Source organism: Ceratotherium simum, chromosome 4, assembly GCF_057802395.1.
Source record: "Ceratotherium simum simum isolate JZ-2026a chromosome 4, ASM5780239v1, whole genome shotgun sequence".
NCBI classification, from domain to species: Eukaryota; Metazoa; Chordata; class Mammalia; order Perissodactyla; family Rhinocerotidae; genus Ceratotherium; species Ceratotherium simum.
The window spans coordinates 46,143,485-46,287,663 of NC_141903.1; the positions used below are offsets into that span (position 1 = coordinate 46,143,485).

The window sequence follows — 144,179 nt, forward strand, 5'->3', positions numbered from 1 at the left end:
TTGTCATCTTTTAAGTTTCTTAACTAGTTAAACATTTATTAGGAACTCAGAGTTTATGTCTTAAGCAAAAATACTGTGGGGTTAAATTAAAAATAACCTGTGGCTTATTAGTCATTCAGATCAACTCCCATAGCTCGCTCTTTTCAAATTGTAAGTAGTTCTTTTACAAATGGATTAATTGGGGCTTAATTTTATTTAGAATGTAAAAGAACAAGTATAATCATATCCTACAGTAGTAGTTATATGAACTTATGTCTACCATAGGTAAATCAAAAACAGTGCCTGCTTAATTTTAACTCTTTTTTGGTATATCTGTTATTAGAGATATAAGAGCTGCATATAAAATTACCCTGTAAACTGCTTCCTTTCTTTAGACTGGATAAGTTAACACCTCCAGGACAAAATCTCCACATTCTCCACCCCAAAGGCTTCAGCAGTCTTCTAACGAAATTCTGGCAAGTACCGAATCAGGGGCCTCTGTTTTGCATTCATTATCCATGGATCACTGATCCTATTCTGTGGATCAAAAAAGTAAATTTATTTTCATTTGTAGCTGTTGGCAGACTATCTTGGCAATTTACATTCATATCCTAGAAGAGTGGAACAAAGACTGTGTGTTGACAAGACACTCTCACTTTGGGGAATGAGTTCCTATCTGTGAGGACAGCAGCCACAAGTAAGGCTGCACAACAGGCGGTGACACATTCGGAGGCCTTCACATTTCCCCTAAAACAACAGTTTCTAACTCTTACCTTAACACAAAATTCAATGGTAGAATCAAGGGGCAAAAATGGGCTGGAGTTCCCAAAGCTACCATTTAATAGCCTACCTGAAATGCCTATCACACATGTACAACAGGTCTATGACCATGGCCTCCAGATTCTATAAAGAGCAACGCGTCTTAGATCTTTAGGCATTTGAGTAGTCTACAAAGAAAAGTATGTCAAATTGGTTAACCCACCAACACATTTTATGTGTATCTACTATCTGAACTAAACGAAACAGTACTTTCTGATGAGTGTATCCTACAACTTGTGCCATCTTGACTCAGTTAAACATTAAATTACCATCTATTTGCTCTGACCCTACAAACATCCTGTTGATACATAAACAGAAAAACAGAAGCGTATCAAATGCATTTATCTTTTCTTCCTGGTGAATGAACAAAAAAACCCTGCAGGCTCAAAGATGAATAATTACGTTCCTGTTTTGAAAACCGCTGGATGCTCTGATATGAGGAAATGTCACATTCATAGTTGCCTTTGAATTCTCTTAACTCCCCAAAGAAGTGAGTAAACTGGCCTGAATAGTAGCTACAGAGAATAAGCAAGAAGCAAAGATCACACAATGGACAGTCACATTTGGTTTCAGCCTGTAGCCAATCTAGATTTCTAACTGTAATTTGCATTACCTGAACACACACTTGCGGGGCAGATAGGGATGAGTGGTTTGGAAATGACCAATCTATCCCAGCCCTCTGTGTTATGGACCAGGCAGCAGTGAATGCGTAATGGAAATATCCCTGGAGATGAAAGATCTGGGCTCTGGGCCAGCATCCTTCGCTGATTTACCACATGACCTTGGGAAAGTCCCTACATTGCTCCCAGCTGCTTTCTCAAGAGTAAAAGAGAGATAAATAGCTATCCTGCATATAGAGCACACCTACTGTAATGTTCAACGAGAAAGTGAAAATGCTTTATAATGTAAATCAGCTTAGCCAAAAATCTTAGGAAGAATCAGATTATATTCAGGGACTATGAAGCCATGTTAATCTTCTAGTTTCCTCATTCATAATGTGTGATTTGGCCCAAAGATAAAGCAGAATTAGAAAAGATAAATCATTAAAAAAAAAAAAAATCAAAATGAGCTGCATCTTGTATGGCTCAATCACAAGGTCCTTATGAATAGTGATTATTCCAGAGGTTTAGGGATAGTGAACAATTTCAAGCAACTTTTCCAAGGCATGAATATTAAGGTAAAATCCATTTAAAAAGCTCAGACGTCAATGAAATAACAGTTATATAACCGAGGTTAAATCACAAAGCTGACATAGATTTATAAAGCAGATGAGGGCCTGCCCCGTGGCTTAGTGGTTGAGTGCGCGCGCTCGGCTGCTGGCGGCCCGGGTTCGATCCCGGGCGCGCACCGACGCACCGCCTCTCCGGCCATGCTGAGGCCGCGTCCCACATACAGCAACTAGAAGGATGTACAACTATGACATACAACTATCTACTGGGGCTTTGGGGGAAAAAATAAATAAATAAAATTATAAAGCAGATGAAATGTAAGAGTAGACATCAAATAGTTTTAATGAATCCACTTCCTTTATTGCAGTAACTTCTGTACAAAGCAGCAACTGCAATACTCAACGTTAAAACATTAGAAAAGCATTTGTGTGACAGTTATAGTACAGTATTATCAAAATATTACATTTTCAAACTTAGTAGATAAACATCCACCAGAGCTCAAATCTTTAAATTATTTCCATAGTCTTTAAAAATATGTAATGTCAGAAAGCATATAAAAAGAATGTAAAAGACCTAAAATACAAATGAAATAATGTAACAAATAAATATTTGATTTAATTAACCATTAATTATCAGCTTAACACCACCATTCTCTCTAAACCCAATGAATTTTTACCTATAGGAATAATGAACTGTCAAATGCCATTGCATAATTATTTATTTCCAAGTTATCATCAATGATTAGAACGAAAAAAAATCTGGCATTAAAATAATCAAATTCAGCATAAACAAAATGGAGTAGAACAGCTTCAACACTAGCTAGCATCTCTAAGAATTGCTGAAACTTATTAAAGCACTACAACAACCTTGAAAATTTCGACCTGGTGTCTAGTGTCAAGTGAAAGTAATGCATTTTTTTTTTTAAGTGAAAAGCTTCTTACATTATTTCACAGACAATATTACCCTCCCCCATTATGCATATTTAGATATATTTTATGTACTTTATACACATATGTATGATGCATGACATTTGGTTCCTGCAGTACAGATCACAATGATGTTTTCCTGAATGGGAAAAACTCAAAAAAAAAAAAAAAAAAAAAACAAACAAACAACAAGTTTAAGTGTACCTGTGCACATTTTAAGATAGCAGCACTCAGTTCATGCCCTATTATCCATTTAGAAAGGTCAAATATGCTATTGTTTACTGAATAATGTGACGTTTTTACTGTCTTTTCCCCCAAACACTACAAAACCTACAATAAATGGAACAATGCTGTGAGTTATAATGTAGGAAAAAAATTTGGGGAAAACAATTACTTCATTTTCTTATTCTGAATTCAAAATTATTATCAGACCTCCATTTTTATATTTAGTTCCTACTCACGCAGCAAAAATACTGCACTGACAACAGTAGTAATTTTATAGATTTCTATCAAGATTCATGAAAACCTGCATAAATTCTTCACCCCTGAAATGTATACCTTTTTGAACCCACTGAACAGTACTTTAGATGAAATGTTTTCCATTTTCAACTAAATGATAACTGTGTGAAGTTACATCCCCTTCAAATGATCACCTTTGTTCTCTATGAAACCTATATCTTCCAACCTAATTTTGAACTGTGTTTACTAAAACAAAAAAAATTAATCTAATGAATCTTGATTACTTTAAAAATGCAAAAACCCAGCAACATAAATGTCATTAAATATACACATATGCATCTGTGTATGCATATACATATACACACACACATATATGGATATGTAGACATATATCCCTTGAAATGCTTTTAGGAAATCCTTCCTTGAATAAAAATGGAAAACTTCACATTAATAATTGTATATAAAGCTTTTAGTAACAGTACATATGCACTGTCAAAATTGTTTTAGTAGACTATGATGTCAAAACAGACATTTCAAAAGCACAAACTGGCAGTTTTTCTTAACACAAAACTTTTAAAGTATTAAGAATGGATTAAATTTCACTGTTCAGAATAATCTGTTCAAACCTGAGTATATTAATTAAGACTAAGTGTACTTGACAATTGAATGAATTAAACCTAAAAACATTTCACTAAGAAACCAGTGGTCCATTTAACCATTTAATGAAACATTAAATATTTTACTGATTTATAAAGGATGGTATAGTGACATTCCACACAGTGTTTATTGAAATATTCTATTAAATGACATTGCGTTGTCTAATTTTCCTCCAGAAAAATCTTTTTAGCACTTCTTAAAGGTCCCTCAGATTTGAGGAAAACTCTAAATTAGGACAGATCTCTCTTCTAATAAATACAAATGACCGTGAGGACTTTTGTCTCAAGAATGACAATACGTGATTTTTCAGCATGGTATATAGAAGTACTGGATAAATCTTCAACCTTCCTTAAGGTTTCAAGAAATAATAATCAAATAAAGGTATAAATTAGAGCCAATTAGAGGTTAAAAAAAAGGTTTATTGGGCCTTTTTTCCCTTGATCTACATTTATACATACTCACACAAACCTAACCTTGGGGTCACTTTCTAGTTCCCATTTTTTTTTTGCATTTTTCATTAACTTGCTCTAATTCTCACCTTTAAGATCTAACAGCCATACCTTTAAAAAAGTAATAGAAAACACACAGTACTCAACACTAATTGGTCAATGGAAGAAGAAAAGCAGTGTCCATTTTATTTTAAGGTGGAAGAGACTAGAAATAAAAATCATAGCTGAAGACAAAGTCTGACATTCTATAAATTTATAAAAGAGGATATATGGATGAAATTTGGTTAATTTCAGAAGGCACCTCAAGGCTAAAGGCTTTTTGTACTCCTTTCATCAATCAAAAAATAACACACTTTTATTGCTATTCAAGTAGCAAAGGAAAACTTTACTCTCATGAGCTTCAGTCCAACAAGGAATCATCATTCATTAAGACTGAGATAGAGAATTGACTAAAACTGAAGTCTCCATACACATATCAGTGGAGCAACTTCCCTGTGTGCTTTCAAATTAATATAATAGTGAAAGAAAAGTCACAGTTCGCCATTGTGATTTTAACGTATCATTGAAGATTTCAGTTACTTCACTAGGCACTGAAGTACCGTCTGGAGGGCTGTCCACTATGTAGAACATTTAAGAATAGAAGGTGAGGACACTCTGATGATTCCCACGGACTAGGAGAATTGGTGGTAGGCCCTTAGATAGAGCTTCTAACCATGCCATGTAGAGAGCACTAGACACAGCACCTTTTCGTGCAACTGGGAGACTCCTGGTATCAAAAGGAGAAAGGAAGTTAAGCAATGCATTAAGTTGAGAAGAATAAAATGTAATAAAAATTATAAATTAAGTCACAATAACAGTAACTAAAAATTACTATAGTTACAGAATATTTTTGAGTGCAAGGAAATTCTGCACATAGTATAGCAACTACTATACTCACATATCATTATTCTTATTTTTTTAAGTTTGAACAAAAGATTTAAACAAATTTCTTCATAAGAATAGCAAATAAATATTTCTATAAAACCATAACATATTTGGTATCTAACATTAAACCCCCAAATTTCCCCTTCTTCAATAAGGACAGAATTCTTTTAGAAGAAAGGGATGAGGGGCCAGCCTGGTGGCGCAAGCGGTTGGGTGAGCACCCTCTGCTGCGGCGGCCCGGGGATCACCGGTTCCGATCCTGGCCCACACCGACGCACCGCTTGTTAAGCCATGCTGTGGCAGCATCCCATATAAAGTAGAGAAGATGGGCACAGATGTTAGCCCACGGCCAGTCTTCCTCAGCAAAAAAAAAGAGGAGATTGGCACTGGATGTTAGCTCAGGGCTGGTCCTCCTCACAAAAAAAAGAAAAAAGAAAAAAGAAAAAAGAAGAAAGGGATGTTTCTATTTGAATTTAGAACATGGAAACTATCCATAGATAAATAAAATTCAAACATAATTAATCCTACATATTAATTTTCATTTTCTCTTATCTCTCTGGGTTTTCACTTCTATTTGTAGATAGCGGCAGTAGTGACAAGTTGCTCTATAGAGTTTCTCTCTAGGTTTCTACGTTTTAGCATCTTCCATTAGACATGTGATCATCATGAGCAAAACTTGAAATTTCCTGGTATACTAAATGTTGTTAATCAAAATAACAATCCTTTGGTATTACTTTGTTTCTTTAGTTGGTGTGTTTTTGGAGGCATGAGCTTTCCTTACGTTTTTAAGGACCCAGGCTGGCCCCAGGATCAAGAAAATTTAGGTTGAAGTAACATCTAGCTAACCTGGTTTAAGTAATATCTAGCCAACCTGGTTTAGTGGAGGAAAAGCCAGAGTGAGCATCAGCATCTATATTCAACAAAGGCACAGTGTGTCTGTATGTAAAGTTTGTGTGTGGGAACCTGGGGGTGGGGATTCAGGCAGGAATCACTTTTTAAATTTAATCCTCCAAGTAACTTTATGGGGTTATTTCTATGAGGAAGCTGCCTGGGGTCCAAATTTTAACTTGGGGGGTCTTCATACCCTACACATGCTTGATGGCAGAATAAATTATTATGATAAACAATTACTTAGATTCATATAGGCTTAAGGTTAAGATTTTTGTTTTTCTTTTCTCCTACCTCAAATAGTTTCTCCAAATGCTTAAAGCAAAGTGTATTTAAAAAGTTTGCTTTTTCCTCCTTATAATCGTTAAGTCATTATGGGTGTTATATAGATATGTACTCGGTATAGAAATTAATCCTAATTGCATTATCATAAAATGAATACCCAAGAAAACCTTAGTACAGGTATTACTTACATGACAATGATATTAGCTGTGTTTGAATGTTCCTTTAATAATTCATTTAACCTGATCTGCCGGTATGTCTGAAATGAAACAGGACAAAGTCATTCCTAGATCATTTGAAAACCGGAATCTAGTGTGGTTTATACGAAGAAACCAAAATCAATTTTGGTGTAATAAAAATATCTGTTCCCTAGTTTAAACAAAATTAATGCTTTACACTTTCCACATATAAATCTAACTTAAAGTAGATTTAATTTACACAACTGGTTCCTCCCATAAAAAACTGCAGTTCTTGATACTTACTTAAGTATTTAAAAAACTCTCATGGCAGATTAATGAAAAGGAAGGAGAAGAGAAAGAATACCTTGGTCTTATAAAGTTCAAGCTCATTATCTGTTATTTGCCATGGTTCATCTTCTTTCATTTTATCTGCAATATCTTGTTCTTTATCATCTTCATGAAGTCTGTACGGCTCAATCATTTCATCAAAAGCTACAATACTTAAAAAAACAGAATACTGACAATTAACCTTAATTTGAATTACATAACAGTGAGATCTTAAACGCTAAATTATAACTTGAACAGTTAGTGTTTCCCATCTCTTGTGCTCCCCTCCATACCCTAACTATAACAATCACTTTGGCAATTTATTTAGAAAACAGCAATAACTAGTTTCTCAACTGATTAGAAATTTAAAACCATATTCACAATAACAGAATTGCAATTTTAACTGCTAATGCTTATCTCTCTGTATTTACCCCTGCCCCCTATGCCCACCTCCCTCGACCTAAATAAATTTTCATCATGGTAGTCAAAATGATCATTTAGAGCAATAAGTCAAATTGTGTTACTCCTTTACTCAAAACACTCAAAGGCTTTCCCAGTTCAAGTACCACTGAATAAAGTAGTATAAGAAAAGGTACTAGGGCCAGCCCCGTGGTGTGGCGGTTAAGTGCGCGCGCTCCACTGCTGGCGGCCCAGCTTCGGATCCTGGCTGCGCACCGACGCACCACTTGTCAGGCCATGCTGTGGCGGCGTCCCACATAAAGTGGAGAAAGATCAGCACGGATGTTAGCTCAGGGCCAGTGTTCCTCAGCAAAAAGAAGAGGATTGGCGTGGATGTTAGCTCATGGCTGATTTTCCTCACAAAAAAAAAAAAAGAAAGAAAGAAAAGGTACTAGAACATTTTGCAGGGAAGAAAGGGCAGACAATCAACATTTAAGAATATGCAGAATTAATCTCTAGATCCAAAGATACATAAGAGGATAAAAGATAGTAAAGAAAATGAACAGCATTCTAATCCTCTATAAATGTGGAAAAAACATACTTTTCAGAATTAAGTCTCATACAAAGCTCCTGGTATATATTGTTTTATAAGAGGAAACAAATCTCTCCCTGATTATAACCTTACAAGGTATACTTTACTATTTTCGATTTAAAATGAATTCTTTATACCAGCTCCATCATTTATTCAACATTTATCTGAAAATAATTAAAATTATGTCCATTAATATAAATATACATATAACAACCTCTATATGCCAGTTTCAGGCAGAATATTCCAAGAGTCTAGTTTTCTTTGACTCTTGAGAATTCTGAATGCAACTATTACAGGCAAATTCTTCGATTCTCCTATTTCAGTAATAAGACAAAACAGTGGAAAATAATATGTACGTGAAGTAGGGATCAAGTGGTCGTAATGAATGTGGGCATAAACAATCGAAATTTAAAGAACCATGTGGAATTTCTGTGGCATTTCAGAAATTACTTGTAAAGCTGTAATTGAATTCTTCTCTGATAACTGAAAACACTTTAGACTTCCTTTGATGTCTGCTACAGGCACACCAACTATTAGTGCTAGATTAAAAAAAAACTGATTTCACATGTAACTAACAGTAGGCAAAAAACTCCAGGTAATTAGTTAAGTTGAATAATCTATTACTGGAGTGTCTGAGTAGGTCATCCACAAAAGGATCAGAAATTTGTGCAAAGTAATTCATCCAATAACTTACTTTTCTTTCTTTGGTTTAGTATTAATATCTCCTAGGACCATGATATCGGAGAAGTCTATCCGGAACTTGCTAAGCAAAGTAGCCATCCTAGAACAAAAATGAATAGCACTGAGACACACGAAGGCTGTATACAAGTATTCTTATTCTATTTAGGGCCGAATCTATATATGTGGAAAGCATGATTTACAGGAGAAGTCTATCAGGTGCTAAACGAAGTCCCCCTGAATTAATTCACACTGTCCATTCACACTCAGCAGATGTCTAAATTCCCTGAGTAGAGACTTCTGTTATCTTCTTTTACTTTCTCGGAATCTCTCCTTAGTATCCAGTGATGAATGGACAAAGCAAGATTAATAAAATTTGAATGGCAACTATTTTTAAAGTTAATTTTACTCACATTATCTTGGTAAGTGTATAGATTTCAGTAAATACTAGTAAACAGTTGTTTATTTTCTTATATTCTTCCACCCATGAAGAATGCATATCTCAGAACCCAAAGATGATTGTTTGGGCCAAACTGAAGCTATAACTGATGGCAGATTAAGTTCGTTAAGTTCACAGTATTTTTTTTTTTGGAACTGGGACAGGCATTGAAAAGGAGCTCCAAAAAGCCTCTGATTTTTCATTAAATAAATAGCTTTTTGGAGGCATAGTTGGCAATGAAACCTCGGTGGTAACAACAGAGAAGTTGAAACATACATATGGGAAAAGCAATTAACAAAACAGGATTTTATTTTTAATAAAATGAGTTTTCTAAATTAAGATATTAGAAAACAGATGAGCTACAGGTTTCACTTTCAAATTATTACTAGTATTTCTTCCATAATTCACTACTTGAAATAAATAAACAGCTCATTGAATTCTGGTATAAATCTGTGAAGTGTCTGCTATGTGTTATAGGGCCCACAAAACTCAAATCCAAGGTAGGGAAATAAATATTATACAAGCCCCAGAATGTGATGAGTGGTATAAAGTATATCACGATTCAGGAAGGAACCAGTGGGGGGACAAGGGTAAAGAAAATTAAGGAAGGCGTTATAAAGAAGGTGAAAACAGTACTGGACTTTAAAGCATGGAGTATTTTAATAGAAGGGAGGCAAGTGAGGAGCTATTTATAGTAAAGAGGTAAGAGTAGGCAAAGGAGGAAAAGTCTGAAATCACACATGTTTAGGGCAGGTGTGGAAATGTAAGCTGAAGTATAAGGCACATTTGGGGGAACAGGAGACAAGCACAGAAAAGGAACAGGAGGACAGATTGTAAAGGGCCATGACTGTCACATTTTAGCACAGACCTTCTCAAGTCTTCTCTAAAGAGAAGAAGTTGAAAGTATTTTGGGCAGAGGAATCAAATGATCAAAGCTCTGCTTTCCAAACATGAAAACGGGAGCAAAGGGTACAATATATGCTGACAAGGTCAGAGACAAGACACAGGGTACTCAGAGAAGCACTGAAACCAGAACTAGAATTGTGACAGTAAGAGAAAGAAATAAGAGAATGGATGATAATGGTATCCTGCATTTCTGTTGTCTAGAAGTTTACCAAATGTATCCCATATATGAATACGTAATTTTTGGGCACTTTCTCCCTTGATTTAAAAAAAAAAAAAAGCTGCTTAACACTTTAATGCCACAAGTATTTAATAGAGACTTTCTAAGATGTCAATATATTGAAAAATACTACATATAAGTAAAACTATCTATAACTTAAATATAAAGACTAAATTAAAGAGAATGAGGTTTTATTTAACTAGAATTTTCAGCTTCAGTATAGGACAAAGCAACATGACTGACATTTTCTGGATTGTCTAATTTTTATCCTATCAAATCTATGTTATAATAATGAAATACTACTAGATAAATGCCCTTCAATTTAAAATAGACTTACGCTCTCCGGTCATGGTCTATTCTGTTTATTTTCCCACCAATGAATACTCTGATCTTACAGTCTTTCCACTTTTTCTTAGTAGTCAGAAGATAAGGTATCAATAAGGTCAAACCTGAATCATAAAAATACAACAAATCATTTATTAAATGCTAATTTCTCAATTAAGAACTTTTAATTCTATTTTTAGTCTCTACGACTTCATAGAAAACAAAATTTTTCTTTTTGTCTTGCTTAATAGTGTAGTCAAAAAGCCAACAGGCAGGCCTGAATAAGAAGAGTGGCCAAATGGAGTCAGGACCCATACAGGAAAGGCAGTGAAATGGGACAGTGGCCTGGCACAGTCGGGAGATTGATCACATACAGGAGGACTGAGGAAATAAGAATATTCATTGAAGCTAATGGGAGCCAAGTTACTCACTGAAATGAGAAACATAAAAAGGGAGAAGCTAGACTGAACCCTGCAGTGTTGGTCTGGAATTGGTTTTCAATCTGTATCTACACATACAAACATACCTGTATATTTCCTATTTCTGTCCAGTGAGAAGGCCTGTTAGCAGTGACACCCTAGTAGCAACAAGCATATCTAATGCCCTGATCTTTGTTTCTTTTTTTAAAGATTTTTTATTTATTTATTTTTCCCCCAAAGCCCCAGCAGATAGTTGTCTGTCATAGCTGCACATCCTTCTAGTTGCCGTATGTGGGACGCGGCCCCAGCATGGCCAGAGGAGCGGTGCGTCAGTGCGCACCCGGGATCCGAACCCGGGCCACCGGCAGCACAGTGCGCGCACTTAACCGCCAAGCCACGGGGCCGGCCCCTGATCTTTGTTTCTAAATACCATTCTCCACTAAAAGGAATCAGGGCTCCTTGGATAAAGGGTGATTTAACAGCTGGTGTAGGGAAAGTCCAAAACTGAACCTGGAACATCATATTTTATCAGAAAATAAAGAATGATTGGGACACGACAAATGGACATAGAAGTCAGCCTAGAGGATCCTGCTGGCCAAATATGGCAGAATTTGAGCAGCAAAAGAAATAATGAGAATAACAAATCATATCTCACTGAATAAAATAGGGTTCCATGAGTCACACAGATAGAAATAAAGAGAAAGCTCTTCCTTACAGTAAAATGCTAGCTAATAAATGAGGAAGAAATGATGAGATTGGAAAATCATCATTTGGCAACCACAAACCACAATGACAATAACAACAACAACATATTTAGGCAGAAATATCAATGGATGGTCGTAAAAGTTGCAGTAACAATGGTATATTTACATAGTCTCAAAGTAACTCCCCATCTCCCAAATATCTGTAATTATAAAAGGGGGAAACAGTAAGTTTTCAGTGTATAAACCTGGTGAAGACCACCTTCCTCAATGGTCAAAGCGAACTTTCCCAGTGACAAAACAAATCAATATCATGTGCCACCTGATGAGATACAGACAGAAGAGCATAGCAGCACTTCTGTGATACTTCTACTAAAAATACATAATTGAAACTAATTATGATGAAGCATCAAACAGCACTCCAAATTGAGCGACATTCTACAAAACTGGTCTATAATATTAAAAAAAAAGTTAAGGTCATGAAGCTCAAGGAAGGACAGAGCAACTTCCAAACTGAAGGACACTAAATGCAACACTTGATTCTAAAATTAATCCTGTAGCTTTGGGGATGTTGGCAAACCTGGAATGGGGTCTACGGGTGAAGAGCACATGCCATTTCTTAGTACCATTCCCACAACTTCAGTATTTAAAATCGTTGAAAAAAAAAAAATTAACAACCTTACCTCCATCATCAAAAAGCCACCAGACATCAATAGTATTCTTTCCTTGTTTTTTCTGAAACTGTGTACTAGCTTCAAGAAGCTTTTGGTCAGCTACATTTAAAGGAACAGCAGGGCCTTTGGATTCTAAAGGATTAAGCAGAGAAATAAGATGTAAGGGAGGTAAACGTTAAAGTCCCTTTTGCTGATTTCCTATAGTTTCTTAAATTTTCTATATTCAAATTTTTATAATGCAGATAGTTGTATATGGCATCCATCATAAGTTTTCAGCTGTTCGTAATTTAAACATACTTTTAAAATGGTTACAGATAAATATATCTTTGCAATAACTAAACTCATACAAATTATCTTGCCTGATTTAATATTTTGAAGCATTCTGAATGAAAGAGAATCATCAATACCAATCAAGAAAATTATAATTGACTGCTAGATTTTGATTTTTGAAAAGCTATTTTAGGCTAAACAGACAAATTAAGTTTATGCCTGTTTCATGAACGTATTTCTTTTGTAATCTGGTTTCTCAATAATTTAAAGCTCAAAAAAAACTTTTTATTAACATCTTGTATCTGTAATCTTGAAGACAGAAGGACGTGGAAGAAACACCAAGACAATCTTACAATTATCATAGTGAAACCTCTTAGTCTAAGGAAAAACTCTCTCATCTTTACCTCACTTTTGTCCCCTCAATATGTGACACCCAATTCTAAAGCCATATAACCACCACATCTTTCTTTGAGCTACAGAAAGATGGTGGGAACTCCTTGGAAGGGCACCCATCTGCTGCAGGTCTAAAGAACAATATACCAAGGGAGTTCCCATTTACATTCCCAGGAATTAAAAAAAAAAAAAAAAAATCAGCATTGGCTCTGTGAGCAAGCAAATGACTATTATGAAACCCCTACAACAAATTTTTAAAAGCAGAAATCCACAGGAGGAAACCTGATTACTTTCGCAGTATGTCTATCATTCACTTTTCATGCTGCCGTGATGTATGCAAACATGACAAATGATTTTGCATGATGAAATAATATGGCTACCAAACCACACTGCTCCATAACTCTCACCTCTATCTCCTTCTCACAAAATTCATGTACGTTGACATGACTGTGTATCTCCCAAACGCAGCAGGACTGTGAGAAATATTGTAATTTTTGAAATGAAAAATATATTAGTATCAAAATTAAGGACTTGGCTGGGTACAACTGATGGTAAAGAATGCAAGTGACACTGTGAATAAGCCTATTTCAGTGTCTCTACTTATCATCTAAACCATGCAGTTTAAATTAAAAAATGAATATTGACTTTCAGGGTTTGAATATTTCAGAAATGCTATGAGTTAAAAGAATTTGTCTTTGATATATCACCTTTTCCTGGGACGATTTAACTCTAGTTAGACTCATGATAATTTTCTAATCTGCATTTAATAAATAACTGTAACATCACCTCACCATGGAAATAAAAACTAAGGTAAAAAAAAGAAAATAATAAGGTTGGAGTTAAAGAGTTAACAGTATGAAAAAAGGGATTAAAATAAAATGATGAAAAATGCCTGCCTTTTTTCAACAGTGGTTGAGTTGGAGTCTTGCCATCCTCTTCCTCATCTAGATTATGTTTAAAAAACACAAAATATAAGTTAATTGCCTTTATATTAATAAAATAATGAAAATGTAAATAGAGCACATTTATAAACAAAACATAATATGAAGAAACAGTCTGTGAAAAATAATGAAGACTGAAGACTGATATTTTCTACACTGAGAGCTCAGGACTTTAAAAGGCAAACATGGTTTAGAGCCCTCCCACAGGGCTACTCATTAACACTCGCCCCTCAATTTTATTCCTGTAAAACTGACAAAAACTTTACCATAGTTTTTAAACTTTTAAACTTTCATATTTGGAATCAGTTGAAAAGATGATCAACTATGGCTTATAGAGAAGAAATATGACATTAAAAAATTGACGTTGCAGATAATACATAAATTTTAAACATGCCACTGCATCACTGTGCAAATGACTGAAAAGTAATTTTAGAAACATTTAATGGACATTTTGTATTGTATTTGTAAAAATTAATTGCCACTTAAAAAATATTGAGGAATTTGATCACAGATAGTCTTTTGACTTATATAAAATGCCAGGTTATACAGGAGTGATTTTTTCAAAGACATAAATTTATATATATATATGTATATGCACGTATGTATGCATATTTGGTCCATTTATATTTAAATATTTATAAATATTTTTCTGGGGTTAACAGTTTACATAATCTCATTTTTTTTTCTGAATAGAAGCTTGTATTATTTGTTTAAGGCATATAAAACCCCCAACATGGATAGGAAAGAGTACACTGCAGTGGGCTCTTGAGTCCAACTCCCAGCATTCTGTCATTACCTCTAACTATTTTTCTGGCTGTGTGACCTTGAGCTAGTTACTTAACTCCTCACGTTCCTTCCTCATTTGTAAAAAGGGTGAACAATACCCACCTCATAAGGTTGTTATACTGCAAGCATTAATGCACTTAGCCCAGTGCCTAGCACAAAATCAGTATTGAAAGGGTGTTCTCTTTGTTCCCCTTTCACATTGTATGCTTCAATAACCAAGGCAGACATACCAAATATCTATGACTACATAATAACTACACCAGAATGTTTATAATTCTGAAGACTTTTTAAATTGTAGAATTTTTTCTATAGTTTCTATGCTAATTTTGAAAATAACTGGCTAAATAGAAAATAAACACAAAATACAATTAATGCTTCTTTTGAATGCTAATTTCTTATACCTGTTATGGAACAAGAAATATTTCAATTATTACATTTAATTTTATATTAAATATTATAGTTCTTATCAAGTAGATATTTCATAGTATCTGTCTTTGTCAATAAAAATTTATAAATGTAACTATGGACATTCCATATTCATTTCAAAGAGCTCAGAAATGTGAAGGAAATCTTGACACTTAAAAATGATTTAAACCAAGTTAAAGGCATTTACATTTTTACAATAAAAACATGAGTAGAAATGCACTGACTCCAGTTTCCTACTCAATAAAAATAACGACTTCATAAGATTGTAACACACATTAATGAGCTAATATACGGATAACATCTACTACAATGTGGGAGGCACAGAGTAGATGCTTGATAAATATTATTTCTTCCCCTTCCCTCATAGCTTTACCTATGAATTCCTAACACATTCCATAAAGAAAAGAATCTGTTTTAGTAAAGAGAAAAGGACAAAAAAAAAAAAGAGGAAATGAAAGAATGTATACCATAAACTAAAAATAAATGCCAGAACAGAAGAACAGTTTCAGAATCAGTTTACAGAGTTTTGAGATGAAACAGAAAACAATTATAATCAAGCCAGCAAATAACTGAAATGGAAAATGGCTCTTAACTAAACTCTCAACTACTATTCTAAGCAAACAAGGTAAATAAGGAGGAAAGAAATGAAAAGCAACATTAATGCTAAGTAATCTAGAAGAGATCAATTTCCCAGAGATAGGATTTGTCCAAGGTTATCAATTTCAGAAAAAGAATGGTAATTATTTTACAGGAATCAAAAGTATGATATGGTTTGATGATTTACAGTGCAGATTTTTTATTGTTGCGTATCAGCTGGGAATAGGACAGATGGAGATACTAGACTGAACAGAGGTAGGAGAGTGAGGGCGGGAGAGCAAGATTTGGAAGTCATCTCTCTTTCCTTCTCATAAACATTAACATACAGATTTGAGGATGAAATTATCTGAAAGTCTCATGAGATTTGAAAATCTTTTTGTGGCTTCAACCACACGAACCACAAGGGGTATTATGTCTGTAATATGGCCGAATAGTTCAGCAACCAAATACAAATAGCTCGTTTCTTCAGAGAAACTAAATTGAGGAATAAAATTGCACTTGATTTTTTATTACATTGTTTTACCTAAACAACTCCATGTGTAGTAGATGTAAAAATATTCTGAATATCTCAGCACATAAACAAAACCCCTGGTATTTAATATCTTGATTTACCAAAAATTATATAAATTAATTTTACAAACTTCATTCCTTTCAGTGCTATATGCTATATGCACATTACTCTAAAATTATCATGTTTCTTTCCAAGTTCAGATTTAACCTATGCTTCAAATTAAAATGTTTTATTTAAATCAAGCATAAATAAAAACATACAAGAGCATATTAGTATACAATTGATTGGCATGGTGTCTGTTCTATAGATCTACTTTAATACCTTAAAAATAGCTAGTCATTTTGCAGCCATTTTTGAAAGCCATAAATTTTACCTGAGCAACTAGAAATGAACAGTACAAGTTTGAGAACGGGTTCCTTTATAAGACTTGTTATACAATAAAAACCATTTCTCCCCAAATTAAAACATTACTATTCATAAAATTTCTTGTTTGAATAAAAATTACCTTTATGTGTAACAGCTTTTTCACCAGATGGTAGGGAAGTATCTAAATCCGATTTTTTACTATATTCCACACTTAGCACCACATCCTTGACACCAGGAGATTTCTCTTGTGATGATAATAATTCTTCTGTAGACATGAAAGTATTCAAAGTATTATCTAAATCTTAACCATTAAAGACAGTATCATGGTGTAATATCAATTAAATGATAATTTTAAGCAAAGTTTACTATGAAATAGTAAGTTTATAATACATGATTTCCTATGTAAATAAATGTGATAATCTCTTTTGAAATGATTATTCACTTAAATATCTTGAGCCACAACTAAGCATCAGACATCTGAATTGGGTGCTGGGCAATCAGTAATGAATTAGATTCATGGAACACAAGAATCTGGTAGACAAAAGAATGATGCATAAAATGTGAATCAATTCTACTCTCAAAGTCATTTACTCATGTAAAAAATGTAAATGTGACAAATACTCAAATACATGTAAAATGACAGACAACACTGAAAAATTATATGCATGACTATAGAGCCAAAACTAGGGGACAGAGAAGAGTGCTTTCTTAAGCACATGGTCAAAGTACCATTGCTACATTTTTAAAGCATTTCCTTCATTTCCTGTCTTTTAGGAAGGAGTTAGTAAACATTGAACTTCCACTATAAAAACATTTATCATAAAGACAAACATAATATGAAATTGATCATCTATTCGTAATTGATTTCTGTGTATTAAGAGAAATAACAACAGAAACCGTGTGTGTGTAGGTGCTAGCACTATGCTCAGAGCTTCACAGGCCATATCTCCTTTTTAAACTTCACAACAACCCTATGAAATAATTATGTTTTAACAGATGAGTAAACTGAGGCTTGGAAATCAGAAAATTTGCCCAGGCTATAAAATTACTAAGAGAAAAAGCTGGGATTTGTAAAGCAAATCTGACTCCAAAGCCTGTGCTCTTAATCTCTGTGCTAAACCAAATTCCTGTCTCCAAATCCTCATGATGAGTAACAAGGCTTTCAAAACAATTTTCATAATGATTATAACATGAAAATATTTTCTTCAAGTTCCAATCACATTCAAATCTCAGTAAATTATAGAACTATATAATTTATTAGCCAAACTGTGATATTTTTGAGAGTGAAAGGGAACCCTACTAATAATTACGCAGGTACCCTAAACCTCAATCACTGTTACAGCAAGAGAGAACTGAAATTGTATTTTGCAAGGCCTACTCCAGAGTAAGAAAATGTATTTTCAGCAAACCATACTTTTGTGTTACATGGATAAAGATCTCAAAGCATTCCTTTCAAAACTGCACAATACTCTTAAAATGGTGGGGCCAGTGGGAGGATAACAACAGTTTAAATACATACACAGATGATAAAAGTTCATTATATGCGTCTCAGTTATTTAGGTTTAGCTAATTTTGATGATTTGGTTAATTTAATTGATATGGGTAAAATATTAGGTATGCAAATTTTCTTAAACTTATAATTTTTTAAACTACCAGGAAATCATTCGAGGGTATGGAATTTTCCATAGTTTTTATAAAGTAGGCAAAAGTAATAAGTACACCTTAATCAGGTTTTAAGTTTCATTCAAAAAAATTTTTTTAAATGCTTTAAAAATTATATAGTTGGAGAAGAGATTAGTGAGTGTCAGGGGTTAATGATGGGGATAAGGGGAAGGGTATGGTGGGTGCTATAAAGGGGTAGTACAAGGGAGAGCTTCGTGGTGATGGAAGAGTTCTATATCTTGATTATGGTGTTGGTTACATGAATCAACATATGTGATAAATGGCATAGAATAGCACACAAATGTATACATGCACACAGACACAAGTGTATGTAAAACTGGTGAAATCTGAATAAGGTATGTAAATTGTTCCAATGTCAATTTCCTGGTTTTGATATAGAACTATAGATATGCAAGATGTTACCAGTGGGGGAAACTAGATGAAGGGTACACAGGACATCCCTGTACTATTTTTTTTGCAACTTCTTGTGAATCTACAATTATTTCAAAATGAAAAAGCAAAAAAAATGATTTATAGGGTTTTTTCAGAATACAGAGTAAACGATATCACAAAGTTTAGTTTTTAATTATTAATATGCCTGTGTACAAAGCATGACTTTCACAAACATGAAAATATATAACAATTTAGTAGTCATAAAATTTTTCCTTCAACTACTTTATTTATCATGTATTTTTATAAATTTGGCCCATCTACAATCATAACTAATGTCTGTATCTCTTAAACTTATGATTTGGATTGAATTTTATTCTCTCCATTAATAATCACTAGCCATCATCCAGGTTGGTGCAAAGAGAGAAGACAAACTTTGGTGGAGCCAAACAGATCTGATCTTAAACTGTCTTATAAGTACATCACACAGAATAGATGGTAAATATTAAAATTTTAGAAGGATTTATGAGAATTATTTATAATTTCCTAACAAACTAATTTATATTTTTAAAATATAAAAACTTATTTCAAACAAGACTTACCTTGTCCTTGAAGATGAGATATATCCAGACCCTCTTGTAGGCGGATAACTACTACACCATATTGCATGTCAAAGGCGTCGCTATTGGGGGGGAAAAAAAAAATCACAAAAAATTTCTTTCTGTATCCTCCTCTATAAAATGAAGGCAACAGTAAATGATTTCTAAAATTACTATCAGCTTTAAATGTCTGATTTTTTTAATATGCTTTAAAAATTACCAGGAGATCTACACAATGTTAGCTTCAAATCCTACACCATTGGGAAATCTTATTCATCACATACTTTTCTAATCAACAGAAAGAGATTTTTTAAAAAGTATGAGATCTGGTTACTTCCTCAAAGATGTTTCAAGGTATCTATGAAAACAGAACTATCATATGCGATAACAGGCAGATAATTATGTGGTTATATCTATAGTATACACAACAGGAGTTTCAGCAAGAGAAATAACTCTACTGAGTTAAGGGTAATTGGATCACAATTCACAGAGACATAGGATTTGAATCTGGTCTTAGAGTTACTTTGCCAAATATAATTTTTTTTTAAAAAGGACAATCATGTGTATATGAAGAAATACTTTATAAGGAGGAGTGAACAGTTCTATTCCATCAGTAGCTATGACAGGAAGAAGATTATTCTTCAATCAAGTACAGTGTAGCGAGAGGGAATCCTTATCCTCTATAAAACAGTGTAAACGAGATAAAGAGACTTCTTAAGCAAATCACAGAATACTAGGAAAAGGAAATATTTTTTCAAGATTAAAAAGAAAATCTGGCAAAAATAAAAAGAAGTTTTATTCTTTGTATTAAATAACTCAGTTCCCAAAAGCATTCATTGTAGATTAAAAAGATAGAAATGCAAAAATCAATAATAACACGAACAGAGTAAAATCAGAAAGACAAAGTAACAAATGAATAAAAAGAATCCACCAGACAACCCTAAGAGAGAAGTTAAAGATATATAAGTCAAAACTAAGATGTGTCATCAAGATCATGGGAAATACCACTGAAAAATAAACAGTCAACTCAGAACTTACACTTCAAGCTGGAAGGAAAGCAAAACATAGAAGTAAATTTTTTAAAAAGAAATGTAAATAGCTTAATGGATAAACCAAATGATTAACTGCAAAATTAGTTTGAGAGGGAAACAAACCTAAACCTGAGGTTGATATCAGTGATGAAATGCCTTTCTTAGCATCAGACATTATAATGACATAACTTAGAAGGTGATGGACCTGACAACACTGGGGAACTCTGCCTAGCAACACCTGTAAGGTTAGGAAACAGGTTACTCACTTAAATGGAAAGCCAGAGTACGTACGTGTGTGTGTACACGTGTACATGTACGTTAATGTTTGAGTGTATGAAGAGACACAGAAAGAGCAATCAAAATTTTTTGTTAACAAGATCATAAATTTAAAACCCAGATAACCCTATGTGATTCTTTTCATTCTTATGCTTCTACTAGAAGACACTATATGAGAAACAGGCTTCAAAAACCAGTACAAGCTTTCAAAATTAACATTTCTGAACCAAGTTACTAAATTAAAAAGGTACTTACTGAAATAAGTTTATATACAAATCCACATCTCTCATATCTGCTTGCAACCAATCTTTCTTAAATCCAAGGACAAGTGTGTTTGGTTTCATACGCCCAAGACCAGCAGCCTAAAATATAGGAAAATACAATCTTAAAGATACACTATTCAACAAAATGTTTGTTTTTTGTTTTTTTTTTTGGAGGAAGATCGGCCCTGAGCTAACATCTGCCAATCCTCCTCTTTTTGCTGAGGAAGACTGGCCCTGGGCTAACATCCATGCCCATCTTCCTCTACTTTATATGGGACACTGCCACAGCATGGCTTGACAAGGGGTGCGTCGGTGTGCACTCGGGAACCAAACCGGCGAACCCCGGACCACAGCAGCAGAGCGCGTGCACTTAACCGCTTGTGCCACCGGGCTGGCCCCCAAAATGTTTTTTAAAGTTTTTTTTTTTTTTTTAAAGATTTTATTTATGTATTTTCCCCCCAAAGCCCCAGTAGATAGTTGTATGTCATAGCTGCACATCCTTCTAGTTGCTGTATGTGGGACGCGGCCTCAGCATGGCGGGAGAAGCGGTGCGTTGGCGCGCGCCCGGGATCCGAACCCGGGCCGCCAGCAGTGGAGCGTGCGCACTTAACCGCTAAGCCACAGGGCCGGCCCCCAAAATGTTTTTTAAATGATGAAATCCTCCAAATGGACAGCCTCTAAACATTTTTAAATTATACACCCTTAACAGCAAAAATTCTTAAGCATCCAATACATACATATTTATAAATTATACATTAAATTACGTTACTTATAATTAAACATACACAAATAGAAGATAAAATGAATCACTTGAAAAGTTCTAAATTCGCATTTTTGTACTTTTATGGTTTGTCAAAATTTTCATATTTTTAGTAAGAGAAAGATGATGCAATATACTTAATGTTTTACAAAAATCACAATACTACAGTAATATTCTTGGTTATATATTTTGATAACAGCCATTAAAATCTAGAAGCAAAAGTTCAAATGGAAGACACGTATTGTTAGCTGCAGTTCTGAATCACATCAACACTAAATTTTGAGTTCTTTCTACCAACCATGTAAAAGTTTCTGGTGAAATTTGGCTAGTTAATTTTCTTCTTCAATTATTCCATCAATCAATTTTTCTTGTGATCATATCAAGAGTTGCAATTCAATATGCTTAACAAATAGGTCCCCAAATTCAATGAATTTCCTTTTATAAGATTTTAAAACCCCACTATCTATTTTCAAAAGTTTCTCATCACCCCAAAAAGAACTTCTGTAACCATTAAGTAATATCTACCCATTCTCTCCTCCCTCCAGGCCCTGGTAACATCTCATCTACTTCCATCTCTTCAATTTGCTTAACCTAGATACTTCATATAAGTGTAATAATATAGTATTTGTCCTTTGTGTCTGGCTTATTTCATTTAGCACGTCTTCCAGGTTCATCCATGTTATAGCATGTATCAGAACTTCATTCCCTTTTATGGCTGAATAATATTCCATTGTATATATACACCACATTTTGTTTATCCATTCATCTGTTGATGGACACTTAGGTTGTTTCTACCTTTTGGCTACTGTGCATAATGCAGCAATGAACAAGGGCAACAAATATCTGTTTGACTTCTTGCTTTTAATTTCTTTGAGTATACGCCTGGGAGTAAAATTGCTGGTCATATGGTAATTCCATGTTTAGCTTTTTGAGGAACCACCAAACTGTTCCACAGTGGCTGCAGCATTTTACATTCCCACTAGCAATGCATAGGTTCAATTTCTCTACATTCTCAGCGACACTTGTTATTTCTTGGGGTTTTTGGTTTTTTTTTTTTTTTTTTTTTAATTATAGGCAGCCTAGTAGTGTGAAGTGGTATCTCACTGTGGTTTTGATTTGCATTTCTCTAATGACTAATGATATTGCGCATCTTTTCATGTGCTTATTCTTTGGAGAAATGTTTACTCAAGTCATTTGCCCATTTTTTAATTGAGTTATTTGTCTTCTTGTTGCTGTTTTAGGAGTTCTATACAGGCATACCTTGAAGATATTGAGTGTTAGGTTCCAGACCACCAAAACAAAGCTAATATTGCAATAAAGTGAATCACACAAATTTTTTGATTTCCTAGTGCATATAAAACCTAGCGCATATGTTTACACTACATTATATAGTCTGTTAAATGTGCAATAGCATTATGTCTAAAAAAGAAATGTACATACCTTAATTAAAAAATATTTTATTGCTAAAAAATGGTAATCATCATCTAACCTTCAGTAAGTTGTAATCATTTTGCTGGTGGAGGGTCTTGCCTTGATGTTGATGGCTGCTGACTGATCAGGGTGGTGGTTGCTGAAGGTTGGGGTGGCTGTGGTAATTTCTCAGAATAAGACAACAACGAAGTCTGCCATATCGATTGACTCTTCCTTTCACGAACGATTTCTCTGTAGCATGCGATGGTGTCTGATAGTATTTTACCCACAGTAGGACTTCTTTCAAAATCAGAGTCAATCCTCTCAAACCCTGCCACTGCTTTATCAACTAAGTTTATGTAATGTTATAAATCCTTTGTCATTTTAACAATCTTCACAGCATCTTCACCAGGAGTAGTTTCCATCTCAAGAAACCACTTTCTCTGCTAATCCATAAGAAGCAACTCCTCATCTGTTAAAGTTGTATCATGAGATGGCAGCAATGCCATCACATCTTCAGGCTCCACTTCTAATTCTAGTGCTGTTGCTATTTTCACATCTGCAGTTACTTCCTCCACTGAAGTCTTAGACCTCTCAAAGTCATCCATGAGGGTTAGAATAAATTTCTTCCAAACGCCTATTAATTTGATATTTTGTTCTCTTCCCATGAATCATGAATGTTCTTAAAGGCACCTGGAATGGTGAATCCTTTCCAGGTTTTCAACTGACTTTGCCCAGATCCATCAGAGGAATCACTATATATGGCAGCTACAGCCTTATGAAATGTATTTCTTCTTCTTTTTTTTTTTTTTGTGAGGAAGATTAGCTCTGAGCTAACATCCTATGCCAATCATCCCCTTTTTTGCCGAGGAAGATTGGCCCTGGGCTAACATCCGTGCCCCTCTTCCTCTATTATATATGGGATGCCGCCACAGCATGGCTTGACAAGCGGTGTGTTGATGCGCACCCGGGATCAGAACCTGAGAACCCTGGGCCGCCAAAGCAGAGTGCCCAGAACTATGCCACCGGGCCGGCCTCGAAATGTATTTCTTAAATAATAAGACTTGAAAGTTGAAATTACTCTTTGATCCATGGGCTGCAGAATGCATGCAGAGCGCCCAGAGCTATGCCACCGGGCCAGCCTCGAAATGTATTTCTTAAATAATAAGACTTGAAAGTTGAAGTTACTCCTTGATCCATGGGCTGCAGAATGGATGTTGCGTTAGCAGGCATGAAAACAACATTCATCTCGCTGTACATCTCCATCAGAGATCTTAAGTGAACAGGTGCATTGTCAATGAGCAGTAATATTTTGAATAGAATCTTTTTTTCTGAGCAGCAGGTCTCAACAGTGGGCTTAAAATATTCAGTATACCATGTCATAAACAGATGTGCTGTCATCCGGGCTTTGTTGTTCCATTTACAGAGTATAGGCAGAGTAGATTTAGCATAATTCTTATGGGCCCTAGAATTTTCAGAATGGCAAATGAGCATTGGCTTCAACTTGAAGTCATCAGCTGCATTAGCCGCTAACAAGAGAGTCAACCTGTCCTTTGAAGCTTTGAAGCCAGACATTGATTTCGCTGTGAAAGAAGATAGCATCTTGTTCCAATAGGTTTTTTCATCTACACTGAAAATCTGTTGTTTAGTGTAGCCACCTTCATTAATTATCTTAGCTAGATCTTCTAGATAACTTGCTGAAGCTTCTACATCAGCACTTGCTGCTTCATCTTGCACTTGCATGTTATGGAACTGGCTTCTTTCCTTAAACCTCATGAACCAAACCCTGCTAGCGTCAAACTTGCCTCCTGAAGCTTCCTCACCTCTCTCAGCCTTCACAGAACTGAAGAGAGTTAGGGCCTTGCCGTGGATTAGGGTTTGGTTTAAGGGAATGTTGTGGCTGGTTTGATCTTCTATACAAACTTTAAACTTCTATTCAAACTATAAAACTTTTTCCATATCAATGATAAGGCTGTTTCGCTCTCATCATTCATTTGTTCACTGGAGCAGCACTTTTAATTTCCTTCAAGAACTTTTCCTTTGCATTCACAACTTGGCTAACTGGCGCAAGAAGCCTAGCTTTCAGCCTATCTTGGCTTTTGACGTGCCTTCCTCATTAAGCTTGATCATTTCTAGCTTTTGATTTAAAGTGAGAAACATGCGACTCTTCCTTTCACTTGAACACTTAAGAGGCCACTGCAGGGTTATTAATTGGCCTAATTTCAATATTGTTGTGTCTCAGGGTATAGGGAGGCCTGAGGAGAGGGAGAGAGACGGGAAACGGCAAGTGGGTGGAGCAGTCAGAACTTGCACAACATTTACTGATTAAGTTCGCTGTCTTAGATGGGTGTAGTTTGTGACGTCCCAAAACAATTAAAATAGTAACATCAAAGATCACTGCTCACAGATCACCATCACCATAATAAAAGCTTGAAATATTATGAGAATTACCAAAATGTAACACACAGATACAAAATGAGCAAATGCTGTTGGAAAGATGGTGCTGATAGACTTGCCTGATACAGGATTGCCACAAACCTTCAATTTGTAAAAAAATGTATTATCTACAAAGTGCAATAAAGCAAAGGGTGATAAAATGAGGTATGCCTATATGTATTCTGGATATTCGATCTTAGCAGATATTTGATTTGCAAATATTTTCTTCCATTCTGTAGGTTGTCTTTTTTCTTGACAACATCCTTTGATGCACAAAAGTTTTTAATTTTGATGAAGTCCAATTTATCTATTTTTTCTTTTGTTGCTCTCATTTTTGGTGTCACATCTAAGAATCCATTGTCAAATCCACGGTTGTGAAAATTTACCTGTATGTTTTCTTCTAAAAGTTTTATGGTTTTAGCTCTTATATTCAGGTTGCTGATCCATTTCGAGTTAATTTTTGTATGTGGTGTGAGGTCACACAAGTTTTTATAGGTGACATACTTAAATCATTTTTTGCAAAAGATTAAATTAATTCAAGTATTTATCAGTGCTGACCATGTGCCAGACACTGTCCTAAGGATTTGGGATAATCGGGAAACAAAAGAAATATTCCTAACCATTGTAAAGCTTACATTCATTTTCAAAATGTTCTATCCATGCACAAGTGTCTCTCAAAAAACAAGATTTTTTTTTCACTAAACATTAAAAAAAAAAGAACCCTTTGCCTTCAAGGGAAAGACAAAGAATATTCATTTTTGTTTATTAAAATTGTTAGGTAGAGCAAGGTAGCCACTAACCACACAGCATATTTTGATTTTTTTTTGTTAAAGAAAACTAAGAAATATCTTTGTTTTATAGTATCCTTTTTTTTGGTGAGGAAGATTAGCCCTGACCTAGCATCTGTTGCCAATCCTCCTCTTTTTGCTGAGGAAGATTGGCCCTGAGCTAACATCTGTGCCCATCTTCCTCCACTTTATATGTGGGACGCCTGCCACAGCACAGATTGATAAGTAGTGTGTGGGTCCATGCCTGGGATCCGAACCTGTGAACCCCGGGCCGCCAAAGCAGAATGCACGAACTTAACCACTACACCACTGGGCTGGCCCCCAAGTTTTATAGCTTTTTAAAGAACTAAGCCACAAGACAATCAGTAACTTCTTGATGGTACAAAATACTGTCAGGGTTACTCTCTTTCTCACCACAAACTTTTGTCATAATCTTATTATAATTAAAAGGTTCTATTTTTATAAAATTAACAATAACATCCTGTGGCACTCTGTGCACTTCTGCTTTCAACTTCATTATTTCAATAACTTCCCCTTCAATGACTGAGCAAAGAAAGTTCACACGTATCACTCATCCCTAAATCTTTGTAAATTCTAACCAAAATAGCTATTCAGTTAGAAGAAATGTTTTCAGTTTCCACAAAACATCATGAATCTTTTTTTTTATAATTTTATTTATTTATTTATTTTCCCCCAAAGCCCCAGTAGACAGTTGTATGTCATAGCTGCACATCCTTCTAGTTGCTGTACATGGGACACGGCCTCAGCATGGCCAGAGAAGCGGTGCGTCAGTGCGCGCCCAGGATCCGAACCCAGGCCGCCAGCAGTGGAGCACGCGCACTTAACCATCAAGCCACTGGACCGGCCAACATCATGAATCTTAAAGAAATAATTTATTACTGAAAATATGTCTTTTCTGCAATATATTTCTTTAATGGTTCTTATAAAATAAGTTTTCCATGGAATTCCATAATTGAAACCGATTTGGCAAAATGTAATCATCTGAAGCTTTTTACATTCATCTCTAGTTTCAAACATTCTCACTGTGTTGTTTCTTTGAATCTTCAGCAATGTTTTCCATGCATCTTCCACCAGAATTTGCTGATGAGAACTGCATTTAGTTTGTTTTCCTGTTTTTCTGTCTATCCTCATACCCATTTTTACTGCAGCAGAAAGAAGAACTGCTTCCCCAGTGGTACGTGGCTTTTTATTTTTGTCTTTCGTTATTAAGTCAAAACAATTCTCAACATTATGGTTATCTATTTAAACTTAGTTAAGTACTGCCATGAGATTTGTATTACTTTAAAAATCCCTGAAAAAGGCTGTAGAGTTTTGGCTACATGTTCTGGATGATTAGTTTTGATATGTTCAGCTAAGAGTGATGGCCTTAAATTATCATTAGTTAATATCTCATGGCACAATATATATTTAGGACAAGGCTATATAACTTATTTCATATACTCTTATTGGCAATGTTAAATTATTTTGGTCTACTTATTTTAGAACAATTTTTAAAAAATCACTATTTACCTAAAAATGTGGCTGATGAAGAAGAGGAAAGTTGTCAGAAACACTTGGCATATATTACACAGTGTAATTCTAGGCTATTTTTGCCCAGGAGAAAAGGTCGAGTTATGTTTATACTGAGACTCTGAATCAGAGCTCCACTTGATTTAAAGGGCCCTCATGATGTAATCTGATTCTTCTGTGAGAACAATTGGTTTTTGCTCCTTAAAATGAAGGTTTAAAATTGGATTGATAATCAAGTGGCTCCTGCCATTAAAATAAAAAGAAAAGAAAAATCCAAATACATAAAGAAGTTGGCAGTGCTAATGTCTCACTGCCAAAGGGCTCCTTAAGCAAGCTATTGATAAGATTGCCTCTTTTTAAAATAGTGAATCTCAAGTTTTGCTGTGGAGGCTGGATACTTAAATGTTAGTTTAATGATAAATAAACGCTTATGATTATAATTAGTAACTAGACAAATGAGGGGACAGAGAAATGAAAAGTCAGAATGTAAGGTATAGTAAAACATAACAAAACCATCTAAAAACAGCATCTCTAGAACTATAAAATGTCACTAGAAACAAATCAATGTACATGAAACTACTTTGACAAAGATTATAAACCTCTAACAGACATACAAGCATTTTTGCCACTTTATGTAACAGGTTTCCAGAAGGTACAAAGGAAAGAAAAATGTTCTCATGACAACTTATACTAAAATTTCAGTGACTAGTTCCACAGAGGCAGTTCACCTATTTGTAAGGATATTTTATACAGTTCCTCAGACACTAGAATAAAATCAATCTCCTGAGCATCTTAGCAAAGGAGTTGCATTTGCCAAGTTTATAGGGCAGTCTCAAAATGATACTGTTCTACCCATCCTAACTTTGCCCCACACTGGTGAAACTGTCATGACCCACTGGGGTGAGCATGTTAGATGGAGGAGAGTGATTAGGAGGAGGGATCCTAACTCTCATCAAATTTATGATATTGTCATTTATACCACAGAAACCCTTGAGGGGCAGAGGTTCTTAAAGCGTAGTGCCTGGACTGGACCAGCAGCAGCAGCATCACCAGCAAACTTGTTAGAAATGCAAATAATTGGGCCTCACCCCAGACCTAGTGACTGAATCATTCCAAAGGTGGGGCCCAGCAGCCTATTTTAACAAGTCTACTAGGCGATTCTCACGCTTGTTGAAGTTTAGGAACCATTGCTCTAAGAAAATATTTTCCTTCATAACATTTATTAAATACATAAAGTAAATGTCCCCATAAATTGTACAAAAGCAAGCAAGATTTACCCACTGGAAACCACCTTTTGGGTAACATCACACTTGAAATATTTAAATATTTCACATACAACAATGAATAAAGAATAAATTAATAAATAATCATGTACGCACTACCTAGCTTAAGAAAATAAAAATTACAAACACACATCACGCATCCTATACATCCTTCTCATGCCCTCTTTGTATTCTTACTATGCGTTCCACTACTTAGGCATACATGTATATAATTTTTAAATTTACTTATTTACAAAAATTTATAATATCTTCATATTCTTCATATCCTTTTTTTAACTTGCTATTTTTCTTAGCACTTTTTGTTTTTGTGGTTTATCCCTGTTGCTATGTATTGTTCCTTTTCACCAGTGTATAAAATTCCACTGCATGATTATGTAGGATTTTCAAGTCTGTGATGGGCGGCTGTTGAAGTTACTTCCATTTCTTTTTCACTATTACAAATGTTGTTGCTATGAAGTTTCATATAATCTTCTTCACATGTGTAAAAGTTTCTCTAAGGTGCAAACTTAATGGAATGCCCTAGGACATCCACACTTTCAAATTTGCAGGACATTGCCAGACTGATGTCTAACATGGTTCAATCCACATTACTACAGCAGTTCAAATATTTCCAGTTGCTCTACACCATTTTTAATACTTGGACTTGCAGACTTAATTTTGGTCAATCTGATTGGTATGGAATAAAATTGTATTGTGGTTTTAATTTTTACTTTTGTCATTTAGGTTTCCTTTTCTTTTCATATCAAATTTATATTTGCTCCTTTTTTTTCTTTTATTGATTTATAGTATTTCTTTATATATTCTGGACCACATTCTTTTTCTGTTAACATGTTATCTTCTTTTGGTCTGGAGCTTCCTCTTTCATTTTCATGTCTTCCTTAGAAGCACAAGGTTTTAAATTTTAACTAAAAAACAATTGATCTCTTCCTTCATAGTTCAACTTTTTTGTGTCATATTTAAAAAATTCTTCCCTAGCCCAAGGTCATAAAATTATTCCATATTTTCTTCTAAAAGTTTTAAAAAATCACCTTTCAGATTTAGGTCTTTCATCCCTCTAGAAATGGTTTTTGTGTGGTCTTTATAAGAATCTATTATTTTTTTCACATGGATAATCAATTGTCCCAGCCCATCCTTTCAATGTCACCTCTGTCCTATATTAAATTTCCTACATGAGTGGCTCTATTTCTTCTGTTTTGTTCCACTAGCTTGTCTATCGCTACTTCAATACCACAGTGTCTTACTTACTATAGTTTTATAGTAAGGTTTTATATCCGCCAAAGCAAGCCCACTCCCACTCCTTCTTATTCCTGAGGATTGCTTAGGCCATTCTTAACCCTATGCTTTTCCAGTTTTAAGAAACACAAAACGGAAAGGGCTCAGATGACAGCACTCTGAGCCTCCCACCTCTACTTTTTTTTTTTTTTTTTTAAAGATTTTATTTATTTAATTTTTTCCCCCCAAAGCCCCAGTAGATAGTTGTATGTCATAGCTGCACATCCTTCTAGTTGCTGTATGTGGGACTCGGCCTCAGGATGGACGGAGAAGTGGTGCCTCAATGCGCACCCGGGATCCGAACCCGGGCCACCAGCATTGCAGCGCGCGCACTTAACCACCAAGCCACAGGGCCGGCCCATCCACCTCTACTTTTGAAGAAAAGGTTCCTCTAAAAATAAGTTGGCAAACACTGTCTCAACCCATTTATTTCTCCCCACAACCCTTAGGGCTTGCTGAAGAAACTGAGTTTCATAGGAGTTAAGTGACTTGCTCAGTCCAAAATCCATAATAAGGAAGTAACAGTGCTAGCATTTAAACCTTGGACTAATTCCAAATTCCATATTCTGGCTACTATGCCATACACAAAACTGAAAGAGAAGTCTAAGTTTAGTACTAGTAAATAAATAGTGAGGAATACAATGAGGAACTAGAATTTTTTAAAAATTACATAAAGATTACCATTACTTAACACTCTTACAAAAAAAACCTAGTAAGGTATAGCAGGGTGTGAATGGGAAATATCTTAGAGGGAGAAATAGGTTAAGATAATTTACAAATAGGTTCATCACTGTCAGCCAACAGCAGCTTATTTCCATAGTCCCTTTAGCTCTGAAATTATACAAATCTTAGTAGTCTACTTTAATGAAGATATTTAAAAAGATTTACCGTTTGTATTAATATAAAGAATGAAACCAAGAATGAAAAAGTTTTTAAAAGCTTTTGCAAAACTAAAATGTTGTCGGGCCTGCCCTGGTGGCCTAGTGGTTAAGTTCAGTGTGCTCCACTTCAGCGGCCCGGGTTCAGTTCCCAGGTGCAGACCTACACCACTGGTCAGCGGCCATGCTGTGGTGGTAGCCCATATACAAAATAGAGGAAGATATGCAACAGATGTCAGCTCAGAGCGTATCTTCCTCAAGCAAAAAGAGGAGGATTGGCAACGGATGTTAGTTCAGGGTGAATCTTCCTCAGCAAAAACAAAACAAAACAAAAAGAACCACACACTAAAAAAAAACAAAAACAAAAAAACTAAAATGTTGTCATGAGAGAGGCATAATAAACTTACCTGCATCAAATACTGTGCGCCTTCTCTCAAGTCATCTGCATGTACTGGAGCATAAAAAGCCTTCATTTTGTTTTTAATAAGCCATCGCTGGTATCTCGCTTGATCAATGGACATCTCTTTCATGGCCTGTCTTCGAGGGCCCTTTAAGGTAAAAATATTAATAATATCTTTAATTGAAAGGTAATCTATTCCACATTTATAAAAATCATCCTGTTATACTTTAAACAAGATGCCTAAACATTGGGGGTGGGGGAGAGAAGTATAACAATAGCATTTCATTTTCACGTCAGTGAATTCTTTCCAATACTTAAGATTATGAAAAGATAGCGTTGATGGAACAGTTAAGGTACAGGAGGTGCCGGGAGAAGGGAGAACAGGACGAAACACAGACTGAAAAGTACATAAGTTTTTGATACTAAGTAAATGAGAGAAATTAGAAACTACTGAAAATGGAAGATTATGCAGAGAAAAATAAGAGCCTTCTGTTTTTCTACAGAAAGTTTCCCAGCTTATTTTTTGTTTGTCCCAAATGTATGAGTTACTCATTCTCAGTAACTTAGAAACAGCAATGAAAATAAAAGTGAGCTATATAACATAAATGCACTTTTTCTTCATACTTTTATTAAATGAAGAAATAACAGAAGAAAGGAAATGAACTTTAACTTGCAATTCTATTTTGATCTTTGCAAGCAACACATAAAATGTGTTCTACACAAATGTACAGAGCAAAAATGTAAAAGTTTAAGAGTACACCCTAATTAAACATGAATAAGGAAAGGAAAAATACAATTTATCTTTCCCAGTTGGGAAACCAGCCCATTTGTAATTTCTTATGCTCAAGATTCCAACTTGAATTGATCAACTTGAAGATAAACTAGAAAACTCCACAGGTCCTAAGTGGGGTCAGTGTCTCAATGTGTCCTTCCACCACCCAACACACATGCATACACACACACACACACACACACACACACACACACACACACAGCTTTGACTTTGCTACTATACAAGTAGAAGAGCAACTCTAGCAGGAGCTGGGACATGAGGCACACAACGCACACTTCTAGCATCAAAACCAGATGAACAATAGAGCTTGGGAGAAAAGGTAATCTGACGCATAAATATTCCCATTTCTTATGCAGAACAGGTGATCCATCATCTAGTGACTATTTTCAATAGCCAGGATGACAAAAACAGAAAACTACTTTTGGATAAAAGTTTACTACTATTTTTAATAATTTTCTTCCTCATGGTTAAAACAAAAATGAATGGGCAACTAAAAGCATTTGAACTTGAAAATTCAGCATTCATTCTGCTCTTCTTACATACCAGATACTACATATTTATCGCGATTTGTCTACCTCCTCCAACCTCTTTTTTTCTGGTAAGTAAATGTTTCCAGGACTTGATGAGAAATAGCAATAAGAAAAAAAAAACATACTGAATTTCATTTAGGCTCCTTAGTTATCAAGAAGCTATTTTTCTTAGCCAAACTGTTCTATAAGGGCAATGTGGTTTGCTAAAATCAACTCATAATAAGAAAAATGATGAAGATGCAAAATTCCAAAATCTTTTTAAAAATGAGGTTTTGAGACACTTTGGAGGCAAAAATATTTTGAAGAAAATAACTACTGTAAAAAAAAAACCCAAACAAACTCAATAGATTTGTTTATCTTGTCAAATTATTTCAGATCTAGAAAGTTGCACAAATATTTAATATAGAAAACTAACACTTACCATATGTACATGACCACAGATCATCAAACCAACATTTTTTGTGAAATCATGAACAAGATGAAGTAAAGCTGGCCGTGAGTTGGGAGCACCTGTCATAACAAGACACTGTGGCCTAATTTAAGATTAAAAAGAAAAACAAAATCAGAGAAGTTTAGGTTTTGGTAATATGGACACGATTTTAAGTTGTTTCTCTAAGAATACATTACGACACTAGAATCGCCTTTATGCAACTGTCCTCAAGACACAGGCCACAGGATTCTCATAGATGACTTTTAACCGGAGTTTCTTGCCACATGAGAAATACAGAAACAAAACCTTGGAACAAACATCATGCCAAATGTCCTTCTAAAATAATAGACAGGGCCGGCTCCATGGCTTAGCGGTTAAGTGCGCGCGCTCCGCTGCTGGCGGCCCGGGTTCAGATCCCGAGTGCGCACCGACGCACTGCTTCTCCAGCCATTCTGAGGCCTCGTCCCACATACAGCAACTGGAAGGATGTGCAGCTGTGACATACAACTATCTACTGGGGCTTTGGGGGGAAAAATAAATAAATAAAATTTAAAAAAATAAAATAAAATAATAGATAATCTTATACATCAAGATTCTGGCAGGTACTATAGAAAGAAACGACCATGCTAGGTACAAAATAGGTAACAACTTTTCATCTTCTAAAGATAATTCCAGTTCTTTCACAGAATTCACCAAACTTCCTGAGAGCATGGCCTTGCCTTCATGTACAAAACAGGTCACTTGGGCCGGCCCCGTGGCTTAATGGTTAAGTGTGCGTGCTCTGCTGCTGGCGGCCCGGGGTTCGGATCCCGGGCGCGTGCCCACGCACAGCTTCTCCAGCCATGCTGAGGCTGCGTCCCACATACAGCAACTAGAAGGATGTGCAGCTATGACATACAACTATCTACTGGGGCTTTGGGGGGGGAATAAATAAATAAATAAAATTAAAAAAAAAAAAACAAACAGGTCACTTTCCTTCTTAACTTGATCATATCATGATTACTTCTACTTTGTAATATCAGCCCTCTTTAAACTAGGCTAATTTTAATGACCATTGCCACATGAGTAAAACCACCTATGGTGAAGAAAAGGTTTCTACTTGAACTACAAGTTTTAATTCTAATTAATTATGGTGAAAGACAAAATTGAATTTAATTGCCTCTGCAAACACAAGAAAGTGGCATGACTTTTATATACTCTTAAACTCTTGATTTTTGCTGACTAGAAATGGAAATCAATCTTATTTGATGAAAAAATATTCAGGCATCCATTTTATAAGTTCAAACAGATTAGCAAAAATTCTTTAAAACAAGAATTTATATAAGTAGGATAAACTTGAGCAAAAAAGCAAATAAACTAAAATTTCTGACTTAACCACTAAATTAATTGTTAGGGTAGTTCCTAAGCTATACTCATAAAATAAGCATGAAAACCTGAATAAGGACTTAAAAAAAAAACAAAAAAAAAACTAACATACTCAGAATTTTAGCCTGCTATCTGAAAAGCCAATTATGTCTGGGAGAATTGCTTTGGGACAATCAAACATGAAACCATCCCCTGTGGCCCCGACTGCTAATAGTCCAGTCTCCCCATCTGAACTTTAGCAGGTTACATGGCTCCCAGCTAGAGATTATATTTCCTAGCCTTCCTAGCAGCTAAAAGTGGCCCTCTGACAGATTTACAGCCTCTACGATGTTCCCATTGCCAGGTAATGTCCTTTAAAAGGGAAGCTGCCACCCTCCATACTTTCCTTCCCTTTCCTGTAAGCTAGACACATGGATGAGGTGACTGATGACTTTGACCACATGGAGAAAAACATCTAGGCAATGGCAGACTGACAAGATACAAGCAATGTGGGACGTGAATGACCAAGTGCAGCAAATCTGCCTACTTGCCACGAACCATCCATCTACCTCTGGAATATCATACAACATTGATGTCTGTCTTGTTTAGCCATTGTATTTGTTCAGCTTTTTTCTTACAGTACTTTAATCTACACCCTAACTAATATAACCTATTACTGTGGAAAATTAACCATAGTCTCTATCTTTACCAAATAGTGAACATACCAGAAAGGCATAATTTGGTATAGTTTTATCATACCAAAAAAGGTACAGTATAAAACATATTAGAGATGACTGAGTAACAATGACACAGCTTGAACATTTGCCTTCTGCGATACTGTGATTTATAAGAAATATATATATTTAGTCATTCAGATGACCAAAATATATTTCTCAGATATATTTGCTCTTCATCCACAGTTCCTGAAAATGCTTCAGGGCCATAAAGATGAAATCGGTGTCTTGTTTATGTTAAAGGAGGTCACCAGGAGAACCAGCTACGTGATCAGAAGATTGGAACTTTCAGTCCCACTGCCCTGATTTCTGGGGAGGGCAGGCCAGGGGTTTGAGGTTGAATCAACCACCCATGGTCAACGACTTAGTCATTCACAACATAAAGAAGCCTCCATAAAAACCCAAAAGGACAGCTCGTCAGTTCCTTTTTTCAGAGAGCTTCCACGTTGGGGAACCAGAACATTTAGACACACCACGGTGCCCAGCTCCAGGCTCCACAAGGACATAAGCTCCTTTGTTTGGGACCTCGCCTTAAGTATCTCTTCACCTGGCTGTTGATTTTTATCCTTTGTAATAAATTGGTGATCTAGTGAGTAAACATGTTTTCTTGAGTTCTGTGAGAAATTCTAGCAAATAAATTGAACTCAAGGAGTGGGTTGTGGGAACCTCTGGTTTATAGCCAGTTGGTCAGAAACAGAGGTAGCAACCTGGGCTTGCAACTGGTGTCTGAAGTGGAGGGCAGTCTTGTGGGACTGAGCCCTTTACCTGTGGAATCTGATTCTATCTTCGGGTAGATAAGTGTCAGAATTAAGCTAAATTCTCAGACACCCTGCTGGCATGCATGAACTACACACACACGCACACGCACACACACACACACACAACATGTTGGAACTGAGTTGAGGAACCCATAAGATATAACGAGATTTTTTAAGGCATAAAATCAAAAAAATGTGGAGAACAGGAGAGGACACAAGAGCATTGAAATATTGAAAGCCAGAAAGCAGACGGAAAAACAATAAAGGACTGACAAATCAGGAAAAGGCTAAATCCTAAAATGAGCATAAGAGAAAGTTGTAAAGCTACCTAATTTTACACCTAAAAATCACGAAAACGGCTAAGAGTTAGAGGCAGTATGCCTCTGGAAGTGACAGGGGCAATGTGTTAAAGAAACTAAAATAAGAAGGACTGGTTTAACGTGTGCATAAGAAGCAACTAGATAAACCAAATCACTTTCATCATCACGATGGGCAACTGTCCCCATCCCTCCCCAGTCCTATTAGGCTCGGGCTTATTTGCTAGAGAGGGCTTCTGGTCTGGGAGACACTGGCAACAGCTAAGGGCCGAAGTAGCTACTTTAAACAGGGGAGTTAGGAGAATATTTATATGCTGAATCCCGAGATCTGTGACCTTTCCGACCTGGCTCTCAGAACTCTGGTGGCCAGGACTTTATCAAAAAGCAGAAAATTAAAAGATTCTTTTCTCGGAAGATCTAATCAGATCAAAAAAGAAAGCCTTTAAGATGACTTAAATTTCTAAAAGAACCAGCAAAGCCACATTAATCTACACTAAAGTCTTCACTGACAGGCCCCACCCACCAATGCAGAGCTTCCTTAGCCAAGGATCACAGATACTTCACACCAGGCTAAATCTAAGAACACAAACTAAAGAAACAGGAAATGATGAGAAAGACACTTCAAGACAATAGAAACTACAAAGGGAAGAAAATAAAATGTTTCAGTAAGTTTGGTGAAGGCTGAGATAGTGATAAACAGAAAGTTAAACATGAAAATAAAAAGAAAAAGAAAATTATTGGCTCCGGAGAAAACAAAAAAGCTGTACAGGAAAGAAAAAGCATACATAATTTACTATATGGCTCAGCTCTGAATCTTGTTTAAAAAGCCATAAAAATATAAACACCAAATATGATCTAATCAAAATAATGCCATAAAAATATGCTTGGAGGATGGGGTAAAGGGAAGGGTGCATGTGTGTGGTAGGTGCATGTGGATGAAAGACCCCAACAGATAATGCCTAAAATTAAAAATCAAAAAGTACAGCAAGACAAGCATGTTCTTTGGGAACATGAAGTAAATACTAAATGAATCAGCTAAGAGTTGAAAGTGGTTGCCTGTGGTGTGCGAGAAAAGGGATATGAGGAGTGGGGCAACTACTGATTTTCAGGACAAACCTAAGTTTTTCCGTTTTAAACTATGTTCATGTATAATTCTGATAAAAATTTAAAAAGCCATATTGGAATATATTTTTTTAAACGTTCCCATTACCATAATAAGCCAAAGCAACAGGTTTTTATTGATGGCAAATTAACTTTGAGTCTTGGTCATGCTCTCAGTTCTGGGATACAACTTTTTACATAAAGGAATGATTTCTATTTTCTGCCATACTTGGCATCAACCATCCCAAAGGAGCTGAAATTAAAGTTTTCCTCCCAGGGCTGTCATTCCTTTTTCTTTTCTCAATTTCTCTCTACTCCAAAGCTGAAGATCTGTAGTCTCTGGGAACTTCTCATTCTAGAAAAAAAGCAAGGGGATCCAAGAGTAACAAAAAGAATACACAAAGACTTTTCTCATTAGGAGAAATTCGATAGAGCAATTCTTTTCTGGTGCTTACCCATTCTTTAGGGTTTCTTTAAAAAACATTTTCCCTTTTGGTTTACTGACAAACATGGAACATATTTCTGTGTTGACTGTGCAGAAACCAATGAAAGATGATTACTTATGACTACAGAAAAATCACCTGTTCACAGCCAGGCTTAAGTGAACAATATGAGAAGGACTGTATAATGATCTAGTTTTAAAAAATGACAAGGCTACTTTTAACTAAGTATAATAATCTATAATTTCTAAGAATCTATATAGGTAAATAATATTTATGGATTCAGAAAAGTATATATCAATAGTGCTTTAGTAACTGAATCTCATCAATTATTAGAAGCATGTTAGGGGGCTGGCCCCGTGGCGTAGCGGTTAAGTGCGTGCGCTCTGCTGCTGGCGACCTGGGTTCGGATCCCGGGCGCGCACCGATGCACTGCTTGTCAGGCCATGCTCTGGTGGCGTCCCATATAAAGTGGAGGAAGATAGGCACAGATGTTAGCCCAGGGCCAGTATTCCTCAGCAAAAAAAAAAAAAAAAAAAAAAAAAAAAAAACAACGAGGAGGACTGGCATGGATGTTAGCTCAGAGCTGCTCTTCCTTACCGGAAAAAAAAAAAAAAAAAAGCATGTTAAATTAAGGAATAGTTTTTAAATTAATGACTGATAAACTATTACAAGAAAAGATAGAGTCATTTATTGAGGAAAATAGTAATAAATGCCCTTTACTTGAAAGCATTGATTCTTTATCACTAAAACTGGTTTTCAGTTAGTCAATGACAAGAAAAGAAGCAACTAACATGAAAATATTTAGTGCCTTAGTAAGATTACAAAATCAGGTATGTCAAAAATCTTGATGAATTTCATACTTAGTGGTTATACAGTAGTTACACAATTTCAATGGCCACAGAGAGAAAAAATTGTTCCTTTTATGACATCTACCATTTAAAAGTCTTCAAATGAGAGACCTCCAAAACTTTCATAACATTTTTTGTAAGGTAAATGATAATTTATCTCTTTGTAAAATTTTGATAACTAAGACATCTCAACTTTGTTTTTGAATAAATTGCCAAGTCCAACCAAAACAAAAAACAGTGTTTTGTGCTTTTAGAGAACCTTACAAAAATTTTAGCATATGAAAATGTTATGAAACAATAAGTGAAGAACTGCCACCTAAAACAAAATGTATCTGTTACCTTATCGCTTACCTGAAGTTTTTCACATGGTCTTCCACTCCAGAAAGACGAATCGAATGCTGCAGTGCATTCAGGTAGGTCAGGGCTTGTGTCGAGGACCCCCAGTTCACATCTGCAGGAAGACAGTGTTCATGAAGCTTAACACCAATACTAACAACCAATCGTTAACCAATTTGAGACACACAGAGAAGTAAATGGTGCTTTCACATTTAAAAAGTCAATTGCTAAAATAAACTACTGTACTCAGAACTTTCAATAGTTCAAGTCCATAGCATGACATTATGACCATGCTCATCTGAACCATAGTAATTGCATCTAAAGAAGAAAAGTACAATTTAGAAAAGACTAGGATGACAGAGCTGCACACATGCTATACACGCAACTCAAGAGTCTTTCACAAAAAAAGAAAAACATTTTAAAATTATTGTTTATGTAGCCAAAGGTCTAAAGGGAAAGAGACAGATCTCTGATTGTTAATAAGTACTACTTATAGTACTTAACAGTTTAAGTTATTTGAACAAGCAAATTTTATTGCTTATTGAATAAACAGCCTGGACATGAAATGATGGTTTTAGACATCTGTTACTTTGGAGACTTAACAGGCATATTAGAGAAATAATTGCTTCTAAGATGGTTAAAACAATACTTTCTTTGTCTATTTCACTTCTAAAGCCACCATTCTAATCCAAAACCTCATTGCTTTATATCTGGATTACAAAACGTTTCCACACTGTGTAAAACAACTACACCTCAACTACTTTTATAGTCCCTTCCTAATCTATTCTATTGGGCCAGAACTGTTCAAACCTTTCTCATTGGAACTTTCTTCTGTGTTATAGCTTACCATACTCGTACTGAACCAATCCTAACATACCCTAGCATCATATTCTTATGTGGAGATACACCCAACAGTTATCAATATGACACATCCTAGGTAATCTTTAACCGTTTCCCAGTTAAAGCATGTTTGTCCAATTTTCCCTGTTACACAGTAGGCTAGAGGGAAGATACTATGTCTTCTAGTATTTTGTGAATTCTGTGGTACTTACTACAGTAAGTACTAAGACCACAGTAGGTAATACATATGCTTATTAGGCTAGCAGCTACTGGAGTACGGCAAATCTAATTCTTTTGAAGAATAATTTTAAAATATATTGAGTACAACAGAAAGTTAATTATATAAATGTGTTATTCTTCTACAAATAGGGTTAAATTTAATTTATGGGTAAGAATGGAATTCCATAGAATAAAAAGTCTTGTAGTAATTGTTTCATTAAAACTACATGTATTTGGAAATAAACTATTTTAGGGTTTATACAAAATTCCTCTCAAATATATAAAAGATGATGCCTAGATATGAAAAGTAAAACTTCTAGACGTTTTCTAGCTTGAAGTACTAAATAGAAAAGGCTACTGGGCCGGCCCCGTGGCTTAGTGGTTAAGTGTGCGCGCTCCGCTGCTGGCGGCCCGGGTTCGGATCCCGGGCACGCACCGACGCACCGCTTCTCCCGCCATGCTGAGGCCGCGTCCCACATACAGCAACTAGAAGGATGTGCAGCTATGACATACAACTATCTACTGGGGCTTTGGGGGAAAAAATAAATAAATAAATAAAAGTTTAAAAAAGAAAAGGCTACTGACCCGGTTTTTTGTAGGTAACATAAATATATAGCCCAAGGACTATCACATATGTTAGCAATGCAGCCCACCAGTTAATGACAAACATCACTATGCAACAAAGAATTGCTCCAATAAGTGATATCCACATGTTGTAGTACTTGAATGCAGGACGCCATCCTAACAACAACAAATAAAATACATAAATCAAAGTCACTCAGAAACCTCATCTGCTTTAGACAATGGTATATATGTATGCACAAAATATCTTTCTTTGTGTCTGCTACACTGAGAGGGCTTTAAACATTAAGTATAAGGCTAATATAATAACAGTATAGTCATATACCATTATTGACCACAATTTAATTTCACAATTCTTGATGACCATGAAGAGGGCACATATATTTACTTCCACATTATTTTATCTTACTAGTTCTATATTCAATAAACTCTTTTTTTTATATTTATAAGTATAAATCAACCTACTCTAGTAAATGCTAAAAACTAGAGAAGATTTAAAAAGGAAGGTTTCAAATTGAGTCCTTAATAGTGTGGCTTTTTCTGGTTTTTACCATGAGACATATCCATATTCTAATGAATACACAAAACAGTTCAAACAAGATATTCTTGACAATTGTTAAAAATTCATCTACTTGCTAGAAAAACTAAGAATAGACTACAGAAACATATCTTCCCATTTGGAGAAGTATTTATGAATTAAGCTCACTCTAAAACATGTTGAAGACCATGTTTTAAAATTTTCATTCATAGGTAGTTTCACAGTCAAACACATTATTCTTAAATCATTTCAATAAAATTTATATTTTTTTAAAAATTAAACTTTTAATTGAGATAATGCAGATTCACACAAAGTTGTAAGAAATAATAGAGACTCCAAGTATACTTTAGCTAGTTTCCCCCAATAATAACATTTGGCAAAATAATACTACAATATCATAACTAAGATATTGATATTAATACAGTCAAGATAAAGAGGAGTCCAATACAAGGATCCCTTGTGTTGCTCTTTTATAGCCATACTCACATCCACCTCTAAAATTTATATTTTTACAACAAAAACTGAAGCTATAATTAATGCTATCTCAAATGCTTTTAAGATAAGAAATGGAGTATTACTAGTAAATTTCATGATAAAGAGATCTTTGAAAACTCACTTGACTCAACTGTAAAGGCAGACTGAGCATTAATGAGCTAATCCCACACACACTATCTTTTAAAATGTGTTAAAGTTTTATTTTCTCTAAAATCAAAGACATTACCATGTTTACAAAACTATCAAGAAATGTAAAATCACCTGGAGATTTTGCAAGCGATGCATGGAATACTGAAAAATTGATCAATGCATATGATGCAAGGAAGAAGTTAGAGATAATTGGAGCAATAACATTCAGTTCAGCTGCAAAAGAAACATGAGGCATACTTATTGACATATTAGACATTTTTTACCTTTACAAAATTATGAATTATTTCAAAACTTTAGATAATAGCATAATGAATACCCCTATATCCACCATCCAGATTTAACAAATACTTACATTTTGCCATATATACTTCATATACTTTAATTTACAGAAATCAACCCTTATTTACAGAGTTGAAACCCCATTTATATCTCACTCTTCCAAAGCTGGTAGATTCTTTCCAATTATAGTTTTACTACATACATATATAGTCCATAAGCATTATGTAGTACTGTTTTGGGTGTTTTAAAATTTACATAAATAATATCATACTATATATATCATTCTGCAATTATTTTTTTATATTTATTATATTTGAGATTCATCCATATTGATACATGAAAACCAAGTTTACTCATTTTTTAACTGCTAAATATTATTCTGCAGTTTCATTCTTCTGCTGATAGGTACTCAGGTTGCTTCCATTTGTCACTATTAGATTTAATGCCACTAAAAACATTCTTATAGCAGGCTCTTTGAGTATATATGTGAGTTTCTCTAGGGTACGTACCCCTAAAGAGAATTGCTGGATTGTGGGAAACTTTACTAAAAACTGCCAACTTGTTCTGCAAAAGTAGTTACAATAAATACATACTTAGCACCATTACATGAGAGTTAGTGTCCACACTTAGTAGTATAATCAGACTTTTAACAAAAGTCCAATATCTTCTTCAGTATAGCGGAAGACCCATTAGCTCACTTGTGATCAGAGGCACAAGTGCCAAAAGGTAGATCAGCTGAAGCTCTACCTTGACAGGGAACACTGGAATCCTTTTCCTTATGCTATTACTGTATTTGTTTTAGTGACAAGAACCTGGGAGTTCCCTCTAGTTCTAATAGGGACTTAGTGATGGTAATAATTCTGGTAGATATGTATTGAGCGCTATTATTTGCAGTATTTTCTAAACACTCTTGTTTAATCAGAAAGAAATTAACTTAGTACACAAGGTAAAGTAACATTTTGTTTATAATTTAATAATTCAATATTTAGAGCTAATACTCTAAATGCACCAAAATCTACATTAGCACACCATTTATATGACTAACCAATTAAGATGAATCCAAGTGCAATTAAAAATGTTAAGATGTAGCCACGAAGAGGTTCATTATTTTTCCCATAACCTTTAGCAAACATCTGGAAAGCTGGGTAGATGTTGTCCTTACATAGAGCCTAATGAAGAAATGTAAACATTAAAATGAAACATACCAAAATTAAACATACAGATTTGCTTACAGTTACAACAGACTAAACAAGAATGGAACCCAAGTTTCTAATTCTTGGTCTGGTTTTTTTCCTCTGTCTCACACTGCTTCACTTACAGACTGTAAAGGAGACTCAAACATTTCAAGCATCAGAAAGGTAGTTGGTTTAGAATACCACTGAAGTTTTTATCCACCTTATCCCACCCCTATGTTGAAATTCTTTTATGAAGAAGGAATCAGAGAAGCAGGCATACAAATAAAAGAAATTTGGAAGCTTGATCAGTATACCAAAGGTGTGACCAAGTCCAAATCCTAGACTTACACACAAAAATCCTATTACAGAACTTAATCACGTTTCCTAAAACATCACTGAGAATTGTTTTAAGAAGAAATATATTCTACACCTTTACTGTACTAACTGGCTACAACTACAACATTAAGAACAAAGCTGTAGAATCAACATTTCATTTGTTTGATTTAGTAATAAGTATTTCCTATTCAGAATCAGCTATTTGTTCAATGCTTATTAAAGGGACATAATGTCTATCTTATTCATCATTATACCCTGAGTACCTAACACAAGGTGTGGCACATATTAGGCATTCAAATATTTGTAAAATAAAACCTTTAGGTTGACATCATGCTAAGAGGAACAAGATACTTTAATTTTTCTGATTTATGGTCTTGGACTGTACTCCTTATCCTTGATAAGACATTATGAAAATTTATGCTAACAAAATATGTCAAAAAAGCAAAAATCCATCACCACTTCAAGAAAGACAACTCAAAGACTACACCGACAGTAAGTAAATGCACAAATGTTTATACAAATACACATATTCACATTTATACGCATAAAGTTAAATATACCAGTCTTGATACATGTGTGTGTGTATCTATCTCATGTACACATATGGGGTTGACAGAAGTAAACAAATGATTTGAAAATATTAATAATCCTAAATTGAAATATATTATCTTAGGGCCAGCCCCATGGCTTAGCGGTTAAGTGTGCGTGCTCCGCTGCTGGCGGCCCGGGTTCGGATCCCCGGTGCACACCGACGCACTGCTTCTCCGGCCATGCTGAGGCCGCGTCCCACATACAGCAACTAGAAGGATGTGCAGCTATGATGTACAACTATCTACGGGGGCTTTGGGGGAAAAAATAAATAAAGAAATAAATAAAAAATAAAAAAAAAAAAGAAATATATTATCTTAGCTGCCCCCTTTAATAAAGCTTGTAATGTGAAAATACTTACCTGAAATATTTTGGGAGCACTCACAAGGGATGCTAATGCAGAAGAAAGAGTGGCTGAAAAGATACCTGCAGAAATTAATGGTGCAAATCCTGACACCATGCTCATTACCTTAAAAAAAAAGTGACAAAAAAGGAAAAATGTCTTATATACAATTAAAAAAAAATCCACAAGACTATATATCTTTATTATTCTAATGAAGGAGACTAACAAGGGGCGAAATTTGATAATAATCATAAACACTAATAATGGTTATATGCATTATAAATGTCTGAAACACATTTACCACTGGCCCTTACCTTAAAAAGATCTTTTTATTTTGTAAAATTTCCAAGAGACACAATAGCAGAGAGAAGAGCATATTGAATTACCAAGTATCCATCATCTAGTTTCAACAATGACCAACTCAGGGCTAATTCCCACATTATTGTGAATCAGATCCCAGATATTTCACACATAAATGTTTCAGTATGTACCTCTAATGGGTAAGAACGTTTAAAAACTTTAACTGCAAAGCCACTGTCACAGCTTAAAAACTGAATAACTCCTTAACAGCACCAAATATCCAATCAGCATTCAAATTCCCCAAATTTTCCCTCTTTTCTTGCTTTAGTTTGTTCAAATCAGAATCCACAAAAGGATTACACGTTACATTTGGTTGATGTGTCTCTTAAGTCTTTTCCAATCTACAGGTTCACGCTCTCCTTTACATGTTATTATTTTTACGTCGTTTTTCCTATAGAAACCTGACACTCTGGATTTTGCTGACTGCATCTCTGCTGTGTTGTTCCTCTCACCTCGGTATTTCTAGTCAGCTGGCAGGCAGATCTAGACAGTTAATCAGACTGAGGTACAAGTTTTCTGACTAGAATATTTCAAGGTGATGTCATATACTTCTGTCAGGAAGGTTGTTTCTTTTTTTTTGATTTAAGATAGATTGTTATTGTGGTTTTTTTAAAAAGAGTCCTTATTTTTTGGAGCTAAATTTGGAAATATTTCCAGCTCAAAGAATCTAAGTCTAGGATTTGCCTCTAAATAATCTGGGAAGTGGGTAGTTATACATAAAACAAAATTAGCTATGCAGTGATAACTGATGAAGCTGCAAAACGTGTACATTAAGTACATTATATTGCTTTCTCTATCTTCGTGTTTGAACATTTCCCTATGATGAAGTTTAAAAAAAAATGGATTGATCACTTAGAGCATGAGAAGACACTCAGACAAATCCAAATTGAGATGCACAATGCAAAATAACTTGCCTGGACTCTTCAAAATGTCAACATCCTGAAAGACTAAAACAGGCAGGCTGGAAACTCCTCTAGATAAAGGATTTTAAAATAACATGATAGTTAAATGCCATGTGTGATAATCAGATTGGATTCTATATCTGGGAAAAATAGCTATAAAGGACATTACTGGAACAAGTGGGGAAATACGAATATGGGATATATACTTAGATAACTATTTCATTAACATTAAATTGCTTGAGTGGCATTATTATACTGTGCTTATACACAATGTTTTAAATGCTTCAAACTGACTGTCATGTTGTGATGTCTATAATTTATTCTCATATGTTTGAGGAGAAAAATAATACACACATATTCAAAGATAAAGCAAATGCGGCAAAATATAAACTAATAAACATTAGTAAAAGTGAGGTACACAGGTGTTCCTTCTGCATCTTTGAAATTTGTCAAAATACAAAATTGAGGTAGAAGAGTTGTTTGATGGATTCAGGTACTGTCAGCTTGATCCATCCATTATAAATTTCACCAGTAGTGAATGATGATCATCACACCTCGATTCATTACTTCATTAGAAGAGATTTACCCTTCATTTATATTGACCAAAAACATGCCAATTGAGACCAAGGAGATAAGGAAATCAGGTTTTGAGTTGTTTATGACTATTACACACTTGACTGCAATTTAATACTTTAAACTATATATAAAGTTAGCTATGGGCAGAATCCCTGGCCATAACACATAAGTCTCGTTTCATGTGTACATAAACCACCTTATTTGACTTAAATGTCTCTCCCTGTATCTTTCAGAAGACTTAGGGTTAAAAAATGAAGAATATATTTAAGTGTTTTACAAAATATTAGCATTGACTTCTCTGAGAATCTTGGGGGGAAAAAATCTTGAAAAGATTTTTTAATTTAGCCCTTTAATAACAATTTTGTAGTTAATATATGCCATGCTTTTTTGATGATCTCTGTTTTTCAGTTATTAATGTTAGATAGTCTGGCATTGCCAACTCTGTCTTTAGGGAAGGAGATTGTAAAGGACAGATAAGGTGGACCAAGATAAAAATGAGCAGACTGAATTTCTGCTATACATACTTATCAAGTAATAAAAATTCCATGCTTGTTGATAGTGACCTCAAAGTTAAGTAAGCAAAGATAAGAGACAAATGAAGAAAAAAGCAGAGAACAGAGAATATGATACATTGCTGGATTAAGGCAAAAAAACTGACACGAGCAACATTACATATAACCTTTTCACCTTTCATGTTTTGAGGAAAAAATTAACATTTTCTCTTCTTCCATCAACTCTGAATTGAAGTAAATAATGCTCCATGCTTAGCATCTGGAAACACTATGCTTCTAAGATTTGCCAAGTTTCCTGTTTTCTAGTTACATATTTACCCAACAAGCTCTACATTTCCCACCATTTTTGGGTAAAATGTGAGTAGCAAGGATAACAATAATGAATGTAAATAATTGTAACATCAGTGTTGTCCACAATATAGAGTGGAAACCAAGAAGGAAAAAAAAGGATGGTCTTGTCCCTAATAAGACAGAAAAAGACAAACGTCTAATAAAAGGCAAAAAAGTGGCAAGTAATATGAATGGTGAGATTTTGCGTGGGGGATGTGTATGTGTGCTGACGATTTAAGGTTCAAGAAAATCTTCATGGAAGGGGGTCTCCCAGAAGAGCAGGCAGATCTGGACATATAAAAAGAAAAAGTGGGTGCATTCCAAGCAGAGTGAAGCATCAAACAAAGGAACAGCGTAGGGTAAGCGTGTGTGCACGTACAGAAAGACAAACACGCAATGACTGGAGTTCAGTGTGAATGGAAGGCGGTGGGACCTAAGTGTGAGTATGAAGGGCTTTAACTGACAGAGCAAAGAAGTTCCCATTTTGTTTATTAAGCAATGGTGAGCCAAAAGTTTCAGAGGACATTAAAATGTAGAAATAAGAAACATAAGATTATATATGTAAAATTAAAAAATTAGACAAATAAGGTGACCCAAATCACTTTTCCTCCTGAAGTATGAAAAGCCAATTATGTGCAAAACAGTATTACAAAACGTGGCTTTGTAGCGATTTCATGATGGAGATTCCAACTTACACGCTCCTCAGTTGTGTTCTATCCACCCTTCTTCATTCTCCAAATGACAAGCAATTTCTATTTTTACAGGATTTTTTTCCATTTTGTATCAGTTTACAAAGCATTTTTAAAAATTTATTTACTTAAATTAGAAAAGTTGCTTTAAGTATACCAAACTCCTCTTTGCTTGAATGAGTCCATACTAGATTTGATAAGACGACACGCTTTTGTATTTTAAGGCAATAACACAGAACTCTGATTGGTATTTTCGGTCACTGGGCAGAGATCAGCATTTGTGCCTTTCATACACAATATCAGTGTCAGAATTGGCCTGAATCATTTGCTGGACATGAATACTTTCCTTCATTCCTATGATTCTGCCTAGTCTTGTGACTAGAAAAAACAAACTTCCGTTACATAATTGGGCTCAATATTTATAACCATTGAAGGTATAGTCAATTGTTTCAAACTATACAACAGAAAATACAAATAATGCCATTAAAAACTTAAGTTACAAAATTTTATTATAAAATTTACATATTCTACAGAAAATTCATATGGTTCTGAAATATATTAAATTCTCAACTATTCTTTACTCTTTTTACACAATACTGGAAAAACACTAGGAAGCAAAATTTTTATTTTTCATTTGGAATTACTAGAGCCATCTATTATACAAATTTAACAAAGAATATTTTGTTTTAGTCTCCTGAATCTATACCTTTGTGTTCTTTTCTTTCTAGCATCCTAGGATTTAGCAAGCAACTCTCGAAATTATCTTCCAAATTTTATTAATTACTTCTCCCCTCATATAATCTTTTCTCAGTTTCTAAAAACCCATAAATTTTACAAAAATTTCATTTTGCTTTCAGTACCTTATAGAGGTAATAATAAAAAGCAGGACTGATGTTCTCCAAATACTTGATAATACTAACCTTTACACAGTTCTTATGTTTTAAAAGTTCATAAACTTTCAAGCATGCATTAAGAATTTAATTCTCTTGTTAAATAGAATTAAACAGGCCATTAAATGTTAAATAGTTTAGCACAACATGACTATATGGGTCATATCTAATTAAACACTATTGACAATGATCAATACTTTTTAAAAAGGGTACTTCTATACAAAGCAATTATGGAGATAGCTCAATTAGAAAACTGAATTCATTTCAGTTAGCGTAGATTTAAATTTCTCAAAATAAAAATGAAATACTTAGCTGTAAATCTAACAAAATATGTGCAGGACTTGTATTCTGAAAACTACATAATGCTGATGAAAGAAAGAAAAGAAGATCTAAATAACTGGAGACACATACTGTGTTCACGGATTGGAACATTCAACATAGTAAACATGTCAATTCTCCCCAAATTGATATACAAGTTTAACACAGTTCCTATCAAAATCCCAGCAAGACTTTTTGTAGATAAAACAAAAGATTATTCTAACGTTTTATGGAAAGGCAAAGGAACTAAAATAGCTAAAACAATTTTGAAAAAGGATAAAGTGGGAGAAATCAATCTACCCGATGTCAAGACTTGTATTTACAGTAATCAAGATGGAGGTGGAGGTACAGACACAAACATCAATGGAACAGAATAGAGAATCCAGAAATAGACCCATCAAATGTGACCATGTGTGAGATGCTTCCAATGCTTCCTTGCTTTCTGCAACAGTATACTATATATATGTAATCTATATCATACTCGATTATAAAAGTGCTACCCTTGAGGGCCCCTTTGCTCTTGAACAGCTTCAGATTTTACCCTTCCATATATTTTTCTGTTTGCCCAATTAGTTATCTATAGTCTTTTTTAACAGATATCTGGGTATAAAGTAACAACAGTCCTCCCTTCTAATTTACTGCTGTACTCTGAACGGTCAGATTTAATAGTAGTTTGATCTCTAGATATATACAGAATGTCTGTATAATATAAATTTGATGCTTACCTGGAAGTTGTTCATTAGGCCGTAGGAACAAGGATTGCTTTCACAAGATGAAAAGTCAAAGTTTAATTTACAGGCTGCAGAAGTACAGTTTGTTAGTTCTGTTACAATAGTGTCATTAATGTTCCCAGTGGCATCCCGAACAACACAAGAACCTGAAGCACAAGGGGCAATGAGAACAAATAATATAGCTAATGTTTATATTCATTTCAAAATTACATATACCCACAAAGAAATTATGATACTGACTGCATATATACTTGCTTATAACAGCATACACTGCATTTACAGTTAAGATAGTTTTACTTGGAACAGAATTTGGAAATCATCATGTCCCCAATATTTAAGTAGGGAAATTGAAACTTATAAAGAGTAATGTTCACACATACACTTAAGAACCTTGTAAATATAGTCGTGGAAATGGTATGTTAACAAAACCATTTCCTGGCCTATTTGGTTAAGACGTCCTTAGCAAATATAAGAACATTGTGTTGAACGAGTTCCAAACAGCATAAATGTTTTCCTATACTCCAAATATTTTATATTTGAAATGTGCCAAAGATCAGACTTGAGGTAACATCAATCTTCTGTGAAGGAAAACAACTTTAATATTAATGAATCACAATATTATTTAAAACTCTGTCTCAAATTAAGTCTACCCTGATAAGAAAATATATGGTACCGAGATTTCCTTAAAAATAACACATTGGGCATAGTGAATGGGTATAAATGAAACAAGATTAACCATGTACTGATAATTCTTGATAATGTTTTTGAAGCTGGGTGATGGTTATACTGAGCTTATTAGAAAATGTTCTCTATTTTTGTGCAAAATTGAAAACTTTCATAATAAAACATTTAAAAAGTTTTCTTGAAAAAAGCATTTCATTATCTGCAATAATATATAATGTACAACTAACAGTAATTACCGTTCCTTACACTTCACATATTTTTACTTTTGAAGCACTTTAACACTACTACTGTCTCACCATAAATGAGGTAAAAATTATAGGCATTACAGCAAAAACTGAACAATAAACAGGAAATTACATTTGAAAGGGAAAATATTTTAATGACTAAAGAGAGTACATAAAGTTCTTCATTCTTAAATTTCTTTACCTAACTTTCAGAGCAGTATTTGCAAAACCATGTTTCCTTGAAGGTACTTCTGAAACCACTGGGAGGTGAGGGGGAATCAGAGCCCCGTCTTGCCATAGAGCAGCCATGCTTTTATGTGTTTCATATTCTGATGCTCTACATCAGAATTGTTTGGGGAAAAAACGGTTCCATTGCTTTTATAATTTTATTTATTTATTTTTCCCCCAAAGCCCCAGTAGATAGTTGTACATCACAGCTGCACAGCCTTCTAGTTGCTGTATGTGGGACGTGGCCTCAGCATGGCCGGACAAGCGGTGCATCGGGTGCGCGCCCGGGATCCGAACCCGGGCTGCCAGTAGCAGAGCGCGCGCACTTAACCGCTAAGCCACAGGGCTGGCCCTCTATTGTTTTCATAATTTTATTTATTATTTCCCCAAAGCCCCAGTCGATAGTTGTACATCATAGCGCACTTCCTCCTAGTTGCTGTATGTGGGACGCGGCCTCAGCACGGCTGGAGGAGCAGTGCACAGGTCCGCACCCGGATCCAAACCCGGGCTGCAAGCAGTGGAGCCCGCGCGCACTTAAGCGCTAAGTCGCGGGGCCGGCCCTCCATTGCTTTTAACTAGTGACACAACCACTGGTATAGAGGTGATCTTTATTGGCCCAGCCACTGAATATCAAGGAGAAAAGGCTACTCCTATTGCTCTAAGGGCTACTGTAGACAGAAGGAAATGAGTATGAGGGCCAGCAGTGTTAGAGGGTCAGAAAAAAACAGAAAATGTTTATCTTCAGTAACAAATTATTTTCCAATTTGAAACATAATCAGTAACATCATTCTTTAAATTAAAACTAAATTTTCTTTAGTTAGCTTAGGTATAAGGTATACAAGCATGCTAGGAACTTTTAGGGGAACACAAAAATATTTTGCTTAGCTTATATACACAATTCATTGTTTTTTTCAAAATGAATTTCAGGGATTTCTGTATGGATTATAAGGATAAATGAAATCTAAATCCTTTTTCAAATGTTAATTTAGCCCACCTTGATAATACTAATTATTAGCATTTCTAACTCTTGTGTAGTAAAATTTCAAAATTACATTTAAGCAAATTAGCAGCAGAATTTGTAAAAACCGTTCTGTCATTACTTTCCAGAAAATCACTGAATATATGGCAAAAACGAAGTTTTCTTACTGAAATACTGTGAAAACCTTATATTCTGTAGTCTATGAATTTGGAGTTTGTGATTCTTTAGACTGGTATTAAACTACGATTTACTCTTGTAATATGCCTAAGACATTTAACTGTAAAACCTGACTTTTAGAGTTTAGACATTAAAAACAATGCTTACATTTAAGACTATACGTTTTCTGGGCAAAGTATATAGGTTCATGAAAGTGTAATAAACTTGAGATAATTATATGTAAATTAATAGTTATTAAATTTTTTTCTGGATTAGAATGTTTCAGTTACACAATCTACTATTATAAACAGCCTTTAAAGACTTTATTTTTTTAAAAAAACACCTCTCTGCCATGAAAACAATTCTCTAAAGCAAGCAAGTGGTAGCAAGCACTACCAAAGCACCCCATCTTTGGTAGTGAAATCTCTAAGCTTTGATTCCCTCACCTATAAAACAGGGATTTAGAGACTGGTTGACCACTTAAGTCCGTTCAGGTTCTAAAATGCTATGATTCCATGAATGTAATAAAATGGTTTAAAACCATTTTCATTCAATTTAGTAAGACTTTTAATTCAATGTAGTATGGCCTATTTATTGAAATCAGTTTTTATGAAAAAAAAATGCCAAGCATTGCTTAATGGCCTTGAAATAATCTTCATACAATAAGATTACATGAAAATATAAAATAACCACCATAAATGAAAATATTCAAAAATTTATAGAGAATAAAATGCATTTACTACTACATATGAATTATGTTTTCTATAAACATATCTCAGTAAAATTTAAGAGTTTGCAGATAAGATTTCACATACTTTATTGTAATTAATAAAAATCCTGGAGAAGAAACAATAGAGCATTTGGTGGCTTAGATAACGTCTATAAAATCAATACTAGTTTACACTTAAACCTGTTTTTGAATTAAAATATGCAACTCTGTATCTTTTTCTTGAAATATTTCTGAATTTATAAGTTAGAAATATAATGTCATGAAAATATTTATAGTATATACATTATGAAAGTTCTGAAACACATAAAGAAATGTAACGCATTTACCTACAGATACTGCAATTCCTATGTAAACCATCGTAGTAATTAAAATGGCTAAGAGTGTTCCTTTGGGTATAGCTGACTGAGGATCCTAGAAGACAAGAAGAATTTTTTAAGCCTATTTTTAAAAATAAATATATGTGTACCATTTTTTATATATAACTGATACAGTACTTTATAATACTTACTGCAAGATCACCTGAGATATTTGCTCCAGCCAGAATACCAGTTGCAGCAGGAAAAAAGATGGCAAATACAGAAAAGAAAGTCTCTTCCTCTCGAAAATCTGGTCCAAAGTTCTCATTAAATATTTCAGCTGTAGGGCACAAAATATTTTTAACAATTAATGGATAGAAAATTAGACCATAATAATTTAGGTCAAGAGTAAGTGGTATGTATGGTTCCTGACTTTTCTTCAGTTGAAGTAACTGGTAAATTCTTGACTATTTCCTATTTCAAGTACTGGTGTTCCTCTTTTCCTATATGAGGGAACACTTTCCAACCAAAATGATGATTTGACCTGGGTTATGCTATAACTATTTTGTATACCTTACTAATTATGTTTCAAGCACCTCTAACTTGATTGTTATCACTAGTCCAAATGTAAATCAAAGTATGGATAAACCCCTCAATCTCAGGTCAAAGAAACAAGAAAGGAGGTAGGAAAACAAAAGGAACATCATACTAATCTGGAATGATTTTTTTTTCCTTGCGTCCAACTGTACATCTGTACAGCTTTCTCTATTTCCTAGTGGTGACCTGTTTGATTTTTGAGGCCATTCATCAGGGTTCCAGATAACTGTAGCTAAAGCAAACTGGGTAAAGGTCCTTTCCATTTCAATAATAATAAAAGCTTCAGCTAGTCCTACTGTTTCCATCTATTCTGATAGGCTCTGACACTGAAACAACCAATTAACTGTCATTTATCCATCCATCTATCCATTCGATATTTGAGTATCTACTATGTGCCAGGTCCTATACTGGAGCCATCTAGGGTCTCAAGGTCCTTAGAGATACAATAGCAACAACATAGACATGGTTCCTACCTTCATGGAACTTAAGAGTCTCAATGGGGAGCTAAAAATTAAGTAAATAAATAGGTGATTACAAATAGCAGTAAATGTACTGATGGAAACAGAGTATGTGATAAAGAATGAAATAGAAAGAATCTAATCTGATGTGGTTACAGAAGGCTAAAGAGATATAACTAAGGAGATAATACTTAAGCTGAGACTTGACTGAGCAAAAATCAGCCCTGTGAAGATCAGGGAAAAGAGTACACCAGGAATAAGAAACAACATGTGTAAAGGCCCTGAGGTAGGAAAAAGGTTTAGCTCTTTTGAGGAACTGAAAGAATGTAAAGCTCTCATAGTAAGGGAGAAAATGAAATGAGATTGCAGAGATCAGCAGGGGTGAGATTACGCAAAATTTTACAGGAGTTTAGATTTTATCCTAAGTAACAGAAAGGCAAGGTAGGCTTAGAAACATGCAAATGACACGAGGTGATTAATGCTTATGTGGATGCTATGTGGACAACGGACTGAAGGCAAGAATATAGTTAGAAGGCCCAGGCCCATACTCTGTGCAACTGTGACATTCAGAGGATATGAAGAAGAGAAGGGATATCAGGAGTAATAGACATAGTGACCAGTGAGTTAGGTAGAACATGGTGTCTGACATCAAACAAAACAAGAAAAGCATTTTAAGGAGAATGGGACAACTAAATATAATGTTGCTGAGAGGCAAAGGACTAAAATATGCACACTGGATCAAGCATCATGTGACTGTGACCTTGAAAGACAGAAGCCAGATGAGACGGGTTAAGAATGAATGAAAGAAAACCATTCGGTGAAAGTATGATGGGGAATAGGCTATGCACCATCTCAAACTATCCCTCCATAGATTACTCATTAATTACAGAGAAGAAAATGACAACCTCACAATGGAGAACCTCTCAGGTACCACTTTGACCAAGTCATCCAAGTTAAAACCATCAGTGATGGGAAAAACTGATGTCATGTGAGTCTGCTGATGTGATGCACGGAGGAGGACACATTGTTCATGTAGTGTCCCTGGCAAAAATGAGTAACTTCAATCTATGGAAATAAATCAGACAAATCCAAGAGGAGGGACTTTCTAAAAAAACAAATAGCCTGTACTCTTGAAGAATGTCAATGTCATCAAAGACAAGGAAAAAAAAAAGGTTAAGGATCTGTTTCAGATTAAAGAACACTGAAGATTATGTAAAGAACCATTTTAAAAAAAAGAAGATTGAAAAGATATGACAACTGAATGTAATACATGATCATGGATTGGATCCTGGAATGAAAAAAAAAAGTTGCTATAAAGATCTTTATAGGAACAATTGAAAAAAATTTTATATGAACCATATGTTATATATTAGCATTGTGCCAAAGTTAAACTTCCTGCATTGTCCTTTTCCTTAGTAGATAATGCTTAAGTATTTAGAGTTAAGTCGTTGTGATTTCTGCAACTTCTCTCAAAAACTTTAGCAATCATTGTAATAATAATTAGATATATATGGAGTGATAACACAAATGTGGCAAAAAAAAGAATATAAAAGTGTTCATTATTGGTGAATCCAGGTGAAGGGTATAAAGAATATATTGTATTAATTTTTCAAGTTCTCTGCAAGTTTGAAATTATTTTGAAATAACAAGGAGTAAGTGGGAGGTAAGGACTGGAGAAATTTGTTTATGAAAGGGAACTGGAAAGTGAGGCGGTAACTGGAGGAGAATAAAGACAAGAGACAGCATTTTCAAGGATGGGAATTACTAGAGCAAGTTTATAAGCTTATATAGAGGTGAGAGTTTTGATGCAAGGTAGAAAGTAGATTACCGTGGATAAATGCCTTTGATAAAGTATGGGATCCAACACAGAAGAGGCACTGGTCTTTGGCGAAAGAGAGATATTTCTCATACCAGAAAGGAAAAAGAAGAGGAGAAAATGAATACCCCTATTAGGTAGTCAGTTGAACTGACAAGTTTATCAACATAACCTGTTTACTGCTGACAGTACCTTAGTACAACGAATGGGAGGAGAGCCAAGCAGTATCAACCATCAAAAAAGAAAAGTCGTATTCAAAGTATATTTAGGTTTCTTTATCCCAGATTGAGTTTAGCCCAGATGTGCTAATCTCAATATAATACAATATAAATTATTACTATACTAGATACCTATGTAATACTTTTACAAATTGTCAAGGACCTGAAAAAAAGGAAATGAAAAATTTGGCCTAGCAGATACTGCAATAAACAAAAAATTTAAAAAATAAAATTAAAAAAATATAAAAATAACTGCAAGTAACATTGGTTTATAACATTGTATAAATTTCACGTGTACATCATTATACTTCTATTTCTGCATAGATTACATCATGTTCACCACCAAAATACTAATTACAACCCATCACCACACACCTGTGCCGAATTATCCCTTTCGCCCTCCTCCCTCCCAATACTATGTTCTTCCCCCCCTCCCCCCAAAGCCCCAGTAGGTAGTTGTATGTCATAGATGCACATCCTTCTAGTTACTGTACATGGGACGCGGCCTCAGCATGGCCAGAGAAGCAGTGCATTGGTGCGTGCTCGGATCCGAACCTGGGCCGCCAGCAGCGGAGCGCGTGCACTTAACCACTAAGCCACAGGGCCGGCCCCTTGCAGTTATTTTTAAATTAATTAAAATCGCGAACAGAAAATATATAATTATTAGGAATATTTTTAGACGTAATCATCCACTATAATTTTAACACTTCTTTTAGGAATAAAAGTGGCAAAAAAAACAAATGTTTAAAAAAATGTGTAATGTAAAAGAAATTAAAGTGAAAAAACCATTCAAAATTAGAAGAAATGTCACAAATATAACTTATGAGAGCACAAAATACAAAAAATTATTTACCTAGATGATGCTACTAACTTTCACTTCTGGCATGCCTAGTAGACACATCTTCCCCCACCCAGGAAATCAGGAATTTAGAGCCCAATTTAGAAGTAGCCATAAACACTAGTAATCAGAACTGACATCACACTATCAACCCAGGGCCAGCAGGCACAACTAATAGTTGGGTTTCCTTGCTTAAGGTAAGAAAGAACCTTGAAACAATTCATACCAGAAAGCTGCCCAGCCAACTAAGTCAGTGTTGGACACAGGTCAAACCGGTGCTACTCACATATGATCCAAAGGACTGTGTGTTGTTACCCATCAGAAACAAGATTAAGGAGCTTACACCAGAATGTAAACCAACTATGTCTCCAGGCTCCACAATTTAGTTTAGCTTGTTTTTTTTCTAGTAAAACTTTCTGAAGGAAGAAGTGCACTGATTTACATTCTGCAATTTTTCAGATCTCTATGAATAGCTCTGGGCTAAACAACTCAGGGGAACTGAAGCTAGACCTTTTCTTCCAGGGCTTCAAAACAAGGAGTTTTTGTCAACTGAAGACAGACAAACCTATTACCCTAACAGCTAAGTGTCTCTTCTTTCCTGCTTTCATATTACTTTGCCTCTGCAAAGGTTCAGAGGCGCTGCTCAGTTAAGTGGGGAGGGAAGAGATACAGATAGACACTTTAGGAAGTAATAAATAACAAATAAATTTCACCTGTAGTGAAAATTAGATGCAGAATGAAAAAGGTTACCGAAGATAAAAACTGTGAAAAATTCTCACACAATTAATAATGTAAACTGTGGAAAAACTTAAGTTGCAATTACACCAAAAAACTAATATTTCTAGTTGCTGTCAGTCTTAGGGACTTACAGACTGTTGTGTTTAAATACAACTAAAAGAACCAAAAAGCCAGGCTAAAACAAAAGTTACAATTTCAGTTACAAATTTCCAAAATTAGTAGAGAACAAAAGCACTTTTCCATAGTAGCACTGATTTTTCTACACTCAACTTTTGTTGCTAATAATGAAAAAATGAAAGACAAATACAAGTGATTTTTTTACTCCAATTATACAGCATACATAAAGCGAACAAAACTAAATTGAATTGTCAATTAGTGTTAGTCACTACACCAAACTCAATTATGTTACAAAATATCTAAAATGTACTAAATTTATTTAATACTAGAATTCTATAGAATGCACCTTTAGAAAAATATTCTATCTTTTTCACTTACATTTATAACCGAAGAACCCTTTGGGCTTCTTGCTCTCCAATGGGATAAATGTTCCTATGACGAAGTCAGCAATAGCGAGTAGTAGAATCACCAAAAGAACAATCTGAGCCTGGAATTTTAAACATTAAAAATCAAAATCAAATAGCGTGTCTATACATTAACTCAGTTCCACGAGAACATAACTTTCACGAGGAAAAGGATTTCTGTCTTATTTCCCTAGTGCCTCAAACAGTGCCATGCACAAAATGGGTGCTCAATACATTTTTGTTAAATGAACAAAAAATCTTTCAAGAACTATCCTAGAATGTTCAATACACTGGAGAAAAATGTATGGCAAAAGTAGGATCATGCCATATATTTCTGAAATGAATTAAAGATGTGCATGCCCTCCCACAAATCATAAAGAACTACAAATTCTAAACCCTGTATCATTCTTTCCTGTATCATCTTTTCCCCCGCACTGTACCACTACAACCTTGACATGGAGAACATACTTATTACAAACAAGTTCTATACCAAGTCCAAACACAATAAAAAGGAAGAAAAAGTACAGAAAGAAGACAATACTCAGGATGGGAATTCAAACAGTAATGGGACTGGAAGAAAGGAACAATCCACGAGAACTACCATTTCTCTTCCTCCACTCTTAACCTCCCAATAAAACTGAGCAGATATTCATGAAAAACTGTGTCATCTATGGGAATAAAAACTACTTATATGCTAATCATGTCCCAGGTAATATGAAACTTGATTCTTTTCAGTAAAGTCAATTTGTTAAACGTATAAGTAAATGATTTAATTTTATACTAATGACTTAAATAACAACCTTGGGAAAAATTATTCTTTCAGACTTACCTAATTTTAGCCTGGTATATATTATCATCGTTCATATATAGCACAAATATGTGATTTTATACCATCTTATAAAAGTAAATATGAAGACACTTGGAAGAGACTTTGAGTTCTTCAGCAGCATCTTTGTGGATATCAATTACTCAGGACACTAGAGCTGTGCCGTGGCGTATACTCTCAAAGATACAGAAACATTTTTGGGTACTCTGCCTACATGTTAACATGTGACTTCAGCAATTTTCCCCAGAAACATTGGTACCGGCTTTGGCAGCCATGATGTCTGAGATTTTAATAGCAAGGAGCAAGATTCTCTAACTTCATATGGGCACTAACTTGAAGCTTATTGCCATTGTGCTTTTTTTTTTTTTTTCTGAGGAAGATCAGCCCTGAGCTAACATCCATGCCAACCCTCCTCTTTTAGCTGAGGAAGACCGGCCCTGAGCTAACATCTATTGCCAATCCTCCTCCGTTTTTTTTCCCTTTTTCTCCCCAAAGCCCCAGTAGATAGTTGTATGTCATAGTTGCACATCCTTCTAGTTGCTGTATGTGGGACGCCGCCTCAGCATAGCCGGACAAGCAGTGCGTTGGTGCACGCCCGAGGTTCCCAACCCAGGCACCAGTAGCGGAGCGGGCGCACTTAACCGCTAAGCCATGGGGCTGGCCCCAATCGTGCTTATTTTAAAACTGAACTTTTAAATAAATTACAAAAACAATAGTTTAATTTGGGCTACCTAATATATTGACCTAAACATTTCTACATCATGCAAATCAAGATTAGGGGATGGAAGGAGAGGTGGGAAGTTAAAAATTTATAAAGAACTGTGTTTAAGTGGCTCCTAGACTGACTTATCTCCAAACACTCTCCCCTCCTGGAACAGAAAATAACCTTATACATACACTTCTCTGAAAATGGTCACTTAAGAACCTTAAAATCAAAAAGTATTACAACATTTTAGAGCATTCCCAAAACATAAGCTCTAAGAGTTTGTTATATTAAATAATTACAGATGTTCCAATGATAGATATCATTACTTACTTTTGCTTCCCACTCCATTCCAGCTACTGAGATACCTAAAAGGATTACAACTGTAATGGCTCCAATAATTCGGATATCATTGATTTCATCTATCATAAGTATCGAATGTTCCTAGAAAAAGAGAATTATAAATATAATGAGCAATATTAGTTATTTTAGATAAACTTTTTTTTGTGTGTGTGTGTGTGAGGAACATAAGCCCTGAGCTAACATCCACACCAATCCTCCTCTTTTTGCTGAGGAAGACCAGCCCTGAGCTAACATCTATTGCCAATCCTCCTCCTTTTTTTTTCTCCCCAAAGCCCCAGTAGATAGTCGTACGTCATAGCTGCACATCCTGCTTGTTGCTGTACATGGGACACCGCCTCAGCACAGCCGGACAAGCAGTGCGTCGGTGCGCGCCCGGGATCCGAACCCAGGCCACCAGTAGCAGAGCGCGTGCACTTAACCGCTAAGCCACAGGGCCAGCCCCTAGATAAACTCTTTAATTCTTTTTGAAATATTTTAGAGACATCACAGTGCCTTACATGTAGAAGTTGAATAAATGCCTTTTAAGTGAATGAATAGGGAAACCTAACGAAAAGGAATAAATTACTATTTACTATTGAGGTGTCATTCAAGCATCTCATGACATCAAAAATATGATAAAATTATTAATACTATATTTAATGCAGACTTAATAAGTCAAAAAGAGAATTTCTAACAAGCAAATAAAAAAATCATAATATGACTAAGTCATACTAATAGTTAGGATTTTTTAAAGTTACAAAGCAGAAATACATTTTATATTCATTGTGATTAATGACTCATGCTTTTAATGGTCTTTTATGTTCCATAAGGAAGAGAGATGAAGACACTTTCATGCAGTTGTCCAAAAACACACACTGTTCCATTCTGAGCAAAATTATTTGTGGCTTAATATCAATAACATTAAAAACATATACTACATGAAACAATGAAAGAATATGAGCTCTTAATGATTATACTGCTGGCTTACTTCCTTTTCCCCATCCCTTTGGCCTACACAGGTAAGGTCAATGTCAATGTAAGTGCCAGTCCTTTTCAGATTTTACACTTCTTAATGGACCACATACCACTGTAGAAGAACAGTTACAACCTGACACGAACAACTACAGGTGTCACTCGAGATTCCTCTCATTTAATAATACTGAATCATATTTCACTTCTACTGCTTTCACTACATACATACTGACTTGTTTCAAAAAAGTTCTCTTTTGAACTCTAGAGCAGTATCATCAACCACCTTCTTCTGGCCAGCTCTACTTAGATATATCTCTGGTTCCTCAAATCAGACATCCAAAACTAAACTGTCCTGTGTTTTCTATCTCACAGTAAATAGCATTTACCTTCCATCTAAATTCTTTTTCTTTCTCTAAATTTCCACATTCCATTAATCATCAAGTCCACTTATTCAACTTTTAAAAAAATCTCTCAAATTCACATACATTTCTCCAGCCCCATGGGTCACTGTTTTAATATAAGCCACCATCTTCTCTCCCAGGATAGCTACAAAAATCTTTTAAATGGTCTCCGTCTCCAGTTGTGATCTCTCAGATCCCATTCTCTAAACTGTCATCAGATATCTCTTTAGGCCCCAAATCTGATCATGGCCCCTAACTTCAATCAAGATAAGATCCAAATTTAACAGCAAACAAGACCCTTCTAGGGCCGGCCCCGTGGCTTAGCAGTTAAGTGCACGCGCTCCGCTGCTGGCGGCCTGGGGTTCGGATCCCAGGCGCGCACGGACGCACCGCCTCTCTGGCCATGCTGAGGCTGCGTCCCACATACAGCAACTAGAAGGATGTGCAGCTATGACATACAACTATCTACTGGGGCTTTGGGGGAAAAAAATAAATAAATAAAATTTAAAAAAAGGCCCTTCTTGATTTGATCCTTTTTTCTCTCTCTATTCATAAATCTCTTGCCACTTGGTGCTCCAGCCATACTGAAATATTTCCAGTTTTTTTAACACACCATACTCTATGTCTTCCAGGTCTTTGTTTCTTTTTCTTCCCTGCTTCTCTCATAGCACACCCTACCTCTCCCATCTGCCTGCTAACGTCTAGATCCTTTCCCTGGAAAACTCTTTCTTGACACTCCTCTGCTACCCCATTCCTGGATGGTAAATTAAGTGATCCCCCTACATGTTGCCAAAGCCTCCTACAATTACCCACTTCTGACACATTATTATAATTTTTTTCTTTGTCTATCTCCCACACTAAACTTCTTGAAAGACGAATTTCGTGTTAATCACCGCTTTCTTAGCATCTTACACAGTGAGTGACACATAAGCCCTCAATAAAGATTCGGGAAACAAATGACTAGAAGAAAGGTTAATTACCTTAAGTAACTCCACCACGGTTTCTGCAAATCCAACCACGTACATAGCAACTGCGACAGCATTGGCAAAAGCGAAGATCAGGCCAATTGCACCACCAAATTCTGGCCCTAGGCTTCTAGATATTAAATAATATGCTCCTCCTAAAGGAAGATAACAAAAGCACTAAGTTAGGGTTTTAAATGTCCAACAATCCTTTTAATTACACAAAAGAGCTCACAAAGCACATGCCTCCAGTGAGCACAGCAGTTAAATTAATAGGCAAGTGGGTGAGCATATTTTTAGGAAGAAACACTCAGAAAGAATTCTTTACAACCCACTTCATTCATTAACAGTTCTCAACATTCAGAGAATTCTCCCCATATGAAATATAAAATAATTCTGCTATTTACATCCCCACTTTCTCTTCTAAAGCTTAGATTAAAATGGGCAACAGCCTCCTCCTCATATTCATAGATATCAAGATCATTTCCCAATGATTTTCTTTCTTTTTTTTTTGTGAGGAAGATCAGCCCTGAGCTAACATCCGTGCTAATCCTCCTCTTTTTTTTGCTGAGGAAAACCGGCTCTGAGCCAACATCTGTTGCCAATCCTCCTCCTTTTTTTCCCCAAAGCCCCAGCAGATAGTTGTATGTCATAGTTGCACATCGTTCTAGTTGCTGTATGTGGGACGCGGCCTCAGCATGGCCGGAGAAGCAGTATGTCGGTGCGCACCGGGATCCGAACCCGGGTGGCCAGTAGCGGAGGGCACACACTTAACCGCTAAGCCACGGGCCGGCCCCTCAATGATTTTCTAAGTAATAATTTTAATCTTAATGTAACTTTTAAAATCACAGTTGACATGATTTCAGTTACTTAAATTAGTATGGTAATTTGCTAGTAAGGTGAATACTAAGGCAAAAAAAAAAAGTATCACAAGAAACTTAAAGAACAGCATATAATGGCATCCTAAAGAGATATAGTTTGTATTATAATAAATCCTGCCTAAATAGCAGAGTAAACAAAGACATTAAATGAGCTTCATGAAGCATGTATTCTAACTTAAAAAATAAATCAGTATTATGATTTTTGAATCAATCTAATGCTTAGCTGAAGTCTCTAAGAGTCTTCTAAAATTCTGATTTATTCTTGGCCTCTAGGTCATAATCAAAACTTAGTTTTACTTAAGTTACATTAAGTTATATACATTTTTCTAGATACTGATGAAATATTTCATACTTAAGACCATATAATGAAATGTCATTTAACATCTGAATATTTCTACTGTTCTCCCAGTATAATGAAAACAAATGCAACAAAAAATTCTATAGTTTGAGAAAGTACTAAATATATAAACTTCATTTTGGAAATACCTCTAATAGGTTTTGTAGTTAATTCTATCAAGTCTCTCAAAATAGTCTATACTTTAAACCCATCCACCTAAAACTTCCTTAGTTATTCATTTTACCAATTAATAATTTTTATCATCTTGGAAATTCTGAAGAAAAAAAATGCTTCCTGAAGATTTAGTATGTCTTGTTTTTTTATGAGACGAAATGACTTAAAATTTTTCCAGAAATATTTTTCAACACTAAAAATCCTAATGGACTTATATAATGACAGTTTTTTATGTCAAATAAAGATCTTAGAGTAAGTTCTGAAGACATTAAATCACATTATAATTAATCACAAGGAAAATCCCCAGAATACTATAATTATCACAGCCTATATTTAACACGTTTTCAAAACTGACATAAATTATTCCATTTAATCCCAATACCAACAATGAATTAAGACAAGTATTATCTACCCTGATTTTATAGATGAGAAGATTAAGTCACAATGAAAGATTGATGTTAGTCAACCACTTATGTGTTTTAACAGTTGACAATATAAAGTTTAGAATGAGAAACATCACCAAAAGGACCTATAGAAGCAAGGAATTCATTTGTTATGTGGTTTAAAGTTTTGATTTTATGAAATTTCAAGTCTTTCTATTACTAAGAAGAAAAGAAAAATATATGTGAAGATGCATTTAACACGGGGAAAGATAACGGGAAGGGGAAATTCACCTTGAGAATGATGAATAAAAGTAGGCAAATTCTGCCATTTCAACACTATTTTAAAATCTTCTACAAATTGGGATACCTAAAACTTAAAACCTAAAACCCAGTTTCATTACTTTTTAAAAGATTTGTATTTTTTTCAAGAAAATAAAAAGTGACACATGGCTAATAAAGAATATAAAGGCATCTGCTTATCTTCCTATGTTTTTATTCCTGATGAAAAAGCAAAGTCCTCTGCTCTATTTCTTCTCACTTCCACTCCCGCTTACTCCCAGTTTTAAGAACAGCTTTCTTCCTTTTTTTTTCCCTTAATATCAGAATGGATACTATTAAAGATTTAGTACTCTCGAAGACTGGTATTTTTACTAATCAGCATAGAGTAGGTATATCTTAAACTAAAATTTTTATTTTGTTAAATTACACATTTTACTTAATTCTAGAAAAGTACTATTGTCATTCCCATTTTACACATATGAAAATTAAAATTAAGGCTTAGCGAGGTTGAGTAACTCGACCAAAGTCACACAAGTAGTAAGGGAAGAACTGGGCTTAAACTCAGGTCTCCCTGACGCAAGTGCTTACCCAGTACAACGTGTATGATGAAATTAGGATTTTTGCTACCACTGAAAATGCTGAATAGCATGATAAAGAATTATGATCGATTAAAAGGCATCAACAGAAAACAAAAAAATAACTAATTTGTTTCAAAAAAAATCTACTGCTCAAGCAAACACAGAAGTCAAATGGAAAAAAAGATCCTCATGGGATCTCATAATGTTGCCATAAAATATACTAACTCTTGAGTGTAGAGGACACAAATGAGTCAGATACCAGAGACACTAAGCATAACAATACTATATATATTATATAACATATTGATTTGAGGATATACGTCCCTGTTGCTCTCACTAAATCCCTCATCAGTAACCAAAACTCTGACTAGGTTATTCAAGAACCTAAGATAAAAACAGATTATTGGCCATAGAATAAGTCTCAATAAATTTCAAGGAGCTGAAATGAAACAGTGAATATTACCGACCACAAAGAATTTTAAATTAAATGTAGGGAAGATTCCTAAATACTTGTAAATTATGCAATACACTTTAAAGTAACTCATTGGTTAAAGAATAAACCACAAGAGAAATTAAAAAGTATTTTGAGTTGAATAAGAATGAAAATACAACATATCAAAACTAATGGGATATACTCAAAGCAGGAATTACAGAGAAATTTATAGTTGTATATGCTTATACTAAAAAAAAACAAGACAAAACCAATGATCTAAGCTTCTACCTTAAGAAAGTAGAAAAAAGAGTAAATAAAATCTAAAGGAGAAAATAAGTAATAAAGAGTAAAAACCACTGATACAGAAAAGAATAAAGAAGAATCAATAAGGCCAAAGGTCATTTTTAAAAACATTAATAAAACTGATAAACAATGAGCTAGACATGAACAAAAAAGAAAAAGAAAGAAAACCCAAATTAGCTGAATCAGGAATGAAAGCAGGGACATAGCACTATAAATGCCATAGCCATTAAAAGGTTAAAAAGACAATATATTAAATAATTTTATTGCAAGGAATATGCAACTTAGATGAAATGGACAAATTCCTTGAAAAACAAAACTTGCCAGAACTGACAAGAATAGGAAATTGAAAAAATCCTACAGCTATCAAAGAAATTAAATTTATAATACAAACCTACACACACACACACACACACACACACACACAAACTATATGCCCAGACAGCTTTCCTGGTAAGGAAGAAATAAGATCAATTTTACACAAATTCCTTCAGAAAACAGAAGAAGAAGAAATAATGGCCAACGTCCCTTGGTATGAGATAAACATAATCCTGACACCAAAACCTGACAAAAGTTATTACAAAAAAGAAAATTTCAGACAAATACTCCTCATGATCACAGATGCAAAATCCTTAACAAAATATTAACAAAATATTAACAAGTAAAATGCAGCAGAATGCATGATATCTTTGACCAAGCGGAGTTTTTATCCCACAAATGCCAGGCTGTTTTAAGATTCAAAAAATCATAGATAATCTGTGATAATAACAGAATCAGGGAGGAAAACCACGTAACCATTTCAACAGATTTAGAAAAAGCATGACAAAATTCAACATCCTTTCGTGATAAATATTCTCAGCAAGTTAGAAACAGAACTGTCTCAATCTAACAAATGACAACCTCAAAAACCCCACAGTTGATATCTTACTTAATAGACATATATTGAACCCATTCTCCCTAAGACTGGGAACAAGGCAATGATGTTTATTCTTACCACTTTTGTTCACCATTGTACTGGAGGTCCCAGCTAATTCAAGAGATTAAAGAAAAAAAAAGAGAAAATCCTGAAGATTGGAAAGAAAGAGTATAAATCATCTCTATTCACAGACGACATGACTATTTATCTTTACCAAGGTCACACAATAGAAGGCCAAGATACAAAAGTCTACTGTATTTCTACATACAGGCAACAAAAAAATTGGAAAATAAAATTTACATACCATTTACAACAAGAAACACGTGAAATACTTAGGGATAAATTTAACAAAATATATGCCAGACCTCTATACTGAAAAATACAAAATATTGCAGAGAGAAACAAAAGAAGATCTAAATAAATGGAGAGATATACTATGTTCATAGACTGGAAGATTCAATATTTTTATTATGATCATTTTTCCCAAATGGATTTTTTAAGACTGAAATCCCAAAGCCCCAGCAAGGTTTTTGGTTTCGGTTTTGTTTTGTTTTTTTGGCAGAAATTGCTACAGCTAATTTAAAAATTTATATGGAAATGCAAAGGACTGAGAAGAGCCAAAACAATTTTGACAAAGAACAAAGTTGGAAGTATTATGAGTTAAATAAAGCTAAGCATCAAGACAGTGTAGTATTGACATAATTGGCATAAGAGACGAAAGAAACAGATCAATGGAACAGCATACATTCCAGACAATTGTTTTTCAACAACGGTACCAAAAATAATTCAATAAGGAATAGATAGTCATTTCAATAAATGGTGCTGGAAGGAGTGGTTAGCTCTATGGGGGGATGCGGCGTAGGGAGGAGAGAGAATCACAATCTCTGTCTTACATAATATGCAAAAATTAATATGAGATTATTCACAGTTAAACAATCTAAAAACTAAAACTACAAAGATTCTAGATGAAAACAGGAGAATATCTTCATGACATTGAGATAAGCAAAGCTTTCAAGACAGAAAAATAAAAGCACTAGCCATAAAAGAAAACACAAGAATTTGGACTTCATCAAAATGGCAAACTTCTGCTCTTCAGAAGATACGACTTAGAAAATGAAAAAATGTTGAGGCAAGTCACAAACTGTGAAAAAATACACACAATACATGTTAGATATACGACTTGTATTCAGAATATAGAAAAAAAGACTCCCACAAATCAATAACAAAAAGATAGCCCAATTTAAAAACTGGCCAAAGATTTGAATACTTTACAAAAGAAGATCACAAGTGGTCATACGCACATGAAAAGATGCTCGTCGTCATTAATCATCAAGGAAATGCAATAACGGTAAGACATTATTAAATATCCACAAGAATAGCTATAATTAGAGAGATATAACAAGTTTTGGCAAGTGTGGAAAAACTGAAAGTCTCTTTGCTGATGAAAGTATAAAATGGTACAGCCACTTTAGAAAACCATTCAGTAATTTCTTATAAATGAAACAAATACCCACCCCATGAATCAACAAGTCCATTCCTAGGTATTTTCCAAAAATGAATAAAAACATACAAAACCACAAAGACTTATAAAAGAATGTTCCTATCAGCTTATTCTTAATAGCTACATACTAAAAATAATTCAAATGTCCATAAATAGACAGTAAATAGTTTATTGTTATTACAGTTGTATAGTCAGAAAATAGAATACTACACAGTAATAAAAATGAAAAAACATATGGAACATGAATGAATTCCAAAAACATAATATTGAAAGAGATGAGACACAAAAAGCATACCTTCTGTATAATTCCAGCCTGGGCTAGAGGTGAGGGACTGATTGCAAAGGAACTTTCCAATGTGATGGAAATATTCTGTATTTTGAGTGAGCTAGACATTATACAGGTTTATACGCTTATCAAAACGCAAAGAATTGTAAACTTAAAATCTGCGCATTTCTCTACATGTGAATTTTACTTCAATACAATTTAATAAGCTATAAACCTATTGCCAACAACTAGCATTTTAAAAATTGTACCCTAGGGGCCAGCCCCGCGGTATAGCGGTTAAGTGCCCGCGCTCCGCTGCTGGCGGCCCGGTTCAGATCCCAGGCGCGCACCGACACACCGCTTGTCAGGCCGTGCTGTGGCGGCGTCCCATATAAAGTGGAGGAAGATGGGCACGGATATTAGCTCAGGGCCAGTCTTCCTCAGCAAAAAGAGGAGAATTGGCATGGATGTTAGCTCAGGGCTAATCTTACACACACACACACGCTAAATTAATTAATTAATTAATTAAAAAAAGAAATAAAAATTGTACCCTAGTCAAAATGAGATAGCAAAAAATGCTCACGTATATTAGACTTCAAGAGAAGATTTGTGGAAACGGGCATTATCAGATCCAGCTATTATGAACACTCAGAACAACTGACTTGAACTCATATTAAACAGCATCTTCAAAATAATACACACAAAGACAAAAAAAACTACGGGCAGGAAGGTAGGAGCAGTATTTATTATCTTTTGACCAGGCACTCTGGATGTTTGGCTAATAACGATGCCACAAAACAGACATTTCTTAAACTACACATGGCTCTTAAAAGTTCTCATCACAAGGAAAGAAACATTTTTTCTCCTTTTTTTTGTATCTGTAGGAGACGATGGATGTTAACTAAACTTATTGTGGTAATCACTTCACAATATACATAAGACGAGTCACTATGCTATATACCTTAAACTTATACAGTGCTGTATGTCAATTATATCTTAATAAAACTGAAACAAAACCCCACACACGGCTCAATTTATCTACTAAGGTGAATTAAATGTTTTATATTAATGTGAAAAATATTTGAATTTTTAAAAACACTATCAAACATGTTCAAGTCCAAGTTAATTTCTTTTGGGCTATTTCATCTTCATTTATTGTAACCACTGCTCATTCTTAGACAAAAATTGGACAAGCAATCTTAGTGTCTGATATCATGTTGAAAAATCACAGCAAACATGCAGCCCAGGACATCTTCGGTACCTCAGGTATGGGTAAGAAACTCTGAACAAAATCAACTTTTACCATACATATTCTACCAAAGTGAATTTCCTTCCAAGAGTAGCCTGAAGGTAGTTCAATTTAAAATACAAATTATGCGATAGAAAAATAAACACATGTAAAATCAAACAAAATCTGTAGAGCAATGGACTCCAGTTTTAAAGTTAGTTTAGCAAAGTTACAGTGTGATGGTTAATTTTATGTGTCAACTTGGCTGGGCTCCAGTACCCAGATATGTGGTCAAACACTATTCTGGATGTTTCTGTAAGGGTGTTTTGGATGAGATTTACATTTAAATTGGTGGACTTGGAGTAAAGCAGATTGCCCTCCGTATTGTGGGTGCGCCTCCTTCAATCAGCTGAAGGCACGAACAGAACAAAGACAGACCTCGCCCTAGCAAGAGGGAATGCTGTAGCAGACAGCCTTCAGACTTGAACTGCAGCATCAGCTCTTCTCTGAGTCTCCAAACTGCTGGCCCACCCTGCAGATTTTGGACTTCCCAGCCTCTGTAATTGCATGAGTCAACTGGTTCAAATAAATTTTTACATATATGTATACAGACACACACACACCCCCCACCTACTGGTTCTGTTTCTCTGGAGAACCCTAATACAGACATGTTACAAGGTAAATACATAAAAATCCATCATATTTCCATATACTAGCAATGAACAATTAAAAACTGATATTTTAAAAAGTAACCTTACAATAGCACCAAAAAAAAAGGAAATACTTAAGTATAAATCTAAAAAATACCTATAAGATCTGTGTACTGACAACTTAAAAAAAAGAACTAAATAGAGAGATATGCCATGTTTTTGAAGTGGAAGACTTAATATAGTTAAGATGTTAATTCTCCCCAAATTGATCTCTAGATTCAACACAATTCCAATCAAAATGCCAGGAGAATATTTCATAGAAATTGACAAGGCAACTCCAAAATTTATATGAAAAAGCAAAAACCTAGACTAGCCAAAAGAATTTTGAATAAGAACAAAGTCGGAGGAGTCACACTATCCAATTTCAAAAATTACTATAAAGTTATAGTACCAGGATGGTATGGTATTAGATTAAGGACAGACCTATAGATAATGGACCAGCATAGAGTCTAGAAATTGACCCACACATGTAGGGTCAGTTAATTTTTCTTCCAGGTTTACTGAGATATAATTGACATATAACATTGTGTACATTTAAGATGTAGAATGTGATGATTTGATACGTGTATATATTATGAAATGTTTACCAAAATAATGTTAGTTAACATACTCTTCACCTCACATAATTTCCGTTTTTTTGTTGTTGTTCTTGTCATGGTAAGAACATTTAAGATCTACTCTCTTAGCAACTTTCAAGTATACATGTTAACTATAGTCTCCATGCTGTACATTAGATCCCCAGAACTTATTCCTCTTGTAACTGGAAGTTTGTACCCTTTGACCAACATCTCCTCATTTCTCCCACACCCCAGACCCTGGGAACCACTTTTTTTTACTCTCTGTTTCTATGAGTTTGGCTTTTTTAGATTCCACATCTAAGTGAGGTCATATGGTTTTTGTCCTCTGATTTATTTCACTTAGCATAATGCCCTCAAGGTTCACCCATGTTATCGCAAACGGCAAGATCTCCTTTTCTTATGGCCGAATAATATTCCTATGTGCGTGTGTGTGTTGTGTGTGTGTGTGTGTGTGTACACACCACATTTTCCTTATCCATTCATCCATCAACGAACACTAAGGTTATTCCCACGTCTTGGCTGTTGTGAATAACGCTGCAATGAACGTGAGGGTGCAAACATCTCTACATAATAGTTCCTTCATTTCCTTTGGATAAATACCCAGAAGTGGTATTGCTGGATCATATGGTAGTTCTATTTTTAATCTTTTGACGAACTTCATACTGTTTCCTACAGTGACTGTACCAATTCCCAACAGTACACAAGAGTTCCCTTTTCTCCACATCCTCATCAGCATTTATTATCTCTTGTCTTTTTAATAATAGCCATTCTTGGCCGGCCCCATGGCTTAGCGGTTAAGTGCGCGCGCTCCGATACTGGCAACACGGGTTCAGATCCCAGGCATGCACCGACGCACCACTTCCCCGGCCATGCTGAGGCCGAGTCCCACATACAGCAACTAGAAGGATGTGCAACTGACATACAACTATCTACTGGGGCTTTGGGGGAAAAAAAAGGAGGAGGATTGGCATGGATGGTTAGCTCAGGGCTGATCTTCCTCATAAAAAAAATAAAAATAAAAATAATTGCCATTCTAACAGGTATGAAGTAATAATAACTCATTGTGGTTTTGATCTGCATTTCCCTACTGATTAGTGATATTGAGCATCTTTTCATGAACTAGTTGTCTTTTTTAGAAAAATGTCTATTCAGGTCCTTTGCCCATTTTTAAATCAGATTGGTTTTTTTGCTATTGAGTTGTATGAGTTCCTTACCTATTTTGAATATTAACCTCTTATCAGATACATGGTTTGCAAATATTTTCTTCCATTCTGTAGGCTGTCTTTTCATTTTATTGCTTCGTTTGCTGTGCAGAAGCTTTTTTTTTTAATATACTCCCATTTGTTGATTTTTGCTTTTGTTCTTGTGATTTTGCTGTCATATCCAAAAAAATCACTGCCAACACCTATGTCAAGGAGCTTTTTCCCTATGTTTTCTTCTAGGAGTTTTACCATTTCAAGTCTTATATTTAAGTCCTTATACATTTTGATGAGTGGTGTAAAACAGGGATCCAATTTCATTCTTTTGCATGTCAATATCCAGTTTTCCCAACACCATTTACTGAAGAGACTATCCTTATCCTACTGAGTATTCTTGGCTCCCTTGTCAAATATTAGTTGACCATATACATGTGGGTTTATTTCTGGGCTCTTGACTCTATTCCACTGGTCTATGTGTCTGTTTTTGTGCCAGTACCATGCTGTTTTGATTAATATAGCTTTGTAATATAGTTTGAAATCAGGAAGTGTGATGCCTCCAGCTTTCTTCTTTCTCAAGATTGCTTCGACTACTTGGAGTCTTTTGTGGTTCCATATGAATTTTAGGATAATTTTTTCTATTTCCGTGAAAAATGCCATTGGAATTTTGATAGGGATTGCACTGACTCTATAGATGGCTTTGGGTAGTTGGTTAGTTAGGGTTAATTAATTTTTGACAAAAGTGCAGAGGCAATTAAATAGAGAAGGAATAATCTTTTCAACAAATGATGCAAAACATGGTGCTGGAATAACTCACCTATATGAACACTGATTCATATTTTGTAGCATATACTAAAGTTAACTAAAAATGAATGATGGATCTAACTAAAAACCTAAAGTTAAAACATTCCTAGAAGAAAACATAGAAGAAAATCTTTGAGACCTTTGGCTAGGCAAAGATTTCTTAGCAAAAGACAAATTGGACGTAATCAAAACTAAAAACTGCTCTTCAAATGACACCATTAAGGGAATAAAAATACGAATCATATACTAGGAGAAAATAACTACAAATCATATATTGATAAAGGATTAGTATCCAAAATATATAAAGAATCTCAAAACCAACGCAGCAACAAACCACAATAAACTCAAAAATAACCCTCAAAAAAAATGAGCAAATGATTTGAGTAGATACTTATAGCACATGATAAGATATCCAATATTTTTAGCCATTATAAAAGTGCAAATGAAACCTACCATGAGATACCACTACAACATAGTAAAACAGAAAAAAAAGACAGTACCAAGTGCCAGTGAGGATGCAGATGTGCGGAAGTGGAACAACTGGAATGCTCATCAGTTGGTTGAAATGCAAAACTGATACAGCCATTAGAAAACAGTTTGGCACTTGCTTATGAAGTTAAGCATGGACTTACCATTTGAGCCAGCAACTCCATACCTTGGCATTTACCCGAGTAATATGAAAACCTACGTTCACCCAAAAACCTCTATGCTAACACTCACAGCAACTGTAATTTTGGGAACAATCCAAATATCCCTCAACTAGGAAATGAAGAAACAAGCTGTGATATGTCTACACAATGGACTACTCAGCAACAAAAAGGAATGATCTAGTGATATACACAACATGGGTGACTCTCAAAAGCATTCTGCTAAGTGAAAGAAGCCAGATTCAGAAGAGTACACATCATATCATTTCAATTGTACAGCATTCTTAAAGAGGCAAAACTATAGGGATAGAAAACAGATCAGTGGTTGATAGGAGCTGAGGGCAGGGAGAGGAACTGACTACAAAGGGGCACAGGGCAGTTTTCTGATGTGATGGAACTGTTCTGTCTCATTTATGGTGGCGGTGGTTACGTGACTACTTGTATTTGTCAAAACTTGCAGAACTGTACACTAAAAACACATGAATTTTATTTTATTTATTTAGTTTTGCTGAGGAAGATTCACCCAAGCTAACATCTGTGCCAATCTTCCTCTACTTTGTATGTGTGTCGCCGCCACAGCGTGGCTGCCGACAAGTGGTGTAGGTCCGCACCTAGGAACTGAACCCGGGCCACCAAAGCGGAGCGTGCTCAACTTAACCACTCAGCCATGGGGCTAGCCCCTCAGGAACTTCATTTCATCTAAATTATATCTTAATAAAATATGAAAGGGGCTGGCCCTGCTGCTGAGCGGTTAAAGTTGTGCATGTTCCGCTTCGGCAGCCCGGGTTCGTGGGTTCAGATCCTGGGCACAGAGCTATACCACTTGTTAAGCCAGGCTGTGGGAGCAACCCACAAAATAGAGGAAGATTGGCACAGATATTAGCTCAAGGCTAATCTTCCTCAAACAGACAAAGAGGAAGATTGGCAACGGATGTTAGCTCAGAGCTAATCTTTCTCAAAAAACAAATCTGGAGAAACATACAATTAGTTTAATTAGTGGTTTTTTTTGTTTCTGGGGGTAGAAGTGTGAAGGTTTTTAAGTCTTTAATACTTAAGCTACTCAAACTTAATTTTTCACAATGTACATGTATTACTTTTACAATCAGAAAAAGTAACAGAAAGGAACAAACAGTGGAAGCTTGAAAAAATCACAGGTCTTGTTGGTTCGTATAGTATACTGATAGTATTACTGACAATTTTTTCTTCATTTTACTTAAGAAGTTTCAATATTATTCAATCATCAAAAGATTCAAGATTTCTACTAACAAAAAGCTTCAAGGAGTTGTTACCCACGAAACAAGAGGAAGATGAAAAATTTGAGTCCAGACATCTTTTATTTTCCTTGAATGAAATGATAAAATATACATAATATGAATCATCTATGTATTCTGTGGTATTTGTAGCAATGTTATAAAATAAAGGTTTTGTTGATATATTGATTAAAAGGTGATAAAAAAACATAATAAACTTATAATGAGAAAAAAAAACTATTTAGCAATTACTGTTCAGAGTTCATCTGGTATGATTAGCAAATACACCAGAATGCTTTATTTGTTGGAGCAGTAAACCACCTATTTCTGTACACTCACTAAATAGTTTATCCAGTGCCACCTTGTGTAAAACTCTGAGGAACAACTTTGGGAATGCAATACAGTTACAATGGATCCAAATGGATCCAACATCCACTTTGGTTACTGTTCTAGAAAATACATTCTAATAACTTGGTTTACAAAAAACACAATAAGGAGTTTGCCTGTTAACATGTGGCAAATTTCCTCTATTCCTTTGCCATTATTAAGTCAAACAGGGAAAGGCAAAGTGACAAACATGGAATCTTCAGACCAGGATTGGGCACTGTATTATCATTGTGACTGATCACCTGAATAAGTCAAACTCTAAGAGCAAAGACATATAGCCCTAATTCTGCAGCAGACAATTTTGGGAACCAAGTTAAAGTATTTTTAATTATTAAAGACTGACAAAATTGAAAGGTCACTAAATGAGTCAAAGAGAAAACCCAAGTAAAAAATTATTTACAATTACTTGCCAGATTCACAGCTGAGTTACTTGTGGTATATAATTAGTGCTTTACTGAAAACACAATGTTATGTTTAGGTCTAATAAAACCTCATAAGACAAGTGTTATAGAACTGCTTTTTACAGCTTTTTCAAACATTTCACTGATCTGAAAACCTACGATTTGAAAGAAATTAGTAATAAAAGGGAAGAACCAGGAAGCTGAGTTCTAACTTACAACTCCTTGCTTGGTGATGATAGAAATTAACCAAGCTACATAACGGCCTAAACAAAAAATTTAACAATCAATGATAATCTGATTTTACCAACACAGAAAGCATTTTCTGTCATAACACGTGACAATATTAGTTTTTCCTCACTTCCAATGTTTGGCTTTACCTACATACAAAAGGAAGGAGGTCAATTATTTCAGAGAAAGAAAAAAGAAATGAGTATACAAAGGTAATTCTGACATATTGCAGACATTTAAAAAAGATTCAGCCGTAGAATCTATATAAAATCTCATTGAAAAAAAATGAGTATAATTGTTTCATTGTTGCGCTCATCATCCATACAAATTATAAACGTGACTATCAGCAATGCTGCATGAAATCAGATAATGTATGTCAAGACCATGGTATCATGCCTAGCAGTCAGATCTCAAAAAATAATTGCCACCTGATCTGAACATAGTAGGATCTTGTGTGACTTCCATTGTTACAAACCTGGTGCCTGTCACAAAGTGCTCAACAAGGATCTGTTGATTGACTGAAATACAAGTAATATAAAAGTTCGTTTTAGTCACGGAATAAGCAGGTTTATATCGATTTTAGATTTTCATAACTACCTGTCTGGAATTTGATGTAATCTAGGTTTTTATTTGAAAGTGTACTGACTTCTACTTTTAACTTAATGCTCCACGACAAAAAGTACTTGAGGAATTTTTCCCTTCTGTTGCTCCATTCATATAATACAATATGATTCAAAAACCAGAATTTACGTGTTCATCTTATAAAAGGCTGTCTGTGGCTGAGTCCATCCTCACAGATTAATTATTTGTGATTAATTATTTGAGGATAGAAGAACTCTGTTCTGTGAAATCCAGGAATTTCACAGCAGATCTAAGTGAAACTGGCTGCTGGTTAGCACCTCTAAGTTGCAGAACTTGTTGCACGTGGTCCAAATAAATTCTGTAAAGTCCAAGCTCACAAGAGCACTGATAGGATGTACAGAACAGGAAAGAGCTCTGGGCTCCTCCCAGGCTACAAGAATCTGTAAAGCATGACTGCGTCTGTCAGGGCAGAGACGATGCCAGAGATGAAGGTAAAGGGGTAACTCCATCAGGTACTCAGCACCGCTGTTCTTACTCTGTGGAGGAAGAGGACTGAGAGGATGATTCTCTAACCTGCTGCTAGCTTTCAATACATCACCAAAATGTAGCCCAGCCTGAAACTCAGCATCTTTCATTTTTTAAGTTTTGACTCTTTTTTTTTTCCAGAAACTCTGAATGTTTCCATATTATTTTTATCCTAGACTTCACAACTGGACGTCATTACATTTGTTTACAAGTTGTCAGTTAATTAATATTAAAAAAACAACTACACTTTTCTAGATTGGTATCTGTTTAATCTCTAAAAAGTACTGTTAAAGCCAATGTTATGGTTACTGAGTAATATTAAATCTCTCCTATGGCAAAAAGCACACAGCACTAGGAAAAGTACACATTTCACACACTTCCACAGAGCCAAAAACATATACCTTAGAAAATGAGCCTACAACATTAATCAATATTAATAAGATATAAATGTTATAATTTAGTCAAGAATCAAGATTAATAAATTAAATACCTCAAAATAATTCTTTATATTAATAAGATAACTACGCAAGTTTAAAAGGGGGCTCTTCAAATTGAAATTACTAAACAGAGCAACCATAGCTTTTAAGCAATACTTTGGGTAAAATATTTTCTTATTAATTCCTTTAATAATCAGCTTTCAGTCCACAGGAAATTAAGATGGGTCTCCAGACATCACTACCGCCATAGTATCCCTCCATTTCCCCTATCTAAGCCTTTGGCACCCTGACCCTCCAGACAGTTCTAGCTCTATTACTCTCCTCTCTATGTAGCCCTTTCAAAGGAGGCAGTCAAAATCAAGTCCTCAGTGGTTGGGCTAGAGGAGATCCAATCCAGGCACTCTGGGTCCCACCCTACTAAAAGATAAAGTAATTTACTGTTAAGAATGACAGACTCAGACCCTACAAATTGAGTCTTTTAAAGTTTGTTTCAAACCATAACTCCTTCTCTCTTTTGCTCCTTGGAAAATTTTGTTGAATAAGAAAGATTCCTTGTTTCAGAGAGATTCCCAGTCTGGCATTTGCTGTCATCATCCTATAGTGCCATTTACTAAGTTCCTCTCTCCCCTGCATATTCAAGAAAATGCTTCCTGGAGCCACAGGCATGATGCCATTCAGATTCAATTTGCTGGGAAACAATACTTCCCAGGTATTCTTCTTAAGTAAAGGGTTTACAAAGTTGGAATATTGTCATTTTCTTTCCTTCTTCACTTATTATGAAGAATAATCACCTAAAGAAAAAAGTGTCATCAATTTCTTGGTTACAATGAGTTCAGGTAAGGAAACTGTCAATCAGGAAAGCTTGATTCAACACTAGATTCTTTCCCTTTATTTATCAATTTTCATAATAAGTTAGTTCTCTAGCATTCGGGAAAGATGAAAAATGAGATTTTTTTGTGGTGTCTGTGCACTTATGAATTTTATCATATATTATGTTTTCATTCAAATCAGATATTATTAGTCGTAGTAGTATTGCTGTTCAAACTATCCAGACTTAAGTCAACATTAGGTTCTTCAAGTTGGCTCCTGGGTCCTTTGACATGAAACTAGTAGCCTTTGTTATCTTCTTTACTTTCGTATGTGAAAAGATACCTAGGCTTCTCTAGAACATTTCCTGCCCAGATCTGGAATCCATCATTTCTCCAAGGTTCCCTGGTTCCTTTGAATGGAAATATACAATGTGGGCACTAGGGGTGCTTGTTGCCACTGGGTCGGTCATTTGTTACAGGTGACTTTTGTGGACAGAGCTAAGAAATATGTACTTTTGGGATAAAATATATGAATCATAGTGAGACTTTCCATTTAGAATTGTGAATACAGGGTGCAATGTAATCTCACCAGTTTCATATCTCTATCTACTTTCTCCCATGTAGAAAATACTATTCTTTCAGGAAACCAAAATAAATCCTATTAGGAGTCTCTAAGTCCACAAAGCAGACAGAGGAGACAGAAGAGGCTTAGATTCATTGAAAGAATCTCCAGGAAACCTTTACTGTCGATGATGCAGCTCATTTATATTTTATAAAGCATCAGCCAGGTTTCCAAAGTCACCAACTGACAAGTGAAAAATGAGTGCCTTTTAGCAAAGCGTCAAATTATTTGGTCAATTCTTTAAATTAAAGACTTTCTCTTTTTCCTTCTATAGGTTTCATTATTTCAGGGAATGTATTTACTTTCTCATTTATGAATATTTAATAGGAGAAGAATTCCAAATTGTATAATCCAATGGTTTTTTTTCCTATAGTTTCTTCCTTTGTCAACTATCATCTTGAGGGAACTCAGGCAAAACTGCAACATACGGTAATTTGTTGGGACACATCTTCACGCTCTCTATATTCTCATACTTCCTTAGTATCCCAGCACACAAGACTAGACACCAAGTCTCTGAGGTAGATGTATTTGTGAATATATATGAAAACTACTGAATTGAATTGAAAGATGAAATGGCTTTTTAGTCACAATGCAGGCAAATCAATACTTCCCGTAAGTTTGAATTCACATGGAGAACAGTATGGGGTTCATATTGCCAGGGGCTTCATGCCCCATTCCCCTTGAGGCTCACAACCTAGACTTGAAGAGCTGAAGATACGGAGAAATTTTTTGATGATTTGTGGATCCCCTCAAATACCTAAAATCCCAGCCCATTTCTCCTTCCGCTTTCATTCCCCAATAGTAGCAGAAAGAAATGAAGCATGGGGCACCCAGTCCACAAGAAGCCAAAAAGAATCTCTCAGTATTGTTTGATTAACTCTGTTGGACATATCCACATCTTATACCCCAATATAGCTCAATCTACATGTAGATTCATGTACACATAAAACTTCAGCAGTGACGCATGCTCAGCATAGTCATAGTCACGCTGATGTGAACTACCAGCTTGTCCCAGAGCCATAGTGCTTCGGCTCCTCTGCTACATAAGAAATACAAAGACGATGGGGAAATGTGAAAAGCTCAATCTGGTTCTCTCTCTCTTTCTCCAAATACCTGATGCAGATAAAGCAGAAACTGTGTACATATAATATCAAATACCCATCTGCAGAATAGTTGAGGCAGATGGAACAGGCTGATTCTCTCCTCAGTTGATCTGCCATGATGACTTTACAGGAGCTGGGATACATTCTCTCTCCTTTTTCTAGGGACCTTCTCCTCACTCCAGCTGAATGATGAGCTTAGGTGTGGAGAATGGAATTCTCTTCTTGTTCTCAGGGGTCTGAAGGCCATGCTCCTGGCCTCCTGGGTGTTCTTCCCAGGGAGGGTAAAATCTCACAAGGCAGATCTTGTGGACTCCAAGAAAGAGGCCTCAGAGCACCCAGAGCAGAGAGCTCGAGTTGAGAGTATGGATTCAGAGTCCCAGGTGTAACTCACACAAGCTATTAAATCATGGGGAAAGAACTCGAAGTTTCCCTCAATGGGGAGGAATGAGGTTACACCTATACAATACTGACCAAATGCAGGATACATGCTAATAATCCAAGAGCTGAAGCCTGTGGGGAGGTAATAAAGGGCAGCCTGGTGGAGAAGAAACCCAGTTAGAAGCTCCATTCTTGCTACTAAATACACTGAACACCATAAATAATTTAAAGCGTACATGTTTGTGTATGGGTCAATATCAAATTTTACAATATTCAAATGTACTAGTTTGAAAGTGCTTAGTAGCAACTTTCTTGCCTATGCAGACCTGATATGTTGTTTTTTTAAGGCAAAAAATAATTAGAAGATTTAAATCTCAATTTACTTAGTAAAAGTAATCCGATGACAATGACGTGAAAAGACTGAATTTACCTCCTCGTACAAATCCATTAGTAGCTATTGCTGAAGTAGACAATCCTGTGATAGTTGTCACAACAGTGGCCATTGTTATTACAAGGACCGAAAGACCTTCAGGGAAAAAGAAAAGAGACTGAGAATACTTATACTCTTATTTAAACATGTCATATCTAGAACTGGTTAGTCTGAGTATAATGAATTTACATTATAACTTATAAATTACCTTATTTTTACTTATTTATTTTTTGGGTGAGGAAGACTGGCCCTGAGCTAACATCCCTTGCCAATCTTCCTCTTTTTGCTGAGGAAGATTAGCCCTGAGCTAACATCCGTGCCCATCTTCCTCTATTTTGTATGTGGGAGACCATCTCTGCATGGCTTGATGAGCAGTGCGTAAGTCCATGCCTGGGATTCGAACCTGTGAACCCCAGGCTGCTGAGGTGGAGCATGCAAACTTAACCACTATGCCAGCAGGCTGGCCCCCATAAATTACCTTATTTTTATCCCATTTTAGAAAAATCAAATCAGAATTATGAAAAAAGTAACATTAAAACAACAATCTGATACAAAGGAGAATACAGGTTAGAATGATTCCATTTACTTGAATTTTATGAGATTCAGAGCCTAGATACACACACAGCACTTTGCTTATTCATTCTCAAGTGAATCAAGCAGTATCTTATTTCACTTACCTATTCCAGCTTGACCCACAATCCATGACAATCTAATGAAGAGCATCACACCCCAAATATTTAACATACAACGTACCTAGGAAAGAAAAAGAGGTCGTCATAGATGAAGAAAAGTGATCAAATATAATACAGCAGTAAATACTAAACTAGCCAAAAGTAGGATAACATACGTTTAAAACTACAGAAAGTTGTATTAAATCTAACTCTTATCCCATCGTTTTCTTTAAGTTTTTTTAAAGAGCTTAATGAGATCTTACATGTGAGCTAAGTATAATGTAATATATGACTATACGTACATATACACATATACACACACACCTCCATAATTATCTGAAGCACCAGAAGCAATGGAACAAGAAAGGTACAAGAAATATTTTAAGACTTCGGTCCTAAAAAACGTAGTTCATGTTCCCCTTTATCAATAGAAGTAAGTTTAATTTTTGCTTATAATTTTATAACATCCTGATTTCATGATTTCTACAACAGCTTTAAGTATTACATAATATTTGTCAACACGAAATGACAGTTGTTCACACATCTTTCAAAAATATAAACTATCTGTGAGACATTTTCCCCAATTTATTTTTATTTGTTATGCTCACACATAGAACATAGTTTTCTAAAACACTAAAATCTAAGAATAGGCAAACAATACTACCGAGCTTCTCATTTACTCTATTGCTTAGGCAATAAAATTACTACTAGAACTGGGATTTTCCCTCTACTTCTCCCCAAAATGTCAATACAACTTCAATACAACTTCAAAATCCCAATAAGAGGTCATTTTACCCCGTCTGCTCTAGTCAGATCCTTCGTGCCTGTTCAAAGACAGAAAAACAGAAGTAAATCTGAACTTGAATCACTTCAATCTGTCTACTGAAGTGATCAACACTTAAGAAAAGGATTTCTCCTTTATTCTGTTGTCTGTTAACTTCTATACATTTCTCTTCAAAAGGTAATGAGGCAGCGAGGAAGGACGCAGGCATATTTCAGCTCTACTGCCTGCCCGACTTGCTTGATTCCGATGCTCCCATCAATTTAATAGGTTCATTCTTAATTGTGAAATGTGTGAGATTCACAAGAGGTAATAAAGTACAATTTAGAGGTAATCAAGTATAATCTGATTAAATTAATAAATATGTCATATTTCCTTTTCTGAATTTAATAGCCACAAGGAAAGGAGGTACAAATTAATTTGTTCTTCTACAACACTCAGATAAAAGTTTATAAAAAGAGAAAGAAGAGTTCTCTTGAGAATTAATGAGAATATTAGAAAGATTTTATAGTAAATATCAATGCAATAACTCTAAAATTAAGTCTATAGGTACATACTAATACACCCTTGATCCAGCCAAACTTCACAACTCCTTTGCTTTCCGCTGTATATATGACCACAGCATCTCTGGTTGGAGTACTTTCTTCCCCATTTGCAAAGCCATCCTCAAAAGGTTCCTGGTTTTAAAAGGAAATATGAATTATGCTTAAGAATTATTTTAAATTTAAAAGCACCTGATAAAAACAAACATCACTAAATACGCTTAACCACGTTTAAGAGGACATAGATTTCCAGGAATCAAGAGTTTCTAATATTTTACCTCAGGAAAATGTAAAGCAATAAAGTAGAAGAAAAGCTTAACTATTCAGAGCTCTAAAAATTTAAAATCTTATCATGACAGTAAACCCATTTTAATAATTTCAAATTTTAATTACACTTTGGTGGTGTCTGGAGAACACAATGACTACTGTTTGCTAAGTATAGACCAGCTAGGTCAGTCAATTCAGACCTTGTCTCTCCAGCCACATCTTCACATTGCCTAGCTGCCATCTTTCCTACATAGGAAATTTCAACGTTAACAATTTAAAACTTCTCTTCATCACCGATGAACAGTTTTCCCTTTATAGTTCATGACAGTAGGATTCCCATGGATCCCAAGATTCACTCGTAACTCCTCCCTTTTTCTCACTCCTTATCTGCATTCATTCAGTCACTCAGTGCTCTTCATTCTTTCCTTTGTAATTTTTCTCAGATTCAGACATGAATTGGTTGACTCAACACATTTTCACAACTAGTGTTTCCTTCTGAGGTTTTTATGCTTCACCTCTGATTCAATAATTCTTCGTTTTTTGTTCTCTACCTTCTCTTTCTCTCTCTCTCCATGGTTCTCAATTTTTGTTTAGTCCCAACACACCCAAGGCACATGAAAAATTTCCAAACCAGTAACAGTGCCTTAAACAGGTCATGAAAGGTGGACGGAGGTGTTGAGAGACTAGATCTAGAATCACTTCCCTAACACTATCCCCACAGTTCTTCCTCTACCCATATCTCAATAGCAGGGAATAAAATACAGCTACATTTCAAACTTATTCTTTAAATGCAGAAGAGCCAACTAAATTAATTATCATTTAATCTTGAAAGCTGTGATCTAGATTTCCTACAGTACTTTTTAGAAAACCATTTTCAGTGGTTCTACTATTTCATAGAAATGTGCTATAGCAAGTTCTGTGCTACCACAAAGCAAAATCTATGTAATAATCCAAACTTCCCTTTTTTCCTTGACTAATATCTACTAACCAAGTAGACTCATTTAATGTGAATTAATGCATTATTGCTATATGGTTTTCCAATGTGCTATCAAGCCAGATTAGCTCTTAGATTCTTTATTTATATAACTTAACTATTGCTAATTCTTACATTTTTAAGCAACAGAAGAAACATTATAAGATGCAATAATTTAAGTATACTTTTTTGAAAATTACTTAGGTTTTTAATATTAAGAGAAAAATAATCAAATTTTAAACTAATCCCCATGTTTGCATTAATACACAGCTATAACTTCAACTACATGAAATACATGGAAAATAAGTCATTATAAGATCACTAAGAACTTAAAAGTGAACTTTAATGTTAACCACTTCTGATAGTTCACCAATTTTTTAAACAGATCCTAGGAGAAATAAATTATAATAATTTCCCATAGAACACACAGTTTCATAACTACTGTCTACGGTACCAGTGACTACTGTATTATACTATAAGAGGATACCAAAGGCTCATAGTATATAGAACTGCTCCCATAAAAAAAATTTTTTTAATTATCCCAATCTGCTATACTTTTAACAGCTTTATTGAGCTATAATTCACATACCACACAACCCACCCATTTAAAGTACACAAGTCAATGATTTTTAGTATACTCACAAAGTTGTACAATTATCACCACAATCAATTTTAGAACATTATTATCATCCTCCAAAAAGCTCCATGCCCATTAGCAGTCACTCCCTATTTCCCCTTTCCTCCAGCTCCTGGCAATCACTTATTGACTTGCTGTCTCTATTGATTTGCTATTCTGACATTTATATAAATGAAATAATGGAATCATACAATATGTGGCCTTTATGTGTGGCTTCTTTTACTTAGCATAACGTTTTCAAGTTCATCTATGTTATAGTATGTATCAGTACTTCACTCCTTTTTATGATCAAATAATATTCCATCGTATGGATACACCACATTTTGTTTATCCATTCATCAGTTAAGGATTTGGCCTGATTCCACATTTTGGCTATTATGAATAATGCTGCTGTGAAGATTTGTGTACAAGTTTTCGTGTGGACATATGTTTTCATTTATCTTGGGTATACACCTGGGAGTAGAACTGCTAGGTCATGAAATACTTTTTGAAGTGACTACTTCTGGTCATTTTCTCTTTTTTTGTATCAGACTGCAGACTGTCACTCTTCATTTCAGTCAATGTGTCTGCCTATTGTTATCCCTCTTCCTCACTTAGAATCTGGTATAAACATGTAAAACAGTAACCATTAAACTTGTTAGAAATATGTATAAATAGAAAAAAAAATGTTACCAGGGGCCTGTGTAGCAGAATCACAAAAGCAACCCACTTTGGCTTTACTTCCAGGGTTAGATGTGTTCTAGACACTAGAGTGTCAATGACGATCACAAATTAAAAAAATGACTCCTCATAGGGATGGACGACTCAACTGTTCAATTACTCAAAGCCAGAACAAAGAGTTTGCCAGTTAATTCAATGAAATTTAAAGTAGACATAAGTTCCGCAGTTTTCACTCGAGGATATTTAGTTCTCTTCAGTTTTTGTGAAAGAAAACTTTAAAATATTATATAACCTCCAAGTATTACAAGAAAATATAATGTCTCTAATATACACAGAAAGATACTTCTCTTCCTATCTCTATCAAGAGAAAACTAAAGATGTATGTACTTAATAGGCTACTTTTTCCAAGGCTGAGTATTGATGTGGGTGTCTTTTTAACAGTGCAAAAGCTTGCAGGCATCTTAAAGTTTTTGCTGTGGGTGTTTATCAGAATTCCACCTCAAAGTTCAAGATCTAGCAATAATATGGCAGTTTCCACTATACTATGAACAATCATATTCAAAAAACAAAGTAAGATTTTCCAGTGTGTATGAAGTAGTACTTTAAAATAAAGATAGGTCCACATAAAATGAAAACTTATCTTCCTTATCATGTTCTGATAGCTCTACTTAAAAAATGTGCTATTAATCCGTAAAATATAATTCAAAAATTAAAATTCAATCAATAGATTTAAATATAATGAAATTGGGTTTATAATTGTAGTAATTTCCTCAAATAACAGAAAACCAAAGTAAAATACATATATTTTGTTTCTTTAAATATGTTAGCTTCAGAGAAAGAAGGAAATTGTTAGGTATGGCACTTTGTCTACATACAAAAAAATTGTATAAAAATCTTATAATCAGAAAACTTTCACATATACAATTATTAACTATAAATTATGCTAATACAGAGGCACATAAAACCTTCAATTTACTTCCCATTTTCACAGAAATGATGGGTTTGTGTTTTTTACTGTTTTTCACATAATGGATAAAAGGTCAAAAATAACAAAATAAGTGATTTTATGGATAACACTATATTAAATGAGGTAGAACAAATTAATTTGGATTTATTTGGGGAATATTCTTTCAAAAAGTACCTTTGTGAATCTGAGTCTACCAAGCAGAGATTGAGGGTGAGGGTGAGGATACAATGGGGAAGAGAAGAGACCAACGAGACAATGTAAGACCCAGAGAGACAGACCCTCAGCAACTGGAAGGATTTCTTAGTGAAAGACATACAGTTACTAGTAAATTATGTCATCCTGAAAAGGAAATGATTAATTCAGCTGGACATGTTGAATTTGAGGAGCCACAAGACAATTAGGTAAAGAGTTCTATCAGGGAATTAAAAAATTCATAACTGGAACTTAGGAGAGGGGCCAGGGATAAAGAGCTAGTGGGTAAAGCTATGGAAACAGAATAAAAAGAGAAACTGACAGAAGACAGGAGTTGAACATTTTTCTGAGAAAATACAAAATACAAGAACGAAAGGTCTGGTCTCCACCATCATTATTTCTTTGCAGGGAGTAGAGAAAAGGAGAATTTTTACACTATGGATAATCTCTTCTCTCCCTTGTATATCCAAATTTCCACCTCAACTTCATCCTTTTTTCTCCTTTAATCATGGTTAACTTTTTACTGCCCACCACGCTCCCTACCCTAAAATGCCAAATACTATGATGAAATACTACAGCTCCTTCCTCAGTGCATGCCACCTTGGTTTCACCCTGCCACCACACCAAAACAGTTTCATTGAGACATCTGAAGACTTCTCCACTGCCAAACCTAGCGTACGTTTTTCAGTCCCTGTCTGACTGGACTTTTGAAACAGCATATGATACTCATGACCACTCCCTCTTTCTTGAAATACCACACTCTCTCTCAGCCTCTTCTACCCGGCAATTAAATGGTAAGAGTTCCTTCAACACTGGGTCCTACACCCACCCCCCTTATCTCACTCTATACTTGCTTTCTATGGTCATCTCACCAGACCTGTAGCTTTAAACACCATCTACATGTGATAAGTAATGGGATGGCCTCTGTTCATTTCCAGATCAGAGCTCCCCTTTTAATTTCAGCCCTGCATAAATATTGATGTTGCCACTTGGATATTTCTTATGTTTACTATTCTAATTCTTACCAAATGACAAAAACAAATTGTCAATGTGCTATAAAGAGCAACTTTCCTCCAAATCAAAAGGAAAGGGAAATAGCTTCTCTTTTTTGGACTAGTTTTTAATTGCTAAAGGTTTCAGTGAACACTTAACTTATTTAAAAAAAGGATTTGGGGGCCGGCCCGTTGGCAAAGTGGTTAAGTTTGCGTGCTCCGTTTCGGCACCCCAGGGTTCACAGGTTCAAATCCTGGGCGTGGACCTAAGCACCGCTTGTTAAGCCTTGTGTGGCAGCCTCCCACATACAAAAAATAGAGGAAGATGGGCACAGATGTTAGCTCAGGGTTAATCTTCCTCAGCAAAAAGAGGAGGACTGGCAACAGATGTTAGTTCAATCTTCTTCACCAAAAAACAAAGGATTTAACCAGAAAGATAGCAAGTTCTTAATATTTAAAATCCTTTATAATGTAAATGTATTTTATTTATTCCTCAATGCACGTGTCTCAAAAATTTACAGTGTTTTCAGTTTCCAATATCTGAAAATTAACTTGTCTTTTAATTCACCAATTTAAATTATCTTTTACATATCAAAGGTCATATTTCAATTCTGCTTGACCTAAGAGAAAACACTAGTTATAATATACTGACTTGGTTTAACAATGATTTCTCAGTAAAAAAATATTCTTATAAAATCAAGCTATTGTTTCTCCCCTAACACCAGAACTTTCTTCAGTATTTTAGAGACAACCTATGATGAAACCAGACTTCTTTTTAAAATAATGGAAATCAAGCTTTAGGAAAAAATACTTATCTAAGTTTTAAAAAAATTACAATTAAAAACCTTAACACTGCTTTAACTAGCTCTGTAACCTAGAGTACAGGATTGTCTTCTGTATACATCCTCATCAGTTCCCAAATGTGCACACCAATGCGCTTCTCATTGTTAAATGCTTTAAGTACACATCACATTAAAATATCATAGTTATTTCTCTTTCTTCAGACATCTCAGTTACTAAGTCCACAAAATTTTCGCCTCAAGTGTACAATGTAGCATAGATGGTCTTTGCCATGTCACTGAACAAGGATGTTAATATCCATGAAAGATGACTGCAGAGTGATTAGAATTTTTATGATCACGTTTTTTCTAAAGTTGATAAAGGTGTTTATCATTGTATAATGAAAAATTAAGATTGTGTAAATGGCGCAACTTCTGAATACAATTAAAATACTACTAAAACATATTTCTGTCAATGTTTATACCAATCCATCCATTTTTTTAGTACAAATTTACTGTTTTTACAGTTAAACTGGTAAATGCTTGGTAAAGTATCTTTGCTCAGCAATTCTAGACCATGGTAGGCAAAAGACAATAACCTACATTTTTTTTTTTTTTTTTTTTTTAGTTTGGGAGGTGGGGGAAATGTTTGGGTTACTCTGTTTTATTGGTGTTTTAAAGAACAATTGAGCAAACCTGTATCCAAGCGTCTCTTTAGGTCTAAGGCTGCCACAATATTGTTTTCAGGTAAACTTATTGATGCTCAAATATGGACACCCTTTGAAGACAGAAATGTTCCAATCGCTTAACTGTATTTAATATATTAAAAAGTCCAAAGTAACTTCTGATGTTCTTCTGTTATTTAAGACTCTGCACTTGTAAAACGCAGTTTCTGGGTATAAACCACAATCAAATCCTTCTACTCATTCATTAAAGAAATATTTATTAATCAATTTTATCAAGCACCATACTGTGTACTTTCCAGCCCTCCTAGAGATGATATTTTTATAGTAGAGTCTAGAGATGAAAGATAGGTCTTCTACCTTAAACCCGGGGCATTCTCCACTCTACCAAGTAGCCTCTATTAAATTAAATGCTTAACCCAGTCAAAAAAACATCTGGTGCCTTTTCAATAGTAACTTTCTTTTCAAGTCACAGCCTCTCTGTGACAATCAGTTTCCTAATCTGTAAAATGGAGATAAAAATCCCTGCCCACAAGTACCATCCCCGTGAAGTCTTGAGGCTTTTTATTTTTTTTATTTTTTATTTTTTTGTGAGGAAGATCAGCCCTGAGCTAACATCCATGCTAATCCTCTTCTTTTTGCTGGGGATGACCGGCTCTGAGCTAACATCTATTGCCAATCCTCCTCCTTTTTTTTCTCCCCCAAAGCCCCACTAGATAGTTGTATGTCATAGTTGCACATCCTTCTAGTTGCTGTATGTGGGACGCGGCCTCAGCATGGCCCGAGAAGTGGTGTGTCGGTGCCCACCCAGGATTCGAACCCGGGCCACCAGTAGCAGAACACGCACTTAACCGCTAAGCCACGGGGCCGGCCCCTTGAGGCTTTTTAAATAAAGATCAATTTGTATTAAGACATCCACATAAAGCAGCTGAGGCTTCTAGCTCTTGGCTATAAAGCCAACTGAGACAACTTGATTATAATACAGCAAATTTAAGTGCCAGTGCCATGTTAAAAATGGGCGAGGGTGGGGGCCGGCCGGGTGGCATAGCGGTTAAGTGCGCACGCTCTGCTGCGATGGCCTGGGGTTCCGATCCCAGGCGCGCACGGACCCACCGCTTGTCAAGCCATGCTGTGGCGGCATCCCATATAAAGTAGAGGAAGATGGGCACGGATGTTAGCTCAGGGCCAGTCTTCCTCAGCAAACAAAAGAGGAGGATTGGCATGGATGTTCTTCCTCACAAAAAGAAAAAAAAGAAAGAAACAAGAGAGTGTGGGCTCACTTGTAGTTATATGTTTCAAAAGAAATAGTAGGAAACTTTTTCCTAGGTGGCCTGGCTTTTCAATGCCTGGCCATTTTTCAACAAGAACAAGATGACACACTCAGTTGACCCTGTCAGAGCAAGGGCAGCAGGTCCCTGTGACTCCACATGTTCTCAGTGCCCAGTCAATGAATGCTGATCCTGTGGCATCTGTTGAGAAGCTTGGACCCATCACATTATGGGAGGACGAAAGTCCGTGCCAGTGACCATCCCTTGACAACTTTTGCAAGTTGATCCTGCTCCTTTTGTCCCTGCATCTCTGAAATATATATTGCATTAAATCTTGATCATGTTTTACAGACCCACTGTGAGTCTATGCTTCTGTGTAAAGGTCCACTTATTCAGAGGAACAAAATTTGCTTTCAGCATAACCTCTGCAACTACCAAGTGGTTCTTTAATATACTAACTTACATAGTTAATGTGAGGATCACATAAGATATTTGTTTACAAGAAAAAAAAAAAAACAAGGCTGATTATTTATTGAAGATGAAGAAAGTTGCAAAGGAAGAAAGAAAAATAGGACATAATATGAGATAGTTTTCATTTTTCAATAAGACAAAGCTATATGAACGGACTAATCATTTTTTTGCCATCACAAAATATGGGTCAAACATTTACCCCGCCAAATGAAGACCAAAGAACTAGTAAACTGCTTTCTAGCATTTTGATGTATGAAATAAAATTTAGATCCCAATCACAATTGATGTACCTTTTTACACAGTAAATCAACTTTACCAAATAATCTAAATCGACAGAAAAAAAACATGAACAGGAAAAGAATTGGGGGGGGCGGGGAGATACATAGCTATAAAGTTTTAATGCATTTAACAATTACTTATTCAGAAGAAGGTGCTATGTACAAGGTAGCAGCTATGGTGGAGAATATAAAAATTATAAAACATACAAAAATGTTTACCCTTATTCAAGTTATCCAATTAAATTATTCTGGCGGCAGAGCACACTATCTAAACGCTAAAACATTCTGGTAACTACAACCATCAAAAACGTCACAAGCCCAACATTAAGGGAGCTCACAAATAAATAAAACAGAAACAACAATCCTTTCCAGAAATTAAGTTTTAAATTCTATCCCAAATTAACACTTGCACTAAATGAAAAACAAGATGGAAAAGCCTCTTTAGCAGTGTAACAAGCTGCCTTAGTAGTTAAATACACTTTATTTCCATCTATTTCTGAGCAATTCTCTTACTATTTCCTATAACTACACAAATACTCGGAAAATATAATAGGGAAAGGGATGATTTCTTTTCCCCCATGACTCTTAAAGAGATCAATTCTGGATAAAAACTGGTTTGTAGGCTAGGAAATAATCAGGCTTTGCATATTTGGGGGTGAGGTGAACCCTGGCATAGAATCCAACCCAATCCAAGTTTATTGTGATATACACCAGATTTTTTGCGCTAATATTGCAAGACACGAAATAGTAGTTTTTCTGCTTTCAAGAAACAAGAGTTTCTTACAAAATATAATTGTACATAATCTAGGTCTAGTTACTGGTTACCCAAGGGATAAAATAAGATTCTTAGTATCCGAAACCCTCATAACCTGTCTGGCTTACTTTAATAACAGCCATCATTTACCAAAAGCCTACAGTGTGCAGACACTTCCCTAAATGCTGACATGTCCTACTTCCCTGAATTGACACATCTTTGAGAGGTAGGTATTATAATCCCCACTTAACAAATGAGGAAATAGTCTTTCAAGAGGTTAACTTACCCAAAATCACGCAACTATTAATGTAGCAGTGCAGAGAATCTTCTAAATGGCAGAATTTCACATATTAGAGTGAGCTAAGATAAATTATTTTAGGTATCTATTCCGGGCAAGAGGACAAAAGACAGACAAATCACCCAAGTCAGGAAACTGTCCTACTTGAACTCCCCAGCTATTTTCATCCTTCACTCTGCTTCATCGTTCCCTCCTTCTGCTTCCAAATCGATAGACACTGAGGGCTTCTGACATGATCCTGATAAAAACGACAGCAGAAGTTCTGCACCGGATAGCCCCAGAGAGGATTTTTTTTAAATTTCTTGTGCTTTGAATCAATTCCCCCAGGGTCTACAGTGTCAATGAAAACCTTTGCCCTACAGGATTGTTACAGACAGCTGCATGGACCGTCTATGGAGGAGAGAGAACTGCTAGTGTCCAGATACAGTCCCTCTGGAAAAGCATGTCAAACGTTTAAATATGCAGTTGTGTATCAGATAAGAGTTACGTGTGTTATTTAACTTGGAAAGTTTATTTGGAGGCTATTGTGGTAGAGAGGGTAGGTAAAATAGGCCAATCATTCAGTTTCTATGTTACCTAGGATTTTTCTCTTTCCAATTAAACACGCACATTAACTGCTCAAGCCAGCAACTCCTTTTAATCAGATGTTCCAGGTCACACTAGGTTCTTTCTTCCCTCATCCTTTACCACTGTAACCTCCTGACCCTGGGCCCACCTACACATCCATGCCCTCTATGGAAAGATTGAAAAATAAAATTGTTCACCAGAATTTTTGAGATTTTTCATCAATGTTTTGTTACCACACATGGTAAGATTTGACATGATGAAAGAAAAAGTAAATATTAGCCTTGCTGTTTTAGAAGTGAAGTTTCTGTATTTTTCCAAAGACCATTTTCCTATTTCTATTAATTTTTCTTGAAGTTTTTTATACCCCCGCAAACTCCTAGCCTTTAAGTTAGAAAATAACCGAAAGAGTTCTAACTAAACTATTTAATTTGATATAATATTGCTTTATTGCTGAAATACTGGTTTTAAAAGTATTTTCTCCCAAGGGACTTTTTGCTTGCTGTTCCCTCTGCCTGTAATGTACTTTGAAGATGGCTGCCTCTTTATCATCCTTTAGGTCTTAGTTTAAATGTAGCCTCCTCCTTCCCAGACCACCCATCATATAGTTTCTTCTCATCAGTGCCTCTTTTATTTTCTTCATAGCATGTATTATAGTCTATAATATCTTTTTTATTTACTCAGTTTTTGTAATCCATACACCTACCTCCACTCCTTCAATATGTATTAAAATGGAAGGTCCACAAGGGCACAGCCCTTTCCTGTCATTTTTATCAAAGACATAGTAAATGGATATTGAGACTTTATGGGCAATCTCTGTTTTCCAAATAATGTCCTGAAATAGGAGAAGTGAAATTTAAAGTGTCTGCTCCTGAGTCAGATCTAGGTTCAAATTCCAACTCTGCTACTCACTAGCTATGCATACTCTGGCAACCCCTCTGGCCCTCAGTTTCTACATCTGTAAAATGAAAATAATATCACCTACCCCTTACTGTTTGAGAAGATGAAGTGAGAAAATATGATGATTGTATAGAACACAAAAACTCTCATACACTGCTGGTGGGAATATAAACTAGTTCACAACTTTGGAAAAAAAGTTTGGGCATTATCTTCTCAAGTTGAAATATACATACCCTTTAACCCAGCAATTCTACTCCTAGGTATATCCCTACAGATATAGAATATTTATATGAAGCAGGACACTTGGTATAAAAATGTTCATATCAGCATTGCTAAAAACTGCCAAAAACTTGACACAATTCAAACATCCATAACCGCAGAATAAATAAATTGTAGCATTTCACACAATGCAAGATAAATAGCAATAAAAATGAATGAACTACAAATATACACAAATATAACAGTGAGCAAAAGATGATACATACTGTATGATTCCATTTATATGAAGTTTTAAAGCAGGCAAAACTAGACTCAGTCTTCAGGAATACACAAAGGTGACAAAAGCCATTAAAAAAAAAAAAAGATCAAGACCAAGACCCAAGGAAACGATCACCATTAAGTCAGGACAGCTGCTGCTTTGTGGGGTAGGGGTAGGGTGGGTATGATTAGAAAGGAGTACACAGACGGTTTGCGGAGTGCCAGCAATGGTCTATTTCTTGACCTGATTGATGACCCTTTGATTGTTATACATTTATACTTTACGTTTTTTCTTCTCTGCTATATTACAAACACACACACAAAAAGATTTTTAAAAGATTAAACAATAAAATGTGTTAAGTGCTTGGTACACCACCTGATATTAACAGAGTAAGTGCGCAATAAACTTTGGATATTATTATAAATAACAAATAAGTGATCTTGTTGCAGTGATGGCAACTGCCCACGTCGTGAGCTTAAATAACTGGGTGTTGAACAAATACATAAAAATAAATACTGCAGATCATTAATCTAGACTCTACTACATAGCTTTTTATAATTCGATATTGGGAGAGGTTAAGATTATCTCTGGAAGAATAAAATAAAAACACCGACCTTTACATACAAATATGGCATCCCCATTCTGCATGGTGGTAAAAGATTTATAACCTATACCATCAGCAAGTCAATAGGGTATAGTGTGAAGAATGTGGATTTGATAACCAACAATTCACACTACTACAAATGTTTTGCAACTTCTCTAACACTAAAAATGTGCTTAGTAAATGACAGTTTCCTCTCTTGGCTATTTCCTTTGGTGGCAACTGCTAAGCACTTCACAGTGGGGCTAGCTAGGGTTAATGTTAGACTGCATGGTCTGAGAATAGAAGCAAAACTTCTGGGCCTAGCTTTTTTAAACAAATTAAATCACTGTTAATGATAGCCAGTGGAATGGGGAATCTTTATTTTAGTGCACTGTTTATATACAAGAATTTATTACCTTGTTTACAAGATTATTGATTTAAATAAATCTAAAATTACACTTCAGAAATGTTCAAGTTCACCAAAGAATGCTACTTAAATCTTAAAAACAAACTTCTGAACTAAAGTACTAATTAAAGATACTTTAAAGATAAAAATTTCCATATAGTTTAATAGCATCTGCTCAATACTAAGGTAAACCAAATGTTAAATTAATATCACAAAAGACAGCCAAATTAGTAACTAAAAATGGATGCATACAGATGCAAATTTACACATGCAAACCCAAAGTAGCTGGGTTTATTTTAACAATTTTTTCATCAAGTACTAGCCAATTATATCATCCCAAAGCTACCAACATTTCCTATCCGTGCTGTCGGTGATTGGTGTATTGAGTGTAATGCTCACCATACAGACTACTCACTCAAACAAAGTATTGTTTTACAGGAATCCAATCTGCCCTGGTTAACAATGGTCTATTAATATCCAGTGGCATTAATGCAAAGCTCAAAACTCAAGTGCTACAGATAAAAGTGGATGGTGCAACCATGTGACTTTACAATGAACCAAGTCAGAACTGCTGACTGCAGTCAAAAAATTCAGTCCCCTTCCTAGCCCATCACGTTCTTTACTAATCATTCAAGACTGAGTTACAACAGAATACATTAAGAACAGCATAACTTATGCATCATTTCAAATTCTACGCAACTTGCTATAGTCAACAAAGAACCTGAAAACAAATAGCTTGAAAACATTTTAATTCAAATTACCAGAAAACTTATACCTCCCAGTATCAATTAATAATTATGTGATCTACATTTCAAATTGTTTTATTTTTATAAGAAGAACCAAAAGTTGTCAAGAATATAGATACATGACTAGCTGCATCATAAATGGATAAACTATTATTAGAAAAGCAATATACATGCTTTTTGTTATGTAGATAAAAACTACATTTAGTGGATGGCATGACTTGGTATTTCATGTATTTCTCACATGAATATATGATATTTCTCACTATGAATTATCATCTTTCCCATTTTCTCTAGAAGGAAACTGAGGATCAGAGGCGGCAAAAGTCTTTTTCTGAAGGTCACACAAGTATTAAGTGGCAAGACCAAGATTTAAATCCCTGACTGACAACTAAACTATATGTGCATGAAAAAGAACCTAGGGCAAATGAAAAAAAAGCAAAGACCAGAGTGGAAATACTCTTGATAGATACAGGTGCTCTGGGTGAGATCCCTGAGTTTGCCGCCTTTTTTAACTGTGTGCATTATCCAAATGTGTGTAATGTGGACGGCTGAATGTAAAGCATTACTAGCTTGAAATATGAGAGAAGAGAGCCCAAAAGTCAGCAAAGGAAGTAGAAATTAGGTGGGAATTTCTAGAAAAAAATGGAATGCTAGTGAATGTAATGTAAGCCCCAAATCTCAGCTGATAACTAAATTACACAGGTAAAGGGGAGACCCTCCTCACCAAGGAGCCAGGCTAAAAGAACACCAGCTGGAAACAATAAAACAGAAGATATCATCTTCTGCATAGCAGGGAGAGAGAACCCAGTTTACAGTTTGAGCCTTGGCAAATTAAGTACCTGTTGGAACAAAAAACAATAATCCTTAGAAGAATATAAAAATAAACCAAAAATAACAACCCTAAGTTGCTATAATGTATTATCCAGTTTTCACCCCAAAATATTACTAAACAGAAAAATATAACTCGTAATCAGGAAAAAAACAATCAATAGAAAGTAACTCCAGGGGCCGGCCCCATGGCTTGCCGGTTAAGTGCGCACGCTCCGCTACTGGCGGCCCAGGGTTCAGATCCCGGGCGCGCACCGACGCACCGCTTCTCCGGCCATGCTGAGTCCGAGTGCCACATACAGCAACTAGAAGGATGTGCAGCTATGACACACAACTATCTACTGGCTTTCGGGGGAAAAAAATAATAATAAAAAATTTTAAAAAATAAACCTTTAAAAAAAAAAACAAAAGAAAGTGGGCCCAAATGTTAGATTGAGGAGATAAAGACTTCAAAATAGCTATAATAAATATGTCCAAAAATTAAAGGTAAATATCAGTGAGTAACAGAGAGGGGAGAAATTCAATAATTTCTCTAAGAGCAACCACTAAAATAATAATGCAAAGAGATATATAACTAGAAAGTCAATAGAAGAATTAAAATGGAATCCTAAAAAATACCTGATTAGCACAAAAGACGGCAGGAAAAGAGGATTAGAGGAACAAAAAACAGATATAAAAAGAAAACAAATCCCAAAATATCAGGCCTAATTACAACCAAATCACAATAATGTAAACGGACTAAACAGTCTACAAAGAGAAAATGCAAGTTATGGTACATGTATTATATGGTACATATATATCACACATTCACTTAAATAGAAGATTACTATGGGTGACATAGAAAACTTGGATTATTTATTTACTAATGATTACTTACTCCTAGGTAGAAAGAGTAGGATATAAAATTGTAGTTTTAAAATGTACATAAAAAAGCAAAAATGTTGGGAGCCAGCCCAATGGCATAGTGGTCGGGTTATAATGCTCCACTTTGGCAGCCCAGGGTTCGCGGGTTCGGATCCCAGGCACAGACCTACACACCACTCATCAAGCCATGCTTGATGTGGCAGCGTCCCACATACAAAGTGGAGGAAGACTGGCACAGATGTTAACTCAGAGACGATCTTCCTCAAGCAAAAAGAGGAAGATTGGCAACAAATGTTAGCTTAGGGCCAATCTTCCTCACTTAAAAAAAAAAAAGGTGCAAAAATGTTGTTAAGGATTTGAAGTCTTTACTTTTTCTATTTTCCAAATCTTCTATATTATTTTCTTTTCATAATGAAATAACAATAAACATTTTAAATAAACAAAGCACAATGAAACTCTTGGAGTAAATTTTTTTAGTGCTGCTTTTGAAAATCCTGATTAATCTTTAGCCTCTTCAAATTTGATACTCCAGGATGACTTGAGACTGAAGTTTTCCAAAAATGTGTGGTTCGTTGACTCTTTTTTAGATTAAGATTTAAAACACTGTTGTTATTTTGTGCCAGCACTAGGCTAGATGGCAACACGTCTACTCTAAAAGGCTATTCTATTCTATTCTAGGCTGCTATTTTCTGAGAACTTTGTTTCTGCTTTTCACTATTTTCTTGTCTTCTGTCTCTACAACACGCTGGCTATCTCTGGATCCACCTCTGCCAGTGTTCATTTTCCCTTCTAACCTACCCTGGTTCTGGAAACCAGAAAGCCATATTGGTTATAACTACCTATAAAGTGTAATTATACAGTCCCCAAGTGCTGGTGTGGTGAATCCCTTGCTTTGCTTAATTACTGGATCAGCTTTGTTTCTGATCAGCAAATCTGCCAAATAATTGGGACTGAAATAGGTAAGACAATATTGTAATTTCTCCAAGCCTACAAATCAAATCTGTTATTTCTCGAAATTTACAGGTAAGCCAGTACTGAGAATAATTTATCATAAAGCTTAATTTCTAAATAGTAAAGCCTGATTGTTTATGTCTGAAACCATTAGGTTCTATAAAAGAGGGGTAATATCTAGGCCCAACTTTTCCACATGAACTCATCAGGACTCAAATTTATCAGTCAGTACTTGTATGTCTAACTTCCCTATAGGATTTTAATGGGGCATCTAATATGTTTCTCCTAATACCTCACATGTGAGCTTAGGTTATGAGCTTAATGTGAGGTTAGCTTAATGTGCCTAGGTTTAAATCCAGCATCTACCACTTACTGGCTGTGAGACTTGGGCAAGTTGCTGTTAGCCTCTGAGTTTGTCTATCTGTAAACCAGTTGGTTCACAAGGTTATTGCGCCCAGACTAGACAGCTTCTGAAACACGGCAGATGTTCAATAACTGGTACCTTAATGCAATGCAATATACAGTTAGCCAAGGGTTAAAGCCAGATCTTTGATAGTTACCACTTGTCTATATAAGGGCATTTCAAAGCTGAGAATCAGCACATTAAAAGAAAATAACTATGTACTACTGTCAGAGATAACCAAAGCGTAAGACTCTCAATACGGTCTAGGACTCTTGGTTCCCAAACCTGGCTCTATGGGAATCACCAGGAAAGCTTTTCAAAAACTACATATACAGTAGTCCCCCCTTATGTGCAGGGGATACGTTCCAAGACCTCGAGAGGATGCCTGAAACCCTGGATAGTACCGAACTCTATATATACGCTTTTTTTCTGTACATACATATTCGACGTATGACAGCAAAAACTAGCACAAATTTTCTTTCATTCTTCACAATTTCACAAATAGAACATTCGTTCTTACTGTAGATCTTATTTACTGAGCAACCTCAGCACACGATTTTTTTTTATTTCCTTATTAAGTCATGAGCTTTCACCTTTTCACTTAAAGGAAACACTTTAAGGCTTCTCTTTGGCATATCCGAATTGCCAGCATCACTACTCTTGCGCTTTGGGGCCATTAACACAAGCACTGTGATACTGCGACAGTTGATCTGATAACTGAGACAGCTACAAAGTGACTAATGGAGGGGTGGCATATACAGCATGGATATGTTGGACAAAGACATGAGTCACGTCCAGAGCTGGACAGGGTGGGATTTCATCACATTACTCACAACGGTGGGCAATTTAAAACTTAGGACTTATTTTTGGAACTTTCCATTTAATATTTTCAAACTGTAAGTGAACTGCGGGTAACTGAAACCACAGAAAGCAAAACCACAGATAAGGGGGGAATACAGTATATTCTTTGGAAGACAAGAGTCTGTAATTTTTCTCCAAGTGATTCTTTTAGAAATTTGGGAATCACTGGTCCAGAAGAAAACGATAGGGAGACAGATCTAGTTTCAAACAGATCCAGCCCCACCAAGTATTAGTTATGTGGCTTTAGGCGAACCACAATCTTGCAAAATGAGACTGTTACTCCAAGACCTTCTGAAAACCCACCTCCTACAAAGATAGATTTGAAGACCAAATACAGATATGTAAGTTAAGAGTGCTTTGGCAACTCTAACACTTTATACAATACTAAGCAATTTTTCACAGCCTTTCCAATTAAAGACCCAGATCTCCATTCCCAGATCGAAAAGAGACAGATTTCACTGATTCAACAAATACTTCATTGAGGACCTACTATGTTCTAGATACTTTTATTTGAGGAAGTATCCATGCAAAATTAGATGAAAATTTGACTGTTGAATAACTTTCAACTAGTGGTGGCTATCTAATGTGGAAGAAAAGAAGAAAAGAAACGAGGCATGAAGGAAGGAAAAAAGTTCCTTTCACTTCCTTTGACAGTACTGTCTAATGGATCTCCCTGTGATGACGGAAATGTTCTATATCTCCACTGTCCATTATGGTAGCCACTAGCCACATGTGGGTATTGAGCACTTAAAATGTGGCTCAAGTAACTAAGAACTGAATTTTTAACTTTAATTTAAACTTGGTTTAACACCGTATGTGACTAGTGGTTACAGTATTGCAAAGCATCATCCTAGAACATTTAAAAATTTAGGTCCCACTTTTGGGAGATAGATAGGGAAAGGCAGAGGAAATTAAAAAAAAAATTAGTAAGATTCCATTTGTAAGAAACTTTCTTGTAGTTAATTTTCTGGGAGTCAGAATATTTGCTCCAAGTACCAACCCTGGTTCTGCCAGTTACAGGTTCTATAATTTTGTACAGGTTACTTAGCTCTTTTCCATCCTAACCTCCAAATGTGCAAACTGGGGCAATGTGTCTGTCAAATGTCTTTCAGAGATTCTAGATAACAAATATAAGGTATGTAAAAGTGTTTAAGATTCTTTTATACTACATTAATTTATAAAGAATTAGTTCTATTACTCAACACGTATTGATTGAGGGTCTGCTATGTCAGGCCTATACATGAGGTACTAGGGACATAATGATAAATAGCCACAGACATACTCTGCTTCTCATGGAGCTTGAAGTCAACTCAAGTTGACTCAAATAACCACATTAACAAATATATTATCACTAACTGAAATAAGGGCTCTAAGTGAAAAGGGGTTTATCCTAGACTGGAGGATAAAGGCTTCCTCTCTGAGGAAATAAGGATTGAACCAAAATCTTAAAACTAAAAAGTTAACAGTGTGTGTATGGGGGAGAAGGGAGGAAGAGTTCACGGATAGTATCACGTACAAATGCCCTATGGCCAAGGGAAGTATTATGCCACTGAGTAATTGAAACACTGAAGAAGAGGTAGGCCAGGGCAGACAATGTAGGGCTAGTTTTAAGCCAAGATGACATGATCGATTCTGTTTTAAAAAGATCATTCTGGGCACAATAGTGATGAGAGGGCATAGTGAATACGGGGAACCCAGTTAGAAGGCTACTGCAGAGGGACATGCTACAGTTTGATCTAGGATGGTAGCAGTGAAGATGAAAAAAATATTTAGGAAATAAAGGTGATAGAAGGAACACAGTGATGACCTGGATTTGGGGGGAGATGAGAGCAAGTGTCAAGAATGACTCTCGTTTCTCACTTGCGCAATATGATGAATAGTGGTATCATTCATGGTGACACAGGACACAGTGGAAGAGGCTGGGCTGTTTTGTTTTTGGAGGGGAAGGGGGAAAATCGTAAGTCTATGAGTCTGGGGTGCTTTTGAGACATGAAGCAAAAATGGCCAGCAGGCATTAAATGCCCAGAACTCAGAAAAGGGTTATGGGTAGCATACAAAATTTGGGGAGTCATTAGCCTACAGATGATATAGCATAAGGAGAGAAGAAAGAAGATAGAGGAAGAAGAAAAGCCAGAATAATACCTTAAGGATTGTCAGTTTAGAGATGAAGGAGACTGCAAAAGACACTGGGCTGAAAGACCCAGAAAGGGAGAAGAAAAATTAAAAAGAGATTGGTGTTATGGAAGCCAAGGAAGTGACAAGATGTTAAAAGAACATCAAATACTGCTGTAAGGTTGAAAGCTGCTGGAGGAAGGAAAAAAAAAATTTTTCCTGGAACTGGTGATAAAGATGAAGTCACTGGTGACTTGAACAAGAACTATTTGGTGACATGATGGGGTAGAAGCCATACTACAGCAAATAAGTCTTCCTCCACTAGAGTAATCAATAATGTCTTACCAAGCCACCTACCTGCAATAAAGCTCCAAAATGACTCACATACTAAACTCTGTTAGAAGCTACACTGTTAAAGGAACTAACTCACACAACCCAACAAAGAACCATCCCAAAGTTTTCTAGAATTCTTAACTTAGATATATATCTAATTTGTGAATGTGCAGGAACAGCAGTGAAAATTTAAAGCAGAGAAATTTCTCAGCCCAAGGGTACTACAAATACACCAGCCATAATTAGCTTCTGCAAAGAGACAACATTCCACTAAGCTATTTTTGCTTTTCAGATTTTCCTCTTCTTCTAATTAGAAATCCCTATCAGCTCCAAGTTTTTCATAATAGCTTTAAGACAGCACTGGTACAGATTCTAGTGAAAAATGGAAGAATAATAAAGTGCATGGCAGATGATAGTTTTTGTATTTTAAATGGGAAATCATTGACATATTTTTAACTTCAGTATTTTAAGAAGTTTTCCTTGTTGTCCATCCCTTCCTCTTTTACTTTGTGGAATCAACCCACTAGTTCCCCACCTCTCTGTACCCTATTTGAAAAACTATTGGTTTTCATGATTTTACCTGAAATTTGTAGCATAAAAGCATATTTTACGCTACAAATTAAAACCCATTTTCTTAAGTTCTATTATTTCACAAACCAGTAGCTGCAATTGTGTAAGTGTCTGCCCTACTGTAGAACTAATTTGTAGAATGAAATCCAACTCTTAAGTCCACTTCCCAAACTTGTTCTTTCCCGTCTTCCCCATATCCATAAATACTGATTCTAAATGGGGGGAAAACCCTGGCACTAATCTTTCTATACACCCTTCATCCAAACTATCAGCAAATTCCAGAAGATAGCTGAACACCTCTCATTTTATCAAACATTATTACCTAGTAAAAGTCACTGTCATCTTAATCGAAACACTACAATAGGCTTCTGACTGGTCTCCCAGCTTCCACCCTTACCCCCTTACAGTATATTCTCCACACAGCAATCAGAGTGATATTCTAAAAACGTATGTCAGATCACATCAAAGTCTGTGCTCAAAATCCTCCCTGGCCCCCTACATCACTCAGAGTAAAATCCTAAGTCTATCATGATCAACAAGGTTCTACATTATTTGTTCCTTGCTACTGCTCTGGCCTCTCCTATCACTCTCCCTCTTGTCACTCCAGTCTTGATGGCCTCCTTGTTCCTGTATCACACCAAGCACACTTCCATCTCAGGGTCTTAGTGTTGGCAATTCCTCTGCCTAGAGTGTTCTTTCTCTAAGATATTTGCATGGAGTGATCCCTCACTCCCTTCTGTGCCTGTTCACCTCTCAGAGAGGCTCCCTCTAACTACTCAAAAACAGCACCACCCAGCCTTCACTGTCTATCCACCTTTAATTTTCTTCACGGCAGTTACATCTGACCTATTTGTTTATTGTCTCCTGCCACTAGAACGAAAGCTCCGTGGCTTTGTTGTGTTCACTGCTGTATCCCCAGCACTTAGAACAGGGCTGTTGTTGGTGCTCAATAAGGATCTGTTAAATAAATATACTCATATTCATTTCACTTCAGCATGGAACCAATTTGATTAGTACTATAGACTTTCCAAACACATATATGAAACAAGTAATTAAAAATTACTGGAAACAAACACACTCAACACATAAGAACCAAGAAACACTATTTTGGTCCTTACAATTCTAGTCTCAAAGGATTGGATATTTGAGTAAGAACACAAATACACACAGAGAAGATGTCAATTATGATAGCAGATTTTTTTCCACATTTTAAATCCCCAAATTTATCTTTCCTTCTACTCTGGCAGTCAGTTAGTGTATACTTGGAGAATGCCTACAGTATTATGGGTAAACCAGATTTCAGCTCTGGTGGCATGGGTTTAGCAGAGCGGAGCCCCTGGCAAAATTGTGAAATAGTCCAAGTGTGACTTTGTCACATGAAAGCATTTCTTATCAGAGTCCCAACTTTACTCAGTCCTAGCTCTACTCTACTCCCTACCCCCAGGGATGTGACCCATTCTTGTTCCTCCAGGGTGATCTTCAAGGACTCAAGCTACATAGTGCAGTGATTAGTAGTGTGTGATTCCTGTCCAAGAACCAACACACCCCACTCAGAGAAGCAGCTATACCGAGTTAGAAAAGACAACATACTTGTTTAGTGTTTTACTTAAAGTCCTTGTTAAGTGGAAGGAACTGCTCACCTTGATATACCCAATGAATAAATCTTTATTAAGGACCATTCTCTGTATGGAGATAAATGAGATACAAGCTCAGATCCTAGTGAAAGAGACAGTCATATTAATCAATGATTACATCATCACAAGAATTCCTCATTTCTCTCAGTTATGTAATCATTCTACTCTCAGGAGGTCAAGGTAGAAAGGTTATGTTGGTAAGCCCCAATGCATCCACTTCAACATCCTTCCCATCTCAGAACAGGTACAAGGGATAGGTAGGAAGAAGAGATAATAAGAAGGAAGAGGTACTATGTCTTGGCATTAGAGTCAGAAAAACCTGGCTGTGAATTCCAGCTGTACCACTTTCAATAAGAGGGGCATTAAGCAATTTCTTTAGCTTCTATAAGCCCATTTTATCGTGAGTAAAATGTGTATAAGACCTATTCCTTAGGAATTAAATGAAAAAACCAACAAGCTCAGTGAGACATAAAAGACACTCGATATAGTTGCTCCTTTCCTTTTCCCTTTATATTAATGAGAAAGGCTAAAATAGAGAGGCCATAAAAAAGACTTGACATACCAGCACCCAAAGGCTCCTAAGCCTTGGCCTAAAGACAACTGTGCAAAGGTAATGCTACCCTTAAAACTGTTTCAATAATGCTTTAAATCCAGTAGGAACTATTATGGATTGTCCATCACTATACTTTTCCACATTTGATAACCATGCTTTCCATCACACGTTGAAGTTGTCCATCAAATATTTATTTTTTAATTTACCCTCCACTTTTTAATTTCTTCTTGTAGAGGCAGGAATCATTACTTTGGTTTTATGTTTTGAAATACTTAAAAAAAAAAAAATCAACTCCTGGCATCAACTTTGAAGAGTTTCTGCCTTCTTTAAAACTCGTGTCTCTCAGCTTCCCTAACATTGCTCTCCTGGCTATTTCTCACCAGTCTAGCAGTTCCTTCTTCATTTCCTTTGCTAGCGTCTCCTCAATCTCTAACAGACCTTTAGGCATTCTCTAGGCCCAATCCCAGACCCTATTTCTGTTCTCTTATCTACTCACTCTCCTAAGTAATTTCACCCATGACTTTGACTCTCTCTATATATATATACACACACATACTACATATATACACACACATACTTTTCATATACATACACATTTTCATATACATATATACATTTCACATACATATAAAATATATTCTGCCCCCTCTCCCTCAAAATGATTCTTGGATTAAGATGTCTTATAGGCTACTCAAACAGAATTCTTTCCTTCCCCCTGAAATCTATTCCTTCTCCAGTGTTTCCCATTTCCGGCAAGAGTAACCATCTATTCAGTGGTTCAAGTCCAAAACCTGGGAATCAGCTTCTCTTTCATTCTTACATCCAGTCCACCTACATCCAATTCACTCTGCCACCAAAGCTTATTATCTGAAACCCAAAGCATAGTAATGTAACTGCTTCCATTCTTGCCCCTGCCAATCCATTCTCCAACCAGCAGCCAGAGATGTTAAAACAAAACAGATCATGTTGCTCCCTCACACAAAATCATTCAATAACTTTCCACTACATTTATAATAAAATCTTATACTGGCCTTCTTATAGTTCTTTGGACAAATCACTCTCTCAGCTCACCACGTTCACATATGGTGTTCCTCTGACCTAGAATGTTGTTCTGCCCTATCATCAACTTATCCTTCAGCTCTCAGCTTCACTGTCACACTTCTTGAAAAAGGCCTCCCAATACACCAATTAATTAAGTTCCTATTATATCCTCACTAGCATCCTACACTTTTCTTTCATAGCACTGGAAAAAAATGTTACTTGTGGGCCGGCCCCGTGGCTTAGCAGTTAGGTGAACGCACTCCGCTGCTGGTGGCCCTGGTTCGTATCCCGGGCGCGCACCGACGCACTGCTTCTCCGGCCATGCTTGAGGCCGCGTCCCACATACAGCAACTAGAAGGATGTTCAGCTATGACATACAACTATCTACTGGACCTTTGGGGGAAAAAAATAAATAAATAAAATTTTAAAAAAAAGTTACTTGTGCAAACATTTGGTTAATGTATGTCTATATAGAGTCAGTATCTGTTTTGCTAATCACTGCATCATCCCACAGTGCCACAGCCATGCAGCCAACACCTAAGATACTCCCCTCCCCAATAAATGTGAGTCCTGGCCCTAGAATGGCTGCATATTACAGCAAGATGCACCAAGGATACTTAACTATTCCCTTTCAGTGGGACTTTCAGGCAAAATACTTTAAAAAGTCACAGTGCTTGGCAATGAAAGAAATTCAAGTAGAAGGAAGACAAAATAGTCCTTTCCCTAACAAGTTTTTTGGAGTGCTAGTCTTTTACTTCTTTAGTTCTTCCATAGTTCCTAGCACAGAGTTAGAGCCATGGTAGATACTTAAGCACTTAGTGACCAAAGCAGACTACATGACAATCAACCAAGTGCTAGAATTAAATGTTACAGAACTCTAAATATTATGATTCACATGAGGCTAGAAGCATTAGAAAAAGTTTTAAGGAGGCAGAAGTCAATCTACACAGGGTGAGGAACAACTTTTGGGGATCTGGCCAACCTATGCTATCACTCCTCTCCTGCCCTCCTTGAACAGTGGTATGTCTCTATAGTCAGATTTATACTCTTCAATATGACATTTTTCTTTAATCCATTTGCTAAATTCTAAACAAAATTATCTTCAATCTGACGTTCTATGCTTATTTAACCTAATATAACCTATTAGCTATAAAGGACCAAGTGGTAGAAGGTAAAAAACTACAAAGAATTCATTATGCTACCTGTTGCATAAATGAAGCGGAACATAACATTCTATATAGTACATCCATCTAATAACGTGAGAATTAAGAGATTCTAAAATTGAAGAGTTTACATACTTTCTGAAGGGCCAATATTAAGATCGAAATAATAACTGCACTAGCCATTATTTTCCACGCACTGAACATGGGCATTTATGTGCATTTTTTTCCAATATAACCCTGAAAGCTAAGAAAGCTGAGGCTGAGCGGTTAGGCGACTTCTTCAACTACTATACAGCTAACAAGACAAGTGTTCTTTTTTAGACACTAAACTGACCAAAACTGCAAAACAAAAAATCCCTGAAGTTTTGGAGAACTTCAAGTGCTTTGTTGAGAGAATTTAATTTAAAATAACAAAAACTTTCCTAGGAAGCACATAAGTTCAAGGTATATAATATCCTTCAACTAAAAAAAGCCTTTCTAAAACATATGGGTAAATATAGACTGCTCTACTACTAAATTAATCAGCTTTGGTGAAGTAAATCTGAAATGTACTTGCATGATATTTTCAATAATAAAAATGCTCTAAGAAAAAGAAAATTACCAGCTACACATCTACTTGACAAAGATTTTGAGTTTTGAAAGGAAAAAAATAATAGATTTGAGAGAAACTACAGGAGTAGGAATAAAAGAAATGTTTTAAAAATTGTTTTTCTTCTGATATGGCAAAATATCACAATGGAATAACAGCAGTAGTATTATCCAAAGCTAAATGATGTCAGGCTTTTAAACATTCAATAAGCTATAAAGCGTTGGGACCTCTGTAATTATTTCAAACTGTATGAATGTTACATTATCAAACCATGGGACAAGTACAGTCTTGTATGAAATGACTGTATGAGATCAAATAATCACATCCAAAAGAAATTACATACTTTCTGTATTTAAACTGTGCACACTATGATCAGTCTAATCTACATGGTTACCAACTCTTCACATTCACAAAATGCCATCAATGCAGTCATTATCCACTTGTAAAGGCTGACTTCAAGTAATCCCAAGTCATAAAAATGTTAAACATTAATCGAATCTCAACAGCATCAATGTTAACCCAAAATAACGATTTTGTACCCTGAAGAAATAAAAGTCATATATGGCCATAAAAAATAGAATTACAGAAATCAACAGAGTTTATAGGGATGGTTTTCTGTTCACATAGTATAACTACTTTGCAAGACCCCAGAAGGTCTTTCTGTACATCCTCCACAGAAAAAACCAATTGTCCTGTTTCTCTCTCTTTTTTTAGACTCTGCCCCTCCCTCGCCAATTTTTTTATATAGTCCTCTCCCAAAAGGTTTACATTACAGAAAATGATTTATGCCATTATCAGGAACAGCATGTCCCAAGACGTAAGATTTCTATGATCCTTTGCATATTAAGATTGCAGGAATTGAGCTTTAATAATTCATAGACCACAAACACACCCTCTTAAGATTTTCCCTTCAAACACTAACGTTCCCACTCTTGGGACCCCTAATGGGTACACATAAGCCATACAATACAACCTTTAAAAAGGACACAGATGGTAGGTGTTCTCCACTCTCTCCCAAGAGACATCCTCACCTAACCCTCCTGCAAATTCCTTCCTCCGGGCCCACAAGTAAAACTGTCATTCAGAGAGGTGCTAACTGTTAAGCGTAGGTGAGAAAGTAAGTGTACACGAGAGAGATAACTGGATGGGGAAGGTGGTTAAATGCAGCCTCTTTCGTATCACGTAACTAACCTAACCCGCTGCAAACTTTTAAGAGATTAAGTTATATTCCTCTGCAAGTCCACCTTTGACAGCTGAATCCAACGATGCTAGAGTCGTGCACGTCCATTCCCGCCACCTCACCCGTGGAGCGCCACATCCCGCGGTCAGCACAGACCAGTCGCTGGGGAAGGAAGGAGGGCTGGCGAGAGGGCTACAGGGAGAAGGCCGGGAGAGCTCACCTTTTCCAGCTCATCGTGGAGCTCCGCCAGGCTGGGCCGGAGCAGCTTCTCGCCCAGCTGCGCTGCTGTGTGCCGGTAGTGGTCGATCCTGGGCACGGCGTCCATGGTGTTGTGGCCGAAGGTGCGCAGGTAGTAGGTGTTGGTGTGAGTGTCATAGTAGTAGTGCTGGTGGTGCCCACTGCCGCCGCCGCCCGAGTGCAGGCTGCTGCCCTCGCTCAGCACCGTGTCCCCGCCGTTCTGGAAGCTCACGTTGGGCCCGTCGCCTCCAACCCCCGCCGCATCCGACAAGCTCTCGTCCGCCGACGAGGAGGCAGCCGGGTCCACGAAGTTCACGTGGAAGCGGCTCTTGGCTTCCTCACTGCCCTTGGCTGGCCCGCTTTCACTGCTAGCTTTCCCGTCTGCGGGAGTCTCCTTGGCCCCCGCCCCAGCACCAGCCGCCGCCGCCGCAGCAGCAGCACGCCCGGCGTTCTCGGAAACCAAGTCCACCTGGAAGCGGCTCTGGCTCGGGGTGGGCCCCAGGGGTCTGCCCAGCCCGTCCCCGGCCGCCGCGGCGCCCTCACCGCGGACCCCGCCGCCGCCCCGGCTCGCGGCCGCAGCATCCTCAGGCACCGAGGGCACGGCCGTGCCGGGCAGGTCCACCCCGGCGGCAGCCAGCGCGGCGGCTGGCGGCGCCTCCCCGACCCCGGCCGGCCTCGGGGCGCCGGAGGAGGGCGCCGTGGGCCCTGGCTCCATCGCCGCCCGAACCCCCGGCGGACCCGGAGAGTCTGGCGGACGTCGCGGGCTGCAAGCCCTCCGCGCCCCTGGCCGGCAGTGGCCGCGGCCGCAACGCCAGGTGAAGGAGTCGCCCTCCCCGCCACCCGCTCGCCGCCGCTAGCCCGGGCCGGCACGAAAGCAGCCGGCAGCCGAGTCAGCGCGCGAGTGCAGCGGGCGCGGGGCGGGCCCCGCTGTTTAAAGCCTCGGCGGGGCCGCGGCGGTGGTGGCTCGGGATGCAGCACGCGGGAGGCGGGGCCGGCGGCTCCTCCGCCCCTCAGCCCGCCCACCCGAGGTCCCGCAGTGGCGCGCGGCCGCGCTCCCTCAGCGCCCCGGCCCTCCCAGGCTCCTGCGCGACCCCACGCGAGAGCGACGCGCGCGAGGGTGGCGTCCGGCCAGCCCGCGCCGGGCCTCCGGCAGGCGGGCAGCGCGAGCAGCGAGCAGGCGCGGCCGCGCGCCGCCTCAGCGCCGTCGCCGGGAAGATCTCCGCGCCGCTACCTCCTCTTCCGTCGCCCTCCTCCCACCCCTGCACCTCCTTCCCCCTCCCCGCTCTGCAGCGAAAAGGAGCTGGCCCCCCCGGCCGCCTCCCTCTCTCCCCGCCCCTGGGGCCGCGCGTCAGTGGGCGGCAGCCGAGGCCACGGCAGACCAGGCTGCGGACGGCGCCCGGGCCCTGCTACGGCGCACGCCGATTGCTGATGCTGCTGCGGCAGCCGCCTCCACCCCGGCGGCTCCAGGGGCTCTCGCCTGCTCGCTTTTTTTTTTTTCCTCCCCAAGTTCTGAATTCGCAATACTTGGGCTGAGCCGGCGAGATCTCGCGAGATGCTGCAGGGCGACTGGGCCGCTTCTCCTCAGGCGCGTGGTACCCGAGGCGTTGCCGGAGTCGCCGACCGCCCCTGGCTCGTGCGGGTGATGCCCAAGGCTTTCCCCTCGGGCCGCAGATGCTTCCGGAGTTGCGGGCGACGTGTGCCCACCCCCGCGAGGTCTGCTCGGAGCTCAAACCCGCCCCGACTCCCCGCACACACTCTAGGCCTGAGCCTAGGGGGAGGCAGGATTTCCTCTGTGCTGTCTTTGAGGCGGTAAACTCACCCGCCTGGCAGGGTTAGATTTGCATAACCAGAGACTAATTCCAGTCGTGATGCAGTGGGTGTGTCCACACTTGCGATGACACCTTTATTTTAAAAGCTATTATGTTTGAAGGTGAGAAGGAGGCTTAGTTGTGATACCTTACTGTTTCAAGGCGATTTTTAACTTGAGGCATTTCCAGAAATGATGGGAAGCTCAGCTAAGAATGAATGCACTGAGAGCAGTAATAACACTGGAGCACTAATCGGGAATTTCGTCATGATTTTGGTTGTGAAGAATTCCTCTGTTTTAATTAAAACAGAAAGACACTCCTCTCTTCTGCAGGCCTATGTTCTCTTCTGTAAAATGAAGGGGAGTTTAATTTTGCAGCTTTCTTAGCAGCAGAATCCATTTTTAAGCTAAATTCTACCCACAGCCCTACATAAAAACACATAACAACGAGGAAGCCCTTCTTCCATCACATCATTTGTCTTTTATTTATGTACTTATATTTATGTATTTTAAAATTTTATTTGTGAGGGTAAACATCTTTGCTGAATCCTCGAAAAATGATCAAAGAGCCTCCGAGTTTGCAGAACTGTTTGGAAATACTATGAAGAAAGCTGCAACCAGCCAGTTTTCAAAAAAATTGTCATGATGTTGTTTGACTTTCACAACTTTTCATCACAGTTTATTATCTGTATTGTAGAGATGGAGAGAGGAAGGAACAGCTCTTGGATCATGTAGCCACAGTTTTTAAAGCCCCTTTTGAGCTTTAGTAGTATTAGAGGAAACCAGAAGAGGCCGGAAAATCAGGTGGTGCTTTAAGCAGTGGTTTCTACTAGGGGATTGCCGCCTTAGTAGCTGATCTATGTGGTACCAAAGCTAATTCAGTGGCTGTTGGAATTCAATATTCGCTGAACTGAACAAATATTAAGCACCTACTATAAGGTGCTGTGTGTTCTGGGGACATAGCAAGTTAGCAAACCAGACAATCCTTTCTCTCATGGAGCTCATAGGCTAGAGAGAGAGAGAGGCAATAAATAAGATAGATAAAATATATAGTATGCTAGTAGTGAGTGCTAAGGAAAGGGGTATAGGATATGTGTGTGAGATGAAAGTGGTAAAATTTTTCATAGGATGGCCCCAAAGAGAAGGTGACATTTGAGTGAGAAAGTGAGTGATGCAAATATTTGAGAAAAGAACGTTGCAAGCAGAGGAAAAGCCAAGGCCCAAAAGTGAGCATGACTGACATGTTCATGGAATTGTACTTAGGCCATTGTGGCTGAAGCTGCTTAAGGGATGGGGAGAATCAAAGGTGATTAGGTCAGAGAGTTTAGGGGTTGGGGGCATGGTAGAGTAGAATGTGTAGGACCTCTTTGGCTATTGGGAGAACTTTGGCTGTTGCTCTGAGGGGGGTGATATATTAGTCAGCTTGGGCTGCCATAACAAAATACCATAGACTGAGTGGCTTTAAGAATAGAAATTTATGTTCTTACAGTTCTAGAGGCTGGAAAGTCTAAGATCAGAGTGCCATCATGGTCAGATTCTGGTAAGGGCTCTCTTCCTGGCTTTCAGTCAGCCTCCTCACTGTGTCCTCACATGGTGGAGAGAGAACTCTGATGTCTTTTCTTCTTGTCAGGGCACCAGTTCTATCGGATGAGAGTACCACCCTTATGACCTCTTATAATCTTAATCACTTCTTTAAAAGCACTATCTCCAATACAGTCACATGGGTTAGGGCTTCAACATATGGATTTTGGGGGGACACAATTCAGCCTCTAGCAGATAGCAAGTTATTGGAGGGTCTGAGTAGAGGAATGACATGATTTGACATATATTTAAAGAATCAATCTAGCTACCTTGTAAACATACAAGTGGGTAAGTGGTGGGGACAGAAAGAAGCAAGGAAATGTTTTAAGAGGTATTGCAACAATCCAGGAAGTGATGATGTGGCTTCGACCATGATGGGTAGTGGTGGAAATGGGAAAGTGGTTGAATTCTGGGGAGGCAATAGAATTTGCTGATGGATGTGGAGTGGGAAAGAAAATCCAAGGGTTTTGGCCTGAGCAGCTGGAAGAATGGTGTTGATATTTTCTGAGATTGAGGAGATGCTGAATAGAGCAGGCTTGGGTGGGAGGAATATGAGGAGCTCAGTCTGAGCTGTCTATTGGAGCAAACAAATAAATGTATAGTAATAATAAATAGTAGTCACTCATATAAATTTCTGATTGCAAACTGAGAAGCTCTAGGACAGAGAGGAATGTGGTACAATGAGAATGCAAAATCGAGGGACCAGGCTTAGGAAGGAAGTGACTTTTCAACTGAGGTCTGAAGGATGATTAGAATTAAACTATAACTTGCAAGGGGGGTTCTAAAACGGGAAATATTGTGGACAAAAGCCCTCATGGAGTGAACATGGCCTAGCTAAGGAGTTCCAAGCCACTTTGGTTAAAGCATAGAGATTAAGGGGCAAGAGTGGTAAGAAATGAGTCTGTCTATTCTAAAAGCCCTGTAAAACCATTAATGGGTTTCCAGGGAAATAGAGGGGCACATGATCAAATTTACATTTATTAAGAGTCTCTCTTGTTAGTTATATTGTGGACAGAAGATTGGAAAGGAACAAGCATGGGAGGACAGGATACAATTTCAGTAATCTAGGCATGAGATGATAGTAGTAATAGTAGCTAACATTTATGGGGAATTTATGTCGTGGATATTGTGCTAAACTCTACATTCATAATCTTAATTCTTACAACAACACTATGAAGAAAATCATAGTATTACCCCCATTTTAAAGATGTAAAACATGGTTAAAGTAACTTGTCTGAGGTCACTCAGCCAAAACCAAAGGTCACTCAGCTAAAACCAAGATTGGAATCCAGGGAGATTTCTCCACTAATCAAGCTATAGGAGTTTCAATTATGGGGGATGCAGGGGAGTTGAGGAAGGGGAAGAATTTGAGAGGTACTTAAGAGGTAACTCAAAGGACCTGGAAATGTCTTAAAAGAATGATGGAGAATAAGGGATAACTTGAGTTTTCTAACTTCTTCACCTGGGGTTAGATGATGGTGACGTTAGTGAGAAAAAGAACATTCTAAAACTAGGTTTGGAGACGAATATGAGAAATTTGGTCTTGGCCATATTAGGCTTGAGACATCTGAATGAATTCAAGAAAGTATTTGGCTACATGGGTCTTGTGCTCAAAGGAGAAGTTTGTACGAGAGAGTACAAATGTGGGGGTCCTCTGCGAACAGATGATAACTGACACCATGGACGTGAATAAGATCACTCAGGGAGATGGGATAGAGCAGCACTGTACAATAGAACTTTCTGTGATGATGGAAATGTTCTATATCGTGCTGTCCAATATGGTATCCATGAGTCACTTCCAGCTATGGAGCACATGAAGTGCCTACTGCAACCAAGGAACTGAATTTTTTATTTTATTAAGTTAAGTTTATTAAATAGTCACATGGACTAATGGCTATAATATTGAACAGCATAGGTTCAATAAACAGCACAGAGTTCAAAAGAAGGCCTAGGGTCCAGCCTTGTGTAATCTAAACATTTAATGACTAGGTTAAAGGAGGAGTGGCTGAGAGGTGAAAAGAAAACCAGATGAATGCATTTTGAAGTAGGATCAGTTGTGTTAAATTGGGCCAAGAGGTGGAGAAAGATGAGGGGTGAATATATATTGAATTTAGTAACGTACGTTAGCCAACATAATGGGAGGGGAGCAAGAGTTCCAGGAGATATATATCAAAATGTGCATGTGAAACTTGTAGAAACGCTGTCAGGAGAGGTCTTCTTCACTATCAGCAAACATTTCATTATCAGATTTACTGCATGTCATTTAGAAACTAACCTTGAGGAGAACAGACCCGTCAGTGCCATGATGGAGGACTCCCGTCATTTTGCTCATTTTCCCTTTTTGCCAAAAAGTCAGCCTTTGACAATGTATGTATCAATGTACTTAGTACCATGTATTGAATGTGCTTAGAATTTTAGGACTAGAAGGAACTTAAATTGTTATTCCAACCTTCTCATTTCACAAATGCTAAAATGTCCTAAAAGGAGACACAAATTATGTAAGACCTACAACTTTCCATATCTGCAGCGTTAGAACATGTGAGGTACAAAACCATGTAGCACATTTAAAATCAACTCCTTTTTTGTTGTTTTACAGTGAGTTTTAGTTAGATATGCTGTGCTCACATTCTACCTGGTCATAGTTTTCCTTTTTTTTTTACTAGGCGGCATTCAGCATACAGATTAGGTCAATGGTATTTCCCTTGAGAAATAAAGTGATTATCCTATCACGGAAAAAAAAGCCCAACTTACCCTAAGGAAACTTGTTTATGCTGTAAATGTAATAATTTTGTTTTCCTACCTAAGTCCCAATCGCATTCTTCTTTAATTAAAAATATTACAAAGATTTTAAAGTCAGTCATAGAATTAAACATTAATCGAAATCTGACTGTGCTTTTTCTCTAAATAATGTTTAAATTCATATTTGTAAATTTTGTCTTTCAAAAAAGACAACCAAGGTTTTATTGAATTTAAGTCTTTTATGTTTTGCTATTCCAAGCAGTAAATTCATGACAAATGCCTTTAAAATAAACATAATCTCTGTCTTTTCTCATTCCCCACTTCCACCTACTCATGTATTTGTCGTAAAGCTAGTTAAGGAAATCTCTTCCACTCAAATTTTGTATTGGAAAAGTTATTTTCAATATGCATTGATTTACTTTTATACTTCTAACTCTGTAGGCTGTGAACATTTGCAAACTTGAAAGCTCAAAATTATCAAATATTAATATAAAATATAAATACTTTTACAAAATAGCTTAGTGGTTACAATCATGGTCTCCATAGCCAGACTGCCTGGATTTGAATATCAGCTTCACTAGTTACTAGTCATGTGTCCTTGCTGTGACCTAGTGTGACCTCTTGTGCCTCGGTGTCCTCATCTGTAAAATAGAGATAATAATGTTAGCTACCTCATAGAGTTATGAGGATTACATGAATTACTCTCTGTAAGGTGCTTAGAAGAGTGCCTGATACATGGTAAGCCCTAATGTATATAAACATTAAATAAATGTTTAAAATTTTTAATATTCAAAAAAAGAAATAGTGGGCCGGCCCCGTGGCTTAGTGGTTAAGTGCGCGCGCGCTCTGCTGCTGGCAGCCCGGGTTCGGATCCCGGGCGTGCACGCGCGCACCGCTTGTCCGGCCATGCTGAGGCCGCGTCCCACATACAGCAACTAGAAGGATGTGCAGCTATGACATACAACTATCTACTGGGGCTTTGGGGGAAAAAATAAATAAATAAACATTTAAAAAAAAAAAAAAAAGAAATAGTGCTAAGGCAAACCTTTTAAATTGTATCTTTTTTTGTGAGTGTGTCCTCTTTAGTTTTTAAATTTTGCTTTCTGTTTTGTTTTTAAGAGGCATTTAATGATTTTTTTGAGTAGCATGTAAGCTTTTCTTTGTTACAGATTTTGAATTTTTATTTTTTATTTATTTTTAGTTTTTTGTTTTTTTTTATTTGAGAAAGATCAGTCCTGAGCTAACATCCATGCCAATCCTCCTCTTTTTGCTGAGGAAGACGGGCCATGAGCTAACATCTATTGCTAATCCTCCTCCTTTTTTTTTTCCCTTCTTCTCCCCAAAGCCCCAGTAGATAGTTGTATGTTGTAGTTGCACATCCTTCTAGTTGCTGTATGTGGGACGCTGCCTCAGCATGGCTGGAGAAGCAGTGCGTCGGTGCGCGCCCAGGATCCGAACCCGGGCCGCCAGTAGCGGAGCTCGTGCACTTAACCGCTAAGCCATGGGGCTGGCCCCCAGATTTTGAATTTTTAAAGTAATTGTTAGTATCATTATATTGCTGCCACTTATTTGGAAGATGGAATAACAGCCTATACTGGGGATTTCTTTCTGAGCTTGAATCCATTTTTTCCTCTTTAAAACTAATGGTTTGTTACTAAAACCATCACATACTAAATGTATGTTACATACTAAAGTATGCTACAGGAATGTTTTGTCTGCATTCACTATATTGCACTATACTTTCCAAAATATAGAGATTTAAAACACATACACCAACACAAAACACACACACACACCCCTTAATAATTAGTTTAATTGCCTCCCCCTTTATGGAGTCAATAGTTGTAATGTATCCCATAACTAAATTCCATACCTATATTTTCTTCACTGTTAATGAAAAATATCTAATTTTTTATTCTCTATTACATTCCTTAGTGATTAATTCATTTTTTCTTATGGCTTTCAAAAGCCATAAGTGTAATTGAGATATATTTTTGTGATTGTTTAAGATGCCTGAAATTCAAAAAACCATAAACATGGAAGGGAACTTAGAGGATTATGTAGTAAGCCCCTACTTTGAAGAATAATTATTCTACCTTTGACACTTAGAAAAAAAAAAAGACAACTTCTTTTTCTTTAGTAACACGTTCTAATGGTTACAAGTCCTTACAGCCATAGTATTAGACATGTAAAAAACACTCAAATACTTATTTAAGAACAGGACATTCTTCCTAATGGCTAAACTAAATTATTCTTCTGACAATTAAAATTTTTTGCTTTTTGTCCTGTTCTTCAGAGGTTATGGTAATCCATAAAATGTAAGTTTATGTTTGGTTTTATTCTCTGAACAGCTTCCTCTTGCATGTCATTATAGACCCCAATTTCTAAGTACATAATTATTTTTATTACTTTCCTCTATAATTTAATCTTTAATTTAAAGATTTAATCTTTAATCCAAGTAATTTAATCTTCCTTTAAATGTGGGCCAAAACTATTAGGTTCAATCTTCCAGTTGAAAAAAGAAAACTAGGGGTTGGCCTGGTGGTGCAAGCGGTTAAGTGCGCATGCTCCGCTGCAGCAGCCCGGGGTTCACAGGTTTGGATCCCGGGCATGCCCCGACGCACTGCTTGTCAAGCCATGCTTTGGCGGCATCCCATATAAAGTAGAGGAAGATGGGCATGGATGTTAGCCCAGGGCCAGTCTTCCTCAGCAAGCAAAAAAAAAAGGACGATTGGCAGATGTTAGGTCAGGGCCGATCTTCCTCACAAAAAAAAAAAACTGATGACTATAAAGGTAAAGACAAATTTTACAGTTCAAGTAATTGTTTTTACTTAAAACTAGGCCACCACATCTGACTTTGGATATGGCCCTGAGTATCAACTCTTCTGATTAATCAAAAAATGTTTTTGGTTTTTTAAGAAATTTGAACTAAAAGTCCACCTCTATTTCAACCAATTTCTATAGACATAAAATTCAACAATATAAATAAAAAATTTCATATTTATAAGAGATCAATTAATTAAATAGTTATAATACTTTTTAATTATAAAAGTAATACATGTTTAATACAGAAATCACAGGAAAAACCAAAGGGAAATAGTACTTAAAATGCTGTCACCCTAAAATATCATTTACCTTTGTTTTGTGATATTACAAAATGATTTATTGTATGTCTTGTTTTGTGATTTTTAAAACTTACCAATAACATGAACATCTTTCTGTATATATAAATATCTTGCAACTGCATGATTTCTAATGGCTTCATAATATTGCATTATTTGGATTTATCATAATTTACTGAATCTATCACCTATTTTATATGTTTAGTTTATTTCCTTCCTTTGTAAATATAGCAAGCAATGCTGCACTGAATATCTTTATGCATATATCTGTCTTCATAATTGATTATTTCCTTAGGATAAATTCCTAGAAGTGAAATTGCAGGGAACTGCATATTTTTAAAACTTTTGGAATATATTGCAAGATTGATTTTCAGAAAGATTATATCAATGTATTCTTCTGTCAGCCTTCTATTTGGTTACCTGTCTTCTACTACCCTTACAAATTCTGAGAAAGATCCTTCTTCTTAATCTTTGTCAATCTGATTAGCAAAAGATGGTATAATTTTCAGATCATCAACTTCTGGTAAGTGTGAACTTTTTAAAGTTTATTAATCATTTATATATCATTATTTCTGAATTGCCTGTTTGTATCTATAGTAGACATTTGCTATATTTTGGAAGTCTGGCCTCCATTCTGCCTTGTTTTCGTAATAGCATGGAAATGTTTTTTTGGTGGGGTATGGGAATGACCTCTCTGTGCGGTTTTGGAAGGACATAATATTAGAGGACCTTGCCTGCCCCAGCCTAATTGTGAGCACATGACCAAATGTGCCAATCTGGTTCTCCTCGAGTTTTGGATTTTGAGTGGTGTGATGCAAAGTCAGAAGGTAAATCCAGTTGCTAGGATTATTAGCTGCTCATACCTCACTGCCTCCCTCACTAGAGAACTGCATTGCCTGGGGCAGCCCAAGGCAGGACTGGCAGAAGGGACAATATAAAGGCCTTAGCCTCTTTCTGGGACAACTCTGAAGAGCACCTTGTAGGACTGACTGCATCTTCACTGTGGGTCTGCTTCTCCTTCTGCCCAATCCTGCCTTCCTCATTTCCTTAGAGGTGGATCTCGTGAGCCAACCTTCTCTACGCCATCCTCCACCTCAGTCTGTTTTGCAGGAACTGTCCATTTATTCCAGTGGCAGCACTCAACGAAGACTGTATAGTAGTTCCTGCTACCAACACCCTCTGGAACTACTTCTCTTGTCCTTTCTGCATCCCGTTCTTCTTCCTTTTAGCTTTCCCGTGTTCTTCCATAATACACTCTAAGTTAACCAGAGTTAGTTCCTGTGGCTTGCAGCCAAGAATCAGTATTAATACAATGCTCTTTGCCATTTTCCTGATGTCTTTTACTTACCAACTGTAAGAGCTTTTTATATATCACAGACATAAACCTTGAACTAAATTGGTTCTCTTCAGTTTGTAGTTGCATCGTAATTTTGTTCATCATAGTGTTGACGTTCAATTATTTTTAAAATGTGTTGCCATCAGGTATCTCAGTCTTTTTCTTTGTGCTTTTTACCTTTGACATAATGCTTAGAGAGGCCTTTACTGTTACAAGATCATGTACATAAAATTAATATGTAAATATATTTCAGTTTAAGGTTTTCTTTTTAATCTCCTAATTCTTATGACATTTATTTTTGCTTTGGTATGATGCAATGATTTAACAATTTTCTACAAATAATCTGAGTACGTATTTAGGCTTTTATGTTAAAATCTACTGTAACAGTATTCTCAAATTTCAATGCTTAAATAAGATATACCTTTATATTGTACTCAGACGACAGTCCAGAAATGCTATGTCTCCAGCTGGCCAGGCAGCTCTGCCACTCTCATCAGGAGGCCCTCATCTCTGGGTCAGAGGCAGTTGCTTCATTTCTTGATATTTTCCAGTCAGTGGGAAGGAGGAACTAGAGAGTAGAAAACAAGCAGCTTCCTTGACACCCCGCACACACACAGACGCACACATACACACGTGCTTGCATGTTTTGGGCCAAAATTTAGGCACTTGACTATGCATAGCAGATTGGGAAATATAATCTCTTCCAAGGCAGTCATGTGGCCAGCAAAACCCGTGGATTTCTGGAATTCCCTATGATGATGAGTCCTGTCACTGTGTAGAAACCTGCATTTTAAAGGGTTATAAAATATTCTAAGACTAGTATTAAAATGATAATTATGTTGAATATGGCACTGAAAATGTATCTACAAATATTAAGTGAAAATTAACACATAGTTAACATTTTATAGAGGTTTTCCTTCTATAAAATGGTGAGTGTGTGTGTGTGTGTGTGTACCACAGCAGTTCAAAGCTTCTCTTCCTCCTCCTTCTCCACCGTCACCACTAGCATATATTTGGATGTGGAGCATGAGTTGAGAATAGATTTTTTTTAACTAGATGATTTTAAGCCTCTTGACTTGCTTCATGTACTTCTTTTGTTCAGCTCTCAGATTCTTTCTGTGCAGGCTAGGTGAATATGAGCAATGATTGGAAGATATATTCATATGATTGTTTAAGAGGATTTGCAATTTATGAAGTAAATTCATCAGGAAATATAATATTCTTGAAAAGGAATGGCCTATATCTAATTTAGGAATGAATGTTAAAAATCTAATAATGAAGAGGGAATTAGAAGTTCCATCTTCTCATCTAAATATAGATTTTTATTTATTTATTTTTTTTTTTACCCCCAAAGCCCCAGTAGATAGTTGTATGTCATAGCTGCACATCCTTCTAGCTGCTGCACGTGGCATGCGGCCCCAGCATGGCCAGAGGAGCGGTGCGTCGGTGCGCGCCCGGGATCTGAACCCGGGCCGCCAGCAGCAGAGCGCGCGCACTTAACCGCCAAGCCACGGGGCAGGCCCTCATCTAAATTTAGAATCTGTTCTCAGTACTGATACTGACTTTGTTGCAGTGGTTTGGACACAGTTCCATATTCAGTCTCTCTGTACTTTATTTTGGGGTTATAAATGCCCAAACCTTAGGATTCATCCTGCAAGTCTAAGGATGACTCCTTGGAAAGTAGCATAAGATATCCTTTGGAATCATAGACAGAACATTGGTCTGTGTGAACCATGGTTTTGATGCAGAATGGTATTGGGTGCTTTGTTTCATTTTTGTAGTTTTTATTATGATAAATAACATACAGGGAAGTGTTTAAAACATATATGTACATTTTGATGAAAATTAAAAAGCAAATATCTGTATAGATCAACGTCTAGGTCATGAAACATAACATTGTCAGGCCCCCAGAACCCCCAGTTATGCCCCTTCCAGCTCAGAACCCTTTCGTCCCACTCCCAGATAGTTTGTGATAGTCATTTCCTTGGTTTTACTATCTGTATATACATCCCTAAACATAGTATAAATAGAATCATAGTGCATGTTTCCTTTGTGTCTTGCTTCTTTTCAGCATATATTTGTGCAGTTGATCCATGTTGTAGTATGTGTTGTAGTGCATTTATTTTCACATTATAATATTACCCTGTATGGATATACCACAATTCATGTAGCCATTCTACTGTTAATGAATATTTTGATGGTTTCCAGATTAGTTTTGTTTTTGTTATTCTGAACATTGCTGCTGTGAACATTTTAGTACACATCCCATGGTGAATATTTGTGTAAGTTTCTGTAGGGTCTATATTTAAGAGGGTATTGCTGGTTCATAGGCTATGTTCTTCACCTTGAATAGATGGTGACAAACCACAGATGACAAACTGTTTTCCAAGTGGTTATACCAAGAACTGTGTTATTTTTAAGGTTCTTTACCACGTCTTCAAATATTTGCTTAAAGTTTCTTGAGAGAGGAAAACCAACTTTTTATACTATGGTATTATATTTTACTATAAAATAAAATTTAAAGTACCATCTAGAAAGGATGATGTTATTGGTTTTCCAGTGATTGGTTTAAAAAGGTATCTCAGTGTGGATGATATATATTAATATGTAATATATTGTATGAAAGATAATATATATTGTATTATCCTTATAATAATTATTGTATAATTATCATTGATATATATTATAAATTATGTAATAATAATATGCAATATATAGATAATATATGATTTATTATTTATATTAATATATAATGTATTTTATATTAATGATATATTCACAATATAATTATATAATATAATATATAGATAAATATAGATATATGTCAAATATATAATATATATTATAACATAGATATATAGTATAATACATTACAAATATATATGGTAAAGTAAAACTTTAAATCAGGCAAAAAGGTAAAAATGAAAAATAAAGTCTCCATTAATTCATCTTCCTAAAGTTCTACCTTAAATGACTGCCTAATTAACAGTTTCTTTTGTATGCTTCTTGAAAAAAGTTTATGTATATTTCCCCCATACATAAACAGATCATAATGCACATGGTATTTTTTCACTTTGTTTAACAGCATATATGATCCCATTTTTTAAGAGCATGTATAATTCTTTCTTTGCAATGCTAAATAATATTGAATTGATTGTGTATATAATAATTTATATAACCAAGCAGACTAATTGATGGCTGTTTAGGTGATGTCAAGATTTTTGTTATTACCAGTGATGGATCAGTAAATGCACTGGAACATAGACAGGTTATCCCCGCTATTTGAAAGTAGAGCATTCCTATGAAACCTTTCATAAGCCGAAATGATGTAAAGTGAGGAAGCAATTACCCTTAATTTCCTTGGGAAAAATTTTTTAAGCGTTCCCATACCCAAAAAATTACCTACCAAAATAAATCAAGATAAAGCACAGATGTTCACAGACACAGTCAAAGCTAGGGCAGCTTGCTGCTGAGATGCTGAATGTAGTTCCTGGGGAAGGAGCTTGGCCAGCTACTCTCTCTGCTCAGAGTGCGCACTGCCTCTATAATGACTTGCTGCAAAACAAACACTGAATGCTATTTTCACTTTTTCCCTTTTTTTGTAAAAGCAAAAATCCTCTTCAGATTTCTTTGGGTTGGTAAAAACATATTAATGTAGTCTTTAGTAAAAGCGAAGTGGCGTAAAGCGAACTTTCGGATAGCGAAGGAAACCTGTACCTTCTAATTTTTGAGAGTTTATTCATTGAATAAACTAGCTATAGAATTATGGTTCAGAGTGTACAAGCACTTTAAATTTTGATAGATATTGCAAAATTGCCCTCCAAAAAGTGGTATCAATTTACATTTCCATCAACTGCTATTAGCCAACATTGTGTATTATCAGAATATTTTGTCTGCCATTCTAATAGTTGCAAAATATAATTGGTTTTGGGTTGCATTTATTTAATTATGAGTGAAGTTGAGCATGATTCTATTTGTTTTTCTGTCAACTGCCTGTTAATGTCCTTTGCCTATTTTTCTATTAGGTAGTTGCATTTTTTTTTTCCTTAGTGATTTGTAAAGCCTATTATAAATTAAAGAAATTAACTTTTTGTCTATTATGTGTTGCAAATACTTTGCCTATTTTGTGGTTAATTTTTACACATTGTTTATAACTGTCTTGTGCATAAGTTTTAATCTTCTTTTTGATTTTTGAGTTGTACATAACTTTCAAATTGCTTAGCAGCCTATTTTTTTTTTTTTTTTTGTGAGGAACATCAGCCCTGAGCTAACATCCATGCTGATCCTCCTCTTTTTGCCGAGGAAGACTGACCCAGAGCCAATATCTATTGCCAATCCTCCTCCTTATTTTTTCCCTTTTTCTCCCCAAAGCCCCAATAGATAGTTGTATGTCATAGTTGCACATCCTTCTAGTTGCTGTATGTGGGACGCGGCCTCAGCATGGCTGGACAAGTGGTGAATCAGTGTGCATCCAGGATCTGAACTCGGACCGCCAGTAGCAGAGCACGCGCACTTAACTGTTAAGCCATGGGGCCAGCCCCTAGAAGCCTATTTTATGTGTTGCCATTTGTTTTGTAAATTTATAAAGACAGCTAAATTGAGTTCACATATGGCTCAGCCTTTTCTTTTTTACAAAGAAGTCTGTTAGAACATTCCTAGAAAGAACCACTATAGATGGATGAAATTGATTAATCTAATCAGTTTTGGTAGTCAAAACAAAAATATGTTTAACATGTAAATGATTACTATTTCCTTCTTCAGTCATCCTAAAAGTCAATGAGTGGGAAAGTGTTATAGTAAAGAACATTATCTTACCAGAGTCAAGTATGGTCTCTGAGAAGGTAGAGACTACTCTTCTATAACCTTCCTTCAAAATACAGGTCCTCACCTCACCTGAAACACAGTATCAAAAGCAGACAGAAATTCAAACATCTCTTATAACAGTTTATCCATGGTTAAACTTTGGCTTAGAATAAATGAAATGAAATTGATTTATATGAACTTTTTCTGTATTTGCCTTACAAAATCTATAATAGATAACAGAATAGTTAAATATGATAGATATACAAAGACTATCAAAATACTTAAGGACATCTAAATGAGTTAGTACTTAAATATATAAAAGTAGTCCATGTGAACCTAGCTTATACTCAGTTCTCAGCTAAAATGACTTCTAGTTTAACCCAAATTAAAATAAGAGACTGAATGTCTAAAAAAAATAAAATTGAGGAGCAACCAATCATGCAAGACTTTTTTAGTTTATATTTTGTTTCTTATATGTTTTAAAGCTGTTTACAAATCACTGAGTTAAAATTAGCTGGTGTAACATCAAATCTTATCTTCACCTTTTGTTCCGTAGACTAAGAACTGAGAGCCTCCAGATACTGCCTAATTGAAAACGAGAGATTCCATATTGTCCCCAAACTAATCTTGGTTTCTCCAGAGTTCTTCAGCTCAGGCCTATATGATAAGCATCAGGCCAGTTCAGACTTGACCTCATACTTTTGGCTTTGGGGGTTAAGAAAGTTTCATATTAGACTGAGGGAATTCTACTAATTATCCGCCTATCTGATGTTTAAAATGATCCAGATTTTCTAAAAGATTCCCAATTTCAAAAAGCTTATTGTTTTCAATAAAAGCAGTTTATTAAATATTTAACTAAATATTATTTAGTTTATAGCCTTGTAAAACTTTATCTTATGAAAGAGTTTTTTTTTAAAAAACTGCATCTTAATTTTTACTTAAACTATTCCATTTATAATGCTGTGAGAAAGCTGCTTAGCTGGCTCTACTTCTAGAAATTAAATAAAACTATAATACTGGTTAGATCTGACATTAAAAAAATGTTTCTAAAATGTTTAAATTTCTTCTCTAAAATGTGTATTTCTCATTAAATTCTAATGTAACTTAAAAACAGTATTTTCAACTGTAGTATTAGAAGTTGAATCAAACATGGTATAGTTGTACCTCCACTAAAGAAAATATAGAAGTCAGTTAAAAATTAATTCGAAGGTGAATATAGAATAAGTTATCAGTTACCTGGATGCTGTCTGAAATAAACCCTTCTGAATATCAGAAATTTCAAAATAGTTGAAAAATAGTTTTTAAAATGTTAGGATTTTAAAGTACCTTTAGAAATATCTATGAGATACTATATTATTTCCTCTACTCTTTAACAGAATACTGAAAATAACACTTTCTTGGCTCAGATCAACTTTTGGAATGATATAGCTATCATAACATGTTGAAAGTGGTAGCTATAGATACAAATTTAGATTTATTGGAGACAATTCTCCATGGGTCACTTGTGTTTCTGCATGTCTTGCAAGCAGACATTGACTGCCTTTGTTCCAGACTGTCTTTTCTTGAATGTTTGTATAGCAAACAGCCTTGGAAGATTGAGATAAATTTTCTGTGGAAGCAAAGAGCAAGTATGCTCACTGCCCATTATAGAAGGTTCGGTTTCCCTAAACTCCACTCTTGTAACACAACCATTATGTATGCAGGTGTTACCTGGCTCTCTTCACATTGCCCTGTGGGAACTGAGGCTTAGAGAACTGGTGCAAATGCTGATATTCTGGTGACTGCTATTGCTGTGAGGAATAAAGTCCTTTGTTTCTGACCCTGGAGTCTCATGTTTCTGCCAATATCCATGAAACTATAGCAGGCTAACTAACTTATTAGTGTGCAAATAGGGTAAAATTCTCAGAACTTTCACAGGTCTTGACAAGATGATATAGAGCAGAGATCAGCAAACTTTTTCTGTAAAGGGCTAGATAGATAATTTATAATCTGTGTCACATATGCTTCCTTGATTTTTTTCATGACCTTTAAAAAATATAAAAATCATTCTACTTGCAGGCCGTACCAAAACATTGTTTGGGCTGGATTTGGCTCATGGGCCCTAGGTTACTGATATAGAACCCTGATAGGCCCCTGATATAGAGCATGGGATCAAATGGCTATTCTGCTTTCCCAGCAAGTTCCCCAGAACTTTTCTCAAAATTATTATGGTTTGCTTTTCACACCAGCTTTTCTGATGACTGATAATAAAATGAAACATGTGCTACTGCACATCTGCTTGGAAATAAAATATGACTATCTGCAAAATTAATTAGATAATAAAAAGAAAAGGCAGTATCTTCCTAAGTGGTTTTGCTAGAAAATTTTCATCCTCACTCTCACTCCTGGATATCAGATTATCTGTGAGCCAAATAACTCTAATTCCTTTGATACTAACAATAGGTGACAGGCAACTTGTCCCTTCTATAACACACTGCTCACAATAAAAATTTACATGGAGTTTTTTTTGGGGGGGGGGGTATTCTAAAAGTCAATAATGTATTCCTCTGAAAACAGTCATACTTTTACCCATGAGGTTCTTCTTAATTTTTGTATAAACAGAATTTCTCAAAGAATTTTAAACATTGGGTCTGGATTGATCGTCTAGTATTGATGTTAGACAATTTTAATCAACCTTCCTTCTAGAACAATTTAAAAGCTGTTTAAAAAAAAAACAAAAAAGCATGATGGCATCTCAAAGTTAACAAAATAAGAATTACCAAACCAGGATATGGGGGAGGGTGGAGACCTAGGAAAATAGCTAGGCAATTGGGGCTGCTTTTCCCATGGGGACAGAAATGAAGAGGCTGGCCCATGGTTTTGCAGCCTAGAATATGCAGTTAGAGGCTCAGAGATGAGACTCCAGGGCCCGTCAAGCAGGGATTGTGGAGAACTACTTGTCCAACATTAGGTTAGGACTCCAAGAGTTACAGCTTAGAAGAAAAAGAGAACTAGAAGGAGACAAGCATTTTCAGGGACTACTGCCAGCTTTAAGTCATCTGTCTGTGATTGTTTTGAGGTGATCCTGGATTGGTAGTACTCCCAGGAACTTGGAGTAATTCACTATAAATCCCCTCTTCAGGAAGATAGCATCCTAGTCCTCAAATTATTTCTACAATTTTGCATGAGGAGACAAGACAACATAGACAAAAAAATATACATGTCTTATAAAAAAGCAATGGAAACAGTAGAAACAGACACATGGGACCTTTACATATTGGAGGTATCAGATACATACTCTATTTATCAGATTATATTTACTATTTTTCAGGAAGATAAAAGATTAAAAATTTATAAATTAAAATTTAACAAGAAACAAGTGGAAATTCTAGAATTGAAAATATAAATGGACAGATACTTCATGGAGAGAATTTGTGAAGTGGAATATAGGTCACAAGAAAATATGTAGAATGAAGCATGGAAAAGTTAAATGCAATTGAAGAGAAATTTAGTAAAATTAAAGAAAGTATCCAGAATAAAGCTTAAAGAGATAAAAGGATGGGAAATAGGTCCCTTATACTTTCTTAGAAAGTATCTCTATAGCAGAGATTTTAGAAGGGACTTAGAAAATCTAGTGATAAGATCTAAGATTCTTGGAGAGTCCCAGAAGATAAGGAGAGGAAGAGTGGGACAAAAGGGATATTTAGAAAGATAATGACCAAGAACTTTCCAAAGCTAATAAAGACATAAAGCCTCAGTTTCAAGGTACCTAGGAACTGTAGGCAAGATAAACAAAAACAGGCCTACATCAAAGCAAAAAAAATATAAATGCTGAAAACCAAAAACAAGAAAATTTTAGAGCAGCAAGGGGAAAAAAACCAAGTAATGCACAAAAGTGCAACAATTGGTCTGAGAGCTGATTTCTTTTTTTTTTCCATTTTGGTAAAATATACATAACATACAATTAACCATTTTAACCATTTTTAAGTGTGCAATTCACTGGCATTAATTACATTCACAATGTTGTGCAACTATCACCAGTATATTTCCAGAACTTTTCATCATCCCAAACCAAAACTCTGTACCCATTAAATAATAGCTCTCCACTCCCTCCTCCCTCCATCCCTGGTAATGACTATTCTACTTTCTGTCTTTATGAATTTGCCTATTATAGATATTTCATATAAATGGAGTCATACTATATTTGTCCTTTTGTGACTGGCTTATTTCACTTAGCATAATATTTTCAAGGTTCATCCATGTTGTAGCATATATCAGAATTTCATTTATTTTTATGACTGAATAGTATTTCGTTGCATGTATATACCATATTTTGTTTATCCATTCATTTCTTGATGGACACTTAGGTTGTTTCCATCTTTTGCCTATGATGAATAATGCTACTCTGAACATCTGTGTGCAAGTAACTGTTTAAATACCTGTTTTCAATTCTGTTGGGTATATACCTAGCAGTGCAATTGCTGGATCTTATGGTAATTCTATGTTTATTTATTTATTTATTTTTATTTTTTGCTGCAGAAGATTTGCTCTGAGCTAACATCTGTTGCCAATTGTCCTTTTTTTGCTTGAGAAAGATTCACCCTGAGTTAACATCTGTGCCAGTCTTCCTTTGTTTTGTATGTAGGTCACTGCCACAGTGTGGCTGCCAACAAGTGGTGTAGGTCTGCGCCTGAGAACTGAACCCAGGCCACCGAAGTGGAGCACACTGAACTTAACCACTAGGCCATGGGGCTGCCCCCTATGTTTATCTTTTGAAGAACAACCCAGTTGTTTTCCAAGAGCTGATTTACTAATAAAAATAAATAAGCCGGAAAACAATGGAATGCCATTTCAAATGCCAATGAAAAATAACTGCAAAACTAGAATTATATATCCAATGAAAATATCCTTTAAAAAATGACATTTTCAGACACAAAAATTTAGAAAATTCATCAATCACTATCAGACTTGAGCTAAAGGAAATACTAAAGCGAGTTCACCAGACATGTAAAATAATCTCAGAAGGTTGAAGATGTAGGAAGGAAAGAAAAACAATGAAAGTAGTAAATATGGGGGAGATATAAAAAAATATTGACAGTATAAAGCAATAATAATAATAATGTCTTGGGTTTAAATATAGACAGAATTAAAATATCTGACAAGAACAGCATATAAGTCAGAAAGGTGTTAAATGAGTTAAGGTTTCCTAAGGACTTTGCCTTGCCTGGTAAGAGGGTAAATCTATCAAATAATATTAGACTTTGATAAGTTAATGATACGTGTTCTAATCTTTAGGAAAATTATTAAAAGAATAGTGAGAGTATATAACCTCCAAGTTAATATAGAGGGCAAAATGCAATAAAAAATCCAAATGAAAAGAAGGTTGAAAGGAGAGACCAGATAAATAGAAAGCACTTCATAAAATGGTAGATTTAAACACAAATATATCAGTAATTACATTAAATGTAAAAGAGCTGAATTCTTCATTAAAAGACAAACTCCGGGCCGGCCCAGTGGCATAGTGGTTAAGTTCGCATGCTCCGCTTTGGGGGCCCAGGTTTCGCTGGTTTGGATCTGGGGCACGGACCTACACACCGCTTATCAAGCCAGGCTGTGGTGGGGTCCCACATATAAAGTAGAGGAAGGTGGACACTGATGTTAGCCCAGGGCCAATCTTCCTCAGCAAAAAGAGGAGGATTGGCAACAGATGTTAGCTCAGGTCTAATCTTCCTCACCAAAGAAAATAAATAAATAAATAATAAAAGATTAAACTCAATGTTGTACTGTTTACAAGCATGATATTTATTTATTTTTTTAACAGTTTATTTATTTATTTATTTATTTATTTATTTATTTATTTATTTATTTTTTGTGAGGAAGATCAGCCCTGAGCTAACATCCATGCTATTCCTCCTCTTTTTGCTGAGGAAGACCGGCTCTGAGCTAACATCTATTGCCAATCCTTCTCCTTTTTTTTTTCCCCCAACGCCCCAGTAGATAGTTGTATGTCATAGTTGCGCCTCCTTCTAGTTGCTGTGTGTGGGATGTGGCCTCAGCATGGCCAGAGAAGCGGTGTGTCGGTGCGTGCCCAGGATCCGAACTCGGGCCGCCAGTAGCAGAGCGTGCGCACTTAACTGCTAAGCCACAGGGCTGGCCCACGAGCATGATATTTAAAATGTGAGGATGCAGAAAGGTTAAAAGTAAAAGATTATAAAAATGCAAACATTGGGGCCGACCCGGTGGCGCAAGTGGTTAGGTGCACGTGCTCTGCTTCGGCGGCCCAGGATTCGCAGGTTCGGATCCCAGGCGCGCACTGACGCACCGCTTGTTAAGCCATGCTGTGGCAGCGTCCCATATAAAGTAGAGGAAGGTGGGCATGGATGTTAGCTCAGGGCCAATCTTCCTCAAGAAAAAAAAAAGGGGGAGGATTGGCATCGGATGTTAGCTCAGGGCTAGTCCTCACAAAAAAAAAAAAAATGCAAATACCAGAAGGATGCTAAGGTAGTGATATTAATATCAGAGAGAGCAAACTTTAAGGTAAAAAGCATTATTAGAAATAAAATGTATGTCATAATAATAAATGTTTCAATCCACTATGAGGATATAAAATTTTTATTTATGTCTAATTATATAACATCAAAATATATAAAACATAGAATGTAACTAAAAAACTGAAATTCAAAATCATAGTGGAAGGGGGGCTGGCCCTGTGGCCTAGCCGTTAAATGCACGCACTCCAGTGCTGCACGCCCAGTTCAGATCCTGGGCATGCACCAACACACTGCTTGTCAGCCCATGCTGTGGTGTCATCCCACATAAAGTGGAGGAAGATCAGCACAGCTGTTAGCTCAGGGCCAGTCTTCCTCAACAATAAGAGGAGGATTGGCATGGATGTTAGCTCAGGGCTGATCTTTCTCACCAAAAAAAAAAAAATATCATAGTAGAAGATTTTAACATACCTCTCTCAATAACAGAGCAAACAGATTTAAAAATGTGCGTGTGGGGCCGGCCCTGTGGCTTAGCGGTTAAGTGCTTGCGCTCCACTGCTGGTGGCCCGGGTTCGGATCCCGGGCGCGCACCGACACACCGCTTCTCTGTCCATGCTGAGGCCGTGTCCCACATACAGCAACTAGAAGGATGTGAAGCTATGACATACAACTATCTACTGGGGCTTTGGGGGGAAAAATAAATAAATAAATAAAATTGTAAAAATGTGTGTGTGTATGTATGTAATCAGCAAGAGTATAGAAGATGTGAACAAGATTAGCAAACTTGATTTAACGAACATATACAGATCACTACACCCGTCAACAAGAAAACTCTAGGGCCAGGCTTCTACCAAACATTTAAGGATGTAATATGCCAATTTTACACAAGCTCTTTCAGAGAAGAGGAAAAAGAAGGAACATTAACTTGTTTTCTGAGGCTAAAATAATCTTAAATACTCACACCTGACAAGGAGATAATGAGAAAAGAAATTAAAAGCCAATCTCACACATGGATGATATGTCAATATTAATGCAAAAGGTTATGTGTGATGACCAAATTGGGTTTATTTCATGAATTAAATATTGGATTAGTATTAGAAACACAATCAGTATAACTCACCACAATAACAGAATAAAGGAGAATAATTGTATAACAATCTCAATAGATGCAGAAAATGTTTGATAAAGTTCAACATTCATTTGTGAATAAAACATTTTGTAAACTAGAAATAGAAGGAACTTCTTTCACATAATAAAACATTTGTAGAAAACCTACATTAAACATTATATTTAAACATTGTACTTATGTTCATTCTTAAAATATTGAAGGCTTTCCTTTAGAGATAGGAAACAAAATAAGAATATTACTACTTTTATTCAACATTGTATTGGAAGTCCTAGCCAGTGCAGTAAAACAAAAACATAAATTAAATAAATAAATGAATGATAACTATTTGAAAGGAAGAACTAAAACTGTCATTGTTCATAGTCAATATGAATGTGATTGTAGAAAACCCAAGAGGATCTACAGATATATTGTTAGAAATAAAAGGTGAGTTTAGCAAGTTTGCTAGATAAACACTCAATATGCAAAAATCAATTGCATTTCTATATACTGGCAAAAATCAAGAAAGTCGAGAAGATATTTATTTAAGGATACCACTTAAAACAGCATTAAAAAGTACCATGGACTAGATTTAACTGAAGACAAGAAAGCCCCCTATGCAGAAAACTAGAACGTTTTATTGAGACATTAAAAAAGACCTAAAGAAACAGAAAGGTATACTATGTCCATATATTGAAAGACTACTATGTTATAAAGAAGATAATTCTTCCTGAATTGGTCTATTGATTCAATATAATTCCAATAAGAATCCTAACCAGCTTTGTTTTAGTGGAGGCTTAAGAGGGGAGCAGCAGAAATGACAAACTGATTCTACAATATATATGGAAATGCAAAAGGTTAAGAATAGCCAAAATACACATGAAGAAGAACAACATGTGAATAGATATTCTGACTTATTAGAAAGCCATTGTAATTAAGACTGTGATGTATTGGCACAAAATCGACCTATGAAATAGAATAAAGATCCCAGAAACCCACCCACACTTACGCACTTGATTTACAAAAAAACATGCCACTGCAATATAGTGGAAGAAGTATCTTCCCCTCGTATGGTACTTCACAATTGGATTTCCACACAGAAAAGAAAATAAATGATCTCCTTACATTTTACACAAAAGATCAATTCAGTTGGATATTAGAGCTAAATGTGAGAGCCATAACAATTATTCCAGAAGATAATAAAGGAGAATATTTTTGTTAACTCATGGTAGGGAGTGACTTCTTAAGCATGACAGAAAAAACTAATTGTAACGGCAAAGATTGGTAAGACTACATCAAAATTAAGAACTTCTTTCATCAAAATACACAATTAAGAGAATGAAAAATCAAGACAAACTGGGAGAATATATTTGCAACAAATATAATAAAAAAGGGCTTATATTCAGATACACAGAGAATCTCCTTACTAATCAATATGAAAATGACAAAACAACACAGTAGAAAAATGGGCAAGTCTTGAACAGACACTTTACAAAAGAGGTATCCAAATTGCCAGTAAACATACCAAAAGGTACTTAATTTCATTAGTAATCATGTTAATTTCTATTAAAACCAAAATGAAATTCCTACACACTCATCTGGATAGGTACACTTAAGAAGGTAGCTAATGTCAAGTCTTGGTGAGGATGTAGTACGAAGGAAATCTTTTCCATTGCTGAAAAGAATGTAGACTGTTATACCCACTTTGGAAACCAGTTTGACAGTATTTATTAAAGTTGAGCATAATTATATTCTATAATCTGTGATTCTACTGCGAGGTATGTACCCAACAGAAATGCTTGTATATAAAGTGATATGTGCAAGCATGTTCATAGCAGCATTATTCATAAGAGCCAAAAAGTAGAAACAATTCACATGTCTATCAACAGTAGAATGAATAAATAACTTGTCACATATTCATACAATAAGATTTTATACAGCAATGAAAGTGGAAGAACTACAGCTACATGTAAGAACATGGATGAATCTCACAAACGTACTGTTGAGAGAAGCCAAACACAACGCATACATACTATGTGATTCCCATCATATACGATTCAAAAGGAGGCAAAATTTTATATTTTAGGCATGCATTCTTAAATGGTAAACCTATAAGGAAATGTAAGGAACTAATTACCATTGTCAACCTATAAAAATCAAACACCATTTTAAGAGGCAAAGCATTGATTTGAGACCAAAGAATTGCAGTTTGGGGAGCACAGATTCAGGTAGAAACCCAAATAGTGTCCCGATTACAGGAGAGGGGCTCAGGGTTTTTATGGGGAAAAGGAGGAAAATAAGGTAAGATGTTTTTAAGAAGAGTTTCTTGGTGTTGACAAGCGAAGCTACTCTTGGCTATCCATGACTGGTTATTGATTCTATCTTCAGAAAGTCCACAATCATCAGTCTTGTGATGAGGGTGTCCGTTCTGCTGACTTCTCAAACAATTGCTTGTAAAACAATTGCCATTTTGGCCCAGTCCAAAGGTTTGGCAAGGAAGTTTTGGTTTGCCAAATGTTTGGCAGTCCAAGTTTCAAGGAACAAGGTGAGCAAGGCAGTTCCTCTGGAATGGCTGCTCCAGCTCTATTTTAAAATGGCTCCACTTATGTCAACTTTTTACACCATGAAAGTCTGAACAGTGGTTACCTTTGGAGGGCACATAGGAATTAATGATTAGAAGACAACACAAGTGGGCCTCTGGGTTGCTGATAAAATTCTATTTCTTGAGTTAGTGGTGGTTACACATATTGTTTTGTGCCCTTTTCTGTATATGGCAAACTTCACACACAAAAAAAGATTTTAAAACCATGACTGGAAGACAGGAGCAGGGGGTGAGCTATTCCATGACTTCAAAAATTGGTTCAGATGTTACAAAAATGTTAAATGCTTATTATATTTTTCAAGACATTTTTGGTTGCAAGCAATAGAAATTTGACTCAAGCTGTCACGGAATAGCTTAAGCCAGTTCTATAAAACATCTAATAGAAACATTAGTGATGGATCCAAGGGTGCAACATCAGTCATTTATCACCAGCCAACACAAATTATAAATAAATATATATCGAATGAAAATCAGGGCTCTTTCTCCATCTCTAGATTCTATTTCTCTGTACATAGGCATCATTTCTCTTCTGCTGGTGAAAGATTCTTGTATGCAGTAATAACGTGGCCACGAGCCATTGCTGACATTGTCCTTACAGCTTACAGTCACAGAAGAGGACTTTCTTCTGAAAGGGTTCAGAGTATGCCATCCTAAAATATGCCACTCTGGCATATGGATTACCTTGAGCTGAAGGCAATTGAGAAGAAGTGAAATTGGCAAACAGCCATTGATGGTTAAGCAGCTAGTAACTAGGGGGGATCGGAATTGGCCACCTCAAAATATTTCTCTGCCTGAATGACACTTTGACACCCACCCCCACTAACTAACCAAAGGAGTTTGGGATGGGAGGCCTGCCCCAGAACAGGCCATTACCATAGACATCTCCAGGTATCTGGGTGGGTCCGGGCTAAGTCCATTCTTAGTTCTGGTTGCCCTTTATAAGAGACATTTACATTTGTAAAGAAAATCTCCATTTGTAAAGCTATCTTCTTCCCTGTACCAGGAAGAAGCTGGGAATGGCCTTACCTAGAAACTTATCAGAACGGAAGATGAGGACTTAAATCTGCATGATAAACTTACCCATTGTTAACTGTGCTATTTAGGCAATATGCTATCTGACTCCCACTAGGTTCCTATAGGTAATATCCCCCTGGAGCCGGGGTCACCATGGTAATGGGTGTTCGAGCTATTTTTTTCAGGAACTGAACCCCTTGTCCACTTCAGGCCGGATTGAGATCACCAACCCATCAACTGGGCCCACGCAGATGGCAAGAAATTGGAACTCCACACTCAGGGCATGCTAATGCCGCCATTCTGTGAACATGCCTCCTACAAAGAGGCAGGAAGCCTGACTACGTTTACACAGATCATTAATTACCTCTTCTCTCCTCACCTCCAATCATTTTAGACCATCTTTCCCCCTTCCCCATAAATATTCCTGAGTCCCTATGTTCGGGGAAGCGGATTTGAGATTCATTTTCCCGTTTCCACACTTGGCTACCTTGTGATTAAACCCTTTCTCTGCTGCAATCTCGTCGTCTCAGTGTTTGGGTTAGGGGCAGCAGGCAAAAAGAGACCTGGTGCGGTAACAAAAGTAGACACAAGAAAAACTCTCTGGCTTCCCTCTCTCTACCAGAAAGGGCAGAACAATTCTTAACCATTGGAGATAACTCCAGACTCTTATCAGCCCAGAGATGGCACCAAAGGAATCTACATAACAAACTTTGCTAACTAGCCCTTATCTTCCATTAGTTTCCTCTGTATATTTACCTTCCCACAGTTTACCAACCTTGGAAGCCTAAAACCCTTTTCCTTTGTCTTGTCACTTCTCTACAAATTTATTTTTCTTTTTTTTGCCATATAAATCGAATTTCTAATCACCCCTTTGAGTAATTCACCAGAGTTCATGCGTACATGCAATACATGCATTAATAAACTTGTTTTTCTCATATTAATCTGTCTTTTTTCAGTTTAATTTGCGGACTTCCAGCCATTGAACCTAAGAAGGATAGAGGAAAAACATTTTTTCGTCCCCTACACTTCCCATTAACTGGCAGAAACTTCTCAGGGAGGTCTCCACCATGCTCTGGATTACTCTGAGCTGGATCATGTGTACACCACTAGGACTGGCTATGGGTGGGTAGGGGTGGAGTCAGCCTCCCCAGGACCTCATAGCAGAGGAGACAATGATTCCCCAAAGGGATGAATACTGGGAAACAAACTGAACAACCTCGTCATGGAATCCTTTGCATTTTAGCCATCTTTGTCTATAGCAGTGCTTTTCAACTCAGGCTACTGGTTATAATCACCTGGTGAGCTCTTTAAAAATACCGATGCAGAGACTCTGTGTCACCAACTAATTGCCCCGAGGAACTCAAGGGTGGGTGTGGAAGAGTTTAACTGTTTTTCCAAATTGTTTTTTTTTCCTTTTGTTATGTTAAGGAAATGCAATCACCAATTGCCCTGAACCAGACCAAGCCTCACCACAAGAGCTATGGCTATGACCTTTGCCTTATTTTTAATGCTACGATCTCTCCAGGAGGAGCTTAGGCCTTATTACCGTAACCTGCGTTGTATGTGGAAGTATGTTTTCCAACTGAGCCTGTGCAAGTGAATACTCACCTCTCCCTTTTGAATATTCATCCCCCACCTGAAATAAAAGGTCCCTGCTTCCCTTTGTTCCCAGAGAGGCATGACTTTGGAAATGATTCCTCATCGTCTCCTATTTGCTGCAAATACACTTTACTTTGTGAGACAACTAATTCTGGTGGAGAGTCTGATTTAACTCGCCAGGAGTTAAGTGAAGTTAAGTTAAGTGAAGCCACTTTTGTTTCGGTAATCTAGTCTAGACCAATTAAATCAGAATTTCTTGGGGAGGTGAGGGCTGGGAGGGAAGGCATTGATGTTATTTTTTAAGCTCTCCAGGTGATTTTAATGTGCCATTTCAGTGCTGTGTTATTGTGTATATCATTGAGGTAATATTCAGAGCACAAACATAGCAAAAATATTTATAGATATTAGTCTGTTGTCTCGTGAGTGCTATAGTTACCTAATATAAAAATTACTTTTTTTTTTAAATTCACAGGTCATCACAACCTGTAATTCCAATTAAAGATTTTAAAAAAGAGAAGAGTTCAGCCATTTAAATATTGTTTTGTGCGCCTTAAGCCAGAGGTAAACACATCTTTATAAACTCTTTATTAACAAGATAATCAAAGTTAGGTTAGCTACATTAGCGCATGAAAAACAGTCAACTCGTTCACTTCCTAATTTAAACCCACAAGAACCAGATTCATTAGCATCTCCTAGAAGAGAAATTGACACATCCCATTTCATTAGCCATAAAGATGATAGATTGTGCTCTGCAAGGAATTCCCTGAAAGATACATAAAGGTTCCATATTATCCTATTTTCTCTTTAGTTAAAACTGCATTTTAAATGCTATCTCTTTTTCAAAAGCCAAAGCTACCCTTCTGGAAATATAAAGGATCAGATTTATAATAATTCATCTAGGACTGTGTTGGCACAAATAGTCCATAATCAATCTATAAATCAAAATTGGGGGGAGTTTAATGTGAGTCAGATCTGAGGATTATAGCCTGGGGCCTTCCATCCATGACACGCAACTATCTTGTGGGGCTTTGCGGAAAAAAAAGAGGAGGATTGACAATAGATGTTAGCTCAGAGCCGGTCTTCCTCAGCAAAAAGAGGAGGATTAGCATGGATGTTAGCTCAGGGCTGATCTTCCTCACATACACACACACACACACAGACACACACACACACACACACACAAAGTGACAAAAGACAGATGAGCTAGAGAAAAGACAGCTTTTATTCACCTATGTAGTGCAGGCACACAGAAAAATGCGATTCTCCAAACAGCTAAAGGCAGGGATGTATATACCTAACTAAATAAGGGAGAAGTAGAGGGTGGGAAGAAAGGCTTCTATGGTAAGAACAAATGGGTTTCTAGGGGAACAAATGGGAGATAAGAAAGTTTGTGATAATATTTGTTTATGCAGGTGCAAGTAGTCTTATCCGTCACCTTCTTTCTGGCCAGTAAAACTCCCATGTGAAGGGATTTATGGCAGCCTCACTCCCAGAAGTTTCTGCCTTTAGCCGGATAAGAGAAGCTCTCTTCTCTCCGCATCTGTTAAATTGCAAATGTCTTTAGTTCCAAATAATCTTCATAGCAACTGTGGGGGTCTAAGTGGGTCCCGACAGGTTGCTGTGAGAAGAGAGGTAAATCTAGTGAAGCTCTTAGCATAGCACTCCAAAATATTTGCTGTTATTATTGATATTTGAAAATTAGTCTTTCTGCCTTGACACCAGTAGCAGGTAGGAAATTCCACCGGTTTTTTGTTCTAACATTGACCCATTTAATAGATCTCAGCCAGTCTGCTTAATTCCTGGATCAGCACTTCTTACGTTGTTATTCAATTGCTGATTCATCACTTTTTGCTCGTATTTAATTAAACTCTCAATTTTTCCAAGTCATTTTCCTTCTTATTGCTAAACTTGCCTTAGAATTCATTGCAGTTTTCCCAAATAATTTAGGTGACTCAAGAAAATTAACGTCTGCTAAGATCTGTTCTTACCTTTCCTAACTTCTTCCTGGCTTTCCATGGATGCTCTGGGATGTTACTCAAGGCAGGTTTTGTGTGTGTGTGTGTGTGTGAGGAAGATTAGCCCTGAGCTAACATCCATTGCCAATCCTCCTCTTTTTGCTGAGGAAGATTGGTCCTGGGCTAACATCCATGCCCACCTTCCTCTACTTTATATGGGACGCCACCAAATCATGGCTTGACAAGCGGTACATCGGTCCGTGCCCGGGATCCGAACCGGTGAAACCCCGAGCCACAGAAGTGAAGTGCGGGAACTTAACTGCTACGCCACTGGGCTGGCCCCTGTTTTTGTTTTTTACCTATATCCTCTTCATCGCATATGGTTTCTTGCCCCTCAGAGGAGAAACAGGAAAGTGATATCTTTGTTTTTGTAATCCTATCATGTCATCAGTTCTTTATAGATGCTTACCATTTATAAGGTCACTATGAGTTAGTGGGAAAAATGCTTCTTATCAATGGATATCATCTTTTTTACCATTTGATAATGTCATGGACTTTTACACAAGGTCTCTGTAACTGTAGTGAGTAAAATCTTAATACATTTAGTATAGGTCAGAGGATTTGGATATTAGGTTATACTGCTTGCAGGAGATATATAACTTCTATTCAGATTGGTTTGAAACATATGAATTACCAATGTTATCTTCTGCTGCCTACATTCACCAAATAAATATTTGGTTTACTTTGCTTAGGAAAGCATTACCTATAATAAAAATGTCATAGGTATTCTCTGTACAACTGTAGTTGAGTATAAACATGCTTATTAATTCATTACTTTTAATTGGTAATTGCTATTTTATTTGTCAATAAATGTTTTATTTATTATGATGATATTTAACAATTGGCATGAATATATTAATAGAATTATTTACTAGTTTCTAAAAATATATACTGTAACTTGCTTATGAAAATGCATTTAAAAAACACTTGAGTTGGTCATTTGGCGTGGAAGCATTATTCCATTTTGTATTCAGAGTTGCCAAGAGGAAAATATTTAATGCCATTCCCTGAAGGCTAGTAAGTTTACAATTTGTTGGACCACCAGGGGGAGTGAATTCTAGAGCTAAGAACACCTCACTGATTCTACAGGAGACTTGAACAAAATAAGGTCAACATCCATTTAGTTTACAAAAAGACTTGGCAAAATGCATAAGAAAGAACTAGTTTGGCAGCCTTGGGAAATATGATTATTAACAAATAATTTCAATATTTTTGTTATTTCAATATTTTGTTGAATAAACCATTAACTTCTGTTAAAACCAGATATATTCTTATTTGACTAAGTCTTTTCATAGTAGAAAATTAGAATTGTGACTGTGAAATGTCAGAATATACATCAACTTTACACTTGGGCTTGTGGATGGGGAATTTGTTCCTGGTTTTCTGGCATCTATTATAATACAAGGGGTTCCAGAAGACCTCTTTCTTAAGTTTTCTCTAACGCCTAAGAAAGAAGTTCTTAATGTGACTTAAGAGATTGCCAAACCAAATCAGAACATCTTTACAATAAAAAAAAAGCAATAGCTCAGGTCTACAACTATAATTACTTGAGTAATTCAGGATAGGAAGCACTAATTTTTCTAAATTTCCAAGATAATTGAGGGGTTATGGAGTCAATTAGCCTGAATTATCCCAGTGATTAACTGTGCAATTCAAACAACTTGGTAACTCTAACTCCATACTTCATAATTTTAAGGCTTATTTTAAAAAGCGGCCTCTGTTCAGTTTTGAGATACATTATTTAAAACAGAGATGTCCCTTATTAAAAACTACTACTAATTAGTGATTGAAGCTCATTAGCATATATTTTTCCTGCCTGATGGAATCTTAAAGATCCTGATGATTATCCTTAATTTCTCTTATTATACTGTTGTCCATTTACCTCACAGCATCTTATTTCTCTAGCTAAAAGATGAATAGTCTGAAAACTTGTCCTCTTACCTCAACAACTGGCCCTCTCAGGACTCACTGGGACAACGCTGATTGTTTACAAGACAGAGAAGTCAGGAAGGAGCCTGACCTCTGAAAGACTGATGATCCATCATTTTAGTACAGAAGGTTCCATATAAAAGCTGTTCAATATGGATTCTAGGTAAAGCAGCTACCTGCCCTTGGAAGACAGACCAGAACTAACACCTAGATGACCTGCCCCTAAACAATGATCCTCCCTACTGACCTGCCATTTAAGGGGATAGGTGATGCCAAGACCCAGTAAGGGAGCCTGGCACAGGCTAGGATTTTTATTTCTCATGGGGTATTGGAAGAGAATGAGAACCAGGATCAAGGTAGAAGTTTAGCTAAACAAACCAGTGCTAGGGACTCAGGACCAAGGTTGACTTCTGTCATCACAAGCATCAAATAGCCACAAAGAGTTCTTGATTCTCCAGCTTCCTGAAACCTGCTTCTCTGCCTCCCCCCTTTCAATAAATGGTGCCACTATCCGTTCCCCCCTAGACTTCCTATGTCAGACCTATCACTTCTTTATTTCTCAACTCAAAAGATCTATTGTCTTCTTTCATAATAAAGCTTGATTGCGTATTAAAACTATAGCAAACATAATTTGGCAACATAATAGCTGGTTTTATTTCCATAAGGCCAAAAAAACCTTAGTTTTACAGATAAGGGACCCATTTCCACACTTCAAACGAGATTGGAAAAATTTGTTTTGTGTCCTCAGGATGTAAAGATGAGGAAGGGGAAAGGTACTCTTCCCTATAGATTTATTAGAATCTCCCTTTTAATACTACAAATAGAAGGGAAAATATTCTGTTTTAAAACAGGCTAATTGTTCATATCCAGCATACAAATAAATAACTGCTGGAAAATATATTTTTCTGAGGGACAGTATTATGTAATTACCAAACAAAAGAAAAATAAGGGGCTTTGTTCCCATTCTTTTTTTTCTGGTTAGTTTTTCTAATTACTTGAGCTTTCTGGCAGAAATATTAAAATGATAATTTTACCAGTATAGTCACCTTTTATCATATGTGAAAAATGAGTCACTGACATGATAAATAAATCTTTGCCTCACTCCTCTGGTTGAGGTGAGATGAAGGAGTGTTGAGAATTTTACACCATCACCATATGTGCTCCAAATGATACCACACATTCCTGATTTTCAATAACCACATAAGTATAAACTTTTCTTGCCCATGCCACCAAATGCTATTCCTAATTAAACACCAAAGCTTATCATCTTGTGATGAACATAGAGAAACTCTATTCAAGGTTGGTGAACATCCATTATGATTAGAAAGAGTTAATGTGACTAAGCATTCTGTCTCATTTAATAGCAGGCACTCTGGGGAACTGAGCTTATTAATATATTTTGTTTTGGTTTGCTTTTTAAGAGTCTCAGGAACTGCCCCCCTAAACATTTTTTTAGCACATAATATGTGTCAGTGTTGGGATAGATACCATGAAGAGTAAGACATAATCCTGGTACCTGAAAAGTGCAGAGTTTACCTGAATTTTTTTGACATTTAATTTGTTCCCATGAAAGAATTTTTGAGAGGATTCCACCAATGAAGCAATAGAGACATCTATCAGAGGTTAACAGTGTTTACCTTTGATTGGTGTGATTACAGGTGCTTTTATGTTTCTAAGTTTTTTGTTTATTTGTTTTGCAGAGAGTATATTTAATTATTTATAAGTAGAAAAATAAAGGCTAGTTTTTAAAGTGATGAACAAAATTTTACGGTGCTTTTGCACAATAGTGTGCTCAATGAATATTTGTTAAATGAATGAGTACATTTTTCAAATTCTCAAGATTTTATCCTTTAAAAATGTTAAAGACATTTATTTCAGGTCACAAGAACTCCCCAGATTTTTGCAAGGGGAGGTATTCTACTAACTTTTTCTTCAACATTTAAAAACCACTGAGAAGTAAGTAAAGAGCTTGATAGATTTTGTGGATGTTATATTATACACAAAGGATAAAGAAGGTGAATTTTTCTCTCTTCCTATTTTTTGTTTTCTCTCTTTCTCATCTTCATTTATAGAACATTCTATAAATAAACAGTATTGGTGTGTAGGACATAAACATAGTTTGAGTCCTACTTGGACTTAATACACAACTGCTAAAGTCTTCCAGCCCATCTTGATGGACTAGATGAGAAGAGAATACAAAAAATGTCTGTCTACGCTCTAGGATGTAAAGATAAGTAAAGGTAATGAAAAATAGCTTTAAGTTAATAAAACAATTTCATCTTGATCTAGGAATAAAAGATTTCAAAACATGGTCTGTAAGTTTAGGTTGGTTGGACTTCGAGGGCTAATGAGTACAGTGTTCCAACTTTAGATAGTTCACTCACTCTATTTCTTTGGCCAGTGACTATGTTGCTAAACTGGTCAGATTTCCTACATAGATGTGCCATGGTCTTAAGAAACCAGATAATCAGAGCACAGTAGCATCATGAGAAAACAATTCAAAATACAAGCTTTAAAAGCTGAGGGTGGGGAGTGCTTTGACATCAATACTGGGGGCAGACCCAGGAAGGGGAGGTAGTAGTTATTGGTAAAATTCTCTACTGAATGGATATGTGCCACTGAGACATTTAGAGTCCCA

At 36.2% G+C, this 144,179-nt stretch overlaps 1 protein-coding gene across 1 annotated transcript; it reads right to left on the reverse strand.

Annotated features, from left to right (window-relative positions):
* Nucleotides 1-2,302: 2,302 nt before the first annotated feature.
* On the reverse strand, nucleotides 2,303-110,263 carry SLC12A2 (solute carrier family 12 member 2). The gene is made up of 27 exons (XM_087429855.1): nucleotides 109,406-110,263; nucleotides 83,223-83,342; nucleotides 81,891-81,966; nucleotides 81,214-81,309; nucleotides 62,870-63,009; nucleotides 60,508-60,618; nucleotides 58,620-58,728; nucleotides 53,672-53,799; nucleotides 53,490-53,574; nucleotides 50,157-50,308; nucleotides 44,873-44,980; nucleotides 43,458-43,581; nucleotides 42,245-42,346; nucleotides 40,954-41,109; nucleotides 39,325-39,424; nucleotides 33,420-33,531; nucleotides 31,683-31,823; nucleotides 20,911-21,017; nucleotides 19,352-19,431; nucleotides 16,837-16,962; nucleotides 13,967-14,014; nucleotides 12,417-12,539; nucleotides 10,627-10,738; nucleotides 8,744-8,830; nucleotides 7,096-7,231; nucleotides 6,744-6,811; nucleotides 2,303-5,224 (listed from the first exon to the last, which is right to left on the reverse strand). Exons 1-27 carry the CDS (start codon nucleotides 110,135-110,137, stop codon nucleotides 5,089-5,091), a joined length of 3,615 nt encoding a protein of 1,204 aa, XP_087285981.1. The 5' UTR covers nucleotides 110,138-110,263; the 3' UTR covers nucleotides 2,303-5,088.
* Nucleotides 110,264-144,179: the final 33,916 nt, after the last annotated feature.

Coding starts and splice junctions, on each gene's coding strand:
- SLC12A2 (XM_087429855.1), bottom strand. CDS start 110,137: ATGGAGCCAGGGCCCACGGCGCCCTCCTCCGGCGCCCCGAGGCCGGCC. Junction 43,582..44,872: donor GTGCTCCCAAAATATTTCAG/GTAAGTATTTTC, acceptor TTTCTTCATTAG/GCTCTATGTAAGGACAACAT. Junction 5,225..6,743: donor ACAGCTAATATCATTGTCAT/GTAAGTAATACC, acceptor TTTTGATACCAG/GAGTCTCCCAGTTGCACGAA.